Raw genomic sequence first — 144179 nt, forward strand, 5'->3', positions numbered from 1 at the left:
CTACTGAAGCATGAGCCAACAAAAGTATTTTCTGAATGAATTTATGAATCAAATATATCTACTTGGAAGCTTAAAGATAAAAGAAACTTGAAACTGAAATATGACTTCTGGGCCTTGGAGAGAGAGAAAAAAAAATTGCAGTCCTCTGTGACAGTAGCTGATAACAAAAGACAGATCCACATTCTGCAGTTATTCATTAGAGCTCTTCACTGCTATGTGTTCTGCTTTTGTAGAGAGAAAGGTTTACTAGTATTAAATGAAAGAGACTTGTAACTTTTCTATACAGTGTGCACATTGATTTTTTTCTGCTTCAGGTACAGGGATCAAACTACAGTATTGAGGCTTGTAGACTGCTTGATGCCATGTTACTCCTCTGCAACCTACCACCTAGCACCTTCCTGCAGTACACGAGCTGCTTCATATGGTTTCCCAGGCAGATCCACCATGTTGAGAGGCATGAAAAATTCTTTAGAGACACACAAGCACTTTATTCTTCAGATTTTGTGTCACATGTGATCTGTGTATAGCTGTAGACCAGTAGATGTTGTAAATACTACTGTTACATAGATCTCCTCTTCTTAGAGGTAAGGATTTTTTCTCATTCCTTTCATGTGTCTTTGTAAGGACAAATAATTATGTTGACTACTTTTCCAGATGGGTAAATTAAGGCGTATGTATATCACGGATGCAGCTCAACTTCCAGCTTAAGATATTTAAATGTAGGTGTTGAAATGCATATGTCTGCATGTGATCTAAGTGTCTAAACTCTCAATACATCCCATATCCATCTAGCCAGTACAGAGAGTTGAGTCCACGAACTGCTCAGGTGATCAAATGGAAACATCCACAGTGTCGAAAATACTTTCTTTAATTCCATTGTATTGACTAGATCTCCACCAACTGTAACAGCTTAGATACATAGTTCACACACAGATACCTACAAGTAGACACCTGTATTTAGAAACTTTAATCTGTGAGTTGAATCCCACCAAATTAGCATGTCTCATTGAACCTGTATACATGACATGGTGCAGAGCAGTGCAGAAATACCATTAATTAGCCTAAATAGCATATTAACATAGCTAGGCTAATTCCATTATTCAGCCCAGCTAATTCATTATGCTAGGTAGATCTCTTCAGTGCTACAGCTGGAAAATCTCTTTCTTCAAGGAATATCCCATTCAAAAACTCATCTCCTAGCTTTTGAGGTATGTTAAATATCATTGGCATAAAAAGTTTTGAAATTCATGCCTATTGTTTTGCATGTGTGTAATATCTGACTGACTTTTCCCAAGGATACTTAGATCATGAAAAGAACTGAAACAGAACCAGGCATAATACATTATTTAAGAAAGTTAGTCAAAATAAGTAATGAACTTGCTTTGACATTGCCAAACCATTTTATTCAATCCCCACACTAAGTCAGAGAAGGGTTAATTTTTTCTGTAGTCTGCAAATTTTTTTTTTCTGCATCCCCTGGGCAAATTTCTGTGCATGTTAGCAAAGTCCTTATATGATCTCTGCAGCTTCTGTAAGATTAGTCTCAGCCACAGTTAAATATCTTCAAAATACTGAACACCAAGGGTTTTTTTACACCTATAGATATAAATTTGCACTACTTTGAATTAACTAATCTGAGCTATTTCTGCAAGTACCTTAAGACCGTGTTAATTGGGCACAGAATGACTCCTTCACTGTATTGCTTATAGAAGGAGTCTTGGATGTCCAACTCGTAAGCATGTATATACAATCAAGACAATCATCTGCTCAGATGAATCTCCTCCCATCAACATAGCTCTGCCTCCTCCTCATAATTCATACCTGCCTGTAGGCAGAAATCTGGACCGGTGTTAACAAGCAAACTGCAACGATAGGCAATTACTAGGATGCTGCACAGAGATGTCCAGCTGCCACGTCATTCTGTGGTCAGGGTACCTCCAATGCACAGCTGAAGCAGTATCTTCCCTGTCTCTGATTACTTAATGTCTACAGGTGCAGTGACAGCTCTGAGCTTCTCTGTCTTATAGGAACAACAATTACAAGTTGACCTTGGCCATATTTTCCAGTACTATAATTTATCCCATATATCTTAGGCTGAACTTAGAAAGTCTCAAGTAGAGGTCACAAGGCAGATGATGGATTCTCAAAGTTGGATATATGCCTCCTCAAGTTGTAGACCAGGTCAGAGCTAGTTCTCTGTTTGTGAATTATTAATTCCTTTAAATAATTATCTGACATGCCACTCAATTATCTTTGATTTTCACATCCCATTTAAAGGTCACTAGGTTTTAAAGTCATCCTTAATTTGGCATAGAAATTATCTGTCCTTCCCAGCTCTGCCTTTACATCCCTGCAATCTGAAAAGCACAAAATTAACTTTGACAGTGTTAACTCTTTAGTATAGAGGAAAGTGGCTTTGTGCATCCTTTCTCTGCTTTCACTCATGGCGAAAGACATTGTTAAACTATTTAAATTTAAAGAAAACTGGTTTTCCTCAGTGGTTTTAAATAAACTATGCCTCTTCTCTTCTCTTCTCTTCTCTTCTCTTCTCTTCTCTTCTCTTCTCTTCTCTTCTCTTCTCTTCTCTTCTCTTCTCTTCTCTTCTCTTCTCTTCTCTTCTCTTCTCTTCTCTTCTCTTCTCTTCTCTTCTCTTCTCTTCTCTTCTCTTCTCTTCTCTTCTCTTCTCTTCTCTTCTCTTCTCTTCTTCTACATCGTATTTCAATATTTATACCCATTGAATGTGTCTGGACAAAGGCAACATCAGAAATTGTATCATGGTGAAAACTCCTGCTATCCTGGATTTTCTCCTCCTTTGTCCTTGTGACAGTTATTTGACAATAGGAGCTAACCTCATAGTTTTCTTTATGATGTCCTTTGGGGCACAGAGAAATGTGATTTCTCACAGACCAACTGAGCTTTCAGTATGCAGAATTAAAAGCTGAATAATCTTAACTATGCTGGATGAGTGATTGTTGTCCTTTCTTCTTTCCTTTAGGTAACCCCAAATTAAATTACTTTCTGTAAAAACACATAAAATATAATTAACCTTATTGACCCTGTGATCCTCAATGTCCCTCAACCCACTTAGTATAAAGTGGAAACTTTTCTTCTTTATGATGACTAAAAATTCTATAACAGAATCTAGACTTATCCAAGTGTTACTGTGTTATAGGTAGCAATACTGAACTGTTGTCAAACTTGTGGCAGTGATATGGTGTGGAATGACAAGCCTTTGTGACATTGCATTGTTACTTCAATGTCACAAAGCCTTTGTGACATTGCATTGTTACTTCAGTCAGTATCGCCATGTGAATTGCTTTTGTAGCTTGAAACAACCTGGATTAGTTTGAGTTGTAACTCTATCACAGACTGGGTTGGAGATTCTGTGCATATCACGCTGCTTCTGTTTGTTAGTCTGCTTGTCAGCTGGGATGATAATTCTTGCCTGCCTTACTGGAGTGCAGTGAAGATCAGGTAGCAATTTTATTTATAAATTATCACATGATTTTCTGAGATTACATGTAGGTACAAAACATCTAGATTTCAATAGTTTGGCATCTCTAGAAATGAATCATACCAGTCCTTACCACTATGTTCACAAGAAGATAATGATTTATTTCCAGGCTAAGAAGAGCTGTGTGGTTGGTTGCTATCTGTTAGAAGGAAGGACAAAAACACTAATTTGGAAATTGTTGGTCTATGTTTAAAAGCTGGGATACCATTTATTACCATATTTCCTTCTTCCATTTTGTACCTTCCCTAAAACATAAGGAAGTAAATCCTCCATCCTCAGTCTTAGAAAGCCCACCAACTTAATAGAGAGATGTTGCTTTTGGACTAGGAAAAACAGCTGAAGATCCTTGTCCTTTTGGGTTGTTGTTGTCATTGTGTTTTTAATTATTATTATTACAATTTCTTTATATTCTGAATTCATTCACATCTCCAGACAACAGTTGTGAGAATGTGCCCTTTATTTACACCACACTTACTGTGAGAATTTCCATAGAACTCAAGTTTCATCAAATATCCAAGTAACACTAGATGAAGATGGTTACAAAGAGCCACAGGTGAGTCTAGACACCTAAGGAGATCATAATGTCATCATCGGATATCATAAAAGACACTGGTCTTACTGCAGTGAAAGCCTAATTGCTATTATGGTTAACTTTCATGCATGAAAGCAAAGAAAAGAAAAGCTTTCAAAAACTCTTCTGATCACCACATTGTCATGAGCTCACCACAGAGTTATCTTTGCAGTTCATTTTGAATCCTGAATTAGCAGAGTTCATTCATTTGCTTGGCTGCTTTTCATATCAATTCACTTTTTCATTTGTCTTTTCTATTGCCATTGAGAAGACAAAAAAGGAATATCACATCTAAAGGACAATTCAACACTTAACTGGCCTGTGGACATCTTTAGTAACATTAAGAATACCCTAAAATAATTAGATTCTTCAGTTGCCGGGAAGGAGGAGGGAAAGAGAAACTAAAGGTAAATCAGTCCTATGTTTCCTGGAAAGAACTCCATTCCTGTATCAATCAATGAGAAATAATTTCCAACTGGATGCTTCAAAAATTATTTATTTTTCACTCTCTACCTGAAAAGATATACAAGGAGTTCAAGCAGCTGCTGTGCTCGTAAAACTTAGGTAGTTATCATTCACAAACACAAAGCCCATTAAATGCTCATGCTGCCAAGCACTGCATAACTAAATAGAGAAGGCACATTCTGGAAAATACAGCTGAAAGACGAAACAGATAAAATCTCTGTGCCTCCTTTCTAGGGGTAAGCAAAAGAGCTCAGCATAATTTCTGATGCAGCTCTGTGTATTTGTGTTTGTTCTCTACAGGAGATATATACGGGTCCACACTGTCTGACAGGGAGCCCAAGCTAAGCATCTTTCAGATCCTATCCATCCTTTCAACAGACAATATAAGAGCCCTTCTAGGAAGGATACGGTGGTCTATTGACCAAAAAAAAAAAAAAAAAAAAGAAAAAGAAAGAAAACAAGCCCAAACCATAGCAGCATGTTACTGCTTGTCTGCAAGTCCTGAGATTTCTGAGTTTCAGAACTATGCATGTTTGTCAAGATTGAACTTGAGCCTGAACTCGTGGCCTTGCTCAGAACATAGTGCAGATGCAGAAGTAGAGAAACTCATTTGCTCTCCCATGGAGATCCAAGGCAGCAGCAACATATGGGCCATGCTTCCAAGTTCCCTTTACTTGTTTCATCCCTTGCCAAATGCTGCCTATCTAATATCTCTATCTGTAATTTTTATATTTCAATACCCATAGTGAATTCACAGCTGGGACTCATGGAAAAAAAAAAAAAAAAAAACCAAACCAGAACAAGCCTGCCAAACATATACGTTTTCAAACTAGAAGAAAAGAATCACTGTGATAGCTAAAGGCAGCAAATATCATTGCACAGCACTGCTTTCATCATGCTCTCTCTGTCAGAACTTGTTTTGATTTCTGTTCATATTCTGCTGTGAATAAAGGCTATGCATCAACTCTTAAATGTACTCGGCTTGATTTTGAGACTCTTTCCTCTTTCCTTGAGCTAGATGAGAAGGGACTTCACTAATGTCTGCAGACATAATCCAGTAATTTAACACAAGGATGAAATCTTTTTTTTTTCTATGCATGTATTAATGAACACGTTTAATTATCAGTAAGGGGGAGGGAGATGGTTTGTTTTGTTTTCTTTTAGGATAAACCTATATAATAAATACTGAGCAACTGGAAAACTTTAAAACTCAAATATAAATCCAACAAAATACATACTGATAAATTCAAAAGGAAAAATAAAAATTATGAAGGGATAAGCAATCAAGAATTGCTATTTCAAAGAAATGTATAGTGTAGTACTATATATATTAAGTCTATTTTGGAGTGTAGTTCAGTATTATAACCCCTCAATTATGTGGAAGAAGGGATTCTCTGATACAGATCTTTTTATAGCATCAAGTCCTAGAACAGTATGAACTCATATTGCAGGATGTTTTCTCAGCTGTTTGATTATTCTGTTTTATGAACCAGCTTTATTTGAAGAATGCTTTCTGCACTCAGTTTCACTGTGGCTTAGGCTCTGGAGAATTTCCATTACATTGAGCATCCTGGGATTTATTGAGTAGAAAGTCTTGCGAAGAGTAGGACTTCGGCTTTTTTTTTAATACTAGGGCTAGTAAGGTGAAGCTCCCACTTCCATATAGACTGGGGTTGCATCCACTCCTGATTACTCTTATTATTTATGACTTACACAATGTGAATTAGCAGATTTAGCCTCATTATGTTTAGCACAGCACACATGGGGAGTATAAAACAACAATCTGCTCTTCGAGTCACAGTTCTTGCAAAGACTTATCAGTCCCAAACGCAAGCTTCACTGAGACTTCCACACCCTCAGAAAGAGTGAAACAGTAATGGTAATTTCTCTAAATTGATGGGGGATTAGTTTAGTAAACCTTTGTTCTGTCTGCACCTCAAATATTACAATTTTTCCCTTTCGCTTACCTTAAGGAAAACGTGCCATTTGCATCAATAAAATAGATCTCATAGTCTTCTGAAAATGAGCTCAATAAAATATGTATCACATGTACTGCAAATTACTTCTGTCCATGCAGTAAAATCTTCAGGGCAAGCACATTCTTGTACATGCCTAGTAGAAAGAGTTCTCTGTTAAAATTGCATCCAGCTCTGGAGCCCCCAACATCAGAAGGACGTGAACCTGTTGGAGAAGATCCAGAGGAGGGCCACAAAGATGACAAGAGGGCTGGAGCACCTCTCCTATGAGCACAGGCTGAGAGAGTTGGGGCTGTTCAGCCTGGAGAAGCGGAGGCTCTGGGGAGACCTTATAGTGATCTTCCAGTACCTAAAGGGGCCTTATAAGAAAGACAAGGAAAAACTCTTTAGTAGAGCCTGTTGTGATAGGAGAAGGGATAATGGTTTTAAAATAGAGGGAGGTAGATTCAGACTGGGTATAAAGAAAAATTTTTTTACACTGAGGTTGGTAGAACACTGGAACAGGTTGCCCAGAGCAGTGGTGGATGCCCCATCTTTGGAAACATTCAAGGCCAGGCTGGATGGGGCTCTGAGCAACCTGATCTGGTTGGAGATGTCCCTGCTTCTTGCAGGGGGGGTTTGGACTAGATGACCTTTAAAGGTCCCTTCCAACCCAACCTGTTCTATGATTCTATGATTCTATGATTCTACAAAAATTGGATCTACTCAGCAGCACTGGTATTATCTAAAAAAAAAAAAAAAAAAAAAAAAAAAATAATAATAATAATAATAATAATAATAATAATACAGTTTTATAGGATTATAACAAAGCAGAAGGTGGCAGAAAGTGGGAATATGAGAATTAACTAACTACATAACCAAAATCCATAGCAATTCTGGTGGACTTCTATGGTTCTCAGATCAAGCTGGAAATATTTAGTTCTCAGAAATCTCTGACACAGAAGATGTAAAATTGAGGGGTTAGATCCTCTGGTGCCAGATATGCAGATTCATTTTTCCCCAGACTGAAGCACGCTACCAATAAGTAATAACTAAAAAAAATATTCAGGAATTACTTCAGATTAATTTAATTAAAAGTCTCATTTAAACATATTTATATTTCTTGAAGAAATGTCTTAATTTCAAATTATGAGGAACATTTAATTTAAAACTTCCCTGTGACATACAGTTTTATTTTGTTTGTTTGTTCTCTGTTTTCTAGCTACCAGCAATGTATGACCAGTGGAAATGATAAGAAACTGCAGTAATATCAATAAAAATGCTGGCAAGTAAAAGAAGTCTGCCAGCTAATTGCAAATGATAGCAAGTAAAAAAAAGTCCTTTAACTTTTCTATTCAGGCTTGAAACATTACAGTTTGCCTGTTATGAGAGTCTTTTCTCTTGATTTTCCTCCTTCCACCTGCTCTAAAATATAAACAAACCAAAACAAGGATGCTCTTTCGGGATGAGTATTTACTTCCATGTGAAAATCGAGCTTCAGTGTATCACAAGTGTGGCATCATTTATCCAGAAATGCTTTGAAAAATTGCATTCTCCAGATTTTCTGCATAAATAAGAGGAATCTGCTTGTTTTATAACTGAACTGAGTCCTATGAAGCACAAGCCATGCTCCCAAACTATCAATTCAAGGGATTCATTTAGAGCCAAGAAGCTTTAAAGCAGTCTTGTTGACAGGAAGCATATTTTATAGTCTTTCATTTCTCCCATTGCATAGGAAGAAATTCTACACTGGTATTTTAACCTTAATCTACAAAGACCCATTGTTCTTCCCATGAAGACTGTATTGTTTTCACTTCAGGAATACACCAAAGAAATTATTAATGGCAAAAGTTACAAGAAAATAATAGTATTGTTACAGAAAACAGTGTTAGGTAAATGCGGACTAATATTTCTCTTAAAACTATAAAATTACTAACACCTAGCAGGTTTGTTTTTTTTCCATTTTTTGTTTGATTGGTTGGTTGGTTTGGGGGCTCATTTTGTTTTGGATTGCTGTTTTTATTTCTTCTTCCCTTTCTCCTTTTTTATTTGGTAAATCTGTTCAGATCTAACTGGCCAGATTTAGATGACAACATTCAACAGAAGAACACACATCGAATCTGTGTTTCTTGAAGGATTTCTGAAAGACGATCACTAATGTATTTCAGGACCTGCTTATTAGTGGCAGGAGAAGATCGTAGCTGAAGGAATAAATACCAAGTTCTGCAAGATTTATTGGGTCATTCATTAAGAAATTGCAAGACCAATGTAGAAACAGTGTTGTAAAATGTTCCAAATCCCAGACTTCCTTATTCCAGGAGAATATATTTCTCAAGGAGATTACACAAGAAATTATATTTACTCTACCACTGTTGTCCTAAACCAGGGTGTCTTTCCAGGGCCCAGACAGTTCCTGGGAATTAGATGACTATTTTGGCAACTCCTGTTGCTTTAAATCATTTTGTCACCCAGAGTCTTGGTCCACATATTCCTAGGCAGGTTCCCCCATCATTGAGCTGGTGTGCAAGAAGTCAACAATGCTTTTATGACCTCACCCTCCAGCCCCTTTATAGGCAGACCCATTTTCTCACTCAAGAAAGGGAGGAGCTAGGTGTTTAAGAGATGAGAGTTTAACGCCTATGACTCCTGTTTTCACATAAGCGTCTTACTCCTGGTTGCGAGTCAACAAACATAACAGTGACAAACAAGATTTAAAACATACTCTTCTCCCCACTGTTTCCCATAGGGTACCTTCAGCAGCTTTCTGCTCTGTGTGCAGATACTCTCCTTAAAGCCTTAATTCTCCTCAAGCAATGTGCAGTTCACCTAGGCACTAACTCAGCAGTATTAATTACAGTCTCAAAGCTGAACTACAACTATGCGTGTGCCTGTACTCTAGCAACTTTGTGAACGTGGACTGACTTGTTTGGGATAAAACAGAAAAAAATAAAAAGAAATATCTGATTTTGGAAAGACCTGCCTGGAAGTTGAGGTATGCCAATATGAAAGCATAAGAGAAATATCCACAGAGTATTAAATTGAAATTTATGGGCAACATTAAATAGGTGTTTAATTTAGGCTCCGAAGCATTTGTACTTTGTAATTAAGCACACAGGGAAAGATTCAGCTTCATTTAGATCCAATTGCATCCTGGGATCCTGACATACTAAAAAATATGTTTTTGTGACACTGGTCACAGTTATAAGATAGAGGCTGATATTCTTGACCAATTTCATGGTTCTTGATCAATCTCTGGCCCTGTGCAGCCTGATTTCATTTCTGCTTTGTGGTACTTGTAAATGCACAAGCAAGCAATGCAGCCCAAGAGCATCTATGGAGCAAACCTTGACACTGAGGGTCCAGAGAAGCATTGTGTGAATGTCCTTTGGAATAACTGTAACCTGATGCTACAGACAAAATGCCCACTATTGAATGGACCATGTCAGGTGCACTTCTGGAGCAGCTTTTTGGTTCATTTTCATAGAACAGAAAGCTTATCCATTGCGTACTCTGGCAATCCATTATAGGATTAAGTGGGGATGACTGAGAGAGTCACTTGGGAAGCTCAGTCCTTATCCAAACTAAAACAGTAATACAGACATGACAACTGTATATTTGATGTTTCTTGCACCATGTACTATAAATCAGGAAATATAAATTGAGATGCAGTAAGCAATTTTCCTTTGCAGAGCATAGCAGATGTCAGCTATGCTGGATTTGGATCTTAGCCAAAATGTAGATAGAAGTAGCTGTACCCTCAGCATCATAGACCATTTGGAGACCTCAGCCAGGGAGTGGAAGGGCTCTAGCTCAGACTTGATGATATAGAATAACTGAATTACAAGACAAGTTTGGGTATAACCATAGACCAAGTATCCAAAGCAGATGTAACATAGGTAAGGGGAATCTAGTCTTAGAATCCACTCATAACTGAAAAGCTTTAGTTTCTAGAAAGATGTGATTACCAGGTAGCTCATCATCCTTGATGTCTGAGGAACTGGAAATAAGCACCTGAGTCAGAGAGATTTGTTCTCCCTGTTTCTTCTTGCTTCACATGGGAGTTCCTTAGCCATTAATTCTAACCCCTTGCCTCAGTATCCCACCGTAACATCCATTCAGAAATTTATCAAGGTCTGTGTTAAAAATAATTACGTGGTGCCCCCCTCGCCCCAGTTCACATGAGAACATTATTCCAGAGCCTCAATGTTCTAGTAGTCAGAAAACTTTTCACAAGACCCATCTAAATATGTTCTAGGTCAATTAATTTCTCTAAAGATAAACTACTCTCTGCCAGTCTCTTGAAAGAAACAAATTAGTCATATAAGCTTATCAATGACTCTGTTCTTTGATTCTTGGAATAAGGTAAGAGAACTGAAAATTCTGTTTCATTTTTATTATTATTTCTCAAAGGCTGTGGTCACTCTGAAAAGCCTGGGAAGGTTTACTCTGGAATTCTTTTAGCGCTGTTTTCTCACTTCTGTTCCTCCTTCACCTCTCCCCACAAGAGTCACAAAGCAATTTTGCTGTGCCTAGTAAACCTAGTTCATTCACCTATGTGATTTGTAGGAATAACACACATCATTGAAAAAAAAAATATTGAAAAGTAATGCACAAAGGAATTACAATATTTCAGAGGAGATAATTCATTTGTCATCTAGATGACACTAGTAGATATCTCTAAGGCAAGGTCAATTTAATAAGTTCAAATTAAAAGCAGTTTAAAATATAGTAATGTGTTTTGGTTAAAAAAGCTTAGAATCATTTCTGTCTTCATGCTGTCACTTTGAGGGCTTTAGATATTAAAGCAGGTGTAAAAACTAAGAATTGGGAATGTAAGAAGTGCAAGCACTTACTGGGAATCCATGAAAACAAACAAAAAAAAAGGTCTGACTTGAAATGTCTGAAATTTTTAAGTTAGATGTTGAGTATATTACAGTAAGGCAATGGCTAAACAGAACCAGTACAAATCCAAGAAGACCACAGTGTACAAATAAAAGGTGAATTAACACACTCAAAGAAAATCTGTCTATGTGTCTATCAAAACAAATAAAGGACAGCAAGAATAGATAAGAGATTCCTTTTAGCAGAGGATTTTGTCAATTACAGAACTAACCAACCATGGCTGAATAACATCCATGCTTGGATGAAAGATCACTATCACAAATCAAGCACTGTAGAAGAGACACAAATAGCTGTGTGCTCAATTAATCAGTTATTTTACAGGAGCTGAGCTCATCCCTCCATTCTCGTCGTAGCCCTTAGACAAATTCATTGTTTGTGAGACACACATGCTGCACCGTAGTTTTCTCATTGTGTAGGAGCAGAGTCCCACCTCACTATTTGTACCTAACACAGTTGTTTTGTTTTGTTTTTTCTCCAGAAGGAATTAGCTGATAATGTTAGTGTATTAAAGTAGTTCTGTTTCTGTGTTTATTCCCTTCTTGTTCTGTTTATGTGTTTCCAGGTAAATATAAATTATAATTTGCAGGTAAAGACTTTCCATCGTGTATGTGTGGGTACTTTCTGCTAAGCTACTTTCCTGCAAATAAAACAAGCTTTCTTCCTAGGTGTGGGTTTTGAGTTACTTAATCAAAAGGCCCTCTTAGGCAAAAGGAGGTTCCCTGCAGACTCATTACTGGGGCTGTGAAGCTCTGGAATTATTCCAGAGTTCTCTTGAGAGCTGTGGTGCTTCTTATTTAACACCTCCCTTTCTAAACTTGATGAAAACATGTGAAATGTGTTAACTCATTTTTCACAAAAATATCTGAACATTAACATATTCCACTTATAATGAAAGTGCAGAGGCATAGGTCTTCAGAAGACCAACAAATATCTGTGTTCAAAACCTTGCCTTCTATTTTCTTAGTTTTCAAGAGAGTGCTTTTGGTCCTGTTAATGTGAGCCAAAGACGGTGCCACCAGTGGTCATTCTCTTTCTGTACAGTTTTGTCTGCTGGCTGCTCAGTATTCAAACACTAAATCATTCATCTTCATGTGAGGCCACATGCCCTAGCCATGCCATAGTCTGTTTTAAAATAGAGGGAGGTAGATTCAGATTAGACATTAGGAAAAAAATTTTTACAATGATGGTGGTGGAACACTGGCACAGGTTGCCCAGAGAGGTGGTGAATGCCCCATCCCTGGGGCTGGGTTGGACGGGGCTCTGAGCAACCTGATCTGGTTGGAGATGTCCCTACTCATTGCTGGGGGGTTGGACTGGATGGTCTTTAAAGGTCCATTCCAACCAAAACCATTTTGTGATTCTATGATTCGATGAATCAATATCCATAATATCTAGGATAAAACTATGCTATGAAATATCAGATTTTGGAAAGATTTGCTTTGACATTGAGGTATGCAAATATGAAACCATGAGAAGAATATCCAGAGAGTACTAAACCAAAATATATGGGCAACAGTAGACAAGTATATAATTTAGGCTGCAAAGCAGTTATACTTGGTAATTAGGCATACAGAAGGAAAGATTCAGCTTCATTTAGATCTAATTCATCCTCTTGGGAACCTGACTGATACTGAAAAATATGTTTTTGTGAGTCTGGTCACACTTAGAAGACAGGAGCTAATGGTGATGAACCAAAGTTAGTCTAACAGATTGAAACAACTTTAGTCAATTATGAGTTTAAAATTCCTATGGAAAAGTTCTAAATTTATTACTCTATACTTGCCCAGGGAATCCTGGGATGTACTCCATTAATTTTACTTACTTGTAAAAGGATACTTTCTCTGATAGTTCTAGTAAATGACCTGTCAAAGGGAGTAATAAGATGGGTATTTAGTGATTAGTTTGCTCAACTTGCAGTGTGACCCAAACTGTGATTTGAGTTTTAATTGCATCGCCACACAAAGACTTAAATCTCAAAGTATTATGCACTTTTTCAGACAGAGAGGGAAAAAAACACATGTATAGATATAAACTAAAACTGATCTGTGCACATACGCTTTGAAGAGTTTAAATGAGAGATGTTGCAATACAAACAATAGTTCAAGAAAAATCTAGGATTTTCTCATATTTTATTTCTAGCTTTTTTAAGGTTATAGGAGAGTGATCTATTTCTAAACTCTCAGGACCTCAGCAGACATCGAGACTCCTATTGAGACCTTCTTGTTATTCCTATACAGTATCAGGCTGCCATTTTTTATCCCAAAAGAGCAAATGAAGTGACCTCAGTGAGACCAGAGAGATACAGACGTGCATTAAATGCTGGAATTCATACCTCCATGGAGAGAAAGTCTAACCCATGACACTGGATGGTAACCACTGCAGTCAACTCTGAAATACTCATTTAGGTTATCTTTCTAAAAAATCGAATAAAGAATGACTTTTAACACTTTCTTCTCCTAATATAGACAAGTAAAACAGGTTATCACACTTTACTTGTATTGTCTTTTCTTCATTGGCTCTAAACAGAATCTGGAGAAGTACCTGAGATATATTTCTGGATGTCTAAAACAGAAAGGAGGCTATCCATTGACTTATTTTTAAAAAAGATTAAGAACTTCCAGAGGAAAATTTTACCTGCTGCCATCTCCTACTTTTGCTTTGTCTAAGGACTTTTAGTAACATAAGCAATTGCCTTGACTTGTCTCAGAAAGACAAAAGTTTATATCACTTGGAAAAATAAATTACCTCCTCCCAACTTGACAACCCTGAACACATAGCAAAATGCTGCATCGCTGATCTCAACTGTTGCTGGTAGCAGTAGCTTTGCTTCTGTGTTTTGCTATTAGCTTGTAGCTGTGTAGCCAGGAAACCCATGAAGATTAATTGAGTCAGTCAAGTACAGTATTAACTATACCACTGTCTAATTGACTTGATCTCATTCTCAGTACTGCAAAAAATTAGATGTGTTCATTCTATCTGTTAAGGACGACATCTTTCCTTTCAGCAGATGCCAAGTACAATATTTTTTTCACTTCGTAGAAAATATAAGATTTGTTCATTATTGGACCAGTTTCCAATATTTACCATGGATCACCCTACCTTTTCTTATCATATTGAGAAACAGTTCCAAAACAGGCGATGTGTTTATATATCTGTGTATATACAGGCATTTTTATATTTACAATGTTGATAATGATTCATTTTCCTAAGTCACAAGTGCTCTTGGCAATGCTCTACTGAGATTCATCACAATATGTCATACACTAAACAAATGTTCTTTAAAACAACTAGAGAAAATATGAATCTTGAATCGTGGCAAGAATTTTGGAGAGAATATAGTTGTTTCGGCCAAAGACAAATCAGTACTAAATACACAATCTGTTCTCATCTGGTAATCCAGGCAAAATGAAACTACTGAAGAACTTTATTCTTCAGTTCCCAATGACATTTGGGCTATATTAATATTTGAAGATTTGGGCTATATTAATATTTTCTGTGTATTCTAATCCTATCACCTGAAGCCTTAAACTTGGAAAATACATTACCTGTAACATTGCGTTTTTTCAAGCACACAAACTAAGAAATTCAAATTTAGCTTGTGTTAGAGAAAAAGATTCATTTCAGAGCTGAAGAAATGGAAAAATAATCCCTGCTGACTTACTACCTTACATCATGCCGGAGCGTTTCTTCTAATTATGTTCATCTTCCATCTGCCAATCTGACAAAGAATCTTCCACGTGAAAAAACTGTTATGTGATTTAACATAGTTTTTTTGTTTGTTTTTTTTTTCCCGAAAAATCTAAGAAATACGGAGATTTGATAAGAATTATCATAGCACTCCTCACGTGCATTACACTGATGTGAATTGTCACTAGAATATATTGCACTTATTTCACTAGTATTTGTCCTTCTTCAAGGCACATGTGCAAATAAAGGAATACCAAAATATGATATTTCCTTGTTCTGTATACCATTGAAACTAAAGAAAATCCTAGCCTTATGTAAATGTTGTGGGTAAAAGAGAGCAAAAAGGGGCACAACACTGATGATGATGATAATAATAATAATAATAATAGTAATACCTTGTAATACAATTGGTAAAACACATACTCCTGGTTAGCTGGTAGGATTGTAGTTGAAGCTGTGGAAAGAAATGTGTGAAAACCTTAGGTACTTCTGGAAAAGCAAGTTTATTTCAAAAAGTAAAGTTTGCAGACTGTCAGAGCTATAAAGCAGCCTAAAACTCTTCCATAAAAAAAAAAGAAAAGCCCTCTGATATTTTCTTTTTTTGTGTGTGTGTGTCACATAAAAATGAGAGCAACTCCATTCTGATAAGATAAGAAGGATTTACCCTTTTTTAGCAATGAAAACGAGGATAAGATAGATGTAAGGACTCATCAAACATTTTTTAATCCATGCCAAACACTACTTTCAGAATTGTCTATCTTGAACAATTTGGTTTTACTGGAGTCTTTATAAATAATTTTCCATAAGAGAAGATGCTCAGAACTCTAGAAATGAAGTCAAACTGACTCAGAAAAAACTTCGGGGTGGGGGGTGGGGGGGAAGTTCAGTCTTGACTGTTGATGGATCTCCCTCTTTGTAATTGTTTCTGAAGATCTTACTCATCAGTCTTCTATGAGAACATTATGGGGAAAACAGAAGGCACTTCATCACCACAGTCTCCATTCTAGTGCAGATGATCCATTTCATGTGCCATAACAGAACCACAAAATGGATTACAGCCTAGGAAAATAAAAAGGAAAAGAAGATTAACTTCCAATTATTATGATTAGACTGAAAATGAAAAATAGAGTTAATTTTTTTAAAAGCACTAGCACTTCATTTGGTTTTGTGAATATTTACTAAAAAAAAACCTCAACCATAAATACTTGAGATATTTCATATTGTTGCATCTCTAGTATCTTGTCCTAAAATCCCATTTAGGTCAGAAACACCTGGTCAGTTAAGCCATTGTCTTGCAAGGAACCAAACACTCTGGAAATGACAATGGTACATGCTTAGAATAAGAATAATCTGGAGGTAATCAAATGAGACCAATAGGTTCAAAGCTTGTCCACAATTAAAAAAAAAAACCCATGGAATTAGGAGCAGAGTTGTCTGCATGTTGGAAGATCAGCCTTCAGAGCAGAGGGAAGGACTTTTTCTTCTCTAAAATATGTTGTTTCTGATCGCTGACTTGTCGTTAAGCACGCTGCCAGGTCCCTGTTTATATAAACAATATAGTGCTCTTGTGGCCTATGTAACAGGAGTAGCAGACAAGAGATCCCTGTATTGCACCGAATTTCCAAATCTCTTTTTTTTCTGGGCTGATCCCATGTTACCAATTGAAGGACTTTTATTATTACTTAATCTTATTATCAAAATTTCATGTTTTCCATGATATCTTTTTCTCACAGTTTACTGAGATGCCTATTTGCTGTGAAATTCCATCACTGATTAATGTTATGACAGCATTTCTGAAGGTGAAAAAATATCCCAAATTTAGTTTAGTTTAGTTTAGTTACTTTTGCAGGTACAATAACTAGATTAATAAAACTCTCTAACCTTGTTTTTCATGCCCAACTTCTATTGCTAATTGTTTATCAGATGCTCCTTTTTGTTGATAGCAACCAATAAACTTTCCTATGATTTTTTTTTTGCACCAATGTCAAGAAAAATGTCTCCACTAGAGCTGATGACTGTATGATGGCAGATGGCAGCAAAGAAATGGGAAAAATATTTTCTGCTCTTCAAAGTGATGTTCAATATGTGGCAGGTACTTCCCGAATATCCAAAAAGCAGAATCTCTATTTAGAATAACACCTAAGACACGCAAAAAGTAAAGAAGGAGACCAAACAGGAAATGTGTGAGGCCATTTCATATGAGGTTCTTGTAACCAGTGAGAGAAATTTATGCTTCTGAGATTTTTAAAGCAGACATAAGGGGAATTTTGGGGCTGCTGTCAAGACATGGAGAATGTGTTTGGCCTGTAAAAAGGCTAGAAAGAGCAGTGAAACTATTGAAGGACAAAGATAGCTAGGGAGAAACAATACTGTGTGAAAACCCTGAAAATTATTTATGGAATATAAAATTCCTATGTCAGCTGAAATTCAGACTTCATAGATGTGTACTTAGTTCCCACATCTCAGAATTTCCTATGTGAAATAGGGTGATTCACATAATCTATCCATATCCATCTGTAAAATGAAAAATAAGGGATAAAAGCCAAAGAAATTTAGGTCAGATGAAAGGAAAAATCATATCTTGCAAGACATATGTAGTAATCTTAGTAATCCTTCTAATCTACTCAGTGGCTTTAGCTGAAATGCTCTCCTCAGTGTTGCACAGCATACTTTAAAATAGTTGTGAACAGCTGGAAGGAGGCCAGAGAAGAGAAGCAAAAATTATTCTAGAAATACAGGAAATATCATCCACAAGAAAGATTGAAAAGAAGGTAGGTTTTGAATCTTGAGAAAAGAGGGAATACAAAATTCAGGAGAAACAAGATAACTGTACAAATGTCTAAAGGCATCTACAAAAAAAAAAAAAAGGAAAAAATAAAAAAAAAGAAATAATGTGTTCTCCACACTGTAATGGATAGAGGAAGCAATAATGATATAATATGAAAAGAAATAGATCTAGAAATTAAGGTAGAATTTCTACCGATATGGTTACTGAAGCAGAAGAAGAGATTGTGTGAGAATGCTGCAAAATCTTTGTTATAGGAGATTACCTAAGTTTGGCAGATACCGGCCAGGAATTATATGATTTGGAGACTGCCTCTGACTTCACTGCAACCAAAGTTCAATACTTATGTATTAAGAAATAACATTGCAGTGATGATTCAAGCATTCATGATCCAAGTGTCACATGCCAAGAGGAAGTTTGCAACTATATCAGTCAGGAAATGTCAGTCTACTAGTGTTTCAATAGACTACAAGATCACTTCATTGCATTTCAATTTAATTTAAAAATGGCAATTAATTTAATTTTGTTACAGAACTACTTCCTTCTCTAATATGGTTTGAATGCATAGCTATTATTGAAGAAGATGCCTCATTAAAATCTGTTTTGTTTCAGAGTGAAAGTAATAAAATTTCAAGATTTCTTTAAATCAGTTAAGTTGGAAATTAATGTCAGATAGAGCTTCCTCTTGCTATTAAGGGAATTGGACTACTAAGAATTTCTTCACTATTTAAATTTAATCTGGAGGTATCTTCAAATACACCTTTAGTGTTTTCAATAAAGAAAAGAAAGCAAGCTGTGAATTTCAAAGGTGAATGCTGCAACTAGTAGGTCATTATGGTCAAGACGATTTTTATTTCCTTTAAGGGATTATTCTACATGACACACAGTTTTTAATTACGAAGCATGAACTGCTTAATAGAAAAACAAATTTTGATAAATTGAATTGCTAACGTACTTTTAAACCTCAGTTTGTGAAAGGCATAAGGAGTCAGCTATATCCTATTTGTACATGTAGAAATAAGAATATCTATGAAAAGAAATGCAAAGTCAACAAGACCTTGAGAATGTACTGACGGAATAATCTTTCAGAAATAGCTCCTCTTCACTGCGAGGCAGCTCTCCGCTCAGGCTACCTCTGACTTATTTTCTCCAATTTAATGCTGAGAAGTGTTTCTTTTTGTGTAGTCAGCCGCTCTCAATGGAGACAGTGAGTACTCCCTGGGCTGAGGGTGACATGCCAGTTCTGTTCAAGGAGGCACACCCTTCCTTCCTGAGGGACCCATCATTTGCCATTGCCTTTAGGCATGCCGAATATTAGCAGTCAAACCTTAGGGTCAGATTTCCTTTATTTCAAAAGTTGCATTACCAAGAAGTTGTGTTACCAATGTTTTCAGTTTCTGTATTCCTTCAATTCCATTTAACCTGATTTCAGACTGCACATTAGTTGCAACAGTCAGCGTATCCAAGATACAGATAGATGTAGGTAAAGACCCAGAACACTTCCTGTTTCCCTGTCCTCCTCTCCAGCATGGGGACAAAAGAGACCTTGTGATGCCTCATCTCTCAAATCATGCAGCCTTGAGGGAAATCTTGCAGAGAAAAATAATCTTAAAGATTCCACAATAGCAAAACAAGCCAAAGCACAGCTAAAGCTAAGACCTTTTATCAATCTCAGAATTTTCTGCAGTTTTGACTCGAGTTTGTAGCTGTGTCTAGCTGTTTGGCAAGGAATAAGACATGTTGGTTCTGATGCCAGGAAGCGTGGCTGAGTTGATGCCTGCTTGGCTAAACCCTCTTGCCCTCTCCAAAACCAAGAAAACAATGAGGGTTACAATGAGGGTTGTAGAACACAGGAACAGGTTGCCCAGAAAGGTGGTGGAGGCCCCATCCCTGGAAACGTTCAAGGCCAGGCTGGATGAGGCTCTGAGCAACCTGACCCAGTCAGAGATGTCCCTGCTCCTTGCAGGGGGGTTGGACTAGATGACCTTTGAAGGTCCCTTCCAACCCTAACCATTCTATGATTCTATGATTCTATGAAAACCCAGTCCCTTCCAGGTAGTGTGTCCATACTGCACACAGGAATTGCATTCTATTCCAAGCATTTCCAAAAATACGTTTGTTGTCATGGGACAACATCTCTTCTGTGAGTGTGCCGATAAACAGACCAAATAATCGTCTATCAGTGCACAAACCCATACCCAGCTGGTTACATGTTTATTATCCCCAAATATCCGTATTGAAAAACATAGTTTGTCCTCTGGGCTAGTATGACAAAATTTTATATTACCTTTGTGTTCCTGCTTGTACTTCCGAAGATGATGTCTATTTGAATATTAGATTTCTACAAAATGCCTGACTGTGCAAGACCTGAATATAATCCGTAAAACACTATGCATTTCAAAAGGAACTTGTCTGACCACAGAACCTCAGCACTTTACAAGCCATGTCTACTGACAGTGACCTTACAGATGGGATTCATCTATTTTCTTCTGTGCTTTTTATGTTTAACAGGTTTGGAGCAGGAATAGTTTACTCTTTCTTATGCAATTCCAGCTTGTTTACACTCAGCTGAAGTATTTGAATTGAGATACCTTTGAAAGAAAAAATGCTGTTGTCTGAAATAGCTCCATGGCTTTTTGAGTAAAACACTACTATGTGTCTAAAACACATAGACAAATCACAGCTGGGATTACTTAACCAGCCAGAAATATTTTCTCTCATGCATGTAGAGTGTGACTGAAAGATAATCTGAGCACTTAGACTCTAACGTACCTATCCAGAGACAAACAAGATAAAACCGCTAATAAGCCTCTGTGTAGAAATTGCTGTTGTTGCAAAACAGAGATTTCAAATGTAAATTTTACTTTGCCTCTCAGCAATGTATCTGACCTGAGCAAAATGAAGTCCCATCCATTAACTTACATGACATTGCATAGGAAAGTATGGAACAATTTATTATTTTTCAACTTGTACATCTGAGCATTACTTGTTATTCACAGCAATAAAAAAATCATCCAATTAATATACAGACACACTATACCTAACATTGGAAATACATTAATTCAACATGATAATATACTGCTTGTCACAATGTCTAATGCGGAATGTCTCCTACAAATTCCTATGTGAATCCCTATGTTCTTTGAAGTATATCTTTGTAGTACATTAGCTGTTTAGACCAGACTAATAGTAGCCATGAATTGCTGCTATTCAGTCAGTTGTCATGCCTCATCTGAGCTATGGCAGCCTACTCTGAATGTTCTTTCATGTCCTAAAACCAAAAATAATATGTATTGTCTTACATATGTCACGATCTAAGAATACATGGTCACTCAATCATTTACCACAGCTCAGCTGATGAATGGTAACTCATTAAATAGATGTAATTTGATCATCACTCTAAGCCTACTTTCTACCTCATTTTTATGTTTGTGAGACAGGAGCATTCTGTGCCTTGGGATTAATAGGACGATGGTTCACCAACACAGTCCCTCTCAGATACATAACAGGATCTCTGTAACAGGATCTGTGTTTACAAGGATGAACCTCCCAGAAATCTCGGTGGGATTTTCACTTCCTAAAATTAAAAGCAATTTTACCCTAAACCATTACCTCTTGACCTAAGATGTGGGACTGTGAGAAGGAACTTAGGTGTAGGGAAGAAGGAGACAGGAAGACAAGACGCTTCAAAAAGCTCCAAGTCAGTAGGTGACCTTATTATACGATATCCAAAGAAGATGAAAGAATTTGCTAACCTTAAAATGAACATTAAAAAGTAAAGATTAATAATCCAATCTACACAAAAGAGAAAGAAATACCTATAATGTATTTAATTTGTAACTATGAATGATACCAAATAAGACTCTTATTTCTCTTGACAAGGGCATGAGTCTGTATTGTTATCACTTATTATTAGCCTCTTTATTTGGTTAGTACTAGGCAATTTGCATTAAAAGCCTATATTTCCCTCTTTTACTTTGTTTATTTTTCAAATGAATTTATGTTCACAGTGGGAGGCAGCATGAGAAGCCTTGGATTTAGCCACAGAAAATAGCAAGCTGTCAGCAAATTTCCTTTTCGGTCCCCTGCTGATTTGCCAGAAGAAAAAGAGATCCTTTAGCCACCGTGCACATTCAGTTCTTATCATCTGTGGTCCCAACGGGAGGGTCAGTAAAATGTCATCAGGACTGCCTGTTAGTGTTAAGCATGCTGCTGACTTTTTTGGGGAGGGTTGTGGATCTTTGGATTTAATTCTTAATTCAAAAGTTTCACTGCTGCCATGCTGTTCACAAGCTATCTCACAGATTTGTATCTGGTTGACTTGCTGTCTTCTCCTGATCCCTTAATATTTCTGTCTCAGGAAATTGCCAAGGCAGGGATGACTTCACCTATATGTCTGCAAAGTGCTGAGCTTATTGTAGGATCTCTTTATGCAAAGAAAAAAACTCTAAATCTTTTTTATTGTTCATAGTTATAAATTGCCTTTAGCAAAGTAGAATTATCAAGAAGAGTTAGCCCCAGTTTAACTACTTTGTTTGTACTGTCACAATGCTGGACCTGTGTTACACTTAGTCCCAGCAAATGTGTCTAGCAGACTTTGTTTGTTCACAGTCTCAACAGAAGATGTGCCTATCAAGGGGCTTTGACAGCAGTGATCACAACTGCTTCACTTCTTTACCCCTGTACAGAAGTCATTCTCTGAGTCTCACTATTTTTTAGTAAGCATTAGCTTACTCAAGACGGAGATCCGGTATAATGGAATATACACCTGCAGAGCCCGAAACACTGAATACTTGCTATATAATACTGATCTACTCAGTGGAGTCATAACTATTCCACAATGAAAAACAATGTCCAACTTTCCTTTGGTGTACTCCAACAAATGATTTAAGAGTCCTTGCAAATGGAATAGCTCAGATTGGGCAGATAGGTTATGGGCATGTTGTGACAGCATATTAAATGTACCTGGGATTTTTCTCTCACAGTAAGGCATGCTAGTTAATCCTCTTACCCCTCCCAAACCTCACAACTCCACACAAGATACTTATGGGCCAAAACAGTATCACAGACAATTTAAGCATATGCCCAGTGAGGTTCCTATGTCAGGAATATTTCCAAGTATTGTTTAATTTATTAGTATAGGTGTTAACAAAGTGTATACCAGTTGTAGGGGACTCCAGAGTTTTGGTAATAAAGTAATTCAATAAAATTACGTAATTTAATAAAATTAGATGTCCAAATACTCTTAGGAAGATTTGAGATCCACGTTTTTTCAGCTTCTAATGGAAGCCTCTGACCACTGAGTTATTCAGCAAGTAAATACTGCCTGTAGTTGCCTTAAAATAGATGACCTGCTTGAACTAAGTGTAGTGGATCCCAGTTACAGGGTGACACCTTCCTCCAGCATAAAAAAAGTCCAATTTAAGACATACACTCCAGCACTGCTTCAGTCACTTGATTTTAGGCACTTTCCTAAAGACTTGGTTTCTGTAGATTTTTCCCAGTCATAGGGGTCACACAGCCAGTATGGGACGTAAATCTCCACCTAGAAGTATGATGTCCTATTAATTACTGGAAGTGAGCCCAGGATGATTGATTTCCTCAGGTAGCATTCCAGTTTAAAGTTAAAACTTAGATGTAATCATATTTAGTAGGGCATGCTGTGACAGGATTAGGGCTAATGGTTTTAAACTAGAAGGGGGTAGATTTAAACTGGATATAAGGAAGAAATTTTTTGCAATAAGGGTGGTGGAACACTGGCCCAGATTGCCCAGGGAGGTGGTGGATGCCCCATCCCTGGAAACATTCCAGGCCAGGTTGGACGGGGCTCTGAGCAACCTGATCTGGTTGGAGATGTCTGTGTTCCTGGCAGGGGGGTTGGACTGGATGACCTTTAAAGGTCCCTTCCAACCCAAACCATTCTGTGATTCTATGATTCCTTCTTTTATGAATCAGTGTCACAGGGAAAAAACCAATCACCTATACGAACTCAATCAAATCAGGATCAAAGTGGTTTATTGATGGATTAACAACACATCGTTAAGAGTCAATCAGTAAATGATGCATCTGGCATTGATATCAGCAATACAGCAGATAGGCCACGATCTTAATCACTCTTCAGAATGATAATGATTATCAATATATCTCCGAACAGTGAGAAAGCCCCCTTGGGGTCACATCTGCATGCTGAATTGGGGTCCCTTGATGCTGCACCTCGCAAGCTGGGGCAAGCTGCTCCATCTTTAATTCCTCTCTTCAAGATGCCTCCTCCTTATTTTTAAAAAATGTCTTCATAATTCCCTGTTTAATTTCTGTTTAATCTGACAGATGGTTGTCTTCCCTTAGAGTTAGCCATTTGGGGACAAAAACCTCAGACAATTTTGCATGTTCTGTTCATACACGTTCCTGCCTCTCCAGCTTTTGCTTTTTAGGCCACATCACCAGGTAGAGGAGCAGGTGAATTCCCCCAGTGCTCTCATGTCATCCATTTACTGATGTGCTTCATTTGGTTCATGCTTCAGAAAAACGTGTCCCAGGCAGTAATGTTTGCAAATAGCTTTGTTCACATTGCCAGAAGAGCTCCAACAGCAAAATGGATGCTGTATGTACAAGATGCTCATTTTGGATCTTGGTCATATATTGTTTACGCACTTGGACCATGGCAGAATGAGAAGAAATTATTCCTGCCAATTTTTAGTGAAATAATAGAATAAAGACAGTCAAGATCTTTGACTGTGTTACTGATGTTGCATATATTTTTCACTCTATCAAAATGGATCACTTTTTCTTCAGTTTCTTCTGAGTAAAAAGTAAAAATTGCTATATAAAAATATTTCATTTTAGATATACACTTTATTCTTTGTGTAATTTCCAGGCAATGCTTGCAATGGATAATTAGGAAGTCTATTCTTAAACTATTTAAATACAAGAAATTTATACTTCCAGTTCTTATTTTAAATTAAATATGGCTATACATGCATGTGGTTGTGCATGAATGTGTGTGTGCACATATAAATAAGAGAATCCCACTCAGAGGATGCTATTCACTCCCTATCCCCCCCCAAAAAAAACCCCAAACCACAGCTACTGAGCCTTTCTTCAAAGATATGAACAAGTGTGAATTCGAGGTACAACATACAGTAGATGATATTGCTGGAGGAAAAGAAATAAATAATAAGCAGGTACAACCAGAATGTCAGAAATTACTATTGGGCAACAGAGCAGTCTGCTTTGAAGTGCCTGAAGTCCCTGTCAGTTTAGAAGAAAACAAATGAAGCTACTAATTTATCTGGTTCTCTAGTGCAAACCGTAAGCTACTTCACCCTGCTTTAGTTCCTCAGGCAAAAAAAGAATATATCAAGACTGAAGAAAAAGATGTGCTGAGACTCACAACCAGAAGGTTTTCAAGCCGGAAGGCAGAAAAGGATCCCTTTCTGGTTGAAGAAGCAGAATAAACTGCACATGCCTCAGCCTTGAGAGCTTTGGGTTTGTTTGTTTCTGAATTCAAGAGGCTCTAAACACGCCAAAAAAAACCACCAAGCTTTATTTGGTCTGATTTTGTTTGTTGCTGTTTGAAAATAAAAATGAAACCATTTTCATTAATCTAAATGGTCAGCCTTTGTGATTTGTTTACTAGAACGTGGAATAATGATTCACTTTTTGGGACTAAGATTTATTTCCAAGTGTCTAATAAATAAGATTTTTCTACCTCTAATATACAAAACCCTAAAGGGAGGGAATTTTTTCCTTATTATTATTACTTGGCATGCTCCAAATTAGAAACCATCTAAGTCCTTAGCCTGCAAAGTCCAGAAGCAGGCTGAAATTGAGACTGTTGAAACCCCATTGATGCTGTGGGGTAGAAATCAGTCCCTGTGCTCTGCACAAGATACAGATGGGTTTACATCCTGTTGCACAGAGTATTTCTCACCACTATGCTCCTCTTCTGCCAGTGGATGTGACTGGCAATAATTCAGACAAAACAGGTATAATTTCAAATTTGGAACCAGTATGCAAATTAAATATTAATTGTGTTATGTTCAAGTAGCCTCTCATTTCTCCTAAAACAACTAGCTAGTTAATAACAACCATTAAGTAAGGCAGTCTGGCACCTTGGAGATTCTCAATTTTGGACAGATTTTTCCTGGGAGATGTAAGGAGGAAGGATGAGACATCTCTCACGCCCCTTCTTTTCTTGTACACACAAGATGCTTTTGAGAGGCAATGGAAAAGTTTCATGTTTACTACAAATACTGGAGTGTTAGAGCTTAACTATTAGATTTAAATACTATTGTTCAATCATCTGTCATTGATTGTCTCCCAAAGATATAGGCAAGTGAACTTAGAATTCAGGTGAACATACAGGACAATTCAGGCCACTGAATAATCATCGGAGAGGCCAGTCAAATATTGTATTTTTTTTTCCCAAATCTACTAGTGTACACAGATTGTTTTCCATTCCTGTCAACAGCAACTGTTTCCAGAACCAACACATCTTTTCCAGCATGGACCCAGTAATAGTATGCATTTCTGCTATAGGCAGGGATGGTTGGCAAATGGTAGACACGTGCAGTGGTCCTGTGAGGATGAATTTGCCAGTCCTTCAGTCGTGTTGAATGGAAACCCAACTGGGATAGCAAATGTCCTAGAGCAAAGGGCATCACAGCCAACATCCTCCTACAGAACTGCTGAGTCTTCATTTCTCTGAGTTGCCACAATGCTGAATTTTCATCTAGTTAAAAGTAATTTATTGGCTGGGGTTTAAATTGCCTATCATTACCAGTTCACTAGGGGATGGTGAGAAGGCTGCAGTCAGATGTCAAACTACAGAGCTAATTTAGGCGAAAGCTGGAGGCTGGTGATACATATCTCAAAATCTGCTGCTGGTGGGCGGCTGGAGGATTATTTTTTCAGGCAAGACATCAGTAAAAGGTTTGAGATTATTTGCCTGATGGTAGCAGTAATTATACCGATAGGACTGGACTGACTCACAATCATGGCAATAAGCCGGACCCTCTTCACACTGCAGGGAATCTAAAGGTCACCCAATTTTTAATTAATTGCTGACACTTGGGCTGACACTTTTTGTGGCTTCCCTGAAATGTTAGGAGGGCTTACTACCCTCTTACTACCTGCTACTACTGCTTTTACTACCTTTCTTTTTCACTGTGTGTTTGGTTTTAAATGAAGATCCACCCTTCCTCTGTATTGTACTTGTTTTTCTCTTTCAATAGGAGCAAAAAGGCTACATTTGAACATCCTTATCTATATACAGGTGTACTTTATCTTTCGTTCTCTAAAGTCCTGAATAGTAATATTGATTTAAGCGTCTCTTTCTGATACATCTTGATAAGCTGAGGTGCTTGCCTATTTTTTGACAAGGTGATGCCAGAAGCAAACACTGACTCTAAACACAACACTGGGGGACATCATTCTTCTGTTTTTTGTGGGTTTCAGATTATTCAGAAAAACAGAGTAATCAGTGTTTTGCATTTCTTACAGATGAGAAGCTGAAGAAATGTTACTTTACTAAGAGGTGGAGTAGGGGGTAATTTCCCATGCAGCTTGACCCATTTCAAAGTAATATCTTCCATCTAAATCATGCTATGTGGTATGACATCTATCTTTGTCCAGAGTATAGAATAAGTGATGATAAATTGCTTCTTAAATACTTACCTTTTGCATTACTGAAGGTAGATGTGAAAGCCATGAACAATAAGACAAGTAAGCAAGTATATTTGAAACCTGGCTTCATAGATCCTATGAGAGCAACAGAAAACATCATTGAGAAACTATAATCAGACAGTAAAAAACATTGTTGAGCAACTCTAATCAGCTACAGACTACTGGCTAATACAGTTGAAATAAAGAGTAAACTGAATTTCCGTGGAAAAAGACTTTCTTAAACAGTGATTATTTTATATTTGTTTCTTTTCATATAATCAAGTCTTAATTAGTTGGGTTTTTTTTAAGGGGAAAAAAAAAAGAGAAATGTTACTTCCTTAATTCTATTTTATTCAAAGCCTTTGAAGTATATACTTATATTCTAATGAGTCGAATAGCCTAACGAACAGCTTCAAAGGACATAAGAAACAGTCTGATCATTACATAAAATAATGTTTCTTGGACTCTGCACAGATAGGAGTGAACAATGTGAATTGAAATGTATTTTATTATTACTACAAGCTGAGCACTGGACCTTGTCTCCTGTGAACCTTTCATGATTGTGTGAAACTCTAGTGACTGACCATATCCATCAGTTACACTAACCTCAGACTCACAGAGTTTAATTTTGACCCATCAAGGGAGACACAAGACTAATAGGCACAGCTTGTTTCGTGAGCATTTTCAGGGATACCATCTACACTTTTCCAATTCTTTTGTTTTCCCCATGCTGGTGGGACAGCAGTGGCTCTAGACCAAGCATTCTCCAAACACTGCCACTCTGCTAATTCATATACAAATTCTCCCCAGCCAAAATTATCAAGTGTGTCAAAGTCAATGTTAATATAGTACCCCAAGCTTTGTTTTGGAGAGTGGAAAAATGTAGCATTCATAAAACTAGTGTCCTTCCCTGCATTTGTCAAACCATTAAGAGGAGTGGCTACAAGGCCAGGTTGGATGGGGCTCTGAGCAACCTGATCTAGTCAAAGATGTCCCTGCTCCTTGCAGGGGGGTTGGACTAGATGACCTTTGAAGGTCCCTTCCAACCCTAACCATTCTATGATTCTATGATTCTATGATTCTATTCAATTGAATGAAACCTCTCATCACTCCATCCCGATAATTCCTCTTCATCAAACCTAGCTGAGAAAACTAACATCCAGTTCAATTGAAATAGAAACTGTTGCTTCCCCCTTACACAGTAATGTCTTAAGGCACTAAGAGGATTTAAAAGGATATGAAGTTCACTGGAACTGCTCTAGCTGAATTTCAAACTCTTTAAAGCTTGAATTCCATTGTAACGTGATTGTTGGTTTTAGTACTTTAGGGAAATATTAAGAGAGGAGTTCTTCCCAAATTTTAATCTAATCATAATAGAAATAACATCCAAGAATCAATATTGTTCTTATTAGATTAGTCTTCATATGCTACTGTTTTTCTTTCCTGGGATTTGAATGTGCAGATGGTTTCAGATCTTCCTATTCCTGAAACTTATGAAATGCTTTCAATGACATGTCTAATAATGGAGAGGAGAGATCAAATTTTTGCAGGTTTTGGTTCTAGATCAAAATATTCCAATATGCTACTTCTCTGTGTAGAGTATGTTGTACTATTTAGGTCAGTTAAGTAGACATATTAAAGAATACTACAACTATGGTTACCCTACCAGAATAAACATAAAGGCTGAGGCCACTGATGTCACGAGTATACATTTGTCACTGTGCAGTCACCTGTTAAAATAGCTGTTGCATGTTTTTGGACTCAGTGAGTGCTCCTACCTATTCCATAAGGAGCTCTGCCTTATCCAGATCAGCCCCAAATAAAATGATTTAATTTTTACTGACTTCTTAGAGGGTGAAGTTCACCTGTTGATCTCCAAGGAGATGGTTTGCAATTTAAGTTAACTTTCTGTTTGCTCTATGACTTAAGAACAGCCTGTTTCTGGTGTTTTGGGTCTTCAGTGTTGCATTGTAAGAAGGAAGTCAGATATAAGTAGAAATGTACAGCCAGAAAGGTCAGATTTCAGGTGCTACAGTGATAAGCTATTCCTATAAAGAAAGGCGGATAGGTAGACAATTGCCTGAATATCTTTAAATATCTCAGATGTATTCTGAATAGGGAAGTATTTCTTCAGGAAACAATCTCAGCATGGCTTTACTGTCATAACAAGCAAACCATACAATTTACATAATATGACAAGACAGAAAAACAAAGTGATTGGATACAACCTTTTAAATTCAAGAGAATAAGATTTGTTTCTGCATGTGGTCCACTTGTAATATCATAGCAATGCCACTTAGCTCTTAAAGAGCTGTTTTCATCAGAACGTCTCAAGGCACATTATAAAAAGGTGTGATATCCCTTTCTGTAAAAATGAAGTAAGATAAGACTTGTACAAGGGTACTCAGCAGTCTCTTCGATCAGGCAGTAATACAATCCACTTCCTGAAAATTTTCAGGGCTCTTGCCATTTGGCAAGGCTGCTTCTCTCTTTTAACTACTCAGAAATCAGCCAGGAACTACTTCATTGAAATAACTATAATTACACATCTGAAAAACAGTATGAGAAGAAAATGTGGGTTTCTATCCTTAAAAGCATAAGCCGCCTGCTATGCACACCAAAATGGCTCAAAGAGCAAAGCAGGATTGCCAGCTCTTCCTAGGGTTTTGCATAAATAAAGGCTCATAAGGACAATCAAAAGGACTTTTAAAAGAGTTTCCCAGTGGAGTAGAATATGCTGCCACCATCCCATTGACATCTCTTGTGCTTACCCTGAGCTGCCAATTTCTTTATGAGCTGGCATTGACCCACCTGGGAAAAGGATGACAATTCCTGCCTGCTGACAGTGCTCACTGACACGTACAGTCACTTCCCTGTTAGAGGTGCCCATAGAGACTCCAAGAGAGAGACGATGGCTCTATATGGAGCGAACGCAGTATGTGGAGGTAATAGATTGGCTCTGAAAAGCAGTATGGTGCTTCATTGGGCCTGAGCTCATTAGCTTTGCTTTTCAGCTTGCACTTTCAGACCTTCCACTTTTAGAGAGAGTTCACTCTGTATTATCTGAGGCAGCTGAGTGATGTACTCCTTCAGTTGGTGTAAACACTGAGCCGCAAATACAGATTAAATTATTGGGTTTAGGTACTTCGGGGCCACTGCAGAGGATACACAGCAAACATTGCAGTGCCTATTGTCAGGCCTTGCTCAGTCTCATGTGAATTTTTGTAGTTATGCTGTAAGATTTTTCTCAGTGGTCAATGAATTGATTAAAGTTATAGGCTAATAACTATGTTAATTTGGTATACGAGTTGGGGGCTTCACCTGCCAAACCTGAACTCTCACCCTTACTGAGGCCTCATTTTTCAGATGTTTGAGTATAAATGTCTATAAGTAGTTCAAACTAGTACATATAGATTAGGGTCCATACTTGAAAAAAAAGAAATTGATTCCACCCTATAAATCAAATAGCTCCATAATTTATGTTGTAGGCAATTTAGTTAACTTCTCTTTAAGCAAACGATTTACTTTGCTGTAAGAGAATTCAATAGCTGAAAGACTGAAAAAGACAAACTGCATTTTTCTGTGAAGTTAATGTCTCCAGTTGTATTGCTTAGCTGGATCGCTTGATTCTCCTTAAAGATAAAACACACACTGAGAACAGAACCAATTAATCACAGATACTAACCAGCTAACTTTTCTAATCAGAATTTATGTCTTGCATTTCTCTCTCAGCATTTAGGAGAATGCTCTGCACCTCTCTTAAATATTATTCATCTCCTCACAGATCTGAGGAGCTGATGTATCCAACAAGAAGGGAACAGATGATGTGGGATGTGCAGGGCATGATGCTGTAGGCCTTTTAAAATGAAAGATTCAGAAATTCTGCTGTATGGAAATCAGGTTTAAACATTTCTAAGTATCTCTTCACAGCCCTTTTCTCTGAAGAGGTCACAAAATCTACAACACAGGAGGAAAGAGGAGGTGGATTTTATTTCATGATACGAATGTATGGCGCTCTCTTTCTCATCAGATTCTATCATTTTCTTAAAGGAAAAAAAAAAGTATTAGGAAGCAAACAAAAAAGAAGGGCAGAACTGTAATGTGCCATTAGAAATAGGAAAAGAAAAAGAAAGAAAGTGAACTGTTGAGGTTTGCTTGGTGTATAGAACGTGAGTTCTTACACCTGATTTCTTATCACTTGGCTGAACTGCACTGTAAATTTCTCTCAGCAGGCACAATGTCTCTGTATGTGTTTGCAAGGCTTTCTATTCACTTATGGTACTCTGGCAATAATAAACTACTTCACAGAACAGCAGGAAACTTCAATATATCTTACAGAAATGCATGCTGGTTCCTGTCTTGTATGTAGCAAAAAAAAAAAAAAAATCCAGGTGATTAGGCAAACTGCCCCCATAAGTCACTCCAGGGGAATGATCAAAACCTGTAGTGCAAAAATTATATTGCTTTGGTGGTGGTACAGAAAACCGTATTCAGTTCAATCCGAAGTTTTTGAGTGAACCCAGTTGAAAGATATGCCCAGTTAACTTTTTATTTATTTAATGTTGCACTCTTGATAGTTAGGTTCAGAAAAGGCAAAGCTGTCATGTGCCATGTAAAATACGAGTTTGTGGACTCCCTCACCACACTGTGTTGATAGCAATAAAAATTAGGGAGGTGCAATCCATGGGAAGCAGAGGGGTTTTCTTGCTCTTGATAGGCAGCCAAATAACACCTGCTGGAAGATGTATGACATAGAACTGGCTTTCAGCGTCAGTGTGAAGGAAGATCTGTGGCAACCCCTAAATTTCACTGCCTGAGGAGTTGCTTTTGAAGATGCTGAAGTTTAAAAACACTCTTCTGGTCACAGCTCCTCCCTTACCTGCTGTGAGGTAATAATTAATGTCCAGGTTGATCACAGAACCATGTATTTATATCCAAGCAATAAGGGCATTCTGCTTGGATGAGAGAATCCTCAGTTTCAGATCTAATGACCAGTTATGTGGTCTGTATAAGAAACAACCTCAACAATTTTGATACAGTGAACCCCAGATAGAGAACTTCAAGTGTACCTTTGTACAACTAAATAATTTCACCCATGGAATTGTAGATGTTTGCAGCTTATAACATTTGGCCAGAGATTTTTCCTTGACTTGCATGTTGGAAAGAATCTCCTAAGTTATATTTTCAGTGCGTAAGTATTTTTTGGGAGCTGTCTGTAGTGTTGCCCATTCCCTTTCCACCTTTAAGCCTGTCAGCAAGGAAGAGACAAAGGTGCTGTTCCTGATTCTTGATCGTCTCTTCAAGAGACTGGTGAGTGGTACATAATCTTGTTTTCCCCTAATATCCAGGTCTACAGCCCATTTGTTAATTTATGGAGATAAAGAAAGATAAGTGAAACTTCATTTCTTTGGAAAAAAAAAAAAATCATAATTTGATTTAATATTACAAACATTATTAGCTGACTCAAGCCTTAGAATTTCCTTCCTGGAAATTTAGCAAAAGACCAAAACCTTGCAGATTAATTACAACATGCAGAGTACATAGTCCAGGTCAGCAGGTAACCTACAGCTTATATAAAGATCAACAATAAGCCGTTTGTATCATCCTATGGAACAGCTTTCATGTTTTTCCCCAGACAGTTAACAAAAGAAGTCCAAAGAAAGACAGGAATATTTCAGTCTGATCCCTTATGTCCCTCAAAAATTAATAATTTAAATCTAATTATTGGTCTATTTACTATAATTATTTATGGCTGACCAGAGATATAGCGAGCCATTCATCTCCTAGGAGATGCAGCTCAGTTTCTGTACATGTCTCAGTACTTCTATCTGGCACTATTGATTATCTCTCAGGAGACACAAGCACAGTGTGTTTCCTGCTCTGTATCCATTCATTGATCTCTGTCAACTGAATGTGGTCACAAGCTCAGAGCATGCTTGTGAGCAATAAGCAAATAGTGAAATTCTTCCTCTCTGACAGAGCACCTGAGTTTTTGTTGGGTTGTTTGTTTTTTTTTTTTCCCCTTGTCAGAAAATAACCCTATATTCAGGAAACAAAATAGGCCTGGTTTAAATTTGTGACTCCAACTATGACACGTGATGCAGGGGACTATAACGAGATGGGAGAGTAGGGTATGAGCCCTCGACAGCTCTTTGCCTCTCCTAACTAAATCCAGGTATTTTTAGACCAGTCCTAGGATATTTGCCTAAATCTGATTGTGAACAGGAAGGCAGTTCTAGCTTCAGAGAGCTGGCAGGCTGCTCTGTCTTTAACTCAGGCCATTCAGGAATCAGGCAGCTGAGACACCAGCTGTGTCTTCTCTGTGAACCTTCTGTAGATTCTGCTAGAGTGACTTGGAAAAAGAAAGTCTGGAGATTATAAATATGAATAATACAGTTGCCAAGACTTTGTTAAAGGGAGCATGTGTTGGGGGAAAGAACAACTGTAGAAGAGAGAACTGGTGCTGATGGTCTTAATTTCAATACCTGAAGACATTACTGAGCCTAATACAACTTTTAAGAGGGAGGATTGCCCCAGCTGCCCAAAGGGTCATTTTAATTTCTACTTCACAGAGCAATCTGGTACTTATAGCACTCATCAGAGACTGTGGGCAGAAACAGACTGAGGTCCCGGTCCCTACTGCTAGGACATTAGGCATTTTACATTAAATCACAACTGGGAAAAACACATAAGCAGCCCTTGGAAGTGGAGCTGAAGCCTCCCTGTCCTCCCAGAGGACATCCCCAGCCTTTCTGCCAGAGTTGCCCTTGTTTTCACGCTCTCTTTCCAGCCCAGTGTGTTCTGAATTATTTCTCTGCACACTGCAAGGCTTTTCATTTGGCAGTGCTGATGCATCCTGTTCTTCCTCCAAGCAGCCTTGAATCCGTTGGCTAAGCAACTTGCCAAAAACACAGGAAGGGGAGAGTTAAGTCCTATTAAGCACAGGAGAGAACTGAACATAGATCTTCCAAAGTTCTGCTGGCTGTTAATCTGCTGTATGAAAGCATCCCCATCACATCAGTGAATTTGTCCTGGAAAAGCAGTCACTACTACATTTTCCGGGGCACACGGGAACCAATAAGCAAGTTTTGTACGTGGGCTTACAGTAGATGCAATATGGGCAACTCAGGCAGTAGAAAGCCTCATTTGGAAACTCTGCATAGGCTTCAGCACAAGTCAGGTGCTGGGCTGCTCATTGCTTTCAGAAGTAAGTGAACAAATGGAAAAGTTATGCTTAAAATACAAAATGTGCTGGAATGTAGCCTGAGACAGAGCAGTACTTTTCAAGATTGAAAATTTGAAATTATGGGTCAAAGACCAATCTGAATCTCATTTTTTGGGCTGAAGTCTTTTGCATCACAAGTCAGATGCCTTCCTCAGTGTCTCACAGGGAAAAATGAATCCCAGAGCAAACTGAATTACAACCTCTGAACAGTTCTCTCCACAAAATCTCAGATGAAAACTCTTGTTGTGTTTTTGGGTTTTTTTTCCCCTTCTACTTTCTCTTGTGCTGTAACATTGTTGAAGATTATTAACCATTTATTGAAGCTGTGAGTGTAGAATATATGCCAAGATTCTTATTTTAGTTACAGTAAAAGAGGAAAGACCCTCCAAACCTTGTCTGCATAAGCCTGCTATTCTCACTACTCCTCTCCTCATCAGATATAATCACTTGTACTTATGTTTTACCCTGAGGGGTAAAATGGCTATACATGCTGTCTGAAGTGATAAATAGATTTTCTATTTGTCTCCTGTTTCTGTTGAATATGTTCCACTGCTTTCCTACTTTGGCAGGTGACACCCTACTTGGACAGTGAGAGGGTGCAGTTGGAAAAAAAGCACTAGGCATGTTAGAGAGTACTGCATTAATTTACCTGTGATTAAACATAAAGCCTTATGTTTGGGTGATACATGATACAAAATCATGGTAATAAAAGCACAAGTTCATCGCTTGTAAAAAAAAAAAAAAGGCCTAACTCTAATATTTGGATTCAAATTGGGAAGTATAGGTAATGTAGAAGGACTGAACTACAGAGTTTCAGACCTAACAGCCACATGGTAGCTTCCATTTAATTTTTCTGTCTTTTGCCATGACTATATTATCTTGTAATCTTGAAGACAGGTGAGCTGTGATGGTGACAACAGTTTTTCTAAACTTTGTCCTAACCTACATTGGCTGAAAAGTTGAAATCTTGTCATTTCCTCCCCCACCCATCCCTCACCTTTCTTTTCTGGGAATTTGGTTGAAAAAATGTAATTTTACAAATTAATATTAACATGCTGATATTTTCTGAAGGAAATACATTTGGTAATATCCCTACTCCAAGGCCAATTTTATTCATTTGTGAATTTCTTTTTTTTGTATGAAGCTTTCCATTGCATTTGCTGCCTGTTGCTAGAAGTAGCCTTGTAATAGCAAGCAAAGAAGACAAAATGAAATCTCGCAAAGCACAGAGAGAGGCATTTGCCATGTTCCACCGAGAGCCATGCTGTCATTTAAAAATTTTGAGATGCTCCCTTTTCCCCAGATGCCTAAACATTCTAACATGCCTTCTGGATAAAATGGGCAGAGGTATGCAGAAACACAGAGTATTGTATCAGACATGCTGGAAACCAACAAGATGGGAAACCACCAAGTGAAGTGAGGAATAATCTGTAGTCCTCTCACAGACTGTAATGGCCTCTTACATTTGTGATTCAAAACTCTGAACCTCCTTACAAAAATTGTTAACAAAGTACATTTTCCAAAAAATTGTGACCAAATAAAAAGAAAAGTGGTGATACTAGTAGTGTTCCCTCATTGTCCAGTATCCTGAGAAAGAGTAAGCAACAGGTTCAAATCTCTTCAGTTTTTGGGAGACTTTGAAAACTAACATTAGGTGAACACTCAAAATACTAGGACATTCTGTGAAGACAGTTCCTCCTCTTGAGGTTGTTCCTCTTTGTGAGGCATGATTAAAAATTAATTGAGCTGAAAGGCGAGAAAATTATGATTCTATAGGTAAGTAATTAGGCAACTTGCTATTTCTGCTCCAGTGAATACTTCATACAAAATTATGTAAATATTCATTAGAATGTCAGGATCTCATGTGTCCGCTGCCACATGAATACCCTAATCACTAGGATCACAGAGTCTTTTGCCCAATGAATATTTAGTTGTTCTGTAAAGTCTAGCAGCTTCAGCAGGAGGCTTAAGAGAGTCTCTTCTTGAATAGTTAAAACATAGGTTTTGAAATATTTGATGTTTGGGTTTTAACCCTGACCTGCAAAGGATGGAATGAAAGTCTCAACATGGGGTTCCAAGGTGTGCTGGTTTGGACTGAGGTAGAGCTACTACGGGGCTGTGTTTTGGATTTGTGATGGAAACAGTGTTGATAATAAAGCGATGTTTTCATTACTGCTGAGCAGTGCTTACATAGAGACAAGGCTTGTTCTGCTTCTCACACCACCCCACCAGTAAGTAGGTTGGGAGTGCACAAGAAGTTAGGAGGGGACACAGCTGGGACAGCTGACCTCAACTGACCAAACTGATATTCCATACTCTATGATGCCATGCAGAGCATATAAAGCTGGGGGAAGAAGAAGGAAGGAGAGGGGGAATATCTGGAGTTATGGTGTTTGTCTTCCCAAGTAACCATTGCATGGAGTTCTGCTTTTCTGGAGATGGCTGAACACGTGCTGGCCATTGAGAAGGAGTGAATGAATTCCTTGTTTTGCTTTGCTTGTGTGCATGGCTTTTGATTTACTTATTAAACTGTCTTTATCTCAATCCACAAGTTTTCTCACTTTTACTCTTCCGATTCTCTCTCCCATCCCACTGGGGGGTAGTGAGCTGTGTGGTGTGTGGGTTCTGTGGTGCTTAGTTGCCAGCTGGTGTTAAACCATGACACTAAGCCATGTTAAGCCTTTGTTAGCGAGGGGGGGCCTAAGGTGGTAGCTTCTGTAGGAAACTGCTAGAAGTTGCTCCCCTTTGTTTAGTGGACTCGGCCGGGCCTAGGGCGGACCAGCTGCTGGCCAAGGCCAAGCCAATTGGTAGCAGAATGTTCCATGATAACGCCTCTGTGATAACCTATTTAAGTAGGGGAAAACAGAAAAAAAAAGGAGAAGATGTGAAGCAGCTGAGCTGGGGGCAGAGAGGGGGAGGCGCGAGCCTCATGGGCCTTGCAGGCCTCACCGTCTGGCCTCTCGCCAGGCAGCCGACTGGGCCCAACTAGGCCCAGCCTGGCTGCAAGAAGTGGAGAGGAGATGAGAAGTGAATAAGATGTAAAAAGGATCCTGAGAGGCGTCTGCCAGCCTGTTGTGAGGAACGGCTGCAGACGCCAAGGTCAGTTCAGAAGGAGGGGGAAGAGTAACGCGGCTCCTGGCCAAGATTCCTCTGCAACTCATGGTGAAGGCCATGGTGGAGCGGGTTGTCCCCCTGCAGCCCATGGAGGTCCACGGAGGAGCAGAGATCCACCTGCAGCCCGTGGAGGACCCCACGCTGGAGCAGGTGGAGGCCTGAAGGAGGCTGTGGCCCGTGGAGGGCCCGCTGGGACAGCTGTTCTAGAGGGACTGCACCCCGTGGAAGAGATGACCCATGCCGGAGCAGTTTCACGAAGGACTGTGGCCCGTGGGAGGAACCCCACGCTGGAGCAGAGGAGGAATGCAAGGAGTTCTTCCCCCGACGATGACGGGGGATCACGCGGCATAAAACAACGCGTGATGAACTGACCGCGACCCCTATTCCCTTTCCCCCCCCCTATGCCGCTCGGGAGGGGAGGTAGTATAGATAATGTTAAGCCCGGGAAGAGGGAGGGGTGGGGGGAAGTTATCTTGTTCTCTGTCTCATTCTCCTGCTAATTTTAGAAATAAATGAATAGTTTTCCCCAAGTCAAGTCTGTTTTGCCCGTAACGGTAACTTTAAGGATTTCTCCCTGACCTTATCTCAAACCTTGAGCTGTTTTTCTTATATCATCTCCCCCTATTCTCTCGGAGGGTGGGGGGAGCGAGAGAGAGACTGCGTAGTCTGGTCCCGATCGGGGCTGAACTACGACACCATGTTGAAGCACTTTGATCACTGTAGCATTGAGTATCTGTGAAAGCAACTGTGGAAGAAGTTACAATGCAAATAGACATAATGAACACTAACAAACTACCAGGACCAGATGATAATACCTGTAGAGTTCTATAGGAACTCACAGATGAAGTAAATGCATTACTAGTAGTGGTATATAACCTCTCACTTAAAACTTTTTGGTATCTGAAGACAAAAAGACAAAGGATGAGATACTAGTGATTACAAAGTTTCCAGATACGCTCAGGGACTAACAGTCCTTTAAACTTAAGATCTCCACTGGGAAAATTAATAGCAAAACTAAGAAATTATAAAATTAGTAGACACTTGAATTTTTATTTTTTTTTTAGTACGGTCATCATGGTGCTTCAGTAGAAAGCATTGTTTAAAGAGGTTAAGAAACATAGGTTAAAGTGGTAGGAACTATATAGTCTATTTTAATTTGGAGTGAAATTTTAACAAAGGCTTTGACATAGGCTGTAAAGACACAGTGTATCATGAGATAAGAGGGAAGACACTAACGTATTAATCTTTGGTTAAAAGACAGAAATTCAAGCATAACAGTAAAAGGTCATTTCTTGCAATGCAGGATGGTCATCACAAGTGTTTTGCAGGGGGTTGTCCTGGAACTCATTCTATTTCAGATATTAAGAAGTGACCTAAAAAGGACAGATGATCTGTATGGTGATAATATGATGTGAATGATGATGATCTAACATTATATGAATCACTTAGGAAAAGGATGGACTGTGAAGAATTTCAGCAGGACCTTAGAGGCCAGAGTATCTAGGCAATAACATGTCAAATGAAATTCAACACAGATAAATATAAAATGATATAATGGGGAAAAAAAAAATCTTAGTGTGACACACACGGTGAGTTAGCTGTGGCTTACAGCCAAACTCCCACCTAGTCACTTACTCACTCCCCCTCCTCAGTGAGGTAGGGGGACAAAACAGAGTGAGAAAGCTCATGGGCTGAGATAAATGTAGGGAGATTGTTTTCCAGTTACCATAGTGGGTATAGACAGGCTAGACTTGGCGAAAATTAATTTAATTTATTGACAATTAAAATAATTATTTAATTATGATTGTTTAATTATAAATTAGGATAGAACGAAACAAGTGCTCTAGAGTGGTCTCTTCCATGGGTAGATTAGACAAAATCTTGGAAGAAAAATCTATTAGGGATCTGAATTTTGGACTTAGGCAGTTTTAGCGATACTTAGGTGCAGAATAGTGGACATATTTGTTTATACCTGGACATTGCATAGAAAATAAATTAAGAGTTCTTACCCATTGTTTTGCTGTGGTAAAAAAGCAGCTGATTGGGAATAAGCTACCTACCTAGCTCTGATGAGCTGAATCCTAGTATTTCTCTACATAAAAATCTGAGCAACTCCAAATCTATTTTAATATCAAACTTTAAGAAGAGGACTGATTGATTTGCATATGTTGTACATCAAGTTCTAGGCACTGGGATCTTCAGTATAAGTGCAAATTTGGTTGTCAGGTTTCTTTTCACTTTTTACCGTCTTGTCTTATTATATTAATTTTTAGATAACAATTCAGCTTACTTCTTTGCACAAGTTTTTGTGGTGTCCCTTGAAATTTGTCTTTCTTTCCACTTGTTTTACTTTTTCTTTATTTGGAATGATAGTAGATGAAGTTGGAAGACAAGTGAGAAATCAGTATCATATTGTGAAATAAATTTCATCACTTACTAGTGGCAAATGCATTTCCAGTATGTCTTCAAATCCCATGACTTTTTAGGACTGTATCAGAGAAGCAGATATCGGGAAATGATTAAGTAACCAAGATCAGTCAGAAGAAAAATACTGCAACTGTGGCATTTGTCCTGAAAAAAAATCTCAATGTTTGTTCTGCCTAATTTGGCAGGCATTTTAGAATGCATTTCAGTTTGGTCCTTTCAGATATATTCCAGTTCATAGAGTTTAAGTTGTAACGTCAAACCATGCATAAGTCTCTTCTAACCCATGTCTTAGAGTTTGAAAAAGGAGATAATGATTTCAGAAAAAGAACCACTAAACTCTGGACCAAATCTTATTTGCTAGACTAATAATGAAATTTATACCCTGATCAGCAATATGAACACTTGCAATATTTGGGATCATTTGTACCCAAACATTTTAGATATATTAATAATAAAATATTTGAAAGTTAAGTAAATCAGTCAATTAGTATCACAATTTTAACCCTCAGAGTTGCAGAATATTTATCAAATATCCTCCAACAAGAATGCTAAGTATTGAACTAGAGAGCTGTTCAAGTTTTTTTTTTTCCCTTTCTTTTTCTCTCAAGCCGGGAGAACAATAAAGCACATCATTTTACAATTAAACATTTTGCTAAAGCACACTCTCTTGCTTACATTTATTGGATAATAGGCACTATTTATTGGATAATAGTGCTAAGGTAAATCTCTCTATTCTTCTTAAAGCATCATTCCAAAGAGAGAAACTACATCAGTATTTGGAAGCAGAATCTTGGATACCCATCTACAGGGGAGGTTTTGAGACTATGAAACTTGAGCAGCCCAACATAAGGTGCCTAAATCCCAAGGCAGATTTAGCCCTTCCACATCATTTCCTAGTGTCTGGTTTTGAGTCTCAGCAGTGTCTGATGTGATGTGAGTTTAGGGTACTACTCTGAGGAGATTCTTTCCCCTCAGACACTGTAGAGGCACCCTTCACTTCAGGTTCTAGATTTAATTTCAATTGTTTAAACTTGAACCATTGTGATGTTGGTCTTGTGCCCGCAAGGACCTTTGTCTCTGTCTCAGTTTCCCATATGCAAACAGATCTTATTGCCATTCTTTTCCTCGCAGGTGCATTCCTACCCACACTACATTCTGAACCATTCAGATGCTATCCATACTTATCTGTCTATGTTGCATTTTTATAACAAAGTCATATACTTTCTGTATGAAGGACCTCAGTGTAAAGGAAAGAGCGGGAAAGGAAGACACAAAAAAACATCCTCAGTGTGAGATTCTGTTTTACAGATTACGAGATTCTTTTGCAAATCATAGTATTTTATTGTGTTTTCTCCTATCGGTGGCTTAGAAAGCATTAATTAATTAATTTATGGAAATGAATTACAGGTTAATAGTATTACTTTTGAGATACTGGTAGTACTGCTATTCTTTAGTTAGACAGATTCTTTCTTTCAGAGCATCTAACACACTAATAAATTAACCCGCTGACTTAAAGGAACAATGGTACCCTTCTCATATTCAAGAGCAAATATATTAAATAAAGATGCCATTCTGATGTATTTTTCAGGGAAGGAAATTATTTAATTCTTTCGTAGCATCTCAAATCAGCAATGCACACTGTGGCAAAGGACAAAATGTGACTTGATTCACTACTGACTAGATCTTCATCTTATGACCATTTGTTTAGATGTCTAAAGTTAATAAACCAATGTGGTACACTTAGTATCTCTGGTGTAGAGCAGCTAGCAAGCTTGTACAATTGATGAAAGGACTCAGAGATCCTTGGAAAACAATGTTGTTGCTAGTAAAACTCAATAATGGAAATGAAATTTGCCTGAGGTAAAAGTATAGACTCATGAGTTAGGCAAGGTCTGCATCCTGTCACCGTTGTAGTTTAAAGTCACCACTGATTGGGTGACAAATAATCTGTAAGGGGAGCTGTCGTACTCTCAGAATTTAATACCATCTTGCTATGAATTCTCAGGTCTGCTGATAAAATAATCTTGCTTGTTGAGTTTGTTAAACTGCTGAAGCTGATAGGCAATCTGGTGAGACAAGCAGCAATACTCAGGGGGGCAACAGATATGAACAAAGTTTATCTCCTAATATCATCATAACTATTGAACAGTCTTAAATAATAGCCAGCCTCATCTTAACTTAATATCTACATGGCATTAAGCAGGTGTAAACTGTAAATGTTGTGCTGGATAACTAGCAGCTGCGACTACTCAAAGACTATTGTTTTCTGATATATTTTGTTTGATCATTTCTTTATCTGTTTGTACAGAATCATCATTACATTCTTACACTGAAACGCACCGGAATAGAAATCCCATGAAGAATGATGAACAACACACTGAAGTTTCTCTTTGTGATGTCTTCATCAATGCAGAAATCACTTGAAAGTAAGAATTAACTCTTTCAGCACAGTTTCAGTTTTGGTGGCCGAGTAGTTGACGCAAAGGTGAAAGACTTTAGATTTACTCTGGGTATTTGCCAAGGCACAAAGCTACCAAGCAGCAAAATTACCAAAGAAAGATCACTTGGTCCCAGAAAGTTTCAGAGGTGCAGTAATAGACAGCAGCAGGCATACACAGGGCAAGAAGCCAGAGCGCTAGACCTCACTGGCTATCATGTGGTTGTATTAAGTGTAAAAGAAGGCAATATCTGTGGAGCTTCATTCTGGTGACGAGGACGCACAGGTTGTCAGAGATTATTATAAACCACACTTTTCAGCAAGATCTTGGCCTGTTAACTATATTCTTTATATAGTAACTTTATACAGGAATTATACATGCATTTTAATGCAATACTGCTCAGAATTCCTTGTTTGAGTCTTTTGTGAGATGACAGAATACAGTGCAAAATGGTTAAAACATTTTAAAGTGCTGCAGTTTCAACATTTAACTGAAACTTTGACATGTATCAATTAATATATAAAAATCATATTGTTTAACTGCAAAATATAGCAACTGGAATTGAAAAGTAAGAACAATGAGATCAATTTGTTTTGAATCTTTCAGGAAAGACACTTAAACAATGACTATCAATTCAAATCAAGAAATATGTGTACCTTATAAGGGCTGAAAATAGTGAGAACATATCTTGGGTTTAAGGAACTAGACAGAGGTATGGCTTTCTTAGACTGGATTATAGATCAGCATCTGAATTTTTGTCTGATAAATTCTTTATGCTTCTATGTGCTCTGGAAGGCTTCAGGACCCAGGGAAGTTTTCCTTCCTAGTTCACCAAAGAAAAAACCCAGTGGACTTTCTGCACCAGGGAAGTCCTTACATCCCTACCCAATAAAGCCAGGCTTCTGCAATTCCCTGCCTTTTGTCCAGCCAGAAGAGAGACTGAGCATGTGTCCTTACAAACACACACACACAAATGCACACACACACAGAGAACTCTTCTGTAGCTGATGAACCCCTGGTCTCAGCAGTCTTGAACCCATGCTTACCTTGACTCTTGCTTCCTTTGCCACCTCCAAAATGATAATTAAAAAAAAAAAAAGATGCAAAAGGAACTAAAAATAGGTGTGTGATGGTCCCCTTTTGTATAAAAACTTAAGATTACAAAGCTGACCTTCAATATTGTATTTAGAGTACAGTTATTTCATGCAGAGGAAGTTTTATTTTATCTAAGCCTCTACAATACCTGCTGGAAACTGCAATCTGGATAGAATCTGCATCAGTGCCTTCAATATAAACCACCACAGTGCTTCTTGAATGCTATGCTGAGTCATTCATTTGTGTACATTTGTTTTGGAAACTAGAAGAGGAACAAGGACTTTTTGATTAAATATTCTAGAATTTTTTTTGACTGACCCAGTTAGCTGTATTCTCAGTTTTACTGACTTGGTGAACACAGCTCGCCCTTTCAAAAACAATCTTGTATATTGATGATATACTAAGAAGTATTCAGATGTCCTAACATGCGTGATTTCTTTGTCTATTTGTGTTGTATACTCAGTTGTCAAGGATCTAATTATATTCTTACTACTCCCTACTCCCTGTTACACTTTAAAATTACTTTTGGGAAAATAAAGAAACAAAAGACAATGTCTCAAAGGACTAAGCCCAACTGAAAGATCATAGAATCATAGAATCATAGAATGGTTAGGGTTGGAAGGGACCTTCAAAGGTCATCTAGTCCAACCCCCCTGCAAGGAGCAGGGACATCCCCAAATAGATCAGGTTGCTCAGAGCCTCATCCAGCCTGGCCTTGAATGTTTCCAGGGATGGGGCCTCCACCGCCTTTCTGGGCAACCTGTTCCAGTGTTCTATAACTCGCATCGTAAAAAAAAAATTTCCTAATTTCCAATCTAAATCTACCCCCCACTATTTTAAAACCATTACTCCTTGTCTTATTGCAACAGGCCCTACTAAACAGCCTCTCCCCATCTTTCCTGTAGGCCCCCTTGAGGTACTGGAAGACTGCTATCAGGTCTCCCCGGAGCCTCCTCTTCTCCAGGCTGAACAGCCCCAACTCTCTCAGCCTGTCCTCATAAGAGAGGTGCTCCAGCCCTCTCATCATCTTTGTGGCCCTGATATTCGTGAAGATCTTCATGAAGAGAGCATAAAAGCCTTTAGGTTGTTTGCATTTCCTTTTTATTTTTTTTTAATTGTCTTCTTTCTTAAATAATTTATAAATAATAATTGAGAGCATTTTGTTGTCTTTATCATGGTATCCCAAGAGTAATGTTAAGAGCTCCATAGATCAAAATATTGTTAATATTATTAACAAAATTTATTGTACTTTTTCTTTTTCTCCATCTGGGCTAAGAATGGTGGTAATTCATGCTATATTGTTACTTAAAACACTAATTTTTCCCTTCCGTTACCTATGACATCACATGGAGGGTCATAAGACATAAATTATGACTAACATACTAAGTAGTAATTTTAAGTAAATGAGAGACATTGCTAGTTCTCTCCTGATCTGGGGAGCAGATTAAAGTGTTTGTGAAATAAATACACTTCTGGCATTGCCATCTGTACAGGTACATTTGTCACAGAGGCTGTTGCTTTGCTTTTTTTTTTTTTTTTTCCCCCTCAAGAAAACATTTTCGAATGTCATCCAGCCAGTAATACATTCATTGTGAATTCCTATGGACAGTGGACAAGAGCCAGTCTGTTTAATCCTCAGTTATTTCAACAGTGTTTACAGAGACTAACAACCAAATTACCTACAGCTTCACCCATGGCTTTTAATGAATCTTATGAAGAGAAACATCTGAATGTTTCTTGCCAATAAACTTATTGTGAACAGTGCATTAAATTAATCTTTACTTTACACTTAAACCTCCAAAAAGCTCTGGTTCAAGCTCCTGTAAGTGTCTACAGAATGCACATTAAAAAACACTTTATGGCATTTACTGGTCTTCATCCAGAAGTACGTGTGGACCACACAATATTAATAAATTATAAGAAAAGTACACTCTAGGAAATGAAGTATTTCTTTGAGTGTTTTCTTGGAGATATTTATTAAACAGGTTACTGCAAATACACACACTCATATGGTCAAAATACAGACCGACATCCATAATTTGGTTTTGTGTCTCAAACCTCTGATTTCCATTGGGGTTCCGTTCCATGCACTGTTCTCCTTGTCTAAGGTTATCTGAACTGCTCTTTGTCATTACAACTGGTACATATTTAATGGCAGGCATATAGTCCAGAAAGCAATTGAATCTTATGTTTAACTCCTCTTTCTCTTTCCTTCTTCTTAAATTACTCCATGATAACCAGAAATGGAATAATACCCCAAGCTTATTTCTTCCAGAAAATCATTACCCTCTACTATATATCTCAGAATACTTCCAGATCTTGCACTATGTCATCTTATCTTGATGGTTCAAGCATTTTTAAAGATATATCTATTGGCAGTTTAGTTTCCCTTGATACATTTTGTCCTCAATAATCTATACTTTTCTATTATTTCAGTTCACTTCATAAAAAACACTCTGTGGTCAATACTGAAGGCTAGTGGGGGGTAAAGTCAATTTTATATATTATAAAAAGAAACTTTCAATTACCGGGACTATTGGAGCTGCTTTTGTCTGCTGCAATCTCTGAAGTCACTGATCTTATTTTGATGCAAAAGTTTTTTATAGAATACAAGTCAGCTGCAGTAATTACTCCTATGGGATCTTGATATAGAGAACTGGCTATTTATTTTGGGAAAGTTGTTAGACTGTTTTCTCAGGATTGCTGAATACAATCTATTCTTTTTGTCTGCTTTGTCCATCTGCCTTTCCACGCTGCTATATTCACCTGACTAACCAAGTGAACCCCAATAAATTCACAATGCAAATATTGTATTTATATTTCAAATTTTTTTCAGTAAGTGTATATTACCTTTATTTTGTTTCTATTTTATTGCTGTAATAAGCTGGGCAGAAGAATATCTTAAACTCTGAGGAAGTAAAATCTGTAAAATCTGTGTGTACCGCGACTTCTTCCAAATCATGCTATCTTCCAGAAATAAGCTTCCATTTTAGGGAAAAAAATATCAAAATCACATCATCTGAGCACAAAATGCTTTTCTTTATGTAATACTTAATCAGACTTTGAGGTTTAAAAATAAGGTAATCTCAAATGTAACATTATCTGGAGCCTTTCTTTCTCTGAGGAAGTTTTTTACAGCCAAGATTTTTGCTTTTTCCTGTGCTCACATGTGGGAACAAGTTTCACTATGGCTAAATCTACACCAGCAAATTAAATGTATCCAGAGACATCTTCAAGCAATGTGGTCATCTGGTACAAGACATGTCTTGCCTTTTCCAAGGAACTGTTTCAGCCTCCAGAGCAGGATGTCTGTGTGCAAACTGCTGCTGGAATGGCTTCTGGGCTACTCCAACTGCCAAACCATGCCCAGAAGCTGTTCAGGGAAAGAGCTTGTTGGAATGGGCCAAAATCATGCCAGGAAACCTTCTAATGCTTTACTAGCATAAATGATCATGCTCCAGTGCCAGGGAATCTTCGCAAGCATGCTCAACTTTGCTAGGGCAGATGCAGACCATGCCACTTTTCCCTGAGAGGCACATTTCTGCTGACCATCTGGGACAAAACAGATCTCATTTAATTTTCCTTCTGTAAGTACTTTTCCTTCAATGGCCAATGACTACAGAGATATAAGAATCACTTATCTCAAACTGAGTGTCAAGATATGTAATGAGAAGTGGTATTTCTATTTAGCTATCTGATACTGTTCTAGAGATGTGGGAGAGGGAGAACAGCCAGCCCCTATGCAAACTTATTTATATAAAAACTCATCTGGGAGAGCTCAAGAATTCCTGAATTCCCAAAAGCTTTACAAAAAAAGACAATGTACCTTCTGATAATTTCTAAGATTTAACCATCACGGATGCAAAAAAAAACCCTACTCTTCTAAACAGAACAATTTAGTCACTCCCACAAAAAAAAATGCTGCATAGCAAATGTGAAGATAATAGTAGAGATGTCTGGGTTTTTCCTAGCACTGGTGTTTCTCCATGTTGATTTAAGAAGACCCTATTTACCTTAGTTATTCTTCACCTAGAATTAAAGAAAGAAATCTTGTGGATGCCCACCATGCTGTGTAAAGGACAGCTACACTTGCATCTCTGTGTGCAAGAAGTCAATTCTTGCTTAATTGAAATATTTTTATTTCCTCCTGCCAAATTCATTTGTATGCCTTAAGTCTTGTCAGACTGTCTCACTCTTCACTAGCATTGCCTTCTGCCTTTTCCTTATTATTATTTTCAGCTATATAAAGGCGCTTCTTTATCCTGCATAGTTTTATACGGTGTTATCAGTGTGGTTTTAATATATTCCTATTATGCAAGGAGGAAAAAATGACTTTTGCATTTGGACCAGACAGTGATGAATCTTGTGTTCATTTTCAATTCCAGTGGGAAATAATTTTATTCTTCTTGTCAGCCCACTGGGACACATCTTTGTGCTCTGAATACGTTAGTTTTCCTTGCTGTGTGTGAGTAAGTACTCACAGCAAAAGTGTGCTCAGGTGAACTTTTCTGCTGTGTCGACTTGGGAGACTCTGACATGATAAAGGACACAAATTCCTTACGGTGCCATAGCGGAGGTTGTGTTTTATTGATGGGGGAACTTTGCACACTTGTATCAGAGACAGTGGCAGGTTGCCTGCTCTTACTGACGTATTCATATTAGTCACATTAATCCTAATTGTTCTTCTTCTGCTTTTGTAAGACCCCAGGGATATGGTCTATCTTGAATGCATCTTCAGAGCTTCTGTTCACTTAATGAAGACAAGTTCTTGCTCAGTAGATGAAAAGAACTTTAATTTTGTTCTCTCTTGTCTCCTAAATGAAAGGAGTTCAAGTACTTGTAACTTCATAATTATTTTTAACCTCCTGTATTCCTGAAGGTAACTTTGATCTATTGGAGAAGGAGTAAAAGAAAACTAAAGCCACAGTTGTTCAAATAGGTGGAAGCAATGAAAATTATGTATTAGAAAAAAAAAATCTGGCAATTTGATAGATTTTTATTTTTTAAGGTTAGATTCATTTTGTCTAGCTTTTAATGTATGTACAATAGATTGCCTGCATTGCTTTCATAAACTGCATGTCTCTTTCTCCATGGATAAAAGAAGGGTCATAGATGATTACCGTAACTGGCTGCTAACGATTTAAATTGACAAAATTATATAAGTCCCACTTAATTAATTTCTTGGTCCTTCACACTTTAAAATCTATGACTGTGAAGATCAAATCCTGACTATTCTTATCGAGACATTTTTGTTTTCGCCTAGCCCACGTGTAGGACAAAGTAAGCAAACAATAATGTGAAGAGTGAAACAGTGGAACATACATTGGAATAAGTTTACCCAAGACTGTGTGGCACATCAGTAGCAGAATACAAAACCTGAGTTTCCTGTTTGCTTATTCAGACCTCTGTCTGTAAAAACACAAAGTGATTCTAATGGATAAGGGTGTGATCCATCCCACCTAACTTTCGATATAACAGTTAATTGTCAAGGTGTTGCCTGCAGTCAATAAAAGGAGATCCAGAGACCAATTTATTCCATCCATTTTAGACAGCTATCTCAAGACGGGTAAACCTCTGTATAGAGTTACCTATTCCTTATTATTGATGATGGAAGAAGCTCAGATAACTAACATAGCTGACAGCTACCTTTCAGATGGCTACAAGTTGTGGGGATAGAATATAACCTGAAAGCCCACATTCCATACGCCATCACATGAGACAGTAGTTGACAAGAAGTGTCCATTTGCCAAGGGATGAAAATTCTTATTCACAAAAACTTTAAAGATTTCTAAGTTTGCTTTTGAGCTGCCCTCAGGTAAAACACCGAGCCTTCCTAATGTTTTCACACATAAGGAACAGTTATTTTCTGGTGGAAAATATAAGCACTTTGATTCAGAAGGGAATATGTGTCTAAAAGGTGGAGAGTAAGTGGATGAGAACTCCATGTTATGTAGGAAATTCAATTTGATGTCTTAGCTCAGTCTGGGTCAGAGCAGCATGTACCATCCCCGATTGCTTTGCATCAGAAGAGAAACAGTTCATCTTTATGGAATTTTTTTGGTTTAGCTGAAAACTAGTTCTAGGAAATTGCCTTTGCAGAAGAGAGGTCAAAGACAGGCATTAAAAAAGGAGGACCTTTTCATATTTGCAAGCAGGATTTGTGAAGCATAGCTGTGGCAATGTAATGATTACGGTACTGCTTCTGCTAGATACATTCTGTGAAGCAAAATACACAACAAATTGCAGAGCTTTACTGCCAACCACAAAATTCTAAGCTAGCATTAGAGTTCTATTTCAAAAGAAACCCTAAAAAGCCAACGTTCAGAAGTAGAATACCTAAACAATCACTCTCCTCCCCATATTCACTCACTTTAATTTAAAAAAAAGAGTCGTCTATATAATTTTCAATAATATAGATTTCTTTTAGCAATAGAAACCCAATAGATTTAACGATAGCACAGGGGGCTTTTTAGTGGGGGGGGGAGGCATTCAGCGTTGCACATTATGGTTGCATAAGCACCAATAGTTTATCTCTGTTAAGTTAAATGCTGTGAAATTATTCCATCTAATCACGCTAATCATGGCAGTGGCAAGGGACCAACCGAAATGGGGCTCTCTAGTCCCTGCCTTAAATCACAACTGGCCCTACATTTGCCTTTACAATCATGATGATTGCACAGAGGGGAAAAAAATAAATTGTTCTGTCAGAACTGGCATATGTAATGACTTTATTTGCCCATGCTAATTGTTCATACCAATCGGGCATGGAACTTATCATCTGTCACTCAAATGTGATGCATGCACTTCAAGGTACGTTAAAGTTGCTGTAAAGTTACTTTCCTAACAATTTTACTTCTTTTCAGTAATAAGATAAAGAATTGGTAGTGAAAGTGATTTTCATACATATATTAAAAAGAGAAGGTAGCAGAGGAGACAGAGGGTTACAAGACAACTAACGAGTAATAGATTATATCATGGAACATCTTTGATATGAAATTCACAGCAATGCTTTTTCATCAGTTTATCCTGTTTTTCCTAGTCTTCCTCAAGTAGTCCAGTTATTAATTTAATCCCTATATTAAATCACTCTATTCTTCAATCTGATCTTCAGCTGCTTTATCTGTGTGGAATAAGCCACATTAATTGATTGTATTCCCACAAACTACGTTTTATTCTAGCAAGTCAAGACATTCCCTTTACTTCATATTAGGCATTTGGGAGATAGGTTCCTGATATAATTTTTGCATACATCCTCTGACATCAAACCAGAAAGCCTTTAATTTAGTACCATCAGTGAAGATAATACACCTGCTGTACACACGATATCACTCTCTCCAGCCCTTGGAAGAAGTGCTGGTTTTTGACATAGCTTGTTCAGAAAAGAAAAAAAAAAACCTTACATACTTGATTTTACATTCTTTGAATTACCTACTTAGAAATACAACATTGTCAGCTCTGCAATCTTCCATGATCCTTATATATAAGTATTCTGTATGTGGGTATATATATACACTTATATGTACACACATACATGTATATACACATAAACACATACCACAACTGGAAAAGGTCATCTTTATGTACATCTAGAGTAAAACTCCATTTAGTATACTGACAGGTTGTGTAAGTGATAGATGTGAAGTATCTTATTTATTCTTCAGCCCTCCAAAACCATGTCACTTAGAAGTGTCATCATTTTGTACCTGTGGTACTTCTCTTAGAACCCAAGTCTTTCTGAAAAAAAAATCTAAATAAATAAATAAAACTTTTTTCTCCAAGGAGACTGTGATTGTACATTGGGAATCCACAAAAGCAATCTCCAGACACTGACAGTGTTGAATGAATACAGTGGATGCTTTGTGGGGGAAAAAAGGAAAATAAATAAACCGTTTCAGTAACAAATCACTTTTCTCTAAGAAAGCTTTAATTATTTTAAACCCTATTATTCTTTTTTATTGAATGAATGTTAATTGATTGAATAAACTCACATCATTACCAGCGATCTGGTATCTGTTTTTCATTAATTGCAACAAGGCACTTGAGAATTCTCAAAACTGTTCCTTCATAGAATCATAGAATGGTTTGGGTTGGAAGAGACCTTTAAAGGTCATCTAGTCCAACCTCACTGCAAGAAGCAGGGACACTTTCAACAAGATCAGGTTGCTCAGAGCCCCGTCCAACCTGGCCTTGAATGTTTCCAGGGATGGGGCATCCACCACCTCTCTGGGCAACCTGGGCCAGTGTTCCATCATTCAAGGTGCTTTATTTTGTCCCAGTGATTTCAGATGGATTCTGCAGCTGGGTAAGGATTTGTCACATACATGCCTAATATACTAAATTTTCCATGTGAGGTTAATTATACCTTAATTTATGCAAAATATAAGACCATGGACAGCACTTGTATAAAAAAACAAAAGAGAAAACTGCCCCAGAAAGAGAGGAGTGTCTTTACCATTCATATTATGTGAAGGAAGGATATTTGGAATGTCTAGACCTAAATTTCCCTTATAATGAACAAGTAGGAGGAAAAAAGGCATGGAAGAGGAATGATTTTTCAACAATGTATTTGCAGGAGAACTGTGTTCTGCATTCATCAGAGCAAGCTGCCAAAACACAAACAGCAATTCTGTTCTTCAGTGGGAAATCTGTGCCTTGCAAACAGCAACATTTCTGCTGACTTTGTTTTTCTTGTGTTAAAAGTTAGACATTAACTGATGATTATGGGGTGGGGAGGTTTTTTTTAACAGAAAAAAAAATGTGATCAATATTCTAGATATCCTGTTTTTTAAATTATAGTCTAAAAATCCTTATCTGGCTCAAATGGTGAAGTATGTTAAATATAAAACCTGAATATTCAGAGCCTGTTGTCCTGGTTCTTGCTAGGTGGCTAGGATCCAGTTAACATTCACCTGAGCTGGGAGGGAAACTGGAGCTGGAGGCCCCTATGACTGGGGGACACAGCGGGGATAGGTTACTAATTAGCCAACAGCTGGAGTAAGCTTACCCAAATTGGCCAAAGGGCTATTCCATCCCATGTGACATCACGCTCAGGATACAAGTGAGCAGGGTGGTGAAGGGAGTTTCCTGCTTCTACTTGGGAGAAAGTGGGTAACAGGATTTTGCTGTGAGCTATTGTGTTGTATTTGTTTTCCATCTCTGTTTTATTTTCTTCTATTATTTCTCTCAAATTTTTGTGTGTGTGTTTCTCTCAACCCAATGAGTTTTGCTGCCTTTTCTTTACTAATTCTTCTTTTCATCCCACTGGAGGGTGGGGGGAGCGAGTGAGAGGCTGTGTAGCTTGGTCCTGAGTGGGGCTAAACTGTGACACCTATGTAACATAAGTCACATGCCTGTTACGGTCTTTTGCTTGTGTAGGATAGTTGTGGTTGAACTGAATGCACAGACTAAGTTAATTTCTTCATTCCCTTGTGTTTTGTGCAAAGCTAAAAATATCTGTAGTTAGGGGAAATAACTTCCAGTAGAAAGATTTATTTTTTTTTTTAATCAAAACAGTAAAAAATGTATAAATATATCTCAATTGGACAATACTCTCCTCAATTTTAAATAACATCTGGAAAACTCAAATAACTTACGAGTTCACAGACTCATTTCTTAGCCACCTGTTTACAAGAGTTTTGCTTTTCAGGCTTCTGTGAAACTGTGATCATATGGTTATAGGTGATGCATGTAAGGAGATTACTAGCCTTAGCAACTAACCAGTTACCAGCATAATACATCTCATCTCTTCACAGCCCTCAGATCTGCTACGAGCGGGACTTTCTGTGTCCGTAATTTGATCCAAACTATTTTTACAACAGTTCTAAGAACTGGGATGATGTTTTGCATCAGCCCAGAGAGACTTGAGATTGGGAAGATCATTTCAGTGCTGTCTGTGGTCCAGATATATGAAATGGTATGTTTGGAGTTACAAACTACATATCACACTAATAGGGGCACTTGGTTTGCAAAATCACAGTAGTCTATTCTATCCACCCGTCTTGGAGAAATCCTGTTCTCAAGCAGTGTTTTTCATTATGTAACTGTCTATCATACACAAACTTTCTTTCTTTTTGGGGGGATTTTGGGTCTTTCCCAACTTTTATTCATACTTTTGGAGACACGCCTGGTGTAATCCAGGTTTTGACTACTATAAGCACAAAGTCATGGCACCAAAAGAAATGGGATATTTTCTCTTTCAAGATTTGAGTTAAAATATAAAACTGTGAGTCAGATGAGGGTAGTGTTTGAGTCAGATGAGGGTAGTGTTTATGGGCAACTTCTGAATACTTAAAAATTAATCTAATTTAAAGAAAAAAATATATATATATTTTAAGGAATCAGCTGTCCCCAATCACTGAAGTAAACATTATACTATAGAATATTTCATTAGTTGGTTTTATTCACTACTTAATGCATTTTCCACTCTCTTTCCTACCATAATCAGAAATCTTTCTGTCCCTTTCTACCCTTCTCCCTATCCATCTGAAAATATGAACAGCTTAATACACTTTTTTTTTTAAATTCCCCAAAGCTTTAAAATGATGCTATATATTCTTCAATATCCATCTCCACAGAGGAATATGGCAGCTGTTCAACAGCTCAGAGTACCATTCTGCATGACATTTAAGGGGAGAAGGAGCTATGCTGGAAATTACCCAGTAGATTTGTATTCAGTGAACAAAGCTTTTCAAACTGGAAGCTAGCCAGGGCAGCAAAGCTTCTTCCTTCTGGAAAACATACCATAGCTCCTTTGATAACCATAAGTGATCAGAAATATAATTTTGCCTGTCATGCAAGAAGCATTACTCCATACTCAGGTCAGCAGTGGTATAGAAGGTAGACCACTGAATAATGAACTATGAACAGGCTCAGAGGTTTCCTCTGTCTTCTACGAAACTACAAAGTTAGCCCAGATGGGCTTTTGCTTGAGATCCGATGAAATCAGAGCCCCCAAGAAGTATGGCTCTGAGGTATAGAAATGCTGGGAGATTAGAAGGTGAGAAGGAATACCTATTAATCTCCTTTTTTTTATGCCAGTATTACGACTGAGGCTGATTAGAAGCTGGCAAGGGGCTTTATACATTTTACAGGCAAGTTAAGCCTACAGCCTACAAATTTGGAAGAATTCATACATAAATAATAGCTAAATTTTGATAGTGTCTGATGCTTTATATAAGAGGTTTTTTTTTCTTCTCTGAAGTATATAAACCAGTAAATAAATAAATTTTTAATATGATTTTATATGGCTTTCTTTGTCACTTCACTGTGTCAACTAGCAAGCCTATAACAAATCTCAAGATACCTAAAGCGTTTCTTAAAGTCTCCTCAGCAATTAGATGGAAATCTCAGCTTTAAGAAGAGATTTCTTCCCCTCTTGCCCATCTCATTCTTTCACATCTGATTTTTGTGATATTCTCTTTATAGTATATTTTCCCAGAATATAAAATAAAGCTGAGTCTTGGGAAGAATACTGGTGCTATCTTGAGTCTATTGTATCACAGTATCTTATGCCAGCCCAGTATTTGCTGTGCTTGCACAGAACATTTAAGTGCTGTGTGTGCAGTGTGTCTTGTCTCACTGCTCATATGGCAGAGTGTCTTGTTTTGTTTCTTTCCATGCACTGGTGAGGCCACACCTCAAATACTGTGTTCAGTTTTGGGCCCCTCAGTAGAAAAAGGATGTTGAGTTGCTGGAGCCTGTCCAGAGAAGGGCAACAAAGCTGGTGAGGGGTCTGGAGCACCAGTCTTATGAGGACCGTCTGAGGGAACTGTGGTTGTTTACTCTGGAGAAGAGGAGGCTGAGGGGAGACCTCATTGCTCTCTACAACTGCCTGAAAGGAGGTTGTAGTGAGGTGGGTATCAGTCTCCTCTACCAAGTAACTAGTGAGAAGACGAGAGAAAAAGGCCTCAAATTGCACCAGGGGAGATTTAGATGAGATATTAGGAAAATTTTATTCACATAAAGGGTTGTCAAGCTTTGGAACAGGCTGCCCATGGAAGTGGTTGAGTCACGATTCCTAGAAGTATTTAAAAGACGTGTAGATGTGGAGCTTAAGAATATGGTTTAGTGGTGCTCTTAGCAGTGTTAGGTTGAAATCAATGATCTTAAAGGTCTTTTCTAACCTAAATAATTCTATGATTCTGTGAAATATTGGGAAAATGTCACAATATATTAAGCCTTTTTTTGCAAAGAACAAAGGAGTTTTATGAAGCCTATGAACCAGTTTTTCCTGTTTCCAAAATGTTGCTTCCAAACTATTCTGAAATATCTGAGGCTGGACTATTTTTCTGCAGTGCATCCCCAATAGTGAAAGCAGTAGAAATAGCCTTCTCCTTTCCTCTTTCTCATATTCGTTGAGATATAGACCATCCTACTCCAGCCTAACTTTGCTTTATATGATGTCTCAGCTGTAACTAAACATCTTCCATATAAAATTCTGTGCCTTGCAGAATATCAATCATTTTCAGAGATGATTAAAAAATGGAAAAGAGTATATTGACAATTTTCCCCTTTGTTTTTAGTTTGAAATTTTCAGTACTAGTTTCATCAAAACTCTGAATTGACATATATTTCAAAGAGCTCACTATTTGTTTTCCACTGAAAGACTCCTAGTATTTCTCTGATTCCACAGGAGAATTTAACAAAATTAATGTGATTGACCAGAACTAGAAAAGTCAAAATCAAAACCAATTCTTAAATGTATGAAATTAAGAAAAGTTAGTTTGCAAGGAAAATGTGCTTGAAATTTTGTGTTCATCATAGTCTTCAGAGTACTGTCATCTTTACTAGCACTTCTGGAATTATTTTGGGAGACAGTTATTTTTAGAAGGCCAGAAATCTAGTTACAATTACTGTCAGTTATGCAACACTTATAAACATCTACATAAATCAAATAATGAAAGAATCTTAGAATAGAGACGTACTTAAAATATACTAAAATCAGTATTATAATTTTGATCAAGATGTTGGGTTTTTTTCTAATTTGTGGTTATTATTTCTTCCTAAGAAATTATTAATGCAGAAAAATACTGTGCATATTGTATTATGTAGAATGGCCCTACATTTGAAGGGAAAATTTAATTTGTAACACATCAGACAGATGATTCATGGGTAAAGCATGAGTCAATTTTGAGTGCTTTTTTTTTTTGTGTGTGTGTGTGTGTTCAGTGGGAAGAATATTTTCAAATACATGTATTGTTTTCAATAAAGCAGTTTGAGACCCAGCTGACTTACCTTTAAGTTTAACTAGGTGAGGACAAATCCAGCCTAAGTGGCTGACACATCATAGACATATCCTGCTGAAAGAGCCATCCTAGGCCACCTATATAGTTAATTAACAGAAGTAGTTAATTTAGGGTATTATTCATCTCACAAAATATTGACTTTTCACATAAAATTAGTGGCACCCTCAAAAGTATTTATCAGGGGCATTTTGTGAAATGAAACCCACCTCGAGTTTCCGTTGAAATTCTTCAATATTCCATGGGTCAAAGTGCTTTAGGTGTAATAGTCCATTAAGTCTTATGAAGGGAGAAAAAGGTAGCGAAACAGTGCCCCACAAAAATTTTATTTACAGGGAAAAAAGTGAGAAGAAAGCCATTACATGCTTGGGCCACAGCTGGATATATTTTTCTAGTTAGGAACAAAGGAAAGCCATAACTAGATAGACAGCAGTCCTTTAATTTCATCTTTATTTTTCTCTCCTGTTGCCCTTTCTGACTCCTTGTTGCTTCAGGACCAGTTCTTTGTTCTGTAGCCAGTCACAAAATTCTTGTGTGTCTTTCACCTTTTCTGGCTTTGGCTCCTTTGGTGGCATCAGCATTGTACATCTATGAACAACATGCAGGGCTAAATGTGCACAGCACTGGGCTGAGCTGTGCTCTACTCTTCTCATCAGAAAACATGTTACCTTCTTTAAAGAGGTAACATATAAAAATAGCACCTGATTGTTAAGCATATGAATAACTTTTCTTTAGCCTTCAGAATCCCAATTAATTCTTTGTGATATGTCTAAAGTTCACATTTGCCTTGAGGTGATATAAAAGTAGCCTAACTCTGATATTATATACTATATAATCTGAGAAACAGAAGGTGATAATACAAAAAAATAAAAAGGCTCCTAAAACCATGCAAGAGAGCTGCAATTAGGGATGTACAAGAAACTACCTTTGCCATTTTCAAACTACTAAAAGCTTAACTTTACAACCTCTATTATTATTTTTTTTTTACCATTTTTCTGTGGAAGTAAAAAAAAATATTCCTTAAAACTGTGCAGAACACCAACATCTAATTTTGCAGAACTCTGTGAACCAGATTGTGTTGCTTCTTCAAGGATAAAGTCACCTTTCCTTTCTTCTCCCCAAACCTGCCCTATACTACAGTGTTTTCTTTCTCTCTCCTCTATAATAAGAAGGAGACATTGTATGCATCCCTGAGTTAAAGTGAAGGAGAACCTCACAGATTTGTAATTTGGCTGATACTTGTAGATGAAGGAAAGGTTTTGACCTTATCCAGCAATTCTAAATCCGGCTAATACCTGCTAAGGAGTAGGACCTTGGCTGCATTGGAGGTGAGATTTCTCAGTCGCACTTGTGTATCTGGAAGCATATTGCAGTTCTGCATAGAACTATCTGTTAGGATCAGAAAATAAACTGTACTCAAAGTAACCATGACAACGCTAACATAAATGCAGTGAGGACAGTATATGTTACAACACATGAATCTGAAAAGAAAGAGAGAATCCTCCAAATTTCCTGTTGGCCCAAGCAGCTTCAAGCAAGGCCACCCAGACCCAAACCCATATTCTGAGAGATCTGTCCCCATCCTCCTGAAGGTTCCTCCTAGAGGAACCATCCTCCTTCTCCCTTTCAATTTTCCTTGCGGACATTGGTTAAATTTGACACACGAAACTTTAATTCCATGACAGTGGAATCATCCTCCATGGTCATCAATGTAGTCTTTGCTTTAAATAAAGATCTATATTTAAGTTTCCCTGTTTACTGAGACAGATTGCTTGTTTTAGACTAGAGTATGAGCAAAAGTAAAGGTAATATAAACAGTCAGGGAGTCTGATATTAAGAAATCCAGTGGCAAATCACAACATAGCTCCGCAGAAGGACAGGGTCAAATGTATAATGGTTACAACGTGAAAGACATAAGAAATCCATCATAGTCCTGCAACAAATACATAATCTCTTAAAAGAACAGAGAGTGAATTTAGGAACCAGTTCTGGCTGTGTGTATTTTTAGTTGACCACAGCTTATGAGAAGAGATCAGTCCTGTTAATAATGCCTTATTAATAGCAAGTCTGTCTATCCAGCCCCATGTAGGGCTACCATATGTCCAGCAAGATCTGTACATGCCATCTTTTTCTCTCTAGAAGTGTAAGTATTTTGGCTAGTTTTCTGGGATTTCCAGGCATCTGGCAGCTCATGTGGGCGAACAGACCCAGCTGAGCTGCAGATATCAGAGACTCTGGATGTACATAGGTCAATTTTGCAGCACATGCTTAGTAAAATCCTGATGGAAATACGGAAGGTCTAATCTATGTGGATCTCTTAATCTGCGAACAAGCTCAGTTAAGAAAACATATGGTAGCTAAAGTAAAAGCGATGTATACCTTCATGAAAGATAATTAAGAAATATGCTACTGATGGGCTTTATGAGTATAAGCACTGCAGAGATCAAGGATAGGTGGAAAAAGTTAATGGACCTGAGCTGTGCAAGACCCAAAACAGCCTAGGAAGCTGCCATAAATAGAAGAATCAGAGACTGAGTGTATTCAGTCAGATAAATTGGGGGCCTACTGATGAGAAGATAACTGCTGTTGCACAGCCCTGTGCTCTCCTGGGTAGAATACCGTGCTGAAGGAAGGATGGGTAACTTGCTGCCTTTGAACCACATGCAGCTTGAGGGCAGTTCAAGTATATCTTTCATGTTCAGCTACCCAATGATCTCTGCAGGACAGAGCTGGTATGAGGGGATACGCTAGTAAGTAATGCAGATACCCACATGAAGTAAAACTGCAGGAACAATTGAGACTTATGAGCTGAATCACCCTTCAATTTAGCAGCATATTCAGATCAGCCTGGGAAGGTTTTGTTGCCTCCAACCTCTGAACTGGTTTGTATGATGCCCTCCCCTTTAGCTCTCTAAGTGATGTATTATGTGCCTTGTGATAAGATTTTTCGGTTGCAGTTCATAAAGCCAGGAAGGGTGGTCAATGCGATGGCAGAAGACACGCACTTGCTGAACTCAAAAGCAAATAAAATACCAAGCAAGTAGCAGAGGAACACTGCAAGGAGCTCATAAATGCCTTCAAGGCTAGGAGTTTAGCAGGAATAATGCAACCTCCTTTTTAGGCAGTAATGTGGAATAATAAAAACAGTAATGCTTAAGGCTATGTAACAGTCTGTATGAAGGAGAATTACATAGATAAGTTAAAATTGACACTGAGGCATAAGCAGTCTACAGTCCAAAGAGAGAATATGAGAAAATATTTGCTTACAGCACAACGCTATAATTGACAACATCAGTAAAGTGAAAATGAGTTATGTGGCTACTGATTTAGAAAGAAGAAGGCATTAAGCTGCACTCTGTAAAGTGAAAACAATAACGCTGTTAAAAGCACTGGCGTCCCAAGAAAATAAGTAGCTGGAAGAAGAAGGCAAAAACTTATTGTAATAAATATGCCAAATTAATGAAACCTTTCATACACTTCTCCATTATAACAGTGTGTGTCAAGCAGTTCATGGCATCCTGAAATTGTTAAGTAAAAAGGAGGGATAACACATATCTGATGTAATAAAGGGAGAGAGGAGACAGGAATTTAAGTAAACGGCAGACAATTGAGGACCGACTCCATAAATGGTATCAAATCTGATTATGGAAATACATGTCAGACGCTGAAACCACAGATGAGCAATATTGTACCTGGGATCCCAAAAGGCTTTCCATAGCACCCACTGAGGAAAGAAACAGAAGACAGTTGAACTGTGAAAAAGCAGCTGCAGTCACTAGCGGATGGTATCACTCCACCTCTAGGAAGTATATTATTCCACATATGCTTAAAAAAGCCGCCAAAGTAGTAATACTAGTAATAATAATAACAGTGATAATAGCCTATTTTATTACCCTGTCTGTATGGACCTTCACTCCTGACAAACCAAGGCAACATAGGAATGAGATTTTGAAATATGCTTCCAAGGCTGCAAAGCAAGAACAAGCCGAAGATACTAACACGGTAAATGCAGAAATAGTTTTGGAACCTTAGGGGAATCAAAATAATAGAAAAAAAAATATTACTGGAATTGCACATTGTTTATGGGGGGGAGGGGAAACTAATCACACAGTGATTCGAAAACACTATTCCAGTTGAGACTACAGGGAAACTAAGGCTTATACAGCATTTCATTATCAAACATGATTTTAGTATTAAATATCTCATCTAGCTGTAAGATAGTTGTCAGCCAAGAGCAGTTTATTGGAAAAAATAAAGCAACTCACTCATTCTTGTTTGTCAGGGATATGTCAATTTGAGTTTCAGCAAAGCTAAGGGCAAAAGGGAGTAGGTCACACAGCTCTGGGCTGTGCATTGCAGCCATGAGGAATGGGCTGGACTGGATGGAAGCTGAGCTGTAAGGATGTGGTGATTCAGAAATACTCACTTAATCACTGGTCTTTAGTATAACTCACCCTGCATTGACTACAATTTTCCAGCTTGTGGCCAAGGCAGGGAACAGGTAAGCCACTTCATGGGCTCATTTCACCTTTTCTCTTTCGCAGAATACTGACAAGCCCGTTCCTCTCTTCCTCTCTCCGTCTCTCTCCTTTTCTCCCTCTCTCCTCCACCCTCTCTTTTAAAGTACTATTTTTTAACGGATATTATTTGGTTAGGAATTTTCTTTTTCATGAAATGCTTTGATGAATATGAACTATTTTGGAAGGAGTTAAATAACAACACGTCATTGCGGATCTGAACTTGCATTTGCATGATGCTCCATAATTCAAATTTCAGTTACATATGTCGTAGCTTTATTTTATTTCAAGTTTTATCATTTATTCAGTGGCTATTTTTTAGATAGGGACGGTGAATATTTCTTTAGCTTTCTTGTCACTCAAAAGCAACCTAATGGTCTTCCAAGAATTGAGACTAGGCATACAACTAGCAGTATGAAAAGTACTGACTCCTCATTTAAACCAATGAGTCAATACCTTTAGCCATCCATATTCCTTGAGTGGTATGTCCTTAGCACCTGTGGCCGAGCCATGAGGTAACGGAAGTTACATAACCTTCATGTAAAAGGTCTTATTTACTTAAAAATCAAATCTTAGTCTTCATTGCTGCCAGGAGTCTGCCTAGTTAGGCTCTAAATATTATAGTACAGTCACAATATAATGATGGACTAAATGTTATTATTAATCCAAATCTGAGCCTTCTCAGAGATTACAGTTTTTAGAATAGTGGAGAGTTAAAGTCTCTGTGGCTAATTGAGATTCTGAGTGGAAGATACCATACAGAAAATACTGATTGAAGCATATTAGGAAAATAAAATTGCTATTACTTTTTGATATCTGTATTGACACCTTTTTACAAAAAAATCTATATTTGTCTGTTCACTTCTTTACAGCTCTACAACACATAACTGATTGCATTTCAGATTTTGCTTATATCATACTTTAAAAAAATATTTACTTTTCCCTCTAAAAATATTTAACCATAAATCAGAAAATGGATACAACTTTCAGTGGAAATTTAAAAAAGAAGTATAACTCTTCTTATTCAGGATCCGACCAAAAAAAAAGGTAAATGGGTTTTGTTAATAACACTAGTCAATCAGAAGGAACACACTCTAGTAGTTCCATTGACTTTTGTAACAGCTACCACAAAGTCATTAAAATAGCTGAAATTTAATTAGGAAATAGAAGAACTTCGGACACATTGGTATGTATATACCTGTGTGGGTCCCTGTCTTTTTATATGCACACGTACACATACAGAGATAAAATTTTTCCATCTACTTTCTCAAGAACAAAGTTCCCAGCCTAACTAAGCATCTTGGTGGCTGCAAGCGTGCAGAAGTGACCTACTGAAGGAAGGTTGTAGTTGAGTAGGCAGCACATTCACGCTAATGAACAAACTACATGCTGCCAGTATTCTTTCTCCTCATGGTTTATGAAACTTTCAGACACTGTTTTCTTTGATTACTTGTCCCATTCAAACACCGCCTCTGCTAGAGATTTTTATTTGATTGTATTATTATCTTTTGACTTTTAAATTTTCTTACTTTCCTTTTTCACCTGTATATTTTCCAGGTCCCTGTTCTCTTCTTTTCTTTTTTTTTTTTTACCCTAGGTTTTTTTATTATTATTTTTAATGCAAAGTACACCATGAGCAGTCATTTTGCATGCAGACTTCACAGTGAAAATGCACAAATTAGGAGTGAAAATATAGCAAGAACAGTTTGACAAAAATAGTGATGTATAAATACCTTTCTTGACACACGTTCTTATCTTACCTTCACTGAATCAAAGGTTGTATTCAGACTGCTTCCAAGGAAAGTTTTCCACATCTTATGTCTCTGGGTTTCCTCACTTAGCCCCAGATAATTTTAACAGTGCTCTAAAAAAAAAACAGAGGCAAACTCTTTAAGAATGCCTTAACAGATGTGCATTGGCTTATTTTCATCAACACTAATGTGACTACAGTAATTTTTCATCAAATTTGCATCCATTTTAATCCTTCTGAACAGAACAGGGTTTTTTAGAGCTGTTTTCAAATGAGACATATAATCATGTTCTGTACCATTTTCCTGGAATCTTCTTAGGCCCATTGCTGCACTGATAGGGTAACAGTACTGAAATGGTTTCACATTCCTGGTAGGGAAAAACTCACGTCTGTTGTGAGAGCCAGCAAAATCCTCTTGGCGCTGCTGCCGGAGCTTTAGGTGGAGCCTATGTTTTTGCGGAAAAAAAAAATGAAATCCTTAATTTGAGTAAGTGGGACATACAAAAAGGCTGCAGGTTTTTAAATGAGCTGTGTACTCTTAGTACTCTGCAAGGCTAGTATAGTTTGGCTAGTGTTGTGGCCAAGTTTCTGGGTCCAAATAAAGCGTAAGAGTTCTAGTGCCACAACTCAGACCTCATCTTGCATGAATGGAGTGTCATCTCCTGATCCCTACCATCCTCCACCTGTGCAGACCTCCAAATACTGAGACTCTGTAATGACAAAATAGCTTTGCTGATTAGAGAATTCCATCTGAGGCATTTGTCTTGCTCCAAACCCATCATGGACTCCATCTCACCATAAAGAGGTACCTAATTTTATTTAACAGTCCAGTTATCTGATGCTCTTTTTTTTCTATATTTAGTGAACTGAGACAAAGATCAGTGGACAGCAGACAATGTAGTTCTTAAGTATCTGAGTCAACCTCTAGCAGTGTCTCTCCCTCTCTTCACTGATGACAGAAGAAGGACAAGGGGGATATACTCTTGGTTAAGTATCTCAGTTTAGGTGCAATGAGTCTGGGTCTTGCTGTTCCCATTGTTTGATTTCCCCATGGAGTTTCCTGCCATTCTCTTCGATCTCAGTGTTCAGCTTTTCATGCCTTTTGAGTATATCAAAATAAAAATTATCTGGGCGTCATGAGTAATCTGGTTAAAAATAGAAACTAAAGGAGATATTCAGAAGAGAAATTTGATTTAATATAGTTTCATTTTGCATAGCATTTTCCAAGATGCACTAAATTTAATAAAATCTGAACTAGAATGGAAACAACAGCAATTTAAAGTTGCTTGAATGATATACAGTACAGCAACTGCTTTTGAAGTTTTAGATAAAGACAGGAGTTGTATGAGTGATTTGCAGCAAATAATTTTATTTGATGAATTTTGCTGTCTTTCCTGTTGGAGCTCTGTGAATATTTATTCGTTATGTGAAATTATTCACAAATGCCTTTAGTGAATAATTCTTGCTTTGCAGCTGCTTTGAAAATAGTTCATAGTAGATATTTGTAATTTTTTCTCTTTTTTTTTTTTTTTTAATGATGTTTGTGAGCATGGAGCATTGTTTCTATTCCTAAGCCATTTGACTTAAGTAGCAAACCAACACAGCAGGAATTGCATATTTTCTGTGATGCTATCTGAAATCCACTTTAGTGAATTTAGTGAATATTGAAGCTCGAATGTTTTGTTGTGTAGAATTCTCATCAGTAATAACTGAGCTCATAGATCTCTGCAGGAAAAAAATATGGAAGAATAACATGCCCTGAGAGACTCTGAGTCTGGGCTGTGTGATTGACTCTAGAGGTCCCTTCTAACCTACATTATTTTATAATTCTTATAATGAATGCTTTCAAACCCAAATGAGTCCATTTATTTGCCGCAACACTTCCTTAGTGAAATGCAAGGTGGGTTCATCTCTGGACCTGAAGACATAAAAAAATTAGGTATTATGTCTAAACTCATGGTCTATGCTCTTTAAAATAAATGCAGAGGTCTATTTATTTCAGTTCTCTTGGACCCTTATGTGAAAATGTGGTGAATTTACACTTTTTGAGTACCTGTGGTATTCCACTGACTGACAAGGGAACCCGTTTATTAGCAGCCTTTTAGGTACGTGAAGTTAAATGAATGACTTCCATCCAAAGTTCAAATGCTCAATAATACAGAAAAGCGTCATAACAGCATGTGGGGAAATTAAGGTAACTTTGGAAACAATATTAACAGTAATGAGGAAAAAAATCGTGTCTGTGATAAACTGGGAGCTCAGCGTTCGAAAGCAAAAGAAAAAGAAACCTCTGGTTGTATTACCTGACCAGATTAGTAGTAGCTACTAAAGCGATATAGAAGTGGAAATACAAGGGATACAGGAGATAAAATAATTTCACTAAACACACAGTACTGATGTGAACCTACAAAGTGCCAGTGCACTGCATAAAGTTACAGTCACATTTATCCAAGAAAGATCAAACTGGAAAAGGAGGAGAGACTAGGAGAATCAAGGAGGTGTAGAATTTACTTCTAAAAGTTATTATAAGATGTAGCTTGTGTAGTTTAATAGAAAAGAAGGTAAGAAATGAGAGAACTGATCTCTATACATGCATGGAAGAGGGGCATAAAAAAACAAGGAGCATGAAAACTGCGTAAACGAAAGGATGATGTTAGAAGATGGATTAGTGGATATCAAATGTAATGGATATTCCATATATGAATATTAAAAGAATGGAGGCTGGAAATCATAAACACTTTCTAATAAGAGAAGGAAGAAGTTTAAATCGGGGACTGAAGGGTAGAAAGCCTGACTAGCTTCATGAAATGGATTATATGACTTGATGGTATAAGCATTTCCCTCCAGTCCTGTATCTCCCTTGTATTTTAATTTTTTTTTTTTTTTTTTACTTTTAAAGGACAGCCTGAGAGTCATAAAAGTAAGATGCCAGGTCTCAGTTTTCTCTGGAAATCATGTCGGAATTGAGGACTGCAAATTGAGCAGTAATTATTCACTCATGAAAGTGTGTTCTACTTCAGCTTTCTCTTGTGTTTCACTAAATCTCGTACAAGCATTTACCAGAATGTTTCAGTCACAGAACAGCTGCTCAATTGCCAAAGGAAAAATGCAGGCAAGGAATTCTGAAAGACCAGTTTCCTTTTCCTGAATACCATGTATGTTCAAGTATCACCAGCACTCACTGGAATAGCACCTTTCTATAGCAGGGAAAGAGACACGGTCCCATTTGATAACTCCAAGGGTCATTTAAAACACTCCAGACATCTGAGGTCTATGTCTAATGAATAGAATTACTTTCCTACTGTTATCTTTTATGGAAAGGTAGCTCATGCAGGCAAAAAAAAAAAAAACCAAACTTGCTTATCCTTTTATCATCCTTCCTCAACTGTCAACAGTTGCTTACAGTTTAATTTCATCTTCTCCAATTGAGAAGTATTACATCTATTTTGCTGTTCCTGGCTCCTGCAATTATAAAGGAGGATAATTCAGGCATAATATGTACCGTTTTTCTCATGAATGCTTAGGCCTTAGACCACTTAAGGTCCATTTGCATCATCATCTTACGTTGCAGAAGTATGGCTGAGAAGGACAATGATATGTCAGCACTGCTACCTTGATTGTAAGTGGGGCCAAGTTGTTCAATGGTTAAAATGTTTAATGGTTTGTTGACGTTCATGTGCCCTTGCAAAACATCTGAAATTAGAATCATAGAATCATAGAATGGTTAGGATTGGAAGGGACCTTCAAAGCTCATCTAGTCCAACCCCCCTGCAAGGAGCAGGGACATCCCTGACTAGGTCAGGTTGCTCAGAGCCTCATCCAGCCTGGCCTTGAACGTTTCCAGGGATGGGGCCTCCACCACCTCTCTAGGCAACCTGTTCCAGTGTTCTATAATTCGCATCGTAAAATTTTTTTTCCTAATTTCTAATCTAAATCTACCCCCCTCTATTTTAAAACCATTACCTCTCGTCCTATCACAACAGGCCCTACTAAACAGCCTTTCCCCATCTTTCTTGTAGGTCCCCTTGAGGTACTGGAAGACTGCTATCAGGTCTCCCTGGAGCCTCCTCTTCTCCAGGCTGAACAGCCCCAACTCTCTCAGCCTGTCCTCATAAGAGAGGTGCTCCAGCCCTTTTATCATCTTCGTGGCCCTCTTCTGGACCTTCTCCACAATTCCCGCAAATGTGTGTGACACATTGCCTGCAATGCAGGTTTTGCTAGACTTCCTTTCACTCTCTGTGGCTGGGTGAAGGAGGTGCTCTCCTCCCATCATACTTACCGTGGAGCGAAGCAGGATTCCTTTTTCTGGGGGTGTAAACACACCAGGTAACCCAAGCTATCATCCTGGTTTTATTTCAGCCACCTTTCCTATTCTCTGTTCGTACCTTCCTAACATGAAGAAGCCAGAAATTTTGATCAGATTTCAGTATTTGCTTTTCGGTTTCCTGGGATCCTTGTCTTTTCACGGTGACAATGTAGGCTAACTTATCCTGACGGCCAGTTTTCCAGTAATGTCCACCTGTAGCTTCCTAAGGAAGACTACTGTTTTCTCCTATTCTTAGACCATTGACTAGGAAAGAAAGTCAAAGCACCGTGACACCAACAGTCAAGGGATAGGACCCCAGAAGCACTGGATTTTGTTCCAGTGTGGATATTATTCACACATTATACAGACTAATGGTTCAGTGTAGACGTAGCCAAGGAGAGAATGGAAGAGGCTGAGTTGTATCATTATATACGTAGAAGTATCAAACATTTATGTTTTCACTGCTTTGCTTAAGTCACAATCTGGTTGCAAAAGGAAGACCTTTGGGGCATAACAAAAATAAACTGGTAAGCATGGTGATGAAGAACTGAGTGACAAGTAAGTAAACACTCCTCCCAAGTTTGCTTTACTGTCAGAGCAATTTTTCATGATCTTTCTGTCCATGAGCTTCATCCAAGTCTTTCCAGCAGCCATTCAGCCACTTAATGCAGGTCATCAAGCTGAACTGCACTTGGACACAATGTGTGTTGCTAATAATCTAAAGTGACAAGACAGCATAAGAGCTTTTTTAAAAAAAAAAAAAATATTAGCTGAATTTAATAAATTGAAAGGAAGCATTATGACTGCCTAAGGAATGTCCAAACCTTGTTTATGTTCCATGAGCTCTAAGTGGAAACTTTAATTAGGACTCAGAAATGTCATATGGTGTTTAGGTGATGCAAGTTGCGTTTATTTTATTTATTTATTTTAAAAATTCAGCCCCTAGGCAGCTATCAGTTATTAAGTATTTTCAGTTGAGTGATGTTTTTTGCTCTCTCAGTACTGACAGGTGATAAACAGTGGACAAAATTTTTGAGCATATAGGCAAAATAACTTATAGCCTTTCCTTTTTGGTAAATAATGTAATAGTATGTACAATGAGGTTGTATTTCTGCAGATTAGGTTTCTGCTACATGAAACCCAGACTGTGAGTAAAAAAATGTAACCTTCTTTTATTTCATCACAGAAAAAAACTCAGCTATTTCCCCAAAATGCAAGATTTCTTTTGACTTTCTCTGTAGTGACTTTATACTCTCCACAGGGATGTGGCTCCAATTCTGCCTCTCTATATTTGTAGCTGAGATAATGCATAACTGCAGATCTGCAAAAAATTGAAGACATGGTGTAGACTTTTCGCATGCCTTATCAAACCTGGTGTCTTGTGAGCAAAAGAGTGAGCAGGCAACCTCACCACTCCTGGCAGCAGTGCTGTGAGGGAGACGAGGAGAGTGCTGCATGGCAGGACTTGCTCATTTTCTGCACTGTAAGCTGGAGCATCTGCTTTGGGATAATAACAAAGAGAAATGATAACAGGTCTCACTTCTTAGTGTTGACTAAGATGATGCACAGCAAAAGAAATATCTAGGTCTGAGTTATCTGCAGCTCAAGATGCAGAATTTCTGCTTCTCTGATTATTTCCGCATTGCTTTCTATCACAAATGGAGACTTATTTTCTGTGGAATAGAAATTATTCCTCAAAATTCAGTCCTATGATGCTAAATATTTAAAGGACTCAACATAAAACTTTTTGATGACCCTTTTCACCTGATGTTAATTTCCTGTGTAAATCCTTTGCTTTGACATTGCTGTCTCCCTTTCTCTCTGTAGGGAATTTTTGCTTTCTCTTTCACCAGCAGTAACCTAAAGACCGCCAAGCTATTTTAATCAGTTAGGCAAACTTCTTAATGTACTCCTAGCAAGGATACACAAAAGAAATTGTAGTACTGATCAGGAAGACACATACAAACCAAGTGAATCTTCATTATCAACTCAATTATGAACTTGTTCTCTGAAAGCTGTGACATGTTAATTGGTTCAGATTTAAGTGAAGAAATGAAAATATATTTTTATATCTGGATGTCAAAGGAGAAGCTGTCCTCATCTCTGAATACACATGGAAGGGTGTGAACAACCTAGTAATTTCATAACCCAGCTGTTCTGTAAGCAGAATCTTCCTGCCAATTTAAGATCCTGCCCTGTGTTTTTGATCTGCTGTGTTGACTTGTTTACCTTACAAAAATATCACAGATCAGGTTTATAGGCCGTGTGAGGTTTTAAAAAGGAAAGCTAAAGTGAGATTTGTAGAGAGGATCCTGAACTGAGTCACGAGAATGCAAATAAATTTTCACTGAGTATTACACAGGTTTTTTGAAACAGGGACATTTTGTAATTCCTCTATCCATCTTTTCTGCAAAATTATTAAAAAACATAGCTACATTGAGCTTCCAGTCAGACCCTGATGCTCTCAGCAAGGAAACCCTTTCAAGCTTGGCTTGCAGTACCTTGTCTTCCCTGCTTTCAGGAGGACTGAAAGTTGTTCTAGTGGTAGCAAGGGCTCACAGAGACCATTGCTTCTGGAGACTCTTCAGATCTTGCAGATATTACATCCATATGTGTAGAATACACAAGGCTTTCTATGTATTTAATTGGGGTGTTCCTTGTTTAACAGTTTTTAGTTTGCAATTTCATATCAGTAGTGGATTCACAGCGGACGTTTGCAGCAGATCCTTTATGTCACCATCCTGGAAAGGAGCTGAGATTTCTCCTGTTCTCTGCAAGGTGTGGTAGGAGGTTGGCTCCGGCTTCCCTTGCATATACAGACTTCTACAGAGGTCAGTGCAAAGACTCACACCTAAACATCTTCAAAAGCCTGTTTTGAGACTAGGCTTACTTTTTTTCTTTCATGAAGGAAGGGTGAAGTAGGAGGGGAAATCCCAGATTAAAAATCTGTGGATACCTGGCAATGACAGGTAGGTATCCACTTCTTTCAAGCCATGTCATACCACCTTAGGCACCCCCTTACTAAACAAAACCAGAACACATGGCTATTCTGGAACAAGAAAAGGAAAAAAAGGTGCAAAGAATAATTCCCAGTCCCTGATCCTGATGCAGTTGTAGACTTCTGGTTTTCCTGAGAGCAAATAACTGCTATGGGAATTCCCACTAACTAAAAAAAAGGAAGGAGGAATATGTATTATATTGTACTTCGCTCTTTCAGGGGCAAACCTGAATGGCAACCTACTGCAGTCAGTGGCATCTAACATCTATAAAAACAGTAGAAATGGTCAAGTAATGTTTAATTCATAAAGCAATTAATTAAATAACAGCTATTGTCTGACTAGAACATTGAATCTGTGTCTGTCTCTAATGAAGTACACATTTTTCCCTTAGAAATTATAACAGTTTTAGGTACACGGTTTCATGCTTACCTTGAGTGCCATTTAGTATACATAAGGAATTGTTTGTTTATGATGACTCTTTAGCTAATGTAAGCATATTGAAAAAGAAAAAGGACTGAACTTTTCTTTTCAAGGCCCAAATAATAATGGTGATAGACTCCATGACTATTTCAGAGTATCCAGTCAGGACAGCACTTATTAAAATAGCATTTTTATGTGCTGTTTCTCTCCATTAGACTCTGAGAATGACAATCAATCTCCTTTTTTTTTTTTTTTGCTTTTTTAATAAAAAGCACTTTTGTTCCTAGGCAGAGCTATTTATTTCTAAGTAGACAAAGAGCCTAGAACTAGATGAAAAATAACAACTTTTCCACCAATTTCCTCGCTGGCTGTTCCTTCAGTATTACTTCCTCAGTCTCAGAGGATACAGGCTCATAGTGAGAATGCACAGTGGGTTTCGCACCAAATCTGTCTTGCATTGATTTTCTGCCCTTTCCTCCCCAAAATGGGGAAAAAATCACCAAAACTGAGAATGTCACAGCATTACTACCTCCACACAATTGACCATCATCGTGGTTACAATGATCATTTAAAGAATAAACACTGTATTTCAAACAGGCAAGGTATAAAGGGAGCCACAGTTTTAAAATAAATAGCAATATCAGGAGACTAAAAAAATGTGTTAGACCTGTGTTCAGTTCATATCAGCAGCTCATAAATAAGAAATATCTGTACCTTTGGAGATATTTTAGGCCATAGAAAGTGCTAAGTGCTCTAGCAAAATATAGCAAATTGTACAGGACTGCAGAGCCCTCAGCAGTTTTCTGGAATTTACCAATGTATGCAGGATTCAGTGTGCAGAATTAACATGGAAAAAAAATATTTCCCCACTGTGCTAAAAGGCATATGAATAAACCATAGAGACTCAAACATTAAATGGCACCTTTTTGTAACTTTTTGAATAGAAAAAATATATTTATAGGGAAGAGGGATAGCTAAGACAGAAAAATATTAAAGGGGTACAATTTTTAATTTAACTCTATAATTTAAATTAATATAGTTATATTCAAGGTCACTGATGCTTTTGTCCTCTTCTTTTCAATGGAATGAAAAGAAAAAGAAAAGATTCAAACTAATGCTTTCAACCTTTGATGACAAAGGTATTCAAGGCATTTGTACTCTAAAGCAACTGAGGCAAACAGAAATTAGGCAGAAATCAACAGTGACAGTGCTAGCTATCTACTGAAGGGACAGGTCCCATGATGAGTGCTACAAGAGATTGTATATTAGTAGTTTAATTGCAATGTGAAATGGTTAGATATCAATAATGTGCCTTCAAAGTGCAGTTCTATCCATAACTGGGATCTCAGTCATTGAGAGAACATAGCTCTGATCATGGTTGATAACAATTTACAATTCACAGGCATTTAAAGGGAAAAAATAGACCATGGAATATAGAAGTACAGTTACAAATTGAAATAATTGACTACACTCCACAAATAAAAGTTTTTGGCCTGATTTTATATTGAAATTGTGACAAGGAAATTTCTTGTACTTATATGTGTTGTCGTTTAACCCCAGTAGGCAACCAAGTACCACAAAGCTTCTATAGATAGAAAGATAGATACATAACTTCATGTTGTAGTTTAGCCTCACTCAGGACCAAGCTACAGTCTCTCATTCACTCTCCCCACCCTCCGAGGGAATGGAGGAGAGAAAATATAACAAAAAAGGCTCGAGGTTTGAGATAAGGACAGGGGGAGATCATTGAAGTTACCGTTACAGGCAAAACAGACTTGACTTGGGGAAAAATATTTATTTATTATTATTAATAAAACCAAAGCAGGATAATGAGGAAGAGAACAAAAACAACTTCCCTCCATCCATCCTTGTTCCCAGGCTTAACTTCATTTTCAATTATCTCTACCTCCTTCCCCCCACCGAGTGGCACAGGGGGAATAGGGAATGTGACTTGTGGTCAGTTCATAACACGTCATTTTCTGCTGCCCCTTCCTCCTCAGGGGAACAACTCCTCACATTCCTCACCTGCTCCAGCATGGAGTCCCTCCAATGGACTACAGTCCTGCATGAATTGCTCAACAGGGTGCATTCTTTTTCTTCTTTTCCCACTTCTTAGATATGTTATCACAGAGGTGTTATCACCGTCACTAATTGGCCTGGCCCTGGCAGGTCTGCCCTAGACCCAGCTGATTCCACCAAAGGGGAAACTTCTAGCAGCTCCCTGCAGAAGCTGCCACTGTAGCCTTCCCCTGCTACACAGAAGCAGCACTGGATAGGTCAAATCTAAGTTAGAAGCATCACTGTTTTCTCTCTTTGCTCTCAGAGATATGCCAATATCTTCACATTGACCATAGCTAGAGACTACAGCAGCTACATTTGTAAATTATAGTGATTACATTTGTAATGTAGACATTAGGCACCCAAAGTCTGAAAAGTGGCCTAAAAGCTCTTTTAGTCAAGCAATTATGTAATCGTACCCTCCTTTCTCCACCTCTCTGGCACTGCTTGCTCATTGTGACTGGAGTGGTTAGCTGAAATGTGAAGTTTTGTGGGTTGTTCCTGGCAGAAAGAAAAATCAACAGTAGCTGCATACCTTTAATTATTTTTCCTTTGGGTTTTTTTTTGTTTTTTTTTTTTTTTTCAATAAAACAATGTAAAAAACAGTCAATATGATTTGACATGGTCATGCTACCAGTATTTCTTATACTTTCAGTAACATCTAAGATACTACTACAGTGTTTGATATTTAACGTTTATACTTCATCAAAAGCAGATCCCCTCTCTTCTGTGCACAGTACACTAAGCACTATGCAAAGGTATGAGACAAAGTGTCCCACCATTAAGAGGTTTCAGCCCAAGCATGTGCTCATGTGAAGCATTCCCGGCAGGACTTCAATACCTACTTAAAACTGACTGACTTTGTGAGACTTGTTTGGGAGTTCAGCACGTAACACTAACTATTTTTAAGGTAGGATGTAACACATGAATGCAGCAAGTAAGAAATGGGAACCAGATTAGCCTGACAGGTCATTGCTGTCTAGGTTTGTATTAGTTATGCATATTTTTACATATCCTTCTTAAAGTTACATTTATTTCAATCCTTTTGTGTTAATATCTCAACCTAATTCAGTAATTTTCATGATTACTCTTTCTGTGTTCATTTATTTGAGAATCTTTTTGCCTGTGTTCCTATGTGTAGCTCCCTGTTCAACTTGATTCTGCTCTTGACGCACAATATATGAGTAGTACCTGTTTTAAGTATGAATACTATTAGTATGCATAACGATTCTATGTTTTAACTCAATAAAAATAAGGAAGGAACTCAGTCCTGAAATACCTGGATGGAGTCTGAAATACATGAGCATCACCATCCTGACTTCATTGGTGCTTTGTCTTACGGGAAGTCTTCAAAGTATATGAAGTCTTCTGCAGAAATGCTGTCTACAGGTAAATCTGGTTCATGCATAGACTTATATAAAAACAGAGCTGTAAAATACCTTATCAGGTTCTCTAGCTAATGTCCCAACCTGCTGTTGATGAACCATTCATGAGCTGAAGGCCAACCCAAGACCATATGCACAAGGACTACCATAATACCATCCAGAACAAAATCAGTAAAAGTATGTCGCCTCTCTGTACTGCCAGAAATATGTTCCTTTTATCTAATTTGAAACCATTTTGCTGCAGTTTGTACCCATGAAGAATTCATTAAACAGCAGCCTCTTTCACAATTAAAAGCTGCTTTCTCAATTATCTCTTCACACTAAAAAACTGTGTTAAGTCCTTTTCTGTCAGCTTTCTTCCCAGCTCATAATTTCCACGGATCCCCTACAGACTCTAATTGCTCCTCCTTTCTCCAGGAGTGTGGTGTACAAAGATGCGTTCAGCTAAAATCTTGGGAATGCTGTTGAGTAAAAAGGAAAGATACTTCTCTCACCTTCTAAGCTATACACCTACAACAGCATGCCATCATTGCCTTGTTTTCTACCTGTGATTAACCATAATCTTAAGGTCTTCTTTGGAAGAAATGCTGGTTGCTCCCTGTGTTCTGTCTGTGGAACTAATTACTCCCACCTACATGCAAAATCTTGCATTTGTCCCTATAGAATTCATTGAATTTCATTTTTCTCTAGTTGTTTGGATCTGTAAAAATTACTTTGAATTTTAGAAGTCCTCCAAAATATACTTCCTGGGTCTGTGTCACTGGTAGATTTAACAAAACCACTGAAAAAGACTGACCTAGAAGAGACTATTCTAGAATCTCCTTCATTGTCGCTTTCCATTACTACCTGTACCTTGGGCGCAGTTACTCATTTTTTTTTTGTACCTCGTATTTTTATCCAAACCTAGTTTGCTTATGAGAGTTCCATCTGAGACCATGTCAAAAGCCTTTCTAAAACCAAGATACATGACATCCACTGCTTCTCTCTATCCACGAAGTCTGTTACCTTGTCACAGAGGGAGTTTGGATTAGTTTGACATGATCTGTTCGTGACAAATCTATCTTGGCTGCTACTCATCTTCTACTCATCACTCGGCTACAGGAGCAGAGATAATAATCTGTGTTGTTTCAGTGTTGATTTTGTCTGTGTCAAAAATAGTCTGACAGTTAATGCAAAATTTCTCCATTAATCCAGTTTCCTTCATAATCAGATTAATTAAGATAAAGTATATGAAAGTACTTCCTAAGTTCTTGAATAAAACAATATTGGGTGGGTTGGGTTTTTTTGATATTTTGGAGGTTTTGTGAGGTTTTTTTTTTACCATGTCAATACAATGAGAGGGATATGCTGGGATTTCTTTTTCAAACAAAAGGTGGAATTGAGAGCTAATTGTAAAATTCAACCAATTGCAACTATGGATCTCTTAAAGTTGATTCTTTAATAAATATGCATATATACATTGTTTAAATGTCTGTGAAGCTTTTGCAAAATAGAAAATTAATCATATTTTCTGAAGTGTCTATTACTCAGGGAAGACATTGGAAATACAAAGTACATTTACATTTAGGTAGCATAAGGGGATATTTTCTCGCCAGTACCTTTCAGCCTTGTTGTGGTAGGGTGAGAGGACAGTTCAATCTCTGTCGGCCACTCGGTCTTTGGTTTCTCTGCTGAGAACGTTAAAAAGGTTGCTAGTTAGCACCAGCTGTTACAAAGATATTTGTTCACGAGACTCTGGATGAAGACCAATAGCCATTTCAAACAGGTCATTGGGCATCCCTCTGTCATTAGTGATCTGCAGTCACTACTGACATGTACTCATCCAGCCCCAGTGAGTGGAGGACTCCTTTCCTCTTACAGAGCCACTACTTTTTTTCCACCCATGGAAAAATTTTAAAGCAGGTTTCACATCCCCTTTTCACATTTTTGTCCTTAGCCTGCTGTCAGGAGCTAAAATGTGCAGTGACATTCACCATCTCTGGCATCCCAATCTGACAGGGAACAAGAGAGGGTGAAAAATATGTCTGAAGTGTTCAGGGTGCAATCAAAACCCACTCCTGTTGTAGCAAGTGAGGTCAGGCTGTGACAGCCCTGCATATGGGTCCTACATTAAACGTATATACTCTCCATTAAGGCTTGGAGATTCTCATCTGATAAGTTTAAATCATGGCAATTTATTACCAGAGTGGTGACAGCGTTTCTCTACAACACTGTGAGGAATTTGTCCTTTGTCACACCGATATATTCATTTTCCCTCTTGTGTCTGTGAGCCATCAGGAAAGTACAAAACAAGTCTGTGCCTTAGAGACCATATGTGATGCATAATATTTCCTCCTCACAAGCAATGTGTCAGTGGCTGTATATGGGCCTTTTTGGCTGTAATTTAATACAGTACAGTGTATAGTCTTATCTGTTTAATATCTTCATCAATGACATAGACAATGGGATCAAGTGTACCCTCAGCAAGTTTGCAGATGACACTAAGCTGAGTGGTGCAGTCGACACACCCAAGGGATGGCATGCCATCCAAAGGGACCTGGACAAACTTGAGAAGTGGGCTCATGCAAATCTCTTGAGGTTCAATAAGACCAAGTGCAAGGTCCTGTATATGGGTTGGGGCAACTCCCAGTATCAATACAGGCTGAGGGATGAAGGGATTGAGTGCAGGCCTGCTGAGAAAGACTTGCGGATACTGGTGGATGAAAAGCTGGAAATGAGCCATCAATGTGTGCTCACAGCCCAAAATGCCAATCATATCCTGGGCTGCATCAAAAGCAGCATGGCCACCAGCAGGTGAAGGGAGGCGATTCTCCCCCTCTACTCTGCTCTCGTGAGACCTCACCTGCAGTACTGCGTCCAGCTCTGGAGCACTCAGCACATGAAAGGCATGGACCTGTCAGAGCGGGTCCAGAGGAGGGCCATGAAAATGATCAGAGAAGAGGAGGCTCTGGGGAGACTTCACTGTGGCCTTCCAGAACATAAAGGGGGCCAATGCAAATACTAACGAAAGGTATATAGAAAAGTTCTAAATACAAATCAATGTGCTTATTATAGTAAAAAGTAGAGGCAGTAGCTCATTTTAAAGTGTTAACATCTTATCTTTTTAAGGAATTGCTATGACTGGATGTCAGTAATAGCAGGGGAGGAACTCATTCAGGAGGTCCTTTGCAGTGGTATGGTACTTAGTCACTCTATACCAGCGACAGTTACTGGGAGTATGGCAGGGATCCTTGAGGTGTTTTGTCAGCTGGAAAGACACTGTTAGAGCTTGCTGAAAAACTCCAAGAGCAGAGATACAGATATTCACCTATATGCAAGACGCATCATCTCTTACTAAAGTCTGTGAAGTCAGTGGAGTCCTGACAGTGAAAGGATTTTTGAGAACTGTTCAGATCAGTAAATGCTACAGCTCTTAACTTCTTAATCCCTTTGGAAAGGACCTAAAAAACATATTTCCAAACTTTTCATCTCAAAATTTTATCTTCCAGTCTTTAAATAGTTTTGTTAGCCTTTCCTGCCTTCTTCTCTGCAATTTATCTTGCATCCCTCCTCTTCTCTATGTCCTTTTGCTTATGAGTGTATTTTCATTCTATTTAATCCAGTTTTCGTTTAGTTGCTTTTCACTTTGGAGGGAAAACATAATTTAATAACAAACATCCACTCCAGGAAGAGATATTAAAATATCTTTTTTTTTTCCATATGTTTTTACGTTGTATACATTACTTTTTGGATGGTTGGTCTGTGACATCACAGATCAGCATAAGTAATTGATATCTATTAAATATCTTGCACTCAATGCATATATTAGGAATTCTGTAATGTTACAGAACATATATTGGCACTTATGAGTCTGTTCCTTCTTCCTGTGCAGTTCCTTTTCCATTGCTGACATAGGTAGAATCAAAAGCACCCAGTTTTAATTAGGTCAGGCTCAGACAGCCACACGTTCAAATGATCCATCCGTCCATCCATCACTTCGTATTAACCACAAAGGCTACAAAGCTCTTTTTCCAGTAAGCTGCACCATCACACAAAGTCATCAGTCATGCTGCAATTAGCTGACAGCTGTAATGATTTTAATTCCTTTTTTTCAAAACACAGTAAGTAGATTTGGCTTTTGTCATCCTGTTTGACCTTAACAAATCACTAGACTGCAGAGGGAGGGAGCCATCATTTAGCTGGAAGTAAACTGGGAGATCTGTGAGTGAGGTAATAGGACATCTCTCCTATTAACTCTCTAAAGATGTTCCATGTTCCTCTCTCACTATCAGTCTGAAAAAGTCCATATTGAAAGTACTATGTGTTCATTAGGTGTCTGTGCTTTGCTACATATACAATTCTGCTGCTCAGAGAAGAATGTGCAGTTGCATCATGCACTGCTAATGCTGCCTTGGGAAATCTTGATTTGCACATCTATCTCTCTTCAAACAATGGCAGGATGTTTATTTGTAAATAAATAACTAAACATGCAATTTCTTTACAATTCTCAGTGCTATTTATGCCTATGCCTGGTGTCACATAAACCTGAAGAACCTTGTTTAATGACACTGGTTATACAATTCCTTGGTATCACCTACCTCCAGCATTGTAAAATCCAGGAAAATCAGGTACGTTTACTAAAATGTGAAAGTATTCAATTTTGTTTAATAAAATTGAACAACTTAGTTAAACTAACCAAGTTTTTAAAAAAAAACATTTTAAACAAAGTTTAATACTTTCTGATTCCATGCAGAAAGGTTTTTATCCTGTTGTTTCTCTGCTGTATGCTCTGGCTGTAGATGTGCTCAATATATCAGGTTTCAAACAGAAAACTCCATGTTAGTAAGCATGAGGTTGACCTTCAGAGAAAGGAAAGACATTGGAATTCTAAGATAGATACAAACCATTTCTAAATGCCTTCATTAACGTTTTCCAGTAACTGAATGATCTTACCTTTGGCCTTAACTGCACTGACAACAGTGCAAAAGTAAAAGATACTCATGGAGGCACAGTTATGGAGGCAACCTCTCCATCAGACTTCTTGGTTTTCCTAATTCCAACCAAGAAATGCCTTCTACTGCACATCCTCTTCAGACAACATCCATCTTCTTGACTTTTCCCATTTCACTGACTCACCAGCTATTTTCAGACCTCATCTGAAAAATCTCCTTTTCTCCCCCACCATTTCTCCCCCTCACAGCTATTATAATTTGAAATATAAGCTTTGTAGCTTTTAATAGGAAGAAGTGTTTATGTGAGAAACTCATTTATGCAAACAGTAAATACTGCGGTGACACTTCCCTAAGGCTAGGAACTTGTAGATGCACTTATTTATTAAAATCAATTGTTTGGTTTAATTAGCATTTTGAAGAGATAAATTCCTGCTCAAGATCTTGTCTTTGTGAACTCAGAACAATTTTTTTTTTTTTTCTCTATGGCAGTACTTAAGTGCTAAACAGCTTTCCAAACTGAAATCATTAGTAAGAAAGAAAAAAAAAGAATAACTAACAATAAGTATTTGTTTTTATTTTAAGAAAAGCACTTACATTTTAAACATTAAAATGCATGGTTACAAAACTATGCTCTAGTTAACTGACAAATGAATGCCACTGCAGCAGTAGTCATGGTAGATTCAGTGACAGCAGCCACCTCTCAGAAGTTCAAAGGGAGTAGGAGGGTTCCTTCCTTCAGAAGAGGAGTTGCTTTCTTCAGAAGAAGGGGTTTTATGCTGCGTTTCAGTATGGTGAAAAAGATTGATAGGAATCAAGGAAATAACCTCAATCTTCTGTCAATGTCTTCTGAAAGGCACAGATGCAGCCTGTGTCCCGCTGGGACCCTGTTTCTGCACACAATGGCAGACGGGAAGCACCATGGGAAATACTGAAGGTTCCATGACCATATGACATGATCTTTGGCTTTCTCCTTGGAAATGGAAAATTTCAGTTTTGTGTAAAAGACAGGGTTGGTTTTCGTTCTACCTGTGTTCAGCCTTGCCACTCATTCTTTCTACTACAAGCATTATCAAAGAAAGCAAATCATATAATTACCTCCTGTTCCCCAAAAGATTTTGTAATTGAGGTACACCAATTAACCTTTCAACCATTTTTTGAATGTCTGTGCAGAAAAGATTATAATATTGAACCAATTCAGAAAATGTAATGAAGAGTAGTTAGTCTTTTTTTAACACTTACTTATGGCATGTTCTTTTCTTACAAATTAGATCTACAAGTTGGGTCAGTGGCAGATTTCAGTATCTTATCATATCATGTAGTGGGTGTATATACTATTGCTCCTACATTACTAAACACATATCAGAACTCATATGAGAATTTTAGAAATAGTTAGAATTATGAAAAATATTTCTTTAAACCTGTAAAATGGCCAAACAATATAATTTCAAATTTTTCCTCCACTGGAAAAATAAGGTCTTACTGAAATATTTGAATGGAAAATGTAAATCAAATAATTTATTTCAAGTCAATATTTAATCTTTTCTTCTAACTGAGCTCTTCCATACTTTGTGAAATTAGTAATTCTGGAGTTTTTATACTTCACACTTTGACTTCTGTTCCCCTACTTCACAACACTGTCCCTGATAAACTGCTGTTCCTCCCTTTTATGATGTTGTTAGACTAGAATATAGGCAGAGAATTTTTAACTTATTCTCTGAAAATAAAAAAAAAAAAAAGATAAAAATAGTTGTCAAAGTAATAGAACTTCCTACAGAAGAAACTCAATTTTCCCATTGCCTTTACTATCCAGCATAAATTCTTTTGTATTCTTCCATCCCTGTGTCCCCTGAATGCTCCAGGCCACCTACAGTTATGTCAGATGTCAGTTCTCCTAGCACTCTGGCTTTGTTTCACTGGTAAAGATAATGTTGTTAAATTGTCATCTTCTGAAAATATCAGAAACGTATAATGTTTTCAAGAAAAATCATGCTCCAGAACTTAGTTTATTGTTACTAATTTTTATTTACTTGAAAGTTGATCCTGCTGTGTGTGTTGGTTTTTTTTAGTGGGGAGGGCTACAGTGGTAGCTTCTGCAAGAAGCTGCTAGAAGTTTCCGCTTTGTCCGATAGACTCAGATGGGTCTAGGGCAGACCCGTGGCTGGCCAGGGCCAAGCCAATTGGTGGTAGAATGTTCAGTGATAATGCCTCTGTGATAACGCATTTCAGAAGGGGAATTTTTTTTTTTTTAAAAAAAGAAGCTGAAGCGGGAGCAGACAGGGGGAGGCGCGAGCTTTGTGGCAACCCTTTGTGTTGCAAACTGGTACAGAGGTCCTTAACGTCAGTCTTCTTTGTTCCACTTGCAGCTGTGCAAGTGTTTCTGCTGGTGAGTACAGGGGCCATCGATATACTACTCTGCAATGCAGAGTAAGGATATGTTCAATGTCATCTTGAATTAAGAAGCATCATCCAAAGAGGTTGTCTTTGATTCTGCTTGAAAAGACTTTTCTTGGAAATGAAGTTGAGGTGGCAGCAATACTGAACATAGTGTAGCTGCAGCCCGGAAAGGGAAGTCATTGGAAGAAACAAATGCAAGTATCTATGCCCTTAGTAATAACTGAAGCTGCTTTACAGAAGCAGTCAAGGTCAAGGCTATATAAATGAAATAAGCAATGCAATTTGTTAAACATCTATTCTTCCTCACTTCATCTATATCTGGCTACAGTCAGCAAGAGAGGCAAACTGATGGATAGGTGCAGTTACCCAGTGCCTGCAACCTGACAGGGAGCTTTAAGTTACCTGAATTCATGTAATTGCAGACCCTTGGCAGTAAAGGTGAAATTGCAAAAAAAATATCCCCAAAATGCCCTTTTCAGATGGTATTTTGACTTTCTTCATTTCACTGGTGGTGTGGTTTTGTTTAGTGAGGGGGGGCCTAAGGTGGTAGCTTCTGCAGGAAACTGCTAGAAGTTGCTCCCCTTTGTTCAGTGGACTCGGCTGGGCCTAGGGCGGACCTGCTGCTGGCCAAGGCCCAGCCCATTGGTAGCAGAATGTTCCATGATAACGCCTCTGCAATAACGTATTTAAGAAGGGGAAAACAGAAAAAAAAAAAAAAAAGAAAAGAAAACAAGAGAAGATGTGAAGCAGCTGAGTGGTGGCAGAGGCACAGGCCTCATGGGCCTTGCAGGCCTCACCCTCTGGCCTCTCACCAGGTGGCTGACTGGGCCCAACTCAGCCCGGCCTGGCTGTAAGAAGTGGAGAGGAGATGAGATGGATGATGTGAAGAGATTCTGAGAGGCGTCTGCCAGCCTGTTGTGAAGCGCTTTTTTTGTGAGAGGAACAGCTGCAGACACCAAGGTCAGTGAAGAAGCAGGGGGAGGAGTAATGTGGCTCCTGGCCAAGATTCCCCTGCAGCCTGTGGTGATGACCATGGTGGAGCAGGTTGTCCCTCTGCAGCCCATGGAGGCCCATGGAGAAGCAGAGATCCACCTGGAGCCCATGAAGGACCCCACATCGGGGGAGGTGGATGCCTGAAGGAGGCTGTGGCCCGTGGAGGGCCTGCTGGGACAGCTGTTCTGGAGGGACTGCACCCCGTGGAAGAGATGACCCACGCCAGAGCAGTTTCACGAAGGACTGTGGCGTATGGGTAGGACCCCACAATGGAGCAGGGGAGGAATGTGAGGAGTTCTTCCCCCAGCCATGAAGCAGCGGCGTAAAATAACGAGTGATGAACTGGCTGCGACGCCCATTTCCTTTTCCCCCCTGTGCCACTCGGGGCCGGAAGGTAGTAGAGATAATGTTAAGCTTGGGAAGAGGGAGGTGTGGAGAGAAGATATCTTGTTCCCTGTCTCATTCTCCTGTAGTAATAAATGAATAGTTTTCCCCAAGTCAAATCTGTTTTGCCTCTATCTGTAACTTTAAGGAGTTTCTCCCTGTCCTTATCTCAAACCTCGAGCCGTTTTTCTTATATTATCTCCCCCTATTCTCTTGGAGGGTTGGGGTAGTGAGAGAGAGACTGCGTAGTCTGGTCCCAATTGGAGCTGAACTACGACAACTGGCATACTTCGCATAGATGAATATTAATCTTTATCTTTTACAGTTACAGCTTCAGAACCATACAAGGTATGGTAATGTTAGTTCCAAATAACCACAAATAGGTTCCTCAGTCAGTGCTTTCTGAACAAAAGGAAGTTTTTCCATTGAATTAACAGATGCTGGACTATATCCTAAATCTGCAGTGACTCTGGCCATAGAAACTGTGTCAGTGTCAAAGACCTTCGGGGAAAGTTTGGAAGTCTGAAGTAGTAAATTAATCTATAACATCACCTGAACCTCAGAGTCTGCTGGAGTGGTGGCCAAGATTATTCAAACAATTTTTTTTCAAAAACTGCAGTTTTGACTAACTCAAAACTATCTTCAAATCTGAAACTGAATTTGCTGAACGATTTAAGTCAAAAAGAGCTTAAAAATCTTTAATCAAGTTCACCAACCTAGGAAGGCAAATGTTTGCTATTCTTCCAGAGAAAAACTAAACCAGAATGCAGGAAAACTCTTTAAATCCTTTTTTTTTTTTTGAACAGTTTTTTATGCACATCTTCCAAAAGAACATCCTTGACAATCACAGTTTATTCTGGTAGTTTCAACTAGCTCACCCTAGTGAGCTCTCATAATATCCAGGCTATGTAAATATTTAAATACTAACTGGGACCAGGAAGGAACTATTAGGATGCCTCTGCCGTCTCCTCATAATAAGCTCTTTCTTGGTGGCCAAGAGGGAAGACTGAGTTAGGGACTTGTTTTGGTTTTCTTTGCTTTTCAGGGTTTTTTCTGCTGCCACAAAGTCTGGTACGGAGAAATTCCAGATGGTAGAAGGATTGCTTCTTAGTTTAGTCAAAAGCAAAATATATAGTAGATAACACCATAAAAGAGACAATTTTGTGGTTCTAGACTTCTCTAAACAGAAAAAGTGGCACCATTTTATGTTTTTCTGCCTTGCTTTCATATAGGCGTTCTCTATAATTTATTATCAGAGACAGAACACTGGGACAGATTGGAGATTTAGCCTGACAATGATTGGTTTTAACCATCTTCAGAGAATATGTGCTGTCCCATAAACTATCTCAAAATCCAAATCTAGTAAATATACAGTAGCATGTACATACATGCACAGAAATTCACACAGATCAACCTGGTGGCATATAAATTTGAAATTATTCTGTACTGACTGGATCTTAGATGCTTGAGGAAAGTAACCTAGAGCAGGAGTTCTCTATGGCTGTGTAAGAAAATTTACCTTTTTATGCTTTATTTGGAAGATGAAGTGTCCGTTAGTATTTTTTTTATTCTCTGTGGATTCAGTGACTTCATTATTCTGAATTCAAGTATTAATAGCTCTTAGTGCTTTTCCTCCTGTCCTGATTTCTGTGTAGCTCTGATAAAGTGTTGAAAGAACAACAACAACAACAACAAAAGTGTTGAACCTTCCAAAAATGATAAAAGTTTTTTTCAGGCTTTGGTGATTACAATTGCTAGTTTGTGGATTCCTATTTCACCTTAAAAGTCATAGAAAATCTCTGTCTGAAATGTAGACATAACTTGCTGTCTCCCAGATAGAGCATTAGCAGCAGAAAAGGGACTTTGACCACTGAAACCATCAGTCTTCACTTTTTTGTCTTAAAAGGTTGAAGTCTGCTATCTAAAGTTATAGAAGATTCTTCTTCAACCTCTCTCTGTGAGCAAGCAACCACGAGAGGGAGATGGTGCATCACCCAGGGTAGGGGTGGTTGTGCAATCAGTCCTGGAGCTACTGCAACGCTGCTGCTTTGCAAGAGGGGGAAATATCAGTTTTATAGCAGGAATTCATTTCCAGCCTTCAATACTCCATAAAAATGGCAGTTTTTTCCCAAGGAAGCTGCTTTGCAAACATAATCTCATTTAATTCTTAAAACACTCCAGACAAGGCTGTAGAGAAGCAGTGCTAGTAACTTAAATATTTGACTGAATAAAAGCAGCAATAAGACCTACAAGCAGAAACTCTGGGTCTTAATCCTGTGTCCTTATTTTCCTTTTTGCCTCTTTTAAAGTTTTGTTTTCTTGCCATGTGATGTTCATTTGATGGTAGAAAAAGAAGACGTTACAGAGCTGCCCATGTTTTTGAAAAGTAATTCAGAAAGACAAATGACTGATTACAACCGCACAGTGCCCTGAAACTTTACTGGGATTAAGACCTGAGGGAAATTCTGCCCCTCTCCACTTTCTACTGAACTCGTTGGCTGTGTTAAAAATCTCTCATTTCCTTCTGACCCAAGTGTGAGAAGCCAAGGGCAATACAGAATAGGTAATGGCATTTATTGAAAAGATGCAAGGAGTATGCAAACTGCTTGCTGGTGTTCAAATTACCAGCAATTTAACACATCTTTCTAGCAAATCATCAAACAGTCTGAAATAATTCATCCACAGCCTTGGAGAAAGAAACCTTTAATCAAATGTACTTCTCAGCGAATGACTATGACCTTGTTTGTGGTTAGAGTTTGTTTAAAATAGAGAGGCGAGGAAAATCTTTGTCATTTGCTGTGTTTTTATTGCTGTAGTGTATATAAGTACTTATGTACTGAAGTATTGTTTTTGAGGGTATTTTCTTCCCAGGGATTCATTAAAAACTCCTTGTTAAAATGTTCCACATGCTTGATGCGCTATAGCAGCTAAATACAGTATGCAGTCACATTAAAAGCCGTACACCCTGGGAGACAGCTTCAATTTTACAAAAGGCAGGGCCAAGGAACAAGAAGGTTCAATGAAGGGTAAAAGTGAGAAGTTAACACACATAATTAATTAATTTCTGCAATCTGCTTATTATATCTACTCAAATGCACTGAAGCAATTGTAAGAGGTGAAGATTTTAAAAAAGGGAGAGACATTTATCACCTCCGTTGTTAGCAAAGCAGAAAGTCCTCAATTAGCGTCATCTGAATAATGGAGGAGCTGCATTTTAGCCCGCACTCCTGGGTTAGGCTAAGAGGATGAGTCACTTCTGAGAATGGACAAACAGAAAAGAGGCTTCTGGCATTTGGCTGCGGGTCTGTTTTAATTGTGTTAGAAAAAGTCCTCAGCAATGCTGTAGGAAGCCACATTTAATAAGATCTTATTATTAGACTGTTTCTTCCAAGTTTTAAGATTCTCTGGATCAGATTTACATCAAATTTTCTCTAACAGAGAGCTAAAGTCACTTTCCAGCATTGGTATTAAAACCAAAAGTAAGGCAGAGATAAATGACTTCCCGGATTTCATGTTTCCAGCACTGGAGATGGTAACAAACCTGACATACTTCTCTATTCAGGCAGTATCTCATTTCCATGAACACGTTAAATTATTTTATATAGGGAGAGACACAATCTGACTATGTATTGTTACCGTAATACTATCTGGAATCAGTCATGGACTAAGAATCCAATGTTTTACACACAGCACAAAAGCAAAACAAGAAGTTGATCCCTGTATCTAAGACTTCACATCCCCATTAAATACTTATCTGAACCAGTTGCGTTTACTTTGGTGAGATGTTACAGGAGAGGTTTTTCCAGTCCTGAAGGGAAATATCATATATTAAAGGGCAATATGTGTACCAACAAAAAAACATCAATGAACTTCATCTTTCATGAAAAATCCAAAATCTTTTACCTTTTCTTTCCTTCTGAAATACTTGATTTACAAGTTCTTTCTTGCACTTTTAGAATCCGCAGCACTATTGCAGGCATTCACATTCTCTGGGGAACAAGGATGAAGGTATCATGGGTATCTAGCATGCACACAGATACAAGCACCACGGGGATGCGCTGGAGCAGGTACCTCTAGCCCACTCCTCCCCATAGATCTGAAGAAGTGCCAGTCACAAGGGTGAAGTGATCAGGAATTGTTTCCAGGTCTCCTTTCTCTTGTAGGTGCTCTGTGGAGGGAGTTGGGCTGGCTGGAACACCAGGAGCAGGAACGTGCATAGCAGAGCATGGGCTAATTTATATCACCTCTCTAGTAAATGTGATCAGCTAAAATGTTACTGAAAAAAAAACCCATTTATTTGAATCTAGCTTATTATTTTTACATTACTTTACAGTGTAGTCATATTCTGTGGATGGAAATCATTCACCCACACAAATACAAGTGCATAGTGGAAGCAGCTTGTTTAAACACTGGCTGTAGCCAAAGGATAGCAACCAACATTCGCAGAACGGAGCTGAAAGTCTAAAATAGTTGAGATGAGTACTTAAATGACCGTCTTTGAGTGGACATCTAACTTTTATATAAATTTTGTTAAATGAGATTACTTCTACTCTAAGTGCCAGCCTTGAGAGATTAGTGAGCTTTCACACCAGGTGAGACCAGTTCTAATACCGCTGACCAGAGCTGTTTCAAGGTTATCAGCTTGGCTTAAATATTGCAATACAAAAAAGAGCCTGTAGAAACATGGAAGGACAACATTCACTGAAGTAGGAAACAGTCTTGTACTTTCTGTGTTTTTCAAGCTTTGGTGTTCATGTTTTTTATTTTTCCTAGAAGCTTTGAAATCTAGAAGTCATCTAGCTATCTATTTATAGATGTAGTTATAGTAGAAAGGCAGAGAAGCTTGCATATGAACATGACTCTAGAATCCAGGGTTTTAAGGAAAAATACTAAGATATCTATTGTATTTTGAGCAAGGATAATATTACAGTGTATAATGACCCACCCCTAGACACAGAATATGTGTCAAGCTATTCATGCCAGCTGTGTTGTCTATTTCAGTTATACAAAAGGTCCTGATCCTGCCAACAAACTCCCTTTTGCACATATCTGCATTCATGCAAATTTTCTGCCAAACTCAGAGTCTCTCAGCAGGCACAAAAGGAGTTGACCTTGCACATTGAACAGAACTCAAGGTTAGATGGGTGAGGAATGTTGCCAGGCTATCTCCTGTCCTAACAATGAGTTGTAAAAGATGGTTTTTACTGCATATCGTATTTGTTATAATGTGAATCACTTTTTTTTTTTTTAAATGGTTTTCACATTGAGGACATCCTGCAGCAAGCACTGCTGTGAAACCATCTGCAGCTACAAGCTGAATTTCCAGTTTTGTGTAGGCAATGGGCATCATAGCGTTACCTGAAACAGGCAGGCTAAAGAGCCATTCTACTAAGACCAAACAAAGAGTCCTTTAATCATTGCAGTCAAAAAACATTACAGGTATTACATATATGTCGGTAGAAGGGAGACTGTTATGTCACCCCTCCACCATTGCTATATTTTCCCTGAAGCTTGATACATTTTCCACCTTTGTCCAGACTCAGTTTAACTCTCCAACGCAATGGAACTCCTTCTACTTACTTTATCACCACTGTAACTGTTTCCTTGGAAAGCAGCTGAACAGATTAAGCAGAGCTTTTTCTGTCAGGTTGATGTAACCTTCAAATAAAAAAATGCCAGACTTTTATTGTACTGGACTCCCCTTTTCTTTTCTTCCTCCAAGGATTAGATGTTGAAGCTGCTTTTAGTAATAAGGATTTAGGTCTTGATCTGAAAGAAAGTTGGCCATAGGCTTCAACAGATGCTGGATTAAGTCGTAATCTTGTACCTGTTCCTTTTGTTGCCTAACAGTTAACGTGAAATGTCCTGGTAAGGCAAAGCTTGTAGGGAAGAGCAAATCAGCCTCTCTCTAGGTCTAACATGAGAATATGTGTTGTAATAGAATAAGGAAAAGACAGAAGTGATGGAATTGAGATTTTCCTTACTAGCAAGATTGATGTTACAGTGATTCACCTAAGGGTAAGTAAGACCTTGTGTGTGTGCTTGCTTTCATTTTTCCACTGAACCATAAGGAATCAACAATAGGAAAAAGTGAAGGGAAAAGTCTAAAGACTAGCAGGGAAGGGAATATATCTGTCATGGGGATAGCAGAGGCTGGGTTTCTGCTGTGTTTTGCAGTCACCGGGGCAGGTAGGTGAGGTGGCAGTCCCCAGTGCTCACCTCGCAGATATCTCGGGTCCAACATGATGGATAGCTGGGCCATTCAGCAAGGTGAAAAGAAATTTCCATAGCACAGATGAGAAAAATGCTGAGAGACTGCTTCATTGCAAACTTTTTTTTTTTTTTTTTTAAAGTCACACAGGGGAAAAGAATGATTTGTCTAGGTGGGATATATTTCTGCAGAATGATTTCTTATATTTGGCCTGAGCTGTGTTGCTAACCTTTCAAAGCAATAGAAAAGGAAAGGCTGTGCCCGAAGCATAAAGTCTCGAAGGACTGGGTCCTAAACACTTTTGTACTTCACAATATGTTACAATTGACTGGAAGCTCACTAAAGCCAAAGGGACATCGAGTCCAAGACATTAGTCGTATGTTTGACCTTTTCTGCTCATGCTGTCTTCCTCAGGCAAATTGTAGACTTTGAGATTTGAAGATTTTTGTCCTCATGGCATTTGGTTTCTTATAGTGCCTGAGGAGACAGATAATGGTCAATCTGTGTGACAGAGGAAAGAATGACAGAGAGGAAAGAGAAACGGCATAGGGAATGTTCCTACTGAATCTCTGGATTTTAAAAAAGCTCCCTAGGTCTCTTTTCCCAAGCTGAGCTCTTCACTTTCAGGTGGTTCACATATTGGCTGGATGGAGCTCTGAGCAACATGATCTAGTTGAAGGAGTCCCTGCTCCTTGCAGGGGAGTTGGTCTAGATGACCTTTAAAGGTCCCTTACAAGCCAAACCATTCTATGACTCTATGATTAGAAAAAAAAAAACAAACAACAAACAAGCCCATACAAATTAACAAAATGAAATGTGTTACCATAGTACCACCATGATCCACTCCTATTTTCTGAACTCTTGTTCTGCTTCCTTCAGAGTATCTCCCAACTTCCAACATATGTTCCTGAAAGTTGTTCTTGAGTAATGCTTTCAAGGTCAGAGACCAGGGTCATTTTGTGTCTGTGGTAGTTATCAAATCAAGTAAAACCAATATACTCTCTCCAACTGAAAAAAAAAAAAAAAAAGCCCCACAATTCTATATGAGAAAAAAAAGGACAGAGATTAAATAGCAGTTTGCAGACTATGGTTCCAGCCGATCTCTGCAGTCTGTTTTTTAGTTTCAGATGTTTGCTCTGGGCCTGTGACAGTCACATCTTACTACGTACTCACACTAGTGACCATCAGGGGGAGAAAGCACTCAAGCGTTTCTGGCTGTTGGCTAATTGTTGCCTCAAGAAACACCTCGCCTCAAGAAACACCTCGTTCTTGTGCCCTCTCTCACTTGTGCATGATTTAGCTTTCTGCAGACACACAGAAAAGACCTTGAGAAGGATGAGAAAAGCCTTGCTTATATTTTTCAAGATGAAAAAGTTTTCCAAGTGTGGTGCAAGACCCAAGAAAACAATGAGCTCAGTGGGGCTCTAGGAAGAGGTACTGAGATATTCTGAAGTTCTTTTATTGCTATCTAAGTAAAAGACAAAAGATGGTGTTTACACTTCCACTCCCAACTTTCCTTAGTGCCATTGCTTCTTCACTGTAATACCCGCAAAAGGCTGCCTATCTAGATAGAAACAGCAAACAAGGTTTACAGAATTAGTTCTGAGCTCCCATATTGTCTTGCTGAGCAAAGTCAAGCAAGTCACAATTAACTGCCTGATTATAAATTAGGTGTTGTCACACCCGCCCTGCAGGGGCAATGTCCAGAGCAACTGGCATTAGAAAAGACCATCAGGATCCTTGGAAGAAGACTATAATTTTTGTGCCAGGTGCTGGTGGGACGAGTAACAAAAGGGAGCCTGAACCGCAGTGTTTGAATCCGCATGCATCTGAGAATACAGCGAAGCAAAGTTCAGGGCAGCTCAGAGCTGGGGTTTTGTACCAGATCTCCGCTGTGTGGAACATAATAATTGCAAAATGTGTTTCTGAGTTTCATTCCTTTTTTTTTCCCCTCTCTGCCTTCTCTTTATTTCCTTCCACATCACCAGTTCACCTTCTTTTCTCCCAGTTGAGCTGGATGAACATCCGCATATTCAGACTCATGTCTAATGCTGTTTAATCTGTGGCTCATAAGATTCAACAATTATAAATTTATCAAATGAGATGTCTGTAATGATGAGGAAAGAGCTGCTGTTCTACATAGCTGGTTTTGTATATTGTTTCTGAGACTCAGTCTATTGTGTCAATGGAAGAATAAAAGAAAATAAATAGGAAAAAATCATCCTCTAAACTAAGGCAGCGAGATGAGAAATTGGCTGGTTGAAAAAGAAAAAACAGTAACAGTGTGGCATTTTGGTCATCCTGTGGAATTTTTTTGTCACAGAATTTTGGTGATATGAAAAAGTCACACAGACTTGAGAAGCTAATAGACCCATCAATGCAAAAATCTGTCTTTGGTTGTGACAGCTCTTATAAGTCACAAAATCGCTGATATGCAGATGTCTAAAACTTGGGAATGTGTTCTGGCAAAGTATTACTACACTTGTTCTGTTCTTTTAGTTTTTTATAGACATCCTCTAACAGCCATAGTTAACAGGATCCTGAGCTCAATGGAGAGGTGATCTGATCCAATACAGCTATTCTGAGGGGAAAAATCTCACTGTTTTGAATAGGGAGGGGGCTTTCCAGGAGGGAAAGAAGACATGTTATCGATAGCTGTGATCTCTGTTAGACAGCTATCCACTGACATTTCCCAGGCCCAGGGTCGAGCTTTTATATATGCTGTGCAAATCTCTGGGTTTCTTCTTTGCTTGTAAACATAGTGAAAACATTTTTTTAGAAAAAAAAAGTTCATTTCCTAACTGAGTTAGAAAAAAGTGGAACTTTTTCTTTTTTTATTCTGCTCAAAATTTTATTACAATATATAGATTTGAAATGGTAGGTTTAATTGTTTTTATCTTCTACTCTTTTGGCTTGTTTTACCACCCGGGTGGCATTAGTCAACCCCAATCTGCATTTTTCAGTGTGACAAAGGCTAAAGCAAAATAATAATTAAAAAACAAATATATCCCCAGCTGTAGTACAGTGGAAAGGCAGCCCTCCAAGGAGTCTGCCTGCACTACCAATAGCCATGTTTGTATTCTGCGGGGAAAAATCTCGCTTCCTCAAGGGGGGATCCTGCTCCATCATTTTGCTGGTCTCTTGTCTTTCTGATGTGATTCAATAACACTGCCTTGGCCTCTGTGCTTGTTTTGAAATAAAGGTGCTCCCCAAAACCATGGAAGTAACTGTCCCTGAAGCCATGTGAGTCTGTCTAGATTTACTTCTCTTGCTTCAATGAGACACAGAGCTCCTCAATTCCTGTATAAAATAGGGAAAAAAGTCAAACTTGGCAGTGAGGCATAGCAAAAATCAGTAGGTAGCCTGTAGGTGCTACCTGCGGCTATAAAAAAGGGCTTGATTTGTGTAGTGAATAAAAAACATAAGCAAATATAATCGTCAGCCATCCCTGTGGCACTTGGAACAGAGGAACGGCACATACCAAAACACCCAGTAATCTTGGGTTTAAATTCTGTATATTCAACAGCCTCTAATATGTCCTAGTTTGCTGACACAGCACAATATGCCAGAGGCATCAGTGGGTTTTAATCACACAAGGAAAGTGATGAAAGAAGAGAAAACACAGCTGGGGAGAGACATGTCCCTTTGCAAGTAAAAAGGTAGTGACAGCCATGAAAAGTAAGAACAAGAAAAAGAGAGAGAAAAGCATATCTGGTCTAGGTACAAAAGGATATGCAAGGAAAAAAAAACTAACAAAAGTCCAAGTAACTGTGGCATCCTTCCAACTCTCAACAGGAGAACAATTCAGAAAGCACCATAGTCAAGAAAAACACATGTAAGTTAAAGCAATTTTTTTTTTCAGTATGTATGAGTATGGTTCTCAATACAGGAATAACAGCATGCTGCTATTCATGCAAAAAATATACTTGACTCAGGTTTGCTTCCTAACACTTTTTTTTGTGCAAGATGAGTTTGAAAAAGTAAAATGAAATAGATTTTAAACTGCATTACAATTGTGAAGGAAGCGCATAGGCAATACAAGCTTACATCTGCAGCACTCCAAGGACTGCCACCAGCTGTGGTGCTTCAAACACAGGGATGTGAGACATCAAAATCTGCCAAAGGACAGAAGCTGTGCTACGGAATGGAAAACCAAATAGACTCCATGTATGGACTGAGATAAAAATCTGTTTTATTTCTATGTTTCTTATCTCCCCAGTGATGGAAATATATCTTCTCTGTTTTGTTTTTCATGTATAACATACTATATAATATTTCCATGTTTCCTTATGCTGTTTGTCATAAACTGAAATAAATTTTCAACTTCTGCTGCTCTGGTGGGACTACTACTGTTATCAAGAAAGACAGTGTTAAGGAAAAAGGTCCTTGCATTGAGCAACACTCTACCATGACAGGTACAAGTCAGTTATATGAGCCTGGGATTCAGAAACCTCTTCCTTCTAATCCAAAATCAAACAAAATAACATCACTCATTCAGCTGCTCGGCTTTTTTGTTTGCGTATGCACAAAAGGCAAGAAAGCAAAGACACAGAGAGAAATTGCTTGTGCAGAGCTTGGTTGTTGGAGTGGTAAATAAAGTGTGGAAATTAGACTGGTAGCACTTGCTACAAAGCTGTTATCTTTGTAGATTTCTAGCATGATAAAGACAAAACTATTATTGTTTTACAATCACATATTCCTGAAAATGTCTCTTTTTTCTTTTTTTTTCTTTTTTTTTTTTTAATTTCCATTTAAAAATATTTTACTGAATTATCTTTCAAAAGACAGGTATTAACTTTGTGTCCTGGTTTCAGCTGAGATAGAGTTCATTTTCTTCCTAGTAGCTGATAGACTGCTTTGTTTTGGATTTAGGATGAGAATAACGATGATAACACACCGATGTTTTTGTTGTTGCTAAGTAGTGCTTACACTAAGTCAAAGACTTTTCAGCTTCTCATACTGCCTTGCCAGCAAGGAGGCTGGCAAGGGGCTGCACAAGAAACTGGGAGGAGATACAGCTGGGATAGTTGACCCAAATTGGCCAGTGCAATATTCCACACCATGTGATGTCATGCTCAGCAATAAAACTGCAGGGAATTGGCTGGTGGGGGTGGCCACTTCTCAGGGGCTGGCTGGGTGTTGGTGAGCAATAGCGTTGTGCATCAATTGTGTTGTTGTTATTATTAATTTTTTCTTTCTTTTTTTTTTTCCTTTTTTTTTTTCCTATCAAACTGTCTTAATCTCAACCCATGAGTTTTACCTTTTTTTTTTTTTCTGATTCTCTATCCCATTCCTCCCTGGGGTAGGGAGTGAGTGAACAGCTGTGTGGTGTTTGGCTGCCTGCTGGGTTAAACCACACCACTTTGGTAAATAAGAAACTGAAGTGTTTTTAAGGCTAGGGCAGAGAGTCCATTATGAATGCCTATGGTGGCTTCCTGAAGAGCGTGCAGGCTGGTGAATGTCATCCTTATCTAAATGTTTGCAAATTGACAAGGGTATCTTGACATTTTGTGTAAGGACCTGGCTACTGCCTAGATAATGACTGCTGCATTATTTTCCCTTTTAATTGAAATTTAATTGAATACTGTGCTGATAAAGCACCCAACTGATTATTTGCTTCTTGCTTTTGTGCCATGGGTATGAGTGCTCAGAGATTCTCTGGCTGCTAAGCAGATCTCCTGGCCAACAGAGCCAGTGGGACATTTTCCTTAATCCTTTCTTTATCCTTTTGAATGGCCTCTCCAGGAGCCTGTGTACCATTTATAATCTGGTTTTTTGGGTGTTGGTTTTTTTTTTCTTGTTTTTCAAATACTGTACGTAGGCAAAGAGTGTAGCTATGGCCATATTATCAAGGAGGCAATGAGAACTTAAGGATTTGTTCTCCATTTTCTGCATTATCTAAATCAGTCATTTGAGGCCAGGAACAGAAAGGATCTCATCTGCAGTGAAGGACTTGTAGGCATCTGGCCCATAAATGAAGCCACAGTCTTTAGTGATCTGGCAAAGATCCCCTACCTGAAACACAGCTAGAGAGACAGGCCTCTCAAAAGTGTTTTTCAGGCATTCAAACAATGGCATATGCATGATTTACAGGTCATGCATATTCACCATGACCAAATAAGATACAGAGAAAGACAACAAAATGGCATGAGGTATATTATGGTTGCTTTCCAAGATGAGAAATTAAATAAACTAGGATGCCTCAGCCTGAAAAAAAGAGACTTGAAGGAGAAGTTCATGGAACTATGAACAAAACAAAAGACAGTGAATAGGGAAATATCTATTAATTTACAGAGACAAGGAGTGTCCAAAGCCATTAACAATCAGCAACTTTTAAATAAATTAATACTTAAAATGTAGAAATAATTGCCACAGAATGGTACAGAGGCCAAAAATATTAGATGGATTTTTAAGAGAGAATAGCAAAATACCAGGAATTAAGGTCCTTCGGGGTCTATTAAGCATGAATATTTGTTTTCAACATCTGTCTCAGAAAACCTCTAGTCTACACACTGCCAAAGTCTGGGAGTTCTTACTGAGGGGCTATAGCGTGAATAATATCCATTGATATAACTCCTTCCTAAATATTTTTCAGAATGGGTGTAGGCTTGCAACATGAGACACACAGACGTAAATGTGACATACATGTCTGCACTTCCGTTATATCCAGTGCCATTGCAGTCAATACAACCACAGAAATGTGTAGGAAGATTCAGCTCCCACATCATAGACACTTTCACTGTATGAGGTAAACTCTGGAGGTTGCAGCTCACTCATCTAAACTGTCATAGTTCAGCCCCAACGGGGACCAGACTACGCAGTCTCTCTCTCACTCCCCCCCACTCTCTGAGAGAATAGGAGGAGATTTGACAAACAAAAGAAAACCAGGAAAAAAAAAAACCAAACACGCGGGTTGAGATTGAACAAAAAGTAAATTTAACAGTAATGACAGAAGAAAACAATAGAGTGATGGAACACAAATACAGTATAATAGCTCACAACAGATCTCCACATCCAGTCTCTTCCAAGTAGCAGGGCCTCCCTTCAGCACCCTCCTCACTTATATACTGAGCATGATGTCAGATGGGATGGAATAGCCCTTTGGCTAATTTGGGTAAATTAACCCCAGCTGTTAGCTAATTAGTTAACTATCCCAGCCATAGGGGCTACCAGCTTCAGTTCTCCACCCAGCTCAGGTAAATATTAACTCTATCCTGGCCAGAACCAGGACATAAACACAGGTTAGTGCTGCTTTAGATGTCCTATGAGTATTGGCTGCCTTCTAGTTGATCCTTTAGGAGGGCATGGGTGTCCAATAGATCCTGTGTCATGTCCACCAATGCCATGCAGATTGTCTAGGACCTATGAATTGAATCTCTTTTTGTAGACATTTAACTGCAAGTGTCTCAGCCTTGAATTAACCTTACTGGCCTTTTTGGGAAACAAGGTAGTGGAATGAATGAACTTTTGGTTTTATTCACTATAACCATTACTATGTTTTCCTCTGTCTCTGCTTCACAGGTATAAAGTGGACAATAATGTAATTTTCCTAGGTTTTGTGTATTATGCTATTTGGGCACAAATCTGCAGTATAAACAGTAAAGTCCTGATCCATACAAGTATTTAAATCTTTCCAATGGCAAGAGTTAATCACCTAAATGCCCTAGTAGATGTCACCACACTTGTGGCTATCAGGAATATACCCCATATCATATGCTTATCTAGCAGTTTAGGTGTTGAATCCTCTTCTTTGCCAGGACCCTTAGCATCAAAAGCTGATAATCCATCTCCTTACAAACAACTACATATGGGAGCACAAGGCAATTCTGGCAGAGATGTTTCTTAAGATCTCAGTACGGTGCTAGTTTCTATAATATTCCTGTTTATTATGAGAGCAAACACAAGTTTGCTGTTTTAAAGACAGCTCCTAGTTATAACACATTTGGATCGAACCCAACAAATGAGGCTTTTTTTGTTGTTGTTGTTGCCTGTTGCTTCTGTCACATTCATTTTGTAAACTTGCCCTAAAACCAGAATAACTTGCCACAGGAGAATCATTTAGCACATGGGGATCTCACAAGAACATTTTGCTGCCGTCATCCATCCTATGAGTATCCACATAGCCACATTTCCCGGTACACTACTTAAGCGTCTAGGAAACTAGTGAACACCAGCTGCAGCATAAATCCTCTGGAGGCCCGAGCATTCATCAAAATCAGAGAAAGTCTTTAATTTATCTCTAAATCAAGCTATAACTTATTATCTAATGAGTAATAAAAAAATATAGTTCTGAGTCACATAGTTGAATGAAGTAGCATCCCACCTCCTGAGTAGCATAAAGTAGAGGTAGAAATCAAAGCCTTTTACCTCAGAATATAACACAAAACAATATATAAATCCAGATTTCTCATCCTTACTTTGTTGCTAGGTATTTTCTACGCTTCTAATTATGTTGCTCTCCCTTCCTAGTAAAGCATACTTTATTTAACCACAGTATGAGTATGTATCTCTTCAATTTCTTTCCTTCATGATAAAGCAAATCTTAAAATTTTCAATAAAATAAACGCTCAAGGAGGGCAACAACATTAGAAAAGGATGCAGCTAATAGGCCAGACCCTAATTTGTTTGTCTCTGTAGTGTTATTGACTGTAGCTAGCCCTTCCCTGATTGATACCAGCTGATAATTTTGCTCCTTCCATTTAGATATTAAAGGAGGTAATGGAAAAACTGAACTCAAAGCCTGATCAGACAGTGGAACAATTTGCTTAATGAGGTAATTATGGCCTTACTATGACCTTCCTGGAAAGCTGATCTGTGTTTACAATTAAATGAATGCACAGACCTGTCCTGATCGGTGCAATGAACTGAACTAAATGAGTTCCAACTCTGTGGTGTTTGAATGCTGACCCTTGGGCTATATGTGAATATGTGTGTGTGTGTGCGCGTGTGCACACGTGTGCTCTCCACCAGTGCTGTCTCATTAGATGCCTTGTTTCTACAGCCAATAGAAGCACTGCAGTAATCTCCATCCCCATACTGCCTACATTTCATTACAACCCCTGCTGCATGCAGCAGGGAATAATTGGACTTAGTAGTTGCCATGAAACCAATTTTTGCTTCTTTTCAACTAGACCCAGGTTACCATGTGGCTTCTTGCCATCAGCAGCTCACTTGGATGCCTTGGCTCATTCAGGAGTGGTACAGTATTCTCCTCCGTGGAAGTACCACCACATGCAGCATATAGCTGAGGCACTCCAAAGCAGACCTCAGGAGTTTCTAGGTTTGTAGCTAGCCTCTGTTTACTATTTGTGGTACGTGTTAGATGTGTTGACTTCTGTACCTTTATACCTCTTAATTATTTCACCCAGTACTTGTATGAGAAAGGATGCTAACTTTAAGATTATTTTCCTTTCTCTTGCCTAGTGAATGCAACCCATGCTGCCAATGAGAAGGGTGAAAGGATACTAAGAAATGGAGAGGACATTTGGGTATGTGCACTGTGGACAAACAATTTTAAAAAAGAAATCTTACATGTTATTGGTTGCCCTCCCTAGTGACTAGCACTCTCTCCTGATCTAAATTCTTTGGAACTGGTTCATTAGAAAGGCTCTGAGAAGTTGATTCCAATGGGATCTTATTAATACAGAGCAGTTTTACTTTTAATATCAGAAACAACCATAGAGTTAGATGCATTCAATAGTTATATTTGTGATACAGTAGTTTTCTATCATCTCATTAGTCCAGAATGACTGTTTTTTAATTTATTTTTATTTAACAGTTTGTAGATACACTTCTTTTTTAAGAGTTTGCATGCAGTCATGTGAGCTAGACAATGTGTCACAGATGCTATATGGACCACAGTTTGGAAACTCTTTATTTATAGAGAAGTAAGAACCCAAATATACCTGAACAACAGGATTCAACTGATGAAGAGGCTGAGATCATTAAAGCAGAAGGAGGAAAACACTAATTTTCAAAAATGACAGCAGGCTTAAACAACTGTCTCTTGTTCAGTGTGGTTTGATTACTATGTTTAGCATTTCTTATGGCTTTATAACTATGAACTGTTGACTGCAAATATATGCCAGTTAGGGAAGCTCCAGTACACTTAGGTGTAAGTCCATTTAGGCATAATTCCTCATAGACCTGACCTTTTGTTAAAAAAAAAAAAAAAAAAAAAAAAGGGTTCATGCCTGTAACAGAAAGATACTACAGCCAAAAGAAACATGTTATTTTCTAATAAATGGTGATGGCATTTCTATGGTGATATTTGTATATATGTACATATACAGATATATACACTCTTCAAAATACCTTACATATAATTAAATCAGGAGAAAAAAAAAAAAGAGTTTTTAAAATATTTTTCTAAAACATTTTAATCCTGTCTATATGTGTTAAAATGTGCAGGTTTTTTTCGATTTTCATTATTTTTTTCTTCTGTCCTCATCAGGATAGCATCATGTGTATATCCAGAAGACAACCAAAATACCTACTGGCAGTGCTCATGTCATTGACTGTGTGACCTCAAAGGAAAATAAATCCTTACTAAAGGACAGTGCTCTTCCAGGGCTGCTTCAGTGAACTGATTTAGGCCACTCAAGATTCTTGATAATCTTGACTAGTTTAACTATCAAGTTCGAATAGATCTACAGTAACTCCTTTGGATTCTGTAACCAGCACAGAGCCAGGCCTTGGAAGTTTTTCCATAACACATGGTCCAATCAGGTTTGCCTGTGACACCTAAGAAGACAGCTGAAGTTGGAGGAGTGCATGAAGTATGTCCTTCCACAGATGGTCCCATATCACTGTAGAGTAGCCAGCCTCCAGCTCAGGCTGTAGTCCTTTCTCCATCCCATGGTTTAGGATTTCAAGTGTGATTCAGGGCTTCAGCTTCTCTTTTTCCCCTCTATTCTGCACACAGAGCCTGAAATACTGGGTGCGAGGTATACCCAGTTCTCAGCTCAGGGTCTCAGCAGGTGCCCCATCCCTGGAAACGTTCAAGGTCAGGTTGGACGGGGCTCGGAGCAACCTGATCTGGTTGGAGATGTCCCTGCTCCTTGCAGGGGGGTTGGACTGGATGGCCTTTAAAGGTCCCTTCCAACCCAAACCATTCTGTGATTCTATGGTTCCATGACTTTACTCCTTTTAACGGACAACTGAAATTTTCTTGGGATGAATCTCTCAGCCCCTTTTTTTTTTTCCATGCTGAGAGAGCTGCTGGACTGAAGCAGAAGGTTCAGGGTGGCAGGTAAAAACGGGGTGACACTGCAGACTGCCACAGGCATGTTCGTGTCATGAACTTGCGAGTGCAGCAGACAACAGCAAACCTGACTGGCACCAGCTAGTTGGGCACACGTCTAAAAAGGAGCAGAACTGCAGCTGGGACTATTCTTTTATTTCACATGATAGTCAGAGAAATTCCAAGCAGGAAGAATTTAGGATTTTTGCTCCTAGTTGAATTCCCAAAACACTCATCCATGGAGCCTGACCTCTTCCCCCATCTCTATTGCTGTTGCTATTTCTATAAGATATGCCTTCCCCAAAAATCTTCTGATTAAACAAACAAATAAAAAAAAATCTGAAAAGCTTAGCTGTTCTGATTTAGGCAGCTGCTCTCAGAGGAAGCCAATGTGCTCTGGAGTTCTCCACGCTAACCCAGGCAGCTGCCTGAAATGCCCAGGTTAGGAGTCAGGTTCCCCCAAGAGTTCTGCACAAGCACTGATGAGAAACAGCAGGTCTACGGGTGACTCAGCACAGACATGGGCTGAAATTATTCTTTGTAAGTACTTTCTTCACTCTCCAAGGAGGCTGGGCTGGCTTAGCTTTTAACTTTGTTCCTTCTGCTAAATACTTGCAGTTCTCAGGGATTAATCCAGCTTTGTATGTGTAGATCTACGGTCTCAGGAGGGGTGAGAGCTCAAACACATCCTTCTGCTTGGCATTTCCTGCTGTGTAGGTGGCTTCTTACTCAGCAACAGAGGCACAGCATCACCCTTGAGAGGTGCTGAGCATGGATTGTGCAGGGAGCCTCGGTACCTCACTGACATACACACCATTCACGTAGGGAGTTGTCTGTGGAGCTCTAGTGCCTGTTTCAGGGATCTGAATTAAATGTTCTGAATCTGTCTGCAAACCTCTTAGAAAGCTTGGGGGGCCGGGGGAAAACACAAATGCACTGCACCTTGCATGTTGCGAGCATGAGATTTGGTGCAAGCACGACCTGAAAAAGAAAAATCAAAGGCTGTGAAAATTACTCCATTATTATAATAAAGTAGTTGCTGTTGATGAAAGTTATGTTGCTCTGTTACTATGACAACTGCATTTAAACCTTCCTATTACCAGTTGGATCATGTAAAAAAAAACCCTGAACTTATAGAAAGGAGTTCACCATTAATTTTCTCTTTTTTTAATCTCTGGATATTATGCAAAGTGTCATAAATATTTATAAGTATTTAACTTAATCAGCAATGCCTATGAAACTAATTATTCTATTAGCAGGAGCATTCAGGTATGGGGCCTGAATGGGAAGATTCATTCTGTGAACAAAGGTGGGACAAAAAGAGTACGGAGGAGGGAGAAATACTTCTTTACTGTTTCCACAGTGATAAGTGATGTTTAGTTTAATAACTTAAAATTGAGAAGTCTTTCCTTTTACAAGTAAAGCAATTTCCCTACTGTTATTTTCCTTTTGTTGTACTGTGCAGGCATCGTCTCTGATTGCCTTGAAATGTTGGTGGGTTGGCTGTTAGAAAAAATAAATGCCATTGGAAAAGGAGAGTATTTGCAATCTGGTATTAAAAAAAAAAAAAACCAAAAAAAACCTATGAATATGTTCTATTATATTTTAGCAAGTTTAAAATTAAAACAGGGCATCAAAAATTCAGCATAAACTAAATGAATGAGATTTCATACCTTTGCGGAGGCCCAAAGCTTAGGCAGATATTAAGTGACATAATGATTGTGTGTCATCCATGTGCCTGGATATGTGTTTAAGACATCTTAATGTGTAAAATTTACACCATAAGACCAATTCATTACGTAGTTCCACACAACCATGGCAACTACAGCCTAATCAGAACAATCCATGGACAGATTCCCAATAAACTTTGGGAGCAAAAATTGACAGTTTCACCATGTCAGATTTTCTGAAGGATGTGGGTCAAAAGCAGTGTTCATTACTTCTGTTATGTATTTTGAGATTTCTTGTTACTTTTTTTTCATTAAATATGTAGATTGAATGCTAAACTTTCATATCTGTCAAGCCTCATCTGAGACTTCCAGATATCTCTTCTAGTCACTTGATAAATACTTGACTTATTTGATAAAAGCGCTAGTCATTTGATAAGTACCCTCTGGTATTCCAGCCTCAGGAGCTCGCTGTTTCTATCCTTGCTCCTTTGCACAGGATTTGATTTTATCCATATATAAAGCACTTCCTCACCCACTCATGAAGAATAACTCACTTGTTCACAGAATGCTATAGAATTTCTGCATCCTGGATCACATTTGGGCAACAATGCAGCTTTTCCTTACGTTTCCCCTTCCAGGTCACTCCAATACAGTTGCCATATTATTTATTGTTCCCATCCTTAAAGGTTTCTGTGATCAACCCTCTCTCCAAAGCCCAGCAGGAGCAGATAGCATAGGCAGCCCTGTACCTGAAGTGCAGTAGTTTTGGGAAAGTTCCTGGAGTCCCTGCAGCTCTGGAGTGTATTAAGGCCCCTGTATCAATAAAATATAATGCTGTTCAGAAGTCATTACTTCTCTGTTTATGAATTCCAGTGAATTAATCTGCTATATAAAGTACAAAAAAAATATAGCTTTCGAAAGCCAAGCCAATCATGTTAAGAGGATGAATTTCAAATGAAAAATCATTTCCACATCAAAGATTTCTCTTAATACAAAGCCCTATTTAAAAAGGATCTAAGGGTAGCTAGTTGTTTATAGTTCATTGTACTGCAAAGACTTTACATGCAGCCTATCAAGTAGAAGCTCTGGCTGCAAGTATGTATATATAATTGATACTGTGCTTGAAGAGGTACAAAAATGATGAGAGAGTGTAATACATGTCATCTGCACTCTCAAGTGTATTGTCCATGTTTAGTAGATATCATATATTTTTCAGTTGACTCCCATAGTGAAATGCAGCTGTTGGTTTGTGTCAAATCAATAAAGGCTTAATTACAGTAAATGTAAAAGAATTATGAATAAATGTAGTACAAAGTAAGTGTTTGATAAATGTGCCTAAGCTCTAGAAATGAACAAGAAATAGTCCGGGGGGATGGGATGGGGGTTGGGGGCAAACTGAAAATAGAAATTCCTCCTGAAACATCCCAAGAAACCTTCTTTTCAAATTCTTTCTTATGATGAAAGACCTTTGCATATTTGCTATTTCTCTGTAATGATCATTTCACATTCATACAAATAGAAAGGACTAAATCCTCATCTGGTTTAAATCAATGCTAATCCATTGACTTTGATGGAATTCTATCAGGTTCTGCTGTGAAATAGCCCAGAATAAGCCCAGAGCATAGGAAATCCTGTACAGTTCATGATGATGTTTTGCAATGAAATTTTCTAGTACTAGAGAGGTGTGGGGTTCTTTAAATTACTTTGGGGTTTTTTGCCTTGTCAACATTTAACAGCCCCAAAATTTTCAAAATGAAACATTACGGAGAATGTATCTTCTTTGGCCTTCGTCTTGAAATTGGATCTGAATGAGGTACTCTGTCCTCAGGTCTGTCTTAGTAAAATAAGCAGCACCGAAACACAGGCTAGAGCGTCAGGCTCATGAGCATGCAGTCTTCTTTAACTGTTGCCATGTTCCTGGGAAGAACTTTCCTCTGGACCAAACAATGCTTTTCCTTGTACGTGGTTCAAAGGATAGCATCATGGAAGGACTGCTCTGAACAGAAGGAATGGGAATGGCCACATTCTCTTGGTGGCTGACAGTTTAGCCATTGCCCTCAGGTGCTGGCTTGTTTTATTTAATAGGGCATCCTATTCGTAAAGGCCCTCATTGACTGAGTGAATTTCAATGTGATTGTCAAGCTTATAAAATCTCACTTATACAAATCATAGAATTGTAGAATGGCTTGGGTTGAAAGAGACCTTAAAGATAACCTAGTTCCAACCCCCATTGCCATGGGCAGGGACACATTCCACTGGAAGGGGGAAGATGTGCCTTATACACAGCTTATAATTGTAATGTTTTAAAAGAATGAGAAAATAATTATTTTTAAAAAGCCAGTGTTAGCTTGGTCATCACTTCTCTTGAGGAAAAAGATGTATCTGCTGTTGTTACTATAGAACTGAATTAACTTGCAGAGAATGAGATCCCTGTCCGCTTCCAGCTGCTTTCCTGTATGTGTTTGATAGCATGCTGTATGTAGCCATGACACTCTGTCCATACTTTCCAGGATAGAACTGACACCCAAAGTGCTTTACATATCTGATATTCACATATTCCTGCTAAATTCTTCAGTTGGCACCTGATATTATGCTGAGGCTGCCTAAAAGTTTGTCACCCCTCATAGAAGCCAGACCAAAATCACAGGATGGCTGAGGTTGGAAGGGACTTTTGGGCATTGTCTAGTCTAAAAATCCCCACCCAAACCAGGGACAGCTAGACCCTACTGCTCAGGGCTGTGCCCAGTTGCATTTTGAGTATCTGCAAGGATGGAGAGTCCACAACTACTCTGGGCAACCTGCTGCATTATTTGATGACCCTCACATTAAAAAAAAAAAGATTCTTCTTATGTTAAAATGGAATTTCTTGCATTTCAAATTGTGCATATTGCCTATTTTCCTGGCTCTAGGCACCACTGAGAAGAGTCTGACTCTGTCTTGTTTATTCTTCCCTCATCAGGTACTGTTAATATCCCTCTGAGCTCTCTCTTCTTTAGGCTGAACAGTCCCAGCTCTCTCAGTCCCTCCTCATATGAGAGATGCTACAAGTATTTACTCATCTTTGCAGCTCCTCAAGACATGCAGTGTCACTTACCACATGGCACTTTCATGAGCACAGTATGTAACAGAAGAGACAGGGGTGTTCACAGGTGACAACATCCACCAGCTTTGCAAGTAAGCATTCCATTAAGGCTTGGGCTACGTTGAGGTCCTCCAGATCCCAAGGAAAGGAGAATGTTAGCCAACCCAGTGAAAATGCTCCCAAAGCCAAGTGGTGTGGAGTGGCAATAAATTTGGCCCAATCTCTTTCCTAAGGATCTTCCTGTAGAGCAATAAAAAGGCAGCTTTTGTCACCAACTCTTCTTCAGTCATATTCCTTATTATGCCATGGGCTTTTTATAATACCAATATGTACACTTGGGAGAATCTTAGTTATAATTTCTAAAGGAAGAGAAGCCAAAATCTAGCATGACATCCTTTGGATAAAGCAATATGGTCTTTAGCTTTAGGCTTTTATCTGTGTATGTGTGTAAAGGATGACTCTGCATAGCTACAGTAGGTACCCAAGTGCTCTTTATTGTCAAGGGAAGGTACAGAAGGTAACATGGTCTGCCAAAGCCAGTCACATTGGATTACGGCTGCAGTTTACAACTCTAGATCCTGTGAAGTTTGCAAATATGAGGAAGTACACCGTAGGGTACAGAACACCTCTAAATGGCAGTATTGTGTTGGGTTTCGGTTCTCCACTGCACGGTGAACGTTTCCCCAGGCTCTGCAACAGGAAAGCCAACAAAACCAAGCAGTCATTGAAAGGACAGGTCCTGGACAGGAGCACTTCCAGAGAAAGTAGCTGTGGCTGTACAGTTGGTTGCCATTGTTTCTCCCATATGCCTAATAATGCTGTTAGTCATTAACAAGAAATTATATGCTAAATGTCTATGTGTGTTTGTATATAATGGAGTCTGTCTGTTATTTTGTTATTTTTTTTAAAAAATGAAAGCAATTACAGATATTCTATGGAGAAGGGACTACAAGAATAATGAACACAGAAATATTCAATTACAACTCACTTATGCTAATGGTGTTCTTTTTTATATCAGCAGCATGAAATAAAAGACTGAAAAGACAATCACATTACTGGATTTCAGGTGCGAAGCAATGCATAAGAAAATAGCAAAATCACGTGGTTGATCTTAAGCAGAGATACAGTTCTAGGTTGATTCAGCCGTTTCCTCTTATTATTACCTTTGATATGGAAGACATTTCTCCTCACTGAAGTTCAGGTAGATCGTTATACCACAAAGGGCACACATGGATGCCAAAAGCATGGATACATTTAAGAGCACGGGTAATCTCTGATTTGGCCAAAGAAGGGAAAAGCAAAAGAAAATCTTTCATACTGTATTTCTTAAGGTCAGTTTCTTGCATATTCTTAACATTTACTTTTGACAACTGCTTTTCCTTTAAACAACCACATCTAAATTCTTACCTGTGATCCTTTCACACAAGCACTTTGATCCTCTTTGCCCTCTCTGGAAAACAGACCATCTTCCCTCTCCGGTTTCTTGGCAACATGAGGCAGCAGCGTTAAGGACCAGGTCCTGCACTTTTTCTCCCCGTGTAGTCACATAGTTTTCAAATAAAAGGCAACACTCAAGTAAAGAAGAAAAGCTTGAGGAACAAAGACACAGATTATGAGGTTTAAAGCTGACAGATAAACAACAGGAGGAATTGTACAGCCCTGTATTACAAAGCTTCAGGAACTTGCAAGTTTGAGGAGGTGGCACCACCCCCATGATTCTCTTATCAGCTCTTCTTTTAAGTGAGAGCTGGAAATCTCCTGAGTACATTGTTTTCTTTTGCATGTGTCCGATTTCTTTTCACATGTTTAGCTTATCAACTGGTCTTTTTCTGGCAAGCAGCTAACAAATAAATAGATGACTCATAAACAGTCAGGAGAAAGGATAAGTCGTAGCTGGTGGCCTGAATGTAGGACAACAGGGTTTTCTCCCCGCCTCTGTCAGAAATCTGTTGTGCATCTTTGAACAAGGACCTTAACTTCTCTTTTTCACTTAATACTGCTTTACAAATGGTGCTTAGTCCAGGAAGTGACTTAGGGGTCACATACACACACAAAAAAAATTTGGATGCCTGAAATGTGCATTTGCACCTTTTAGGTACCTGACATGGATTCCAAATCCCTGAAGGATTGTCTCAGTATGCACTCTCTGAAGAGGGAGACATATAAAACCTGCCAATACAAACGTTAAACACAGATCTCCTTGTGAAAACATGCTTTCTTCTACCTCTTAGGCACTGTTCAGGATTTAAGGGAGATGCCTTGCTCATGCAAGGCCAGGGATCCCCTCCAAGGACAGGCAAACACGACCTGTTTGGTAGCCTTCAGCAGAGCTGTGAAATTGGAGGTGGGGTCACTAGCTAGCTTTGACTGAACCAAAGAGAGTATATTGTGTAGAAAGGAAGAACCCTGAAAAGAAGTCACCAAAGCCTCTCCATCCAACTAGGCAAAGAATCTGCACGTGAGTCTACAAAGTTATGTTAATTTTTTTTTCTTTCTGTATCTGTCCCTTCTCCTGAAAACTGTTTTGTAGACAGTGCAGCTTCACTAGTGTTCTGGTTTTGTTAGTGAAGGGGGGCCTAAGGTGGTAGCTTCTGTAGGAAACTGCTAGAAGTTGCTCCCCTTTGTTCAGTAGACTCGGCTGGGCCTAGGGCGGACCCGCTGCTGGCCAAGGCCGAGCCAATTGGTAGCAGAATGTCCCGTGATAATGCCTCTGTGATAACGTATTTAAGAAGGGGAAAACAGAAAAAAAAAGAGAAGAGGAGATGTGAAGCAGCTGAGCGGGGGACAGAGAGGGGGAGGCGCGAGCCTCGTGAGCCTTGCAGGCCTCACCCTCTGGCCTCCTGCCGGGCAGCCGACTGGGCCCAACTCGGCCCAGCCTGGCTGCAAGAAAACATGGATTACATTTCCAGCCCAGCCCCAGAACACTGACTGATCACTGTTTTCTTAAAGCAGTTATTTCATCTCAGAAAAACAAAAAAAAAGTCCTTTGAATTGAATAATTTGAACTACCATGGATATCTCTACCCTTTAATTAGGCTGCTTTTGTGTAACAACTTATAAAAGTATCTCTTTATTCCTTCTAATAAAAACAGAGGTGATGAGAGACACATCTGCTTTACTTACATCTTTGAACGATGGATGTTGGGTACAGGTCTCGCCTAGGAGAACAAACTTCCAACTGAGCGTTGTACTATCTAAAAGCATTACTTCAGGGCATCAATTTTTAACTAAAGGCATTACTTCAGAATAATAATTATAACCACATATTTAAACATATTCAGCACTGGAACACAATGTTTGATATTTTTATACATCTGGGTATACATATAGCTCTTTTTAAAGATAGAAATAGTTCTTTCATCTGGTTTTTACTTCAACATCTTTCATTTTGAAATAATACTGTGAAAAATTCCCATAATATCAGAAAGATATTTGAAAAAAAAAAACAAAAAAAACCAATTATGAAAGGGCTGTGAAATTCTGCTGTTCAGTCAACAGTAGAAGTTTATGAAGTTCAGAAGTGTTTTTAACCTTGCAGCAGAATGCAAAGTCCTTCATCTCCAATATTGTTTATATTACAGACAAACATTTTTCTTTAAGCACAGGAAAAGTACATTGATAAGCAGCCTCTACAGCAGAAAATACTACAAGCTACTTATGCAAGAGAAGAAAATAAGGAGCAAGAAAGGTAATATGCCCATATTAAGCTCAGACGTGGAAAAATGAAGGGATATGTCTGAGGTCTCAGGGGAATCCCCTCTGAGTCTATTGAGAGAAGCTACACATTTCATATCATATCATCCTAACAGAGATTTAAAGTAGATCAGAAGTGCCCATTTCTCCTAAATACCTATAAAGAGTCAAGGTGATTCATCTGTTGACATTCACATTAGAGCAAGATAAAACTAGGTGAAATGATTCTTAATCCTGAAGCCAGCTTGATGGCCTGTGTCTCAAGGTGCCTCTTCTCAAAGGCCACTGCTTCTCCTGCTGCATTTCAAGAGCCTTAGCCAGAAAAGAGGGGTTTTCCTGTATCAGAACTGTGTCAAAAGACCAGAATACCAAATTCTGAATTCATTCTGAAAATGCAGAAGAAAAATCTCAAGTTACATCATTCTAGACTTTTTTTTTTTTTTCAAAATTATTTAAGGACCATTAAGCATTCTGATAGACACCAACATCAAAGTGAACTGTCAAGCCACAGCAGCAGATGCTCATATCATTTAACTTACCTAAGATGTCTTAACTGAAAACCTAGACTTTCTATGTCATCATTGAGGCAAGGTACACCTAAATTAAGCATTAATAATTCTTCACTGCCCACAGAAGTGCTGTAGATTCCTAATTTCTAATTTAGATTTAGCAGTTAGATGACTGAAAGTGCAGTGGGTCAATACCTCATGTCATTTCTACTGGGAAAAAAGAAGCAGAATTCTGAATAAGGCAACTGTTTCCTCTCCTTTTACTAAATCTTGGGCGTTGCTGACATAAGAACAGAGTAAGTTCAATTCTAAAATTTCAAGATGGAAGAAAGGAAAAAATCTTTGATTAGGAAAAAGAAAAGTACCAAAGAACTACCAAATTAGTACATTATCAATTTTAATTCCTCTATAGAAGCTAAACATTTCTAAGAGCATGATGTTGTTCTTTGTCTTTTGCCAAGTGAAAGGGTGTAACGGCAGTCAAAGGAGTTACTCTATTCAGCACTCCCCCTTACTAAGTGTTCCAGTTTTCATGTGAGTGTATGGCATTTGTGTCATACTGAAACAAATGAAGAATGAATACATAGTATCGAGAGGCAGTTCCATAATAAAAGGACAGTGGAGATAGTAGAGAGAGTATTCAAGAAAATAAACCAAGTAAACACACAAAAATGAAACAAAAGCAGAAATGAAAAAACAACCACACCTTACACGACTGCTCAGCTAGTGATTAGTGAGCAAGTCTTAGTGCATTTATGTTGCTGATATTCATTATGTTTTCTTATAAGATATCCCACAGCTCTCTAAGTTTACAAAGATCTGAAATACATGAACCAAATTCATGGTATGATACTAAGATACTTTGCATGGCTACGGCTTCTAAAACCTCACACTATAAAAGATTTCATCCATGCAGCTATTCAGGTCCCTGTTCATGAATCCTACCCATGATATACTTTAAAAATTGACACAGAATGTAGCACGCATTGAAACACTGATCAGGTTCCAGTACCCAACAGGGATTCACTATTAATTCCCACGGTTAAAAAACAGGTCCTAAGCCTACAAAAATTCCTATGCTGCTTCCCAAATAGCATTTAAAAGCTATTTCCCTCTATACTTGTATCAACTCAAATAGGTGCTCCATTTAAAATAATGCAAAAATGAACTGACATAGGAAAAAGCTGTACTTATTCTGCAAGACTGATACAAACACACCGCATCCTGACAAAATTTCAAAGGAAAAAGAAATCTTTAGTATCTTCATATATTTGACGCTTGGAGTAATGTAAAATTTAAACTTTTTTTAAAATTGCTTGTTATAGAAACTAAAGTGTTCAGTTTAATAACATTTGCCCCAGGAGGTCTCTGTTTTCCCTTAATAAAGGATAGGCAGAAGTTTACAAAATAAAAACTCTTGATTGGATGAGGATCTGTATTTACCATGTAGGTGCAGATCTTCTGGGGAAAGAGAAAAAGGGTGCGAAAGAGCATTAGCGTTTGGTTGTGAGCAGTCACATGGGCATCCAACCTTCTCCTTTAGATCAGGCCTTTGATAATTTTGGTATCATGTGAAGTGTTTAGAAAAACTGATTTCTTGTAACCTCTTGTGATTTAACTCAATAGGCAGCTAAATGCCTCACAGCCCTTGCTCACTCCCCACCGTAGAATGGGATAGAGAATCGGTAGAGTAAAAGTGAGAAAACATGGGCTAAGATAAAGACAGTTTAATAAGTAAAAGAAAGAAACAAACAAAACATGCTGAGCATGACATCATATGGTACAGAATATCCCTTTGGTCAGTTGGGGTCGGCTGTCCCAACTTCTTGTGCATCCCCAGCCTACTCACTGGTGGGGCAGCGTGAAGAGCAGAAAAGGCCTTGATATTGTGAAAGCACTTCTCAGCAATAAGTAGAACATCCCTACATTATCCACACTGTTTTGGCCACAAATCCAAACCATAGCACCATACATGCTACTATGAAGAACATTAACTCTGTCCCAGCCAAAACCAGTACCCCTGTGCACAGAGCTCCTGTGGACTGCATTCTTCAGAGAAGTGGCTTTACTTTAACAGCAAGTAGCCAACTGATTATGTGTTCTTCCCAAGCAACATGATATTCCCTTTTATAAGGACTACGAAGATAATACTTTCCATTATCTCTATGAAAAATAAGATATAAAAATGGCACATTAACTAGCCTATCCAAACCAGCCACCCCTCTCCTGAAGCAGGACTTTCTTCTCCATTTTGCTTTCCAAATAAGGGGGCAAAGTTCTTTCAGTTTGAAGATAATGATAAGACATCCGGAATATTTTCACTAGCAAATCCCTTTCATATAGAGTTTGAAGTTTAAATGTGACTTTGAAGAAAACGTTTAAGATAAAAAATTATTCTTTAGAGCACAGCTATTTAAGCAGCAATCTGTTTAGGCACAATATAGTGAGGCTGTAGCCATAATGAAAATATTCAGCCATTTGAATATACTTATATTATAAAGGGAATTACTTGTAGCAAGCTGATTATAAAACTTAACAAGGAACTCCCAAAGAAACAAAATGTCTATTCAAGAATTGGTAAGCAAGGAGGTCAATGCTTTAAAAAACAATATCTAAGCTACTCACAATTAAGCTTAAAAGTATATCCTAAAACTAAAATGTATATATAAAAAGGCAAGCACATTTGGGCACAACAGAAACAGCCTTAATGCCTGCCAGTTTTGTTATACTTAAAGAAATCTCAGAACATGTTCATCACACAAGAAAGACTGAAATATCTGAATTTTAAAGATGTTCTAGGGCTTGCTTTCACATGAATAAAGATGGCTATCGCACACTGGCACCTGCATTAACGACTTTGTTAAGCTAATGAGACTACCAATACCATCCGCAAAGGAGTTATGCCAGTGAAAAGATGAAAGCAAGCAATACTTTTTTCTTCTCTTCAGACTCTAAAGGAAAGTTCCATTTCCAAACTTCATATTATTCTCACCATTTCTTAGTCTATTCATCCCCTCAGCTCTTTCAAGGAAGGAAGCAGTGGCCACGATATAAAGAATGAAAGATCCTCGAAGTGGCAGAAAAAAAAGAAACACCCGAAGAGCAGAGTGCCATTTTTTCAATTTTTTTTTTCATCACTAAAACGTCAGTATCAAAGACAAGACGGAAAAGGTATGAGGATTTTCCCCTTCAAAAAGCTTCCCAAATTAGTTCAATTTTGTTTGATTTTAATGGGAAAAGGCATTTCTAGACTGAAACAGGAAGAGCTTCCCTCATTAAATACCAAAATGGTTTTGAATATATATTCCCACAGTAAAAAAAATATATTAAACTTGGTTAAATGAGAAATGCTTACAATGTTACTATTCAGTGTATTATGTGTTTGCAGATAGTTGCTTCATGAAAAGGCCCTGCTTTACCAAATGTTCAAGGTAACATCCATGGTTTCTTTGATTTGACCTTTAAAGTGTGATTCTGTTCTTTAGTTCCATCATTTATTACATCAAGGCTGACTCAATCAATCAAGCCGTTGCAGAAGTGACCTTCCATCCACAGCTCAAAGTACACAACAATGCAAATTAACCACAAGAGTCCAAAAAACCTGTTATTTTCTTAAAACTACATTGAACTGCATACCAGAAGTAATGATCTTGCTTGGGATCTTGCCTGTAAAAAATGGTGTTATTGAAAACCTCTTGCTCCTGTTTTTGCAATCCCTCATGAGGAAATGGAATATGAAAAAAAAGAAAAAAAATCTGGAAATATTTGCTACTAATTATCTGAATAGTCTTGCCCTGTGTGTGTATTGTGCATAATAGACTTTATTGTAAGGATGAAGCTAGTTCCTCTGAAGGGGTCTAGCTGTTATCACATATTGGCCTTAGCAATTACTACTGGAAATTTTCTTCTAAACTCAGTGCTTTGTCAAAACAAAGGAGCTCACACAGGACATCATTATACTGTGTTGCTGTCAAGTTCAGAGATGCTGAAAAGATTGCAGGAAGCAAGGCTTTGCCGGAAAGCAAAGGGGGCTTGGGTGGAGGTTAGGACAGCCAATGAGGCTGTCAGAGAAAAGCTTAGCTTGAGTGCTGCCCTTGAATCAGGGGGCAAAGTCTCTGACACTTTACACTGACATGAGCCTTCAAAACTAAAGAACTTAGTCAAAGTGGAACAGCAAAGAAGTACTAATAATATATACTCCCTGGAGAGTCTTTGATTGAACCTGCTCTCTTTTTGATGGAGTTTTGTCCAAGTCACCCAGTTGCATTACTACACTAATATCAAGCCAGACAGTATTTCTTCAATATCTTTGATTGTTTAGGATCCTGACTGATGAAGCTTTTCTTAGAAAGTTCATATAGAAACGACACCAATCTCCTTTGACATGCAAAAAGCTGTTTGAAATGTGTTTCTGAAAACAACAAGCAAAACCTTTAATCTACCTTAAAAAAAATAATCCTATCCAAGATTATCCTCTCCTATATATTCTTCCTTTTGGTATCTAATGATAATTCTTAATCCATAAAATAATTTCCGATTCATACACTTGCATTTAACTGAAGACTGTTTATGTGGAACAAAATGTCTGGCAGCTATTGTACCATCAAAATGAAAATATAGAGGAGGAGGAGACTTCACAGTCCACGACTAAGTGTAATATCTCATGTGCTTTTAAATGACTGAGAGACAACTTTTCATGTGGTAATAGCGACCGCAGTGGAAAGAGTTCTTTAGCAGTTCAATCTGTTCTCTCCAAAAAGATTAGCTGTTGCATCTTTCAGAATGAGACAGGTTTTTTTCCTTGAAATACAAAGATAGCAATTATTTCTGTAAAGCCTGTATTTTATGCACACACAATTTTTCAGTTGCTTGAGATGGACTGTCAGATGTAAAAAAGTATGCAAATGGAAAGGATCATAAAATTATTCTAGTCTTTCTAAGAACAAAACTCTTTATTTCTGTTGCTAAGCAAATCAAAGAGCAAAGTAGCTTCTTCAGAAGAAATAAGAACATACCATTTTACTGTTCATAGTCATACTCGTACATTAATTGTTTATTAAAAAAAAAAAAAGTAGTGTTCTTTTCCAAGATTGACCCATTGTTAAAACGGTGCATTTTGTAAGCAGAAAAAAGCTTGGTATAATTCCTACATGTAAACTTCTCTTTCAACTGTGAAAAAACGGAAAGTTGTTATTGAAAAATACATTTCTGATATCTCAAATTACAGAAATATAAAAATAGTTGCAGTGAGTTTTCACTTTTTCACACTTAAGGTGGAAATAATCAATTTCCTGCTTCATTATTTTTAAGACAACAGTGAACTCACACAAGGAAATTTTGAAAAACAGGGAAAAAAAAACAACTGCTGACAATGTATCAACACTCATAGCTAATAAAAATTAAAAGCTTGTAGCTAATTAAAAAAAAACCTTTAAGACATAGTTCTGGCTAAAAAATTTTTTAAAAAGTGGAATAAAAGCAACGATACAACAGCAACATAAATAATTATCATTCTATGTTGAAGGTAACATAAAGAATTTTTTCATTCTTTGTATTTGCTAAAATAGTAACAGAATTCATAAAGCTTAAATAACGCAAACATTGAGGTGTGCCATTATAAACTATTTATTTTGACAGCTTAAGCTCTAAGGAATATAATTGTTCAGGTGTTGAATATTATTTTGTACTTCAAGTAGGATTCTCTTGTTATTTAAAGCTGACAAAATTGACAGGCTGAGATTTGTATCATGTTTCTTTCACAGTATATTGAAACTTAGTAATACAATCTTAATATTAGAACAATTTCACTTACATTGAGTGAATTCAATGTACCTTCATTTAAGTTCATGAATGGCCAAAGATGTGACTCTTATCTAAAAAGAGATCATCTCACAGGAGAAAAATGTAAGGGACTGGGAAGAGACTTAACTCTCAAGTAGGAGACTTTACAAATTTTGTGAAGTACGTGACTGTTTACAAATTATATTACACTAAACTGAGTCATTACTTTCAATAAAAGTATATACTGCCTTTACAGGACATGATTAATTTATTGAGCAGTTTGAGCTGAACAAAAGCTTGAATATATTCTGGTAGTGTGAGAGATTGAGATTTAATACTTGTAGAATTTACTGTACCGTAGCAATTTCAAATGCAACAGCAGAAAAAATATGCTTATGGTATAAAAATACCCAACCAGATTGTAGAATGATGCTACATACTGATAGTCCTTAGGCTGAAATGCAAAATTAAATTAACTCTTACTGTGTCTTAGAAAAGTTTTATGAAATTGCTAAGAAATGTATAACAAAACCTATCACAGTAGATAACCATTACTATTTAAACAATGTGTTAAAGGTTGTAACAGTGCTCATTTAGTAAGAAAAAGATATAGGTCTTTAGAATGACTTTCGAAATAAGATTATATGCTTTTTTATTCCAGATTGTTGCCTTCTTATCCACCCAAAAGATACAGAGAACTGACAGTGATCTCAGATACCAACATGTTCCTCCTTACAAGGCTTAACATATTCTAAAGAACACTCTTTGCCTTCACCTCAGACATATCAGTGGTCATGCAATATGGAAAAAATAGTAAGACCTTTAAGAAAGCCTAAAATAGAGAAAATTATGTCCCTGAAAGGACATTATGTTAAACAAAACCAATTATTTTCTGTACATCTAAATGAATTTTACTTTTATATATATATGCACACATATATATACATACATATATATATGTAAGTATTTTTATATATATATGTGTGTGTATATATATATACACACATGGTTTTTCTTTACTTTTGTATAAGGCTACCTGAATTCAATACGTAACAGCTCTTATGAAGTAATATTTCTATATTTATAAACAAGAAAATTGTTAGGATGGCCTTCAGTCACTAAGGCCATATGAGAAGGAGCAATATGCACCATATTAATACAAATTTAAGTGCTGCATCCAAACCGTCTCCTAAAAACAGGCATCATTACATGCTGAAGAATGAGATCACCGTAAGCGGTGATTTCTATGGACTTCTCCATTCTGCCTTAAAAGTCCCTTAAACTTTGGTCTAGCCTTGCTCCCTTTTAAACACGCCGTGTATCTTAAAAAAATGATGTTTTTCCTCTGAAACAAATCATATTGAAACATTCTAGAGAACTACAACACGTTTTTGCATGGCAGTGACAACTCCCTCTTACATCTCTGGCTTAGTTTTTTCGATAGAAAATAGGTTTGCAAAAATCACTGTCTTCATGTGAAATCTGTAATTCCAGCCTTGCATTGCTTACCTACAGTGGGTGGTGTTTAACGGTTAGAAAACATTAGGATAGAAACCGCACGCCTGCAGTTTTGAACAAAATAGGTGGTTATCTCTTAGATTTGGTGCTTACACAGGTTTTTTACAGAATTTATACGCGCACAGACGTGTAAAGGATGTGGCATCCTCCTGCACACAGGCAGATGCTTTGATTTATCAGGCTTCAGTCTTTGATTAAAAGCTTCGGGAATTTGCAGGTGTTCAATTAGTCACCAGAGGGAGCCCATATTATTTCATAAATACAATGACAACACACTAAAAAGTGAGGGGAGATAACTGCTAGGGTGACAAAGTGAGAGAATCATTGTGTTTCACACAAACGCCCACGTTATCCCCCACTCCTTGACAATCAGACACCAACAGTTTGCAGGGTGCATTTTTCAGCAACAAAAATACAAAGTAAATTTTGAGGCAGATGAACATGAACCCTCTCTTCTTCTCAGGCTATAAATGATCTGTTTATTTGCTGATGTATTAATGTAAGCTGGCAAGGGATACAATTTCTAATATACAATAATAAAGTTTGAGTGCTGGTACAGCAAAATTACAGTTATCACAGAGTCACTTGGGCGACACCAAATATGTCTGGATAATCAAACGCAATAGAAAGGAACATGAGATTATACAGCTTGTTTATTAATCTGTTATAGGAGGATGTTGAGATAATGCTCTATTTTATAAAAGAGGTTTTCAATGTGATTTTTCTTACGACAATACCTGCTGCCACCTGGGAAACTTAGCCTTCTGCAAGTTGCAAGCAACCCTCAGCTTCTGATTTCCTTATTCACTTCATCATCAACAACAAAATATTTTACTAAAACTGGTATTTTTTTTGTGAGAGTACTATGTCTCTAACAACTCACTGATTCTATTTGGATATCTTCCTTAGTTATTTACCAGGGAAATGGCCTCAAATGTATCACGTTTCACTCAGCAGTATTTGCTGCTAGTATTCTCTGTGCAGAATTCTCTGTTTTGCCAATAAAGTGAAGGGGGAAAAAAAAAGAAAGCTAATTTAGATTTCTAAGTCTCATTTATAGAATTGCGACGGTAAAATAACTATGCTTTGGAGTTCACTGGAAGTTTTTATCCTAAGACCTTACCTGCTTTGTATGGTGTGGCACTCAAATCAGCCTTTGAGGGAACCCTGTCGTTCTTACAGCCTATAAGAACTTTCCTGTTTTCACACATTAATTTTCCTGCAGATATCTACTAATGACCACAGTAATTCAGAAGTCTTTGTTTTTTAGGAATGAATCATTGATATTGGAGCTATCTTCCTGCTTAATACAAGCTATCACCCTCTCTGTGCCTTCACTCTTTAATTGTAAGGCAATTAAGTTCCCCACTGTTTGCAATATCTGTGTCCAGAATGAATCATCTCATCACATCACCTTTTTTTTTTTTTCCTTTCTTTCATTATGTGCTTAGCAAGATTTAGCTTAATATTTATCTGTCCCCATGGAGCTGGAGCTTTCTTCCTTAATTATTATTTTTCTAAGCTTTACACCTTAGTTGGTCAGAGCTTTCTTGCATCATTGCATGAAAAAAAAAAAAAAAAAACAATTCTGTTTCTCACCACAATGCTATAATTTTGGGATGTATCCAATGACACCACATGTAAAGGATAAAGTATGTCTGTGGCTGATAAGCACAGATTTTAAGAAAAAATATTGCATATTACACAAGGCTGGTACAGAATATCCAGCATTTAATTTTAGATAAGATCTCAAGCATTTAAAGTAACGTTATTGCATGCTAAGAAGGAAATGATCTGAAATGGATTGGGTGTGATATGTAACCCCAGCTACAGATGTCATCACAATGACTATAAACTGGTGTTATCGAAGTGGGCTTTATAGCACAGCTGCAGTGGAGTTCCATGCTTTATTTGCCAGCATGAATGGGCAGAGACTTTATTTATGGTTCTGATAATGTCTTTGCAACTTGATCAGTTGCTGCTGTGCTTTGACACCAGTTTTGACTGGCAGACCAGATGCCAGAGGTATCAGCAGGATGATCAAGTGAAGAACAATCAGGTTTCTTCCTGGGCTCTGCACTCTGTGTCCTTGTTTTAGAGATGGGACACAAGTATGTAGTAAAAGATAATTGCATCACCCTTATCGAAGCCAGGGTCTTTCCTCAGTGTTCGGTGAAAAGCAAATCCCCTTTTCTCAAACTGAAGTGGCTGGATTCATATATAAAAGTACCAAAGAAGGGAAGTGGGAGGAGAAAAGGAGCTTCTCTTGTTCAGACCAGCCATTCGCTAGCGGCAAGCTTACCAGGTTAGACCAATGTAAAAAAAAAGGCAGATTGAAGGTCAGTTCTGGATTCCTCCTCTTTCACACTTTGGGAAGGTTTGATATGAACTATATCAAGCATAATATTTACAGCTTCAGTAACTTGCATGTAGTTTCTCTGGCTTTCGGATGAGCCACCAAGTTTCCTTTGCTTTGAAGTTCTGTTGCCCAACCCCACATTGTACAGTCTATCATGTTAGGAGGAAGAGTTTTCCTGGACATGGTGAGCTTCCTGCCCAATTTCCTCTGCAATGAGATGCTCAGTGCAGAATTACATGTACTTTCTTCAAATCTTTTTGGCTTACTAGAGTTTCTGACCTACCTGATTTTTTCTTCCATTTCTCTGCAACTATACTGCACAGGCTACTACTGTTAAAAGAGTAAGTCCTGTACAGGGGCCTTAATTTTTGCCTCAGGTTTATATAATCTTTGTGTTAAAGTATTTGTTTGAAAGCTAAATATTCTTGGGCACCAGGTCAGGGGGACTACTCACAATGTACGGTATTAATCAAAATAAGTTATCAGCATCATGTATCACGCAGTGTATTCTAGTACGACTGGTATTATTATGAGTAATAACATATCAATAACTACAACAATAATTACAATGATTTTATAATGAATGGTTGGCCTCATACAGTTTGCAAATGTTTCAGAAGATGTAAAATCACAGGGAATACCCAGAACTGCCAATGTACAACACGAATATATAATAAAAACCAGCCCATCTCTGAACTACTTGCAGGCCATTTTGAGAAGAGCTGTTTGGGAGAGCAGTCAGTCAAAGTGACATACCAATAGTGACATGGAATTTTAGTGGCAAAGGCAAAAATAAAATCTAGATTTCCTTTTCTTGATTGTTTCTTCATTGGGCCATATCACCTTTTCTGAGACATCTCTGACCCCTGAAATGTTTGCTTTTCCTAAGCTTTTCTTATATTACTCTCCCTAGGGTTTGCAAAAATAGAGACATTGATTTCTCTGAAAACTGTTCTAAACAATTTTTCAGCCTCTTTTTTTATTTCTATCCTGGTGTACCACCAGATTCTAAGCTGTACCCTCCTCCCACTAAAACTAAGTAAAGGTGGGGAGAGAAAGTATGAGAGAAAGGAAATTAATGAATATATTATTTTTTTTCTTAAATCTTGTAATTAATAGAGTTTGCATATTAAAAACTCAGCCAGGCTTACACTCCACAATCCCATCAGTTAATGTAGTTTATGCATCTCCATTAGCATGCCTGCTCACTCAGCAACCTTCTACCGCATTTCCCTTGGTATCAAGTATATTGCTAACCTTTGCCAGGATACTACTGAATTAAGGTTATTAACTACCTTTGCTGGGTTTTTTTTCTAAAGTTCTTTGGCTTTAGAGTCTCCTAATCAAATGCTTAAAAGTTATTTCATCACAGTTTTCAGTGAATAGTCAGCACATCTCCATCTCATGGCAATATATACTCCAAAGAGTGCTAGTGGCCAAACTTTCCAACACCGTTGAGGGCTCCAGAAGACGATAAATTGCATATAGCAGAGTATCTGAACTCCTGCAACTCCTGGCTATATATATTATAATGAAGTGGGAGATGTGCTGATTATCGCATAATACAGATGCATTCTGTACAAAATAGGCACCGAGAGGAAATAACATGCTTTGGTTTTATCACTTACTATTATAAAAATGAAAGGACCCAAGTATGCATAATTATAAACTCCAAATGTCAAGCCTTCTACTCCTCCTTCCATCATCCAAAAAAAAAAAATCAGCACATTAAGAAAAGAAGCAATGCCCCGGGTCTTGTTTATTAGCTACACAAAATCAGAGATCAAAAAGCTTACAACTACTGTCTGCAGTAAAAAAGCTTTTTTACCTCAGGACAGAAGACACATAATTAATCAAGTAAAGGATGAATATCCACTAGTGGTCAACAGCAGCTGTTTTAAACAGAAATGCAAGACATACAAAACAAAGTTTAAGGTACTTTATCGAGCAAAGCGTCTTTCTTGATATTGATAAGAAATCCTCAAATTTCAATTAAACCACCTCTAACTAGCCCCAAAAGCTGTAAACCACCTCATGGGCTTTCCATCCTATTTCCATTTACTCCCTCTAGCATCTCTTTCTACATCTGTAAAATCAAGAAGTGGTGATTTACAGACATGATGACCATTTACAGCTCTCAGTGACTTAATCTGAGAAAAACCTCTGAACAGTGTAATCTGAGCTCACTCTCCACCCTTGAATGCAATCTTTTACAAACAGGATCCTTATGAGGTGTGGCCTTTTCTTATCTACTGCTCTAGTTATTTCAGTTATTATCTGCTCTAATTATTTCAGTTTGTTTCCAAAAGCAGGTGGAAATTCAATGTCTGCACAGCTGTGTTGATGATAATCTCCTAGTAAAGATGTGGTTCACCTTCCTACTCATTTTCAGCTATGCACACTGCCATGCTTTGTTTTCTCCTTCAATTTCTTAATATTTTCTTTCTTATTTTTGTCTTCTAACATATTTAAAGAACCTCATATGTTTATCTTAATATTCTTCAGCAGTACTGCTTCATTATTCCCATTTGTACTTTCAATGCCCTCTTTATAGTCCCTTTGTTTCTTCACATAAAATTCTAACAATACTGCAGATCTTTTCTTTCCTATAATTTTTAAAGCTCTGTTTTGCTTTCGTTTAGCTTAAAAACCTATCAGTCATCCACACTGAAGTTTAATGCTTTGTTTTACATAATGGCATATTCTTCCTCTAATCTTGCTCTACCACCTCCTAAACCTTTAGTTAATTTTGTCAAAATTATCTCTTGCTAATAAGAACTTATTACATGGTTAATGATATTAAACGTGACTGTTTAGAAGTGTAATTAACATGACTTTCTATTCAAAATGCTGTCCAACAAGCGAAATTTGAAAATGTATTCAATAATAGTAATAATAATTTCTTATATAGTCTTTAAGACTTTAAGAGTCACTTCCTTTATCACAGCCTGTTCATTTGATATTACAGATGTTATCCCCTTTTAGGTGTCTCTTGAACATGGTGGTTTTCCCCCTTTTATGTCTTGATCCTTAGTTGTAACTACTCATTGGCAGTAAATTTAAGTCCTCACTTGTTACTGTGATTTTGGATCTTCGAGAACACCTTGCCACCTTGGATTTAAGAATCATGAATATTTGCTGTAATGTTACTCAATATCCAATAAATCAGACCAAATTCTTTATCAAAATCCTCTAACAGAGCTGCAGAAACTATTCTTCATTTACCTTTCTCTTTTCCTTCTCCTTATTGCACTAGAGAATGTAAGGAATATTGAATGTTGATTAAGGTACAACAAATCTGATAGAATAGGTGTTTCCAACAGGAATTATCAAAGATCTCAGATCTCAACAGGCAAAAATCAGCATAATTTCACAGAAGCAGTATTGATAAATACAATAGCTGAGGATGCAGTTCCAAGTTTGTACTGTGGTTTGTAAGCAATGAAACACATCGTGTTGCAGACATGCATTTCTGAGTGTCTGGCTTATTTCTTTCAGTAACTTTTGAACCTTTTGACCAATTCCATCCAAATTTCATAGACAGAGTAGAGTTTGTAAATAAAATTACATACTATAAATTATTTTTTTTCTTTTCTTTTTTTTTTTTTTTTTTGAGTAGAACTACCCTGTTGAATCCTCCAGTAAGGATGAAGCTGAGCTCAATCCTTATTAGACAACAGAGAATGTACTTTCACGCGTGACATTACACCCAGCAAAAGGAAGCTGTAGCTGGAATTTGAAGCTTACAGGGCAGCAATGAATCTCTGAGTGCTCAATTTCCTGAAATTCCAAAGATCCTGAATTGGGTGTTCACAAAATGAATATAAATAATTACAAGGTGCATTTTTGTTCTATTTTGGCTGGAAAATTATTTGCATATTTCATAATACATTTTCAACCAAGCTCTTCTGTATCAATGTACAAAACTATTTTTCCACACTTAGAGCATTTACAGTACTAATAAAGAATAAAGTATAACTGATGAGAGAGATTTGCAAAGAGTCATTGAGAACTCATCTCCAATTTGTGTTTTTGATGCTTTCCTACGGTGTTAGCAGAGGCCCTCCACCAAACTCACAGAAGAAACAAATTATTACAGCTTCATTCAACTGAAACTATTACAATTCACAAAAGCTCCCTTCTGTGCAGTATACAGGCCAGTGAGAGAAGAACAGGAACAGAACTGGAGCTCCAAGAACACCAACAGAGGGGAAGTGATACATACATTGCATATGTCCTGGGTTTTTTTTCAAGAGACATTAATTAAAACCTGTAAAACTTAGACTTTCATGTCATAGAAAAAGTTGCTGTGTGAAAAATCTGTTCTAAATTAGGATTTTTTTTTTTGTAGGACCTCTTCTTATTTTATACTGTTTCTAGGGATATACTTCTAGTCATAGATCCTTTGCTATGATGTATCATGTCAAAGTATTTCGCAGCAGTACGACATCACACTAGGGTATGTTAATCTTGTACCATTGGCTCCAAGCTCGAATGATGATAGTTTTCCCCTTAGTAGTACACTGTTAATTAGAACACTTAAGGGAGGAGGGGTTGTTGTTCATAAAGCTTTGGCAGAGAGAGGAGGACAAGGAAAATGAGTATTTGTCCTGACTACAGGGTGCCAAATGTCTTGTGTGAGTAACTAATCTGGAATAATAAACACAACAGCAATTGCAAGAGGGAGCAGGAGGATGCAGATGGCACGATTTCACAATGCCTTGAGTCCGGAGTCTTTACAATACTATGTGGTAGTTCCCCCAATCACTTTAAAGGTTGTGTGAAACCACAGGAAGTAAACAAAAAAAAATAATAAACAGACTTTTTCAATAATTACATCAAGACTAGCAACTACATTAAGACTAACAGATGAGGATAGGTATATAAATATCCTCACAGAAGTATTTAGTTCAGCTTAGCACATATGTTGGTTGTCCTGTCAATACTTCCCGTTTCGGTGATAAATTACTCTTTTCAGCAGTAAAATACTTCCCTAGCACAAGAGGAGATGTTCTCCATCTTTTCCAGACATCCAACAGCTTGTGGTGTCGGATTTTTAGGAAAATGCTTCTTGCAAGTGTTCAGATTTAGCACCTGAGGAATCTGATACCAGACCTGCTAGTGTTGGATGAACCCTGTGTAATTGCAGGATTCTAGGCTCAGCAGTACAGACAATAGGAGATAATGCAGTCATGCCGATGAGGGACCAGACTGTCTTACTGGAATCAGCTCTTTTGTATTAGCATAGGTGAGAGAAAGAGGTCCCAGACATAGTACAGAGTGCACCTAGAGATTGTCTTGGTTACATGTCATCAAGCGTTCAGTGCAACAGCTCGCACCAGTACTGAGTAGCAAACTTACCGTAGCTCTCTACTTAAGGGGGTCTGGGGATGGAGAAAAGCAAAACAAAGCATTACAGCTCACTGTATTTTCAGGTGTAATGGTGCTTGAAAAAATATCTTGACTTCTTTTTTTTTTTTTTTCTTATTACATTCCAGGTGTTTCATTTGTATCTTGCCTAGTAAATAGAATTATTATTATATAAGTGCAAGGTATTATTACTACTCATGCAGCAGCCCGTACACAGTGTGTTGGTTTAATTTAAATTCAGGCCTAGATGGCTGCTGAGTGTTGGAAAGTACATTACCAATATAACTGAATTGATTTTGTTGAACCCATTGAAGGTGAAAGCATTGGGCATAATTTGTCTAGATTTGAGAAAAAACACATTTGATACTTTACTGCACAACAGATCCATTTATAAAGCCAGACAGCATAATACAGACAGAGTAAACAATGTCTTGAAAAACAGACACAAAGGTCAGTTAAAGAAAAACATGCAGAACAAAATCTGATTACACGCAGGTTGCTACAAAATACAGTATTAAAATCATTCCTAGTTCTGTCTTTTTAAGGACTGTTCCAAAGCTTATTAATGTTAGTATGTCACACTTAGTTCTCCCCACTTTATCAAAGATCGGATGCTGGATATATGCACTAAAATGTCAAGGTTGGTTCTGGAAGTATACTTCCTAGAAAATATGAAAGATACATTATGTTGACCCACTACATACCTCCATCAGGACTACCAGAATCCATCTTGTCATTACTTGGCACAGAAAAAAAAAAGGATGAAATAAAATCTTTCCCAAAAATTTTTCAGAATCACATAGTAAACCAGTATCTCTTGGCGATGTGCAAACCTAATGGATCAACTGTCCAATAGGTATCCACAAAACACGTCTCTGCACATTTTTGGATCAGCTGCAAGCAGAACTGCTGAAGGTACAATTGACTGGTAGGAATATTTCCTGCCTAGTTTCATGACTATCTAAAGTAATTCATGAACACACTAATGGTATCTTATTAAGAAATATTGTTCAAGACAAAACATTAACTATTTTTTAAAAATAGTGTTTAAAAAGTGTTATTTCATATATTTCCATTGTGAACTGTGAATAAAGATCAGCCAACCTTGACCTACATGGCTGATTGAAAACTAAGTGGGAGGATGAATTCTGATAGAGAGATAAGATGCTGAGAAAAGAAAGGAGTAGATTGAATAATGTGTCTGGGATTGTAACTAATTCAGAAATAAGTCATGGACTGAAGTGTAACCAAGGACTAGAATATCAATAGTTTGAGCAGAACAATGGGAGTCTGGAGTGAAAACAACATGACAGAGTCAGTAATAGAAGGAAATGCAAATGAGCTCTGAAGCAGGATAAATGGATGGATAAGAGGTAATTTCAGGGGTATTACAGATCTGTGGAAATATAATAAAGAGAATTGCAGCATTAACACCAGGAAAATGCAACGGTTTTGGCCAACATGTTGGTGTGACCAGAAGTTAATTTTAAGTCAGATTTTTGTCCACCCATATAGGTTCATATGGACACCTTGGGTGCCTTATGACAAGGGATTATATTCATTATTTGTTTCATCTCTATATTTCATCTATGTTTGAACTCTTTATGACTTGCTTATTTTCCAGTTTTTTTAATGCTGTACTGTTGTGGCACATCCTAAGGAGATTTTTGGTCCTGTTGTTCGATTAGAACAATTTGAACTTGAGGTGATGCAGCAGAAAGTTCCGGAGGTGTGATCTAGAATTCTTCATCATGGTGTGGGGGTTAGGACCATACTTATATGAGCATACCTTTAGTCAGGCCAGCTAATTTTTTCCAACGTGTTTTAAAAAACTTCTAAATCAGCTACGATGACACCATAAAGCACATCAGTGGGTATATAATTGTGTCAGATGATGCTGTGACACACCCTGATGATATCAGGTCGGAAGTCTATGTTTCAGCTGCCTGTACCTCCATTAAAAACCCAGAATATTATGTGTTCTCATTCTGTCAAAACAGTTCCCTGGCAAATGCTGGAAACTGAGGCACAAAAGGGATAAGTAATTTCTTCTGTGTTATTCAGGCACTCTGTATTAGGAGCTGGATTCAGAATGCATGGCCCTTGGATCTCAGACAAGTGTGGAATACTTGCAGGGAAGAAGTGCCATGAAATCTTTTCTATGTCCTGCCATTAACATTAACAATTTCATTATGCAGAAAGACTCAATGAACTTTGTTATAAAATGTGTAATTTAACTTTAGAAATGAAATAAAGTTCAGAATAAAGTCATGAATGGCATAAGTAAGTTTTTTGTCTACTTGGGATTTTCTGTTCTCACCAAATCTTGGCTACCTTCTGATTCCCTAAAACCGAACAGGTTGGAGGTCTTCAAGAAGAAATACCAAGCTCCTGTACTTTCAAATTTACATATGCTTCAAATAGAAAATCACATTATTTTGCAAAAAGTAAAGCCACTAGGATAACATCTTAAGTCTTTCCCCTTGAGTGCCAGCACTGTCTTCTCCTATAATTTTGTAATATTTATTAAGAGCTTTCTAAGTTCAATCCAAATTATAAATAGTATGACCATATCACATATGTGCTTATCACACATATCTCCATACCTCAACAAAGCATCTCCCATTAGTCACAGGACATGGGTAGAAAATTAGATATACTTTCACTTTTGGAATTATTTAAAAGCACATTAAGCTTAAGAGTGGAGAAAAATGGTGTGGTTCATGAAGTGGTTCAGAGCATCATCATTTTTATTCATCAAGATCCACAGCAATTTGTAGTTTTCCTTAAAAAAAAAACAAAACTCCAGGTTCAGACTGGGATACTCAGGAGCAAGGGAGACTGGAAATATCCCACATGTTGTAATGCTTTGATCATGTCACACTAGGAAAAGATGGAGGAAATAAAAGATCTCTCTTCTCCTAGGAGAGGTAGCAGACTAGATGTGCTATGAAATGTAATTAATGAAATGGAACCAGACAGGATGGACAAAGGGGAGTCTTAGGTTGCAGGAATACAAGCAAAGCAGAATGAGCCGTCAGAACTTCGAGCATGACTGCACTATCCCTTACCCCTCCAGGTTTTTGCTACTCCGCCTGATGTTTCACCCTTCACAGAAAAGCTGTTTTAACAAGATATGCACATTGTCATCTCTTTCAGTGAAGACTGATGACTTAGTTTAAATGGTCTGTAAAGGCGGGTTCAAGCTAAACTGCCTGACTTGGGGCTGAATCACAGATGCAGTCATTCTGTCATCTCTGCTGGGAGGCAGCAGTTCCTAGCAGAGGAGAGGAGCAGAGAGCCAGGGAAGCCAGTCTTTAGCGGCTCCGAGCAATTCTCTCAGAGCTTCCCTGACCATACCCCTACCCAATCAGGGAACACAACTAGAATAAGCATCAAAGACAAAACACAGAGGAAAACAATAACAGTTTGATGTTTGTTCTCATTCTATAGACTATTGACATCCCATAGATCTAGCACATCAGATCTGGAGTGGATTTGTGTTTGTAAACCTGTTAATCAAATTAATAATAATTTAAAATATATATATAGCCTTCTGAAATTTTTCTCTTAACATGGGATAGATTTTTGAGCCCTGAAGTAGCAAGTACACACCCCTTATACAAAGGGGCAAGAAGCTTCACATAGTTGATTTACACAGAAGATTTACATTGTTGTAAAGCTATCTTCCACAGACTCCATTGTCAATATTGGCTACCAAATAATATTGTCTTTCTCAGAACTTCCTGGAAATTCATCAAATGTGATAAATTGTGGCTTTCCAGAAGAACAATCCCTTGGCAACATGACTTACAGTGGAGCTTTTTTCACTGTGTGAAAGTTTGTCCCAAGACTTTTTGAGTGTTTATTTGAACAAGCTTACAAACAGAATGAAGACGTTACTGGAATAGTATCTTAATTCTTGTTCCCTACCTTTCTCATTTTCTAGGACTGTGTAGACACAGCACCATCCACCTTGCATGTTTATTAAAAAGAAAGATTAAGTTTGCAGTCAAGATGTATGAATAAACAAAAATGTTTATTACTGTGATCAGACAGGTGTTCAAGAGATTTCACAAAAATTACCCAAGAGATAATGAGGAGACTGAAGCCCAGTTCTTAAAGCAAAGAATCACAGAAGCACTCCTGTAACCATCCTACTTTAACCTTCCTATGTACTTGTCTTGGTATTTTACCTTGTAGCAGGGATTTTTATTGCAGAATTAACATGATTTTAATTAATTTTTGCCATATGCAAGTTCCCAATTAAACGCATTACCTCTTACCCATATGCTCTTAGTTTTTCTTATTATGTTTGTTTTGCACATTTTCAAGAGAGAAGAAGGTTAAAATATGCTCCAAGAAGAAGCAAGTACAGTCAACTTTCTGTTAGCCATGGGTGGGTTATCCAGCTGGCACTAACAAAACACTGCAAACACATGGAAGCCATCTGAAGTCTCACAAAGCTTATTAACTTAGATGTAGACACAGCCTTAATGGTTCCAGATCTAACTTGAATGTCTCTATATCATGCTCTCAGGAACAGAAGGGATTTTTTAACCCCATCTTATGCTGACCCTATAGACCTGAGCTGGCTTTGCGCAGCTCCACAAGTTTTTTTCTTCCTACTGAACACCCCAGCTTGTGATACTCTAAAGAATTATTACTGTTGCATTAATGCATCTGAGCTATTTCTTGACCTGAGCTGTCACTATGAGCTATGGGACCCAACTGGCAGGAGATTTATTCCTTGTGTTTTATTGGATATTTGATGTTTTGGAAAGGGAGGACTTCCATTGCCCCACTCTGAAAAGACTTTATGTTCACTTGCCTGGAGCCAACTGTTGTAATTTGATGTAGTTCCATTGAAGTCAGTGAAGTTACCAGGGAGAAGATTAAATGCCAAATGCTTATTTCATATTACTCTTGATCTTTCATTAACATCTTATATGCTATTCCTACATTTGCTTTTCTAAAAGGATGTATTCCAAGCATTTGCGTGAAACAAAAAATGAATAAAAGAGCGATTCCTATAAATATATATGAAAACACTGATTTTATACAATTTCATTTTCAAAAAACTTTAACAAAAGATAAAACAAATGGCATGGAATTCAATTAATGTTACAGAATTTTTCTGCCTTATTTATTTCAAAACTCAGAGATCTGTTTTTATAAAACCTTCCTGGTAAACAAAATACTAAACATAATATTTTTAATTATGTATAGTATTGACTTTTATAGACTGTTAGTTTTCCAAGGAAATAATAAATTTATAATTTTGGCACAATATGTCTGTCCTATACTGTTTTTGGGTTTTTTTTTAATGCTGGAATACTAAAACAATACTTTTTTTTTTTATGAAAATGGTTTTCATCCACTATACAATTCACCTGAGGGAAAAAATAAACTAACATTGAGCCAATAATTTAAAACAGACTTTGAAAATTCTTCTTGTAATTACCAGTGTTAGTCTCAGAAAATAAACATACTGAAGCATGCAATTTGGCAGCTCTCCTTCAACACTAGCAGTCAAGGAAAAGTTGTTTAAAGAAGTAAATGTAAATATGAAACAATAGAAAGAATTTTCTGTTGAAAACATTGAATTTCTGTGTGGTCCACAAAAGCCAACCCACCAGTAGTTTAAGAGAGAAATTCACATACTACACACAATATTGAGGTCTAAGATTAAAAAAAAAAAAAAAAGGCAATTACTGTCTTATCCCCAAAGCCGTTGGTTGAGAAAAGTGTAAGGAAAGAGGGAATTAATAGATGAGGCATTTGATACTGGGGACATTCACCTTCCATTCTGTTGCACTGTGTAAACAAACGCAAAGATAGGCTCATCTTTCAATGCTGGCACTTCTCAAAGCCGTATGTCTTGTGCACACATAGAGCTGAGACAAAGGAAGCAATGTATGATGGTTTGATGCTACTAGAGACTAGTGACAAGGTCCTGTTCAGAGCAGCAATGGTGCATCTAAGAAATAACTAATCCAAAGCACCATGGTTCTTAAGAAGCTATTGTCTAAACACATCAGTATTTCATCAAACACAACTTCAAACAGTGAGCCTAGAGATATAACAACTGGCAGAGGTAAAAAGCAGAACAATTCTGGGCTATCACCATAGTAATGAGTACAGGAGTGATGCCTGCTTCAGGTTGAACTTACAGTAGGCAGAAGCAAGCATCAGTACAAAGAAGAGATGGCTGTAATTTTGAACTCCTCCAAAAGAAAAGGCAATTCAAGACTGACCTGCAACGAAGATAACTAATTCACAACTGTAACAGCTACAGATGAATATTCTCAAGCTGTTTTAAACATCATTCACTCCTCTGTTCATCAATGTTCAGAGCTAATAAAAGTTTCGACTCATCCAAGGCCTTAATATCTTGTAGACAATCTGACTGTAACAAAGACTTCAGCACCAAAGGACATAAAAGATGGATAAAAAATGAGTTCTGCTACCAGTACACACTAGAAGGTTAACTTTATAATGCTTAATAGCATCCCCAATTGGAATTGTGTCAGAGAACCGAACCCTTGGGAATTCGTGAACTGATTGCCCCTTGTAGTTGAGGGAAATCTATTTGCAGAAACAAATTGACCTTGCCAGCTAGATAGAGACACAGATGCTAAATGATGTAACCAGGCTCCAAATCTGCTGAATCACATGTAGCTCTTGCAGCAGTGAAGAAAATGGCGGAAGCTATTTTTACTAGGGAAAGGACATTTTTTATTAAATAGAAGTGTCTCTACTGAATCCTCAATAGATATCTAATGTAAATAATGGGCGCATTTAAAGGCCATTGCTTAGTCTCATTATATTTTATAACTTTATTAGCTTATCTGTTCCCAGGGTCATGTTGACACATTTGTATTAAAACATACATATATATCTCTTCACTTCTCATACTACTTGTGGTAGGTTGACGCTGGCTGGATCCTATGTGCCCGCCAAAGCTGCTCCATCACTCCCCTCCTTAGCAGGAGGAGAAAAAATATAATGAAAAGCTTACGGATTGAGATAAGGACAGGGAGATCATTCAGTAGTTATCATTACGGGCAAAACAGATTTGACTTGGGGAAAATTAGATTAATTTGTATCAGAGTAGGATAATGAGAAATAAAATCTTAAAAAACCTTTCCTCACACCTCCCTTCTTCCCGAGCTCAACTCTGCTCCTAATTTCTCTACCTCCTTCACCCTAGCAGCACAGGGGGACAGGGGATGGGAGTTGCAGTCAGTTCATCACATGTTGTCTCTGCTGCTCCTTCCTCCTCAGGGAGAGGACTCCTCACACTCTTCCCTGCTCCAGCATGAGGTCCTTCCCATGGGAGACAGTCCAGCCAGCAAACCTGCTCCAGTGTGGGCTCCTCTCTACATGGCTCCACAGGTCCTGCCAGGAGCCTGCTCCAGCACAGGCCCTCCACAGACCACCACCTCCTTCGGGTGCATCCACCTGCCCTGGAGTGGGTCCTCCACAGGCTGCAGGTGGATCTCTGCTCCGCTGTGGGTCTCCATGGGCTGCAGGGGGACAGCCTGCCTCACCATGGGCCGCACCACGGGCTGCAGGGGAATCTCTGCCCTGGCGCCTGGAGCACCTCCTCTCCCTTCTTCTTCACTGACCTTGGTATCTGCAGAGTTGTTTCTCTCACATATTCTCACTCTTCTCTTGGGCTACAATTGCTGTTGCATAGGGGATTTTTTTTCCCCTTCTCAAATACATTATCCCAGAGGCACGACCACCATCACTGATGGGCTCCGTCTTGGAGCCAGCTGGCATTAGCTCTATTGGATACAGGGGAAGCTTCTAGTAGCTTCTTGCAGAAGCCATGCCTGCAGCCCCTCTGCTACCAAAACCTTGCCAGGGAAACCCAATACAGCATCAAAAGAACAATTATAGCTGTTGATCCTTACAAGTAAAACAGTTGCAGAAAAAGCAGAAACAGCCTCACTTGTAGAAGATAAGAAACATCAAAATGCAGACCTAACATATTGTTTAGCTTTTCATATTTTTAGAGGACTTTTTTCTAAAGTCCTCTAAGAGTTTAGACTAAAGTCCTAAAGAATAATTCTATATAAAACCTCAACCTTCCCCACCCTTGCAACAAAACTCACTCTGAAGGAGAAATTAGTCAAAAATATATAAAGAATATATTTGATTTTTTTTTAGTGAACTAAGGATGTTGTGGATCATAAAGGTTTAGATGAGCTCAAGGCAAGTCTGGACCAATTCATGGAAGAGAAATCCATTAACAATTGCTAAATGCAGAGCCAGTGGTGATTTCTATGCAAATATTTGGGGCTAGAAGGATATTCACAAGAAGCTTAGTATAAACTGATCCTGTTCTATCACTCTTCCCTAGGCATCTGTTTTTAGCCACTACTGCAAACAGGGTTCTGGTTTAGATGGGTTTTTGGTCTGGCCCAAGAGCAGTTCTTACATTTTTGCAACATCCAGACCCTGGAAACATCAGTTTTCACATAGTGGTTTAATTACGGTCTAGAAAAAAGGATATTCCACCAACATCATGCATTTCAAAAAATCGAACCTAGAGTTTAATATTCACCATATCCAAATGGTTACTATGTATATCTTGTTCACTACTGCAGCATGTCCTAGAACTTTGCAAGTAAGGACTTCCTCAATATATTCATTCTTTGAATGTTCAGTATTTCTTTTTGCTTCAGTACCAAAGATTGGCTTTGACCAAATGTAGAAAGGCAAAGAAAAACTCAACTGAATTAAAAATTTGACTGCCTGCCGCAGCATCCCAGTTCCTCACTGGTTTTATGGAAGGTCCAAAATTAGGTCAGAGAAACAGCTTGGTTCAGGTAGAGCCCAGAGAAGAAAGTAACTACACCCACTTACATCAGCTTCTACTGATTAAGACTTAAGGTTTACACACCGCAGTAGTGTTTGCATTCTGATATTGGCTGAAGGAATTACTTTAAGTTCCGATTTATTAATACCATAAAGAAACGTGATAATTCCTTATACCTGAAGACACAAACCAAATGTCATTGCCTGGAATAGAGTCACAGCAGTGCCTTCAAAGCGGACTCTACAAACTAGCTAGCTTGGGTACAGATATCAGCCTAGCTTGAGCTGTATGCAAATCAGTTTTGATTTCAAAAACCACCCAAGGAACTTAATAAACATGCAGAGGGTTGTTTTATCTTGGCCTACCTCATATCTTACTTACAGTTACCCTCCTTCAAACCAGCTAGTTTAAGAGCAGATGTAACCTAAGATAGAATTGGATACAACAAACAAACAACATAAGAAAACAATCAAACAATCCTTATTAGCAACAAACAATGAAATCAAGACAGACAATATTTAACTACTACTTTGAGGACTTTGTTGAAGAGAAAAGTGTCCAGGTGGATTTAAAAGATAATTATGTGTAGGTAAATATTGGTACAAATTCCAATAAGCTTCTACTGAATTCTCTAGTTATAGTAAAAATCAAAAGGGACCAACTCTCAGGCAGATTTCTCTCTTTCTGGGAAGCTAATTAAATAGATGCACCCCTCATTTTCCTTACAACTCACTGCTTCAAATATTTTAATATTGCATTTCTAAAAGGAAAATGGAAAATTACAGAAGCATGTCAATAGCATAATGAGTTATATTTATAAGCCTCCTTTTTGCCAAGCGACTCAGGGCACTATACAGACAATTAAAGTAAAATTATAATCAAACAAATTGTTATGAATGCATGTTATTAGCTAATTAGAGAAAAAAAATCTAAACCCCAAAATTAGACTAAAACAAATGTGGCATTATTAAAAGCAAACAGTAGAACAAAACAAAAGTTGTTTGTCTTAGTGCTGTTTCAGGAAGTTTAAAGAATTTTTTAATAATTTTTGTGTTTTGTTTAACTTGTATTTTTGGGGGTGGTTTTACCTTAAAAGATGTGAGGCAAGATTTTCAGACATCTCAAATTCTCATGAAATATTTATATGCCTGTAACTTATCTATGGATGGAATAGAGAACACTGACTCTAAACAGCTGGGCTTTCTGCAACATGTGCCAGAGAATAGCTTGAAAAATCCCTTCTCTTAACTAGGGAATAACTTCAAGTTGTCAGCAAGGATACATTCCCTTCCAGAAATTGTGTGTGAAAATCAGGGCTGCCAGCAATTACCTCTGTCCCTTCAAGACTGACATCCTGAAATTTTCTCCTCCACCCATTTTCCAAAAATATGGAGTCAGACTTCATTGCTAGAATATACAGACTTCGTAAATATTGAAATTTCTGCAATGGAGGTAATTTACTCTGCTTTCTAGTGAGTTCTCTTCCGAGAAAAGATTGATCTATGCCTGGACCTTATCCATAAAAAGGTGAGAATCCAACTAAATCTTCTATTCATTTTTACAGACGGCCGCACTATTCAAGATATGTTATTTGAAAAGAAAACGTGTAGCATTTCATATTGGGAAGAGGTTGGCATTTCTGATTTGTGTCAGATAAACTCTGAATGTGTTTATTGAAGTCAGGCCTCAGGGATTTAGGGCGGGTGTGGTGGTTTAGTTTGAGTCAACACACAGTTTCTCACTTATTGTTCCCCTCCCCAGTGGGATAGGTGAGAGAAATTGAGAAGAAAGGAAAACTCATGGGTTGAGATTAAAACAGTTTAATAAAATAGCAAAGGAAAACTACAATAATAGCAAAATATAAGGGTATTTATACATACAAAATGAACAACACACGATTTCTCACCAGCTGATGTCCCGATGACCAATACAGCCCATCCTGAGCGGCGATCATGGAAACGAAAACCGAGCAACAAGCAAAGGAGCAAAAGGGAGCCAGCAAGGTAACAGGAACGATGCCAGCGAGTAAGGGAGAGGTGGAAGAAGAAAGGGATGCCCCTCCTCCATGGGCAACTCCCACGTATATACTGAGCATGACACTTATGGCATGGAATACTCTCTGTGGTCAGTTTGGAGCAATTATTCTATCTTTCTCCCAGCTTCCTGCATCTGCACATTAGCGAGGCCTGGAAAGCCAGACAGCGTCCTTGGTCTCATTAAGAACAACTCATATCATCAGAGTGTTTTTATCAACATTCTTCACATACAAAATCCAAAAGACACCGGCTACTGAGAGAAAAATTAACTCCATCCTTGCCGAAACCAGGACAGTGGGAGATGCATTTCAGCTAAGCTTAGACATTGACAGCATCAATGTCTAACTCCAAGCTAGTCACCAGGGATCTTTCCATTATCAGAGGGAAGAAATACAAACTTTGAGTGCTCATTTCATCTGATCTGCTTAAGTTTCAGGCACTTACTTCTCTTCATTGAAAGAAATTAACTTAGTTCAGTTTCTTTCTGAAAGGGACCCCTTGTTTATAAGGTGGTTTACTAGGCTGAATAAAAACTAACTCATTTATTAAATCCATGGTCACTTGAAGAGTATTAAATAATAAATATAAAAAAGGGATGAAGACTTTCTTGTTAACAACCACAAATTTTTACTTTGTTAAAAACATTGAAAAGAAGGAAAATACATTTAAAATATTTTCACTGCCTTTAAATACTGAGGCTTTCAAAAAATTTGTTTGTTTTTCCCTTGAGCTGAACAGATTTTATTAAAGTAGTTTGACAGTCTTAAAATACTTTACCTGTTCTTATTTGAAAGAATAAAAGTCAGTTTAGATAGTCTGTAGAACAGTTGTTCATAGTAAAGTTTTATTTTGTTTTCCTTAAATTGAAACACAAACACACAAACATGTGAGGCAGCAATAAAGAAGAAAGAATTGAAAGAAAGTTCTGTCTATGGTACTGTCTTTCACATGAATGCAACAGTCTGAGTAAAGTGGCTTTTTTTTTTTTTGTCCTTTTTGACTGTTGCACATTGAAACAGCTCAAAAATTGTTGTTCAGTAGTGATACCATGATTTTTAAATATCAGATTCCAAATATCCCCATGACATGGGAAGAGGAAGAGAATCAGCCATATATTGCCTGATGACTCAAACAGTACTAGTTTTGGCTGGGACAGAGTTAATTTTCTTCACAGTAGCTCCTATGGTGCTATGTTTTAGATTCTTGGCCAAGACAGTGTTGATGTTTTACTTAGATAATATTTTAGCTATTGCTGAGCAGTGCTTGCAAAGCATCAAGGCATTTTCTGCTTCTCACATTGCCCTGCCAGTGAGTAGGCTGGGGATGCACAAAAGGCTGGGAGGTGACACAGTTGGGACAGCTGACCCCAACTGACCAAAGGGATATCCCATACCATATGGCATCAGGCTCAGCAATAAAAGCTGAAGGAAGAAGAAGGAACAGAGGGACCTTCAGAATGATGGCATTTTCCCAAGTAACCATCACATGTGATGAAGCCCTGCTTTCCTGGAACAGGAAACTAAACACCTGCTTGCTGATGGGAATTAGTCAATTAAATCCATGTTTTGCTTTGCTTGTGCATGCAGCTTTTGCTTTACCTCTTGAACTGTCTTTATCTCAACCCACGATTTCTTGCACTTTTACCCTTTTGATTCTCTCCCCCATCCCACGATGAGGGAGTGAGTGAGCAACTGTGTGGTGCTTAGTACCCCCCAACACAAACATGCAGTAACTACTGAAGGGTGACAGTATCATTGTACTACAGGCAGAATACAGTGCACTGACCTGCAGCTTTTGATCTCATGGCCAGGTACAATGCAATTTCAAACTGACCTTTTTCTTGGAATCATGAAGTTCCACCATCATTTTTAAATGTATTCTTAGTTTAATGAAAAAAAAAAAAAAAGATCTGTTTGCTAAAGTGGCTTAAGTTAATGTTTTCCATCTCAACTGCAGCAGCCTAAGACCATGCACAGGATCAGTAACAATGGTCAAAGTAACAACTTGATTGCTATTGAAAGTGTGCCCATTCCTTGGTATTCTTTCAAAATACCTTTGTTTAACACCAGTTACCACCATTAGAATCATCATTAATGTAAATCTGTTTCTAACGTATAATTTCTTCTATCCAATTTATCCGGAGCTTCAAAAGAATGTACAAAGACATGAAGATAAGGGGGAGGAAAGATGACAGCTCCCTTTTAAATGCAACTTATTTCAGGTAAACAACTTGTGCTTTCACCATTTCAATGTTAAACATATACTTCACTTTAACAAGCAATCAGGCCTGAACAGAGAGAAGTAACTAAAGCCAAAAGAGACAGAAAAAAACCCCATTTCAATAGCAGTTCTTTTTCTTTTCCACTTCTTCTCCCTTTCTTCATGGATGAAACAGATTTCATTTTCTGAACCTGAAATTACACTGTAATCTCAAAGCCATTTCTATTTTTTTTTGCTGGAACACAGAGATACACCTGTTCTATTTTTTTCACCTTCTGTAAAACAGAAGGCTTGCAGGAGTACTATTTTGACAAAGGCTAAAAAGAAAGCAAGAGATAGAACTGATATGCAAGTGCTTTAAAATCTCATGTGTGGTGTATGAAAATTGTATTACAGCATAGTCATCTGACTGGAAAGAAAACATGAGTATTGTCTCTGTGTTAAGCTTCCCTTCAAAATAAAAAGTCAAATTAACTGCACTACAGCCCTGAAGTATAAAGGATTTGGGTCAGAATTTTGGTGGGAATATAAAACATCTTCACAAACAAGATACGAACAAGAAGGCATGAAGACCTTGATTTCAGGAAATGCATTCGAGGAACCTGTCATGGCTTGAGCAAATGACATCACTACTGTATATCACGTAGATTCAAAATTAAGCCTAGCTCAAAACAACAAAAAAAACCCAAGTAAACAGTCTCCATTTAGTTGTCCATTAAGAACCCTAAAGTAAAATGCCAATGGTGAAATTCACAATAAAGTCATCAGTAGGGGGGGCCATAAGCTAGAACTTAGTATTGGAAAAAAAAACACGTTCTCTCTGGTTTTTTGGTTTGTGTAGTTCATTATTTCATTGTAGATTTGAATAGTGAGGACCATCTAGTCTCTTTGACCCATTATTATGAACAGGAATAATTATGGCTGTGGCTGCCCTTACCTATTGGTATGAGATAGAGCCCTAATCTAACAATCATTCACACTGGCACAAAGTGAGAGATCTTATTTGGAGGAATACCTCTCCTATTGTGTGTCCAGATTTCACCTGATAAACTCTCAGACATGACTATGATACAAGTCTGGACAGCAATTCTTAACATGTTTCCATAATATAAGTGTAACCTACAGTTATGCCTCTGTGCTCAAAACAGGCTTGCTGTCCCAGAGACGGATCTTCAGAAGATGAGTTACGTTTTCCTAAAAAGAGACAGACTTTTCAAAAGTTGACTTAGACAACTACTTCTAGAAAGAATAAAAAAATATATATAATGAATCATCACATTGAGCTTACTCTCTTTTTCCTATCTTCACCCATTTTTTATCACAGAGCGAGCTAAGTAAATTGGCTTAGATCTACCATCCTCCTTTTAGACAATTACCTGTGAACAAGGATAATCTCAGTCCTTGGCTGGAGGGCTCCCACTGTAGCATTTTGAAGTCTACAAGTATGAATACACCCAGCAGTTTAGAGAACAAGTGGACACGTGGAGGTGTTGCCAGGGTGACGTATGGCTTCCTGGGACTCTTTTTTTGTTCCACTGGTGAAGTAATTTGGTCAGTTCTAAATCTGTCTCCTTAATTCTGGACAGAACTCAGCTGTCCAGGCTAGTGTGGTAGCCACCCACCAAACCAAGCTACAGATTCTGCCCCAGCACTATCAAAATCTGCAGTATGAATGGTTGGCACTATAAAGTAAGATAATAATGTTTTATATTACGTAACCTTCCTATAATGTGGCATGGTGTATGGCACAGATTTTGCATTTTCTGAATAAATCCACCTATGTCAATGAATCCAATTGTGTGAGAAAGACTGCAGAATTGGTATAAACTCTTTGAAACTGAATAGAGAATTAGAAAATCTCAGAGTCTTTTTAAAGAGTTTAATTGAGAATGATATCTTCATTTTAACAATTTATATGTTGGTTTAAAAAGCAATTTTAGAAAGACTCTCATTTTCTATTAAATCCTATAAGGTTTTTAGAATAATTTCTATGGAACTTGGTATTTCCATTTCTATAACTTATGTACAGATCCGTAAAAGTTTCTTTTTTTTTTTTCATTCTTAGTAAATGCACCAGGCTTTTTCAGAATGATCTGTAGCTTTCTATTTTCAATGCATTTCATTTTGGAAGAACTGAGTTTTTTGTTTATTTGTTTTAAAAGCACACACAAAAAAATCTGCTGCTGTAAAATTAGAAGTGATCAGTAAAGAGTTAAAATAATTCCTAGGCTTCCTCACTCCCACATTGCTAGCAAGAAGATTCTGCTTCAGATATTGGTAGACTCACAGGAACAATGTATACACAGAAATTAATAGTATTAGTTATAAAATAAGAAGAAAAAAGAAAAGGTCTCCGTTATACTTGATACACTTGGGATAGCACAAGGTAAGCTGTGGATCATGCCTCTTATCTTAGATGAATGGCCAAAGCCTCTGGAAAGTACATGGCTTAAGCAAATTAAGAGAGTCTGGAGCTGTTTACTAATGAGGAAAAGCCAAGCAAACAAAACCAAATGTATTAGCCCATCACTAAGTAAAGGGCACTGTATGACAGCAGCAAAATAAACAGATAAATCAGTAAAATCCTGTAATGCTGCCAAATAAATCATAGATTCAGTGACAATTAAATGTTGCCTACTTTGACTCATAAATAGCGTCATGTCCTTCCAGGCTAAAAATACTTCGTAAAACCTTCCATGCAGTCATGTTATTTTAAATCACCTGAATTAGCAAACAGTAGATGACATTTAATATGAGAGGGAAAAGTAGTTTAGCAGAAATTACAATATCAAGGGTTGTTAAGGTTTGTTGCTTTTTCATACTTTTCTGAAAGACTGAGGCCAGGAAAGACCATTGTAACCATGCGATCAAGGGTCCTCACAGATGGCTAAGCCCAAATGTGAAGTAAGCTTCTGTACAAGAAGCAGACAGACACTTGTTCCACACAGCCAGGCGTTGTCTCGTTTCCCAACTGAGACAAACATAGCAAAGACATTCTGGGAGGAAAGGAAGAGCGCTTAAGAAAAATAAATAAATGGATACTTTGAGAATACAGTTCTATTTCTAAATAACCATGCTGTCTGTGTCGTATAATACAGCTTCAGAGTCCTAAGTAGGCTCTGATATTTTTAATTGATTTAATGAGATGTTAGAATGATGTGGACTTCTTTGCTGTAGTAAACCTTTTGTAACCACAAGCAGTGGGAAATGAAATCTGAAGTCATGTTTAACCTGAGAGCTACAGAGTCTCTATCCCACATTAAAATTACTGCAATGGTAGTACTGCCCATTAAAAAGAGAGAGAAATAAAAATGAAACACACAAATGAAAAGCACACAGAAGGTCTTCTTCCCTTACAGAAGAAAAAAAAAAAAGAAAAAAAAAGGTGGTATGGGTGAATTTTTATGAGAGAGTCAGTTAAAAATAAAATTAGAACATTTTCTAGGAATACTCATGCATGGAGGTGCTGACATAGAAAACAGGAAAGTAGGGAAACAGACCGACCTTGAATGAAAGTTTAACACCAATTTTAGAAATAAGTGTTGGTTATGAATGATGTCTTCTTATCTAGAGTGTGGGATTTCCAGCACCAATTCAGGTCAAAAAGCAGAAACTTATGTTCTGATTTCTAATAGCTTAGGATTTAGTGCCAGGTCTCAATACATTACTCCAAAGTTTTTCAAAGAGTTGCATTTCACCCAGAGCCTACTTAGCTTGCGAGACATAGCAGGAGAACAACATCGTAAGATTTTAGACTTCATCTTTATGTAACACCTTTTTGGGAAAAGAAGTTCACCGTTGCTTTTAGCTACTGTTAGCTAAAAGCTATTGTTCTTCTAAAGAAAGATAATTATTTGGACACTGCAGAATTAGTCAGAATGCATACATTGCTGAGCAGAAACTGACTTGACTCTTTCCTTTTGGAAAGCTTGGCGAGAATAATTATCTAATTTACAGACACTGCAGAAAATGACTATAATAAATGATGGTCCCTGTTCAGAACAGAATGCATCATACAGCTAGATTAAAATACAGTTAATTGTACAGAATGAAGGGGGTGTAGGGCGACAGAAATAGGATGCAATTTACAAAAGAGAAAACATGCTTGAGAGTGGCATCTCTAAAATATATCTCTAAATATAGAGTGATGATAGACAAGAAAACTAAACCCACAGATTTGAACATCTTTGTGGCTTGAAATCCGTGTCCAAACTATACAGCTGGTGCTCATCTCTAACAGGAAATGTCATTTGTAAACTTTCAGTACCATCTGATTTTAAAGGCCAACTCATCACAACTGAATTATAATCAAATATGTAACATTTATTTCACTTTCTTTTATTAAGATTACTTGTTCAGAATAATAAAGGGTAGAAAAAGAATAGTGGGAAACACAGAGGTAGTCAAACAGCAACCACATACTTAAAGAAAATGGATTGTATAGCATATAAACATTTGATCTTCGCAAGACTTCCATACACTATACCTAGGACAAATAGCCATCTATCTGAATATTCTTCAGACTTACTGTCAATTAATATTTTGCCCAGGTTCTGTAAAACTGAATGATGTGATAAATCGTTTAAAGCTGTGACTGTTTCAATACCAATGTCAGGCTTTACGAAGCCTGATAATGCTTAGTAATAATTTTCTCATGATTCTGCCCATGAGAATAATAACATAAATTCACAACGTTGAAAGTTTTGATTTGCTGTCAGCAGAAAACTAAGGTTCCTGAGTAACTATACCATGATTTTAAATACAAGAGTAAACAGCTGCTTCAGCCACCCTAGATAATACAGCACATTTTCATTAAGGCCATCACAGAAGCACCACTGTCCTGGATAATGAGGTGAAAACTTATCTGGAGTGATCAGAGGTAAAGGTCAACTAATGCAATAACAAATCAAAGGATTAGCCACAGTTCTGAATACAACTCAGTGAATCTGAGGACTGCTCATAAGATGAGCAATTTTTTTTAATAGTAAACTAAGAGTACCAAATGACCAACTCAGTGGAGTCTCAACTTTGGAAAGGGATTCTATACATAGAAGGAAATTTCACAGTCAACATTCACACATCTTCTTTGTAATTTGGCTTCAGAACCTGCGTGCACTAATACAATTACAGTCTGCACACTTCACCACTATTCCCAAATGAAGCTTGAAAGACAATAGACAATTCACTATAAGAGTGACAATTCACTATACAAGAGTATAGTGAATCTTCTAAGCATAAGTGCCCTCACATTACTTGACTTATACTTAATTTCTCTCCATTTAAGTATCTTTCTTACAAATTAGGATTGATGAAAAACAAAATGAGGGACGAGAACAGGAGGAGAGAATTGGTTGGTTTTTCAAGGAAGTGTTCCAAGCATTCATGGTTTGGACCAAAATAATTAAAAATACAATGTTCCAGCTGACTCTATACTTATCTTCTTGCAGCATTATAACCAAACAATGCAATTAGATGATTTGCCACTCCTCCCATAAGTCAGATGCTATCTGAACTTTGCAGCTGCCCATCAACTGATATAGATTTGAACACAAGTCTTCAAAACAAGTGCCTGGAATATAAAAGCAGATTAATGCTACTACTAACATTGGCTGTACCATGTTGGAGTGTAGAATAACCAGATCTATCTATATACTTGATACATCATAGCTAGTCCTCTTATAGCTGGGTATCCAGTTGGAAAAAGCATGCAGAAAGAGAGAGTTCCAAAGTGGAAAGCTATCAGCCTCCCAAAGGGCCAGTGAGAAATAGATGAACGCATTCTGATTGTGCCAAATGTGAAGCCTGGACATCTCTTGAAATGAGGCCTATGATGTAGACAGACATTCTGTGCTAGAAGTAGTACAGGACAAACATGATGAAGACTTGGTACTGAGGAGAGATCAGAATCTAAAGACTCTGTCAACAGAAAAGTTGCAAGAAGGGAAATATTAATTGGACGTAAGGGAAAAAACTCTTTGCTGTGATGGTGGTTAAGGACTAAATCACCCCAAAAGGCTGTGGAATCTCTGTCCTTGAAGATTTTCAGAATTTGACTAGATAAGGCCCTGAGAAAAATGATCCAGCTTCATTAGTCCTTCTCTGAAAAGGTAGTTCACTGGAAGTCTCTTTTACTTATTTTTTTCTATGATTCTATTCTGTTAGCCTTCCCAGATTGGAATAGGCACCCTGACCCCAAAACACAAAAGTCTCCCTTTGTGTGTTTGCCTGCTCAGAAGGCAAGTTCTTTGAAAACAGACTGATTTTCTAATATAGGGAATATTTTCCTGAAAATTAAAACACCCTGAAACTATTTCCATAAAGTGTCTATTTCTCTCCATTGACTACAGAAGTTACTAGCTTGCTCGCAACATCTCATTCTGGATGTCTAAAATCAGATCAGAAAAATCCCACTCCCTGTACATCCATAACCTCAGCACTT

General features: G+C 37.9%; 1 long non-coding RNA gene across 1 annotated transcript; it reads right to left on the reverse strand.

Annotated features, from left to right (window-relative positions):
* Positions 1-15959: 15959 nt before the first annotated feature.
* Positions 15960-107048, reverse strand: LOC147601041 (uncharacterized). The gene is made up of 4 exons (XR_015258358.1): positions 106832-107048; positions 63360-63463; positions 27555-27638; positions 15960-16153 (listed from the first exon to the last, which is right to left on the reverse strand). It is a non-coding gene; the product is annotated as an uncharacterized LOC147601041 (long non-coding RNA).
* Positions 107049-144179: the final 37131 nt, after the last annotated feature.

The sequence above is a fragment of the Chlamydotis macqueenii genome, chromosome 4 (assembly GCF_036417535.1).
Source record: "Chlamydotis macqueenii isolate bChlMac1 chromosome 4, bChlMac1.mat, whole genome shotgun sequence".
Classification (NCBI taxonomy): domain Eukaryota; kingdom Metazoa; phylum Chordata; class Aves; order Otidiformes; family Otididae; genus Chlamydotis; species Chlamydotis macqueenii.